The sequence below is a fragment of the Anser brachyrhynchus genome (genome assembly GCF_964034855.1).
Source record: "Anser brachyrhynchus genome assembly, chromosome: 24".
In the NCBI taxonomy this organism is placed as follows: Eukaryota; Metazoa; Chordata; class Aves; order Anseriformes; family Anatidae; genus Anser; species Anser brachyrhynchus.
This window is the reverse complement of record NC_137717.1, coordinates 2,358,901-2,487,491: the sequence shown is the minus strand read 5'-3', so window position 1 is coordinate 2,487,491 and position 128,591 is coordinate 2,358,901. Positions and strand designations below refer to the sequence as shown.

At 48.4% G+C, this 128,591-nt stretch overlaps 5 protein-coding genes across 10 annotated transcripts; 2 read left to right on the top strand and 3 right to left on the bottom strand.

The window, feature by feature from the left end:
• Positions 1–9,172: 9,172 nt before the first annotated feature.
• Positions 9,173–38,994, bottom strand: LOC308182528 (protein argonaute-3). The gene is made up of 19 exons (XM_080567340.1): positions 38,830–38,994; positions 30,941–31,112; positions 26,624–26,744; positions 25,481–25,689; positions 24,230–24,366; positions 21,544–21,678; positions 19,258–19,345; positions 18,970–19,117; positions 18,556–18,675; positions 18,025–18,147; positions 17,674–17,807; positions 17,065–17,249; positions 16,632–16,791; positions 15,355–15,445; positions 14,319–14,513; positions 13,846–13,980; positions 13,129–13,230; positions 11,406–11,605; positions 9,173–10,791 (listed from the first exon to the last, which is right to left on the bottom strand). Exons 1-19 carry the CDS (start codon positions 38,846–38,848, stop codon positions 10,683–10,685), a joined length of 2,583 nt encoding a protein of 860 aa, XP_080423466.1. The 5' UTR covers positions 38,849–38,994; the 3' UTR covers positions 9,173–10,682.
• Positions 38,995–42,368: 3,374 nt separating this feature from the next.
• On the bottom strand, positions 42,369–69,774 carry AGO1 (argonaute RISC component 1). Of its 3 annotated transcripts, XR_013941853.1 has the most exons (20): positions 69,615–69,774; positions 60,772–60,955; positions 59,657–59,777; positions 59,333–59,514; positions 58,864–59,000; positions 58,425–58,559; positions 58,040–58,127; positions 56,656–56,803; positions 56,193–56,312; positions 55,236–55,358; positions 54,488–54,621; positions 53,004–53,188; positions 52,697–52,856; positions 52,290–52,380; positions 49,965–50,159; positions 49,307–49,441; positions 48,330–48,431; positions 47,302–47,501; positions 46,404–46,886; positions 42,369–42,700 (listed from the first exon to the last, which is right to left on the bottom strand). XR_013941853.1 is itself a non-coding variant. In XM_080567341.1 (19 exons), exons 1-19 carry the CDS (start codon positions 69,637–69,639, stop codon positions 46,778–46,780), a joined length of 2,574 nt encoding a protein of 857 aa, XP_080423467.1. In that variant the 5' UTR covers positions 69,640–69,774; the 3' UTR covers positions 42,369–46,777. The 3 variants fall into 3 exon arrangements, 2 of the variants coding, with proteins under 2 accessions (XP_080423467.1, XP_080423468.1); XM_080567341.1 differs by having other exon boundaries at positions 42,369–46,886; XM_080567342.1 differs by lacking the exon at positions 69,615–69,774 and having other exon boundaries at positions 42,369–46,886; positions 59,657–59,773; positions 60,763–60,901.
• Positions 69,775–70,670: 896 nt separating this feature from the next.
• Positions 70,671–88,734, bottom strand: AGO4 (argonaute RISC component 4). 2 transcript variants are annotated; one of them, XM_080567339.1, is made up of 18 exons: positions 88,352–88,734; positions 85,220–85,385; positions 84,351–84,471; positions 83,107–83,288; positions 82,577–82,713; positions 82,351–82,485; positions 82,088–82,175; positions 81,516–81,663; positions 81,317–81,436; positions 80,977–81,105; positions 80,681–80,814; positions 79,697–79,881; positions 79,202–79,361; positions 78,279–78,594; positions 77,896–78,030; positions 77,000–77,101; positions 76,574–76,773; positions 70,671–76,467 (listed from the first exon to the last, which is right to left on the bottom strand). In XM_080567339.1, the coding sequence occupies exons 1-18, from the start codon at positions 88,368–88,370 to the stop codon at positions 76,359–76,361; spliced, it is 2,586 nt and encodes an 861-aa protein (XP_080423465.1). In that variant the 5' UTR covers positions 88,371–88,734; the 3' UTR covers positions 70,671–76,358. The 2 variants fall into 2 exon arrangements, with proteins under 2 accessions (XP_080423465.1, XP_080423464.1); XM_080567338.1 differs by having other exon boundaries at positions 88,647–88,715.
• Positions 88,735–92,190: 3,456 nt separating this feature from the next.
• Positions 92,191–107,730, top strand: CLSPN (claspin). Of its 3 annotated transcripts, none has more exons than XM_080567336.1 (25): positions 92,191–92,346; positions 93,038–93,161; positions 93,730–94,187; positions 94,786–94,950; positions 95,294–95,362; positions 95,595–95,667; positions 96,231–96,339; positions 96,818–97,359; positions 98,260–98,451; positions 99,338–99,528; positions 100,100–100,302; positions 100,440–100,504; positions 100,932–101,134; positions 101,605–101,765; positions 101,861–102,087; positions 102,242–102,356; positions 102,748–102,826; positions 103,148–103,242; positions 103,888–104,052; positions 104,143–104,264; positions 104,465–104,592; positions 105,111–105,216; positions 105,731–105,813; positions 106,026–106,187; positions 106,389–107,730. In XM_080567336.1, exons 1-25 carry the CDS (start codon positions 92,317–92,319, stop codon positions 106,500–106,502), a joined length of 3,981 nt encoding a protein of 1,326 aa, XP_080423462.1. In that variant the 5' UTR covers positions 92,191–92,316; the 3' UTR covers positions 106,503–107,730. The 3 variants fall into 3 exon arrangements, with proteins under 3 accessions (XP_080423462.1, XP_080423463.1, XP_080423461.1); XM_080567337.1 differs by having other exon boundaries at positions 100,929–101,134; positions 102,245–102,356; XM_080567335.1 differs by having other exon boundaries at positions 100,929–101,134.
• A 16,707-nt stretch (positions 107,731–124,437) lies between these two features.
• On the top strand, positions 124,438–127,735 carry LOC308182325 (UPF0500 protein C1orf216). Its single transcript, XM_080566736.1, has 2 exons — positions 124,438–124,555; positions 125,745–127,735. The coding sequence occupies exon 2, from the start codon at positions 125,761–125,763 to the stop codon at positions 126,511–126,513; it is 753 nt and encodes a 250-aa protein (XP_080422862.1). The 5' UTR covers positions 124,438–124,555; positions 125,745–125,760; the 3' UTR covers positions 126,514–127,735.
• Positions 127,736–128,591: the final 856 nt, after the last annotated feature.

Here is a 128,591-nt window from a genome sequence, read left to right as displayed (position 1 = left end):
TCTCAATCCACCGGACTGCTTTATTAGAATTTTATTCTGAAAAGGAATCCCAAACAGCACAATTTATTTTCTTCATTTAAACATGTTATTAAATACGCAAAATTTATATGCACAACATTGCTTCCAGAAGTCTCCTACACAAATACAGATTGATCACTAGCAATGTTTATGGCACACACTATGCCACCTGAGCCAGCATCTCCTGAAGATATTTTATACCCCTACTGGCTCATAACTGAATGCTACCAATTACAGTGAAAGCTTTATAGTAATACCTCTTGATAGACAATGTTCTCATCTATGATCAAATGCCTTTAGGCCATTCAAACAGCCTCGCTCCCCCCACCCCCCAACAAGCAACAATACCATTCATCCACCAAGAGGCTACCTGGGGAAGCTTAACTGCTTACACCACAGGAAGAGACAAGAATACAACAGCCAGGAGGAGATCTATACCCTGTGTGAGCACAAAGTTCGTTGCCTGACCTGCAGAACACAGGGTCTATATACTGGTGTCACTGATCATGGCAGCAGAGGCTGGGCAACAAGCCTGTAAGATCATCTCGGACTAAGAACTTGTTCTGTCAACTCTATTGCTGTGCTGAGGCTGGCTTTTCACAGTTGTCTGCAAAACAGACAGAAAACGCAACTCTCTAGAAGCAGGTTTATCTACAGAAAAACACCATTAAGTTTTCTCAAGGCTAGATTCAACACTGAAAACTGCAGAATGAGAACATTTTGCTGAAGAATAGAAATCAAGTCCAAAGAAAACTGAAAACTATAGCCACAGGAGGAAAGTACAAAACCGATTACCCTAAAGAAACCATTCATGACTGCAGAGCTGCCAGAAGTCAGAAGACTAACTTCATCTCCAGCAGTCTTCCTCACACTGAGATTTTTCCAGCACTCAATTCTCCTCTCCACTTAAGGAGCATTACTCAAGTTTCTACTTTGCTTGCACACCATCAGGTTCAAAAACTTCAAAAGTTTAAATTTAGTACTGCCCCAGTGGGTATTACTTCGCTCGTATGTATGTCTGAGCAAGCATTAACCTGCAAAACATCAATTTTATATCAAAGAAACTGGTTTTGAATGTATCTAAGAGATTCGCAAGTGTAAGCATTATGAAAGATTATTAGTAAGTATTTTAATATCTAATTTTTGCACATCTGTATTTAAATTGGTTGTGCACCTACGATTTATGGGCTAGCATAGCCCTAAATTCAACATAATCATATTTTTCTGTGTTGCTAGATAGTATTACGGTAGTTATTTTTCAACTACCAGATGTGTATGAAAGACCTATGAGATCCTCAGCAATGGAAAATAAACCTTTAATTTAAATAAACTTGCCATCTGAGTCTATTTGGCAACAAATGGAAACAGAAGATCATCTTAAAAGAAAGCAGCAGGTAAACATTATGAGACCAATCCCAAATGCCTTCCTCGGGCATTGCTGTGATGAGATATAAGCAAAGAGCACAGGCTCATGTCGGAGACAGACAGACTTCAAACAGAACTGTATTAGGTGAAGAAGCAAACTTGTAAGAAGGTGCACAGGTGTGTATCAAGAATTTAGCACTTCCACAACATGATTCATCCTCAGAACACTTATAGCTAGCTCTCGTAAGGCGATGTGAGTCATCTCATCCATTTCTTAGATAGGGCAAAAACCAGAGGCAAAAGCACTTACCCGAAGTCAGAGAGGGAACCCGTTTCAGAGCCAGCATCGATTGCAGAGTTCCTGGCTGGATAACTCACCAGTACCTTAAAGCTGCATAAAATATAACCTATCTAAAAGCTCTTCCATTTTTCTCTCAAAATCCACTTTCACAGCAGCTTTAAGCCTGAACTAACCCCTAAGGACACAGGTGCCTTCTTTTGTGCAGCACCCAGCATACAAGAGCCTTGCCTTCGGTACCCTGATGTAAAAGGAGAGGCTCTTTGCTCCCTCTCACACCACTTTGCTAAACCTTTCCATACCCAAGACACCGCACAGCTCTGTGCACGGACATCACTACCCTCAGCTGCTGGCAAGATGGTTCGTAAAGAATTATCATCCGTGATGTTTAATCCTCGCCACCATGTTCCCACTTCACCAGACTTCTGCACTGCTCCCCTACATTCACCAGACAACATTCCTCAGGTCCTTACAGTCACCAGATGGGGCGGGGGAAAGGAGCAAAGGAGTGTACAGAAAGCTGCAGGAGCACAGCGAAGAGTGAAGACATTACAGGACAGGTAACATTCAAACAAAGGCAGAATTAATGATTCTCAACAGAGAAACATATCAAAGTTAAAGTTCATTTAAAAAATTGCAAGTCTACCAGGAAGTACGTTTATTTGATGACATTACTCTCCAGAAACCACTAATTTTAAAAGCTCCTCCTCTCTGGGTAGTTCTAATTCAGGGCTCACTTTGATTAATGCAACCCAAAACAAACTCCATTCTGACCAAGGACTTCACGTTTAAGACCGGTTCAAGAAAAATATTAACCACGTTATCAATGCGAATGCAAGTTTTTCTAGCTTCTGTCCTTGATCGGAAAAAGGCACATGCTTGCTCTCAATGAGTTCAAGTCTGACACAAACAGTCCGGGACACCGAAGTTACCATTTCAGGCTCCCATCAGCTTCCCTGAAGGGCTCGGGCTGACCATAGCTCAATTAACACCCACCCAACCTCTACCGAAGCCTTTATCCCTACAGTCAGTTGCTTTCATCGCCACCACGCCTCTCACCCAGGCAGAGCCGATCGCCTTGCACGCAGCTACAACGTCCTCAACATCGCTAATTCTACACAGGCAGCAGTGATCCTGCGCGAGGGAAGCGGGGAGGTAGGTTAAGAGCTGAGGAAGAGCAGAGCAACTGCAGTGCTACAGCAACATTCACCCTACAACTGCCTGCTGCTTTTCTCGGTAGCCAGGCACACGTCAGCGTCAACTGCCTGAAGATAACCAGAAATCTATCAGAGCATCTGCGTTTAATGGAGGGGTTAGATATTGCTCGCAAAACCCCTTGGCTCCGTTGTTACAAGTAGCACCGACCTACTGGATTTTTCTTTATCTGTTTCGAACCAAGTAAGGTAGCTTCAAGATTTAGATCCAGAGCACAGATAATCTGATTTAACTACGCAGCTGTTACAGGCACTGCCACCGGCTTCTCAGCGCGTTCCTTTATGGAGGTGAACAGGCACTCTTGCTTAAAAAATGCAGGAAAAAAGCTTCCCTCCTCTTGTATTAGTTTTTTTTGAAGTAGTCACTTGTGGGGACTTGAGTAAACTGCGGATACAAAGATACAGGTTCACAAGGCTCTAGCAGCATAAGATTTTTTCAGTATATTCAGCTCTTTGGGGGGGAAGACAAGTTTCCCCCTTGCATTTTCAGAGCTTTCAGCTATTGGTTTGATAGCATAGTCACCACTACCATTTCTTCTCCCCTTCATAAAACATACAGCTGAGTCAGTTCAATTTTAGGATTAATCCCAGCACAGCACAATTTACTATGAGTAGTATCAATTACAGAAAATCTCAAACTTTGCCGGGAAAAATGATGATTTTTCTTTCTTCACTTGAAATATTATACTCACGTGTCTACATCTTCAGCAATTTATTAGCTTGTATTTAAATTGGATACGTTAAAGCATCATGCACCCTCCAATGAATGCAAAAGAAATACACAGACCATTTCTATTGTAATTAAACCCATATGTGCTACAGTTCATCAGCAAGGCAAGACTTCTTGGAAGAGATCTGTGCCTGACAGAAACCAGCATCGTCAGATGCAAGTCTATCCATTTCATTTCTTTTGATCACATTTGCAATGTATAGAAAGAGAAGGCAGGAATTTATAAATCTCAACAGCTTCAGTAAATCTAAATACAGATAGAAAAGAAACTGGTTCATAGGCAAGGGAAGAGATGGAGAGTATTGCTGCAAACAAGCTGATGGTACAAGATTTTTTGGCCCTTTTTAGTCTAAAAGATAAAAACAGCTACTACTAAAAAAGATAGACAATTTTGGCTCAGAATTTAGACTAAAAAATGCTTTCTAAATCCTAGCCTCATAACATTAAGAAATTGGGAACATAAAATTTAAAATCATTGCAAACTTAAATACCAAGAAAGTAGCATTGGGCACTGTACTAAAACAAGAAAGTTGTTCAGCTACGAGAAACATCAGTTCCTTTCTCTAACTTCAATCAGAAGAAATCTACACAGCTAAAAGTTAGGTATTTGTTTCGTGGCCTCTGTGGGTAGCATAAGCAGCAGTGTTATTTTGCCAGCTAATCTGACAGAGTCCCTTCAAAGGCAGGGGTGTCAGCAACTCCAGACAAGAGTCACTGTCCCCACTCTTGCATTGTACACCTATTGATTTCATTGATTGTGTCCTAGTTAACAGATGTTAAATAGCTCTGCTTGTTCCTAGGAAAAGCCTGGACACAAACATACTCCTGCAACGATACCACTTACAATTAAAGTGGAAATTTTATGCTTAAGCTCCTGATACTCAGAAATATCCCGACATCAAATTATTCTACATCTCAAATGCCCAATACTGTGTGAACAGTAATAAAAATGAACACAAACTCATTTTAGCTTTCAACTCAAAAAACAAGGTACCAATTAAATGAGGCTGTCTATCAAGTTGTTTTATTCAGTATCTTCTCAAACATGACTTAAGAGTTAAGCTGACTTCAGAGAAGAAAAAAAACATTCAGAAACTTCTCCCACCTAAAAGTGTTAAAGGCAACATACAGACCAGACATACAGACCTATGAGCTGCACACAGACTACCAATAAATATACAGAAACACCACAATAAAGGACAAGGTTCATCATAAAAGAAAAAGTCTGAAAACTGCTACTAAGACCATTACAAAAATGAAAGTTGTGTGTATTTTTTGCAGGCATGTGCAAGCACATTACAGTGTAATCAAAGCAGAACTTTGCTATTATTATTACTTTATGCAGCATTACAAGGTTACTGAGGTGCAGTGTTTAATAGTCTAGTCTACAGCTTTTCCTGACTGGAGGAATGCTCACCAAACTCACTATGGACCCACAGCATCTTCAACCGTCTGACCAGGGCAGCACCACCCACCCCACCAGGCTGTTACACCAAAACTCAGTTAGGAATTAGAAGTCCCAATAATATATGCAAATCACTCCTTTACAAACACAAGCTGCGTGACGTCTGCTCACAGTAGGACTGACCATCTCGTAAGTCTTTAGATAGCTTTCAGCTTGCCTGCTTCATCTTTGGGTGCTTGCTACATCTAGGAGACAACGTCCTTCACCAGGTACGGATGCCATTTCACGCCCAAAGTGTTCCCATGCTGCTGCTTCTCCTACAGCCTCCCCCCAGCCACGTGCCCCCTCAATGTGAAGGGGCAAATTGCATTGACTTAAGTATCAAAACTGATTCTAGCCTACCAGCTGAATTTGGTGATCGCTCCTCAATGCCTTTCCCTCCAAATGAAAACACCTTCCAGGTTATTCTTGGTCCTGACTCAGAGAAACTGATGCTTGAAAGTACCTGAAAGATACCGTCAAACACTTGGCATTTTCAATTATTTATCTTAAATTTTCAGCCACGTACAACTGGAAAATAAAAATCTACAGCACCATCTTCTAAAAAGGCACTTTCTGAGGACTGTCTTGCTTAAAAAAAATAAAAATCACTCCAAGTTTTAAACAGTGGAACCATTTTGTTTTAAAAGGACCCTTTGTTAACTACCCGTGTTAGCTGAGGGGCTCCTCAGACAAAATTTGAAAAGACCAGGGCACATGGGATGCAAGGCAGATGGAGTCTCTCCACCACCATCCTCGTTCCTCTATAAGCGATGCTTCAACATTCTCCCTCGCAAGCCTCCCTCCTGCAATTCCTTCCCTTCCATACGCACCTTCGCCTACTCAGGGACAAACATTTTTGTTTTAGTGTTATAGAGATTGGGATTCTTGAGATTCTGCTAGGGAGGTAAACTTCAGGATCCTACACGCATCTCTTTCGTAACTGAAAAAATACAAAGTCATCTACTAGCAGAAAGCATCAATTAGCTCAAGCTCTAACCACTATCTTTTTCAGGCTTACAAAAAACGAGCGAATTGGCTAAGGGAAGCTTTATTTCAACATGTGCCGAAACAAAAATGTTATCCTAATACCCAACATTGACCTAAAGTACCATCTTTGGGTAGAAAAGAAAGACAGGGGTCTTTCCCTTTGACATCCCTACGGATTTTTTCACTGGATCCAATCAATCTGCCAGTAGCAGCCAAAGAATTCCAGAGCACTGGAAGGGACAGAGGATCTGCCTGGCACGAGCAGAGACCAAGACGGCCATTTAGAAATAATGATCTCTGAAAACCGAATCGATAGTTTCAAGGTACATAATCTGAGCTTTTGACTCCTTGGTTACAAAAGTGCTTTGAGTAAAGTTCTAAACCCTCAGTTCACAAAACTGAGAAAATATCAAAAGAGGACAAGATATGAAGGAAGCGTAAAAAAAAAAAAAAGGCCTCAAGCTTTTTGAACTGTAGTCAGAGCTTGGAATTTCACCAGAGTGAACTTCAGGACTAGTAGAAAACGAGTATTCAGAGCTGGAATTTGTACAGAAGATGACTATCTGGTATCTTACATTAACCATTTTATAGGACAAAAATTTGTACATGAACCTAATCTAGCTCAGGACCAATCGCATCTTGAAATAATCTGACTGACAGCTTTCAGAAACCCACTTTACTCCTGAAAAAGCATTTCTACGGCCAAACTTCCAAAAGGGTGCCAGAATGAGCTCTGCAGAAACAACTTTTTGAACGTGTTCAACCAAATGACACATTTAACAGTAATACACCGATCCTGAGTAGAATGGCCACGGCTGAAGTGCCCTACAAAAACAACAACAAAAAAGCTACTTACAGTGGAGTCAGTCATTCTGTTAGCAGATGTTGCAAGTTTAATGCCTCGACTACAAAACGCTCTACTCCCTTCCAACTTTGGATCTACTAGTCACTAGAGATCACAGGTTTCGGCAAGGCTCCGTCCCGGGGGAGTGGGTCCCGCTTTGGCACGGTACCAGCGCTGCAGCTCCCGCTCTGCGTGGCCGATGCCCTACCAGCGTGCTCCCTGCCACGGAAGCAACAAGTGGCACTTGTAAGTACAAGCGAGGTCTCGGTCTGGTAAACTGGTACGGTGTCTTAGGAGATAGGAACCTGTTTTTTTTTTTTTTTTTCTAGATAGGCATATAAACAAGGCCAGCACGTCTGCAAAGTAGAACTGTCAGCCTTTGCCCGCATCCCTCTTTGGGCTGTACACGGACAGCTCCCAGAAAGAGAGGGGGATCTGGTACGCCACTCAAGGTGTCCCCAAACAGCACATAAAATTTGAGATTTTTTTTTTCTTTTTTAAAAGGAGAGCAGGTACAAAAATAAAAGAAATCCATATACTCTGAAAATATACCGGAAACTGCCACCACAGATGAGGTACCATTTATCCCAACCCCCCACCCCCAAACTGCAAACATCAAAATATATATGTTTTTAAACAAAGGAAGAATATCTGGCTATTTAATCTCAGTTAAAATGACAGCACCCTTTGTTACACTTGATATTTCACACCATTAATTCTCTTTTGAAAAAAAAAAAAACCCAAGATATCTATCTAACCTTGATTCCTTGCTTATCTCCTCATTCCTTAGTGCAGTAATTGTCCATCTCCATTTAAATAAATATAGCAGCTACAGCATTATAAATGTGTGGCCCTCACAACGCCAGTAAGTTGATATCATAATACAAATAAGTATCGGCACTTTACGTAGATATTTGCAAAACCAAGAATAGAGATTAAAAATTCCAAATACTCTTCACATGAAAACCAGGTAAAACTGCTTGTCAAGCTAGCGTTTAAGTCACTTTCCCAATGAAGTTGCTGTAATTTCTTTTTTTGGTGAAAGTAGAAAACAAAAAAAGCTTCTCAGATCATAGTCACTGAGTGTGGGCAGGATGAGAAGTGTACAGTGTCTCTGAAAGGAGCATTAAAAGACTGTTTAAAAAGGAATTTTCTTCATCTAAACGCCAGAAATCCACAAGAAATCTTTGTAAAATAGCTTCTTTAAAAAAAACTCTTTTTTTAAAACGTTGATTTTCTGTAAAAACCCTAACCTGAACCTTTTATAAACAGAACTACTAGCTAGAGTGCTTCTGAGAGAAAACCATCAGGTCGCTGACTACGGAAAACATTTCAGAGATCTATTCGGAAACCATCTTGCTCAGATTATTCAGTTACACCAACCTCCCTGCAGCAGTTTTACTTGAAGGCGCTGAAAGTAAGTGCATTAAGAAGTCAAGGAGCACGGCTGGGACAACCCTGGACCTGCAGATCCAGCCAAGGCGTGCAGCCCCCAGGAGGCTCGGGATCTGCCAAATCTCCCCTGCTCACCCCAAACCTGTTCTGAGGAGCCCCAAAAGCCACCGTCGAACTGCCCACCGTCGTGACTATTTCCAGTGCAATTGTAACGTTGCGAAGTTAGGCTGAAAACATTATCTTCCTGGATACTGGGAGATAAAATACGTATATACACTGTTTAGTAAAGCTCTTTGAGACAGTGTTGTGAACAGCACTACGTACATTTCCATACAATATACAGATGCACAAAATACAGTACTTTGTTTTCTGGCAGAAAAGGTGGGGGAGATTCATGCCTGTTGAAGCAAAATGGGCTCAGATTTTAGGCTCAAAATACAGTATATTGGCAAACAACGGATTTCAGGAGATAAATGACAGGAGATAAGCTACTTATACCAACCCACTGGTTTTCATGTGGAGAGCAGGTGGAGTTCAGAAGGGCTGGGATAACAGCAATGCCCATATAAACGATCTGCAGAATATATATACTATGAACCAGTGCAAATAAAAACAGTCAAAAATGCAGTTCACGAGTTTACAAAGTGCAAAACTCCCCAGTCCCCTCACTGAATAAATGCTCATCTCTGACATCTTAAATATTGTTTTACCTTTAAAGTGGAATGAAAGAGTCCCATTAGTTTGTTTCACATTTCAGTGATTTGAAGTTAGAACTATCCCAGCCCTCTTACTTTATTTGCAAAGTGAAATGAAGTTACCAATAACTTAATTTTAAAAGGAAAGTCATTATCAAAGAGGAAAAAAGCCTAAAAACTTTTAATAATTCCAGACATTTTATTGATGTCAAATAGATTTAATTAAGCATGTAAAAACTTAGATCTTAATAAAAAACCCTTTTCATTTACTTCAAATATCCTCCACATTTCGAAGCCAAACATATGGCCAATTCCTTTGTTAAATCAAAATACTGCAGTGACAAGTAAAGCTTGCAGAGTTCTAGAAGCATTTTTGCTTTTCTTTTTTGATTTAAAAAAGGAAAATGCAAGATTCCTTCTGACTATAAAACTTTCCTTTCAAAATTAAGGCTTTTACTTTGTCCTTTTAAAATCATGGAGGTGTCCATTATCCCACAGTTAGTGGTACAAACACTGCTTTAGTACAGCTCAATGGACACAGATTTCCTTTAGAACGCTTATTGCACTAAAAGATAGCAAAAACAAGTTGTCAGTTTTTTTTAAAAATAAACATGGTTACATTTCTAAAAAATAAAAGTTGATGTTGACCATATGTTCTGTAATAATTAAATTAAAGCATTATTATTACTCTAATAAATATAAAAGAAACAAAAGGAAGCTAAACTTCAAAAACATACATATGAAATCACATTAAGGTGTGAGAGGCAGCAAGTAAACTAGCATTTTTCTTTTTCCAAAAAGACCTTAGCTCTAAAGTTTCAGTTCTGGTGTTTGCTATATGTAATCCCATAAAACTTGGGACATCTGATCTCATGTGAAGCTTCAAGATATTTGACGTGCCAGATAGAAAATAATTGAAACTTTTGGACTAGGTAAAACAGCAGCTTTAGTAAATTCACCAGGGAGCAAGAAGAGTTTGGATCACTACTGCCTGCACATAATACCACTAGCTTTGTTTGCTTTTTAAAAGGGAACTATTGGAGCTGAGGACTCCAAAGCTGTGAAGAAAGACAAAGGCAGCAGTTGGCTAAACTATGTTCAAATTATTGGATTAGTGTGCAAAACATCTTCCCTCCCTTCAATTTTTTTTAGTTAGTGCTGTACATTCAAATGTACTCAGATATGTTCACATTCGAACGCTGATGGCAATATTGAGAGAAAGATTCCTCAATGCAGTGGGGTAAAAAAAATATTTTTTTTTGCACACTTTCCTCTCCCAAACAATCATTGTGATTGTTCTTGTAAAGGTTGTTTGCTTTTTTTTTTAATTACACCATCCTTTTTTTTTTTTTTTGCAAAGATAGTTGTGCTGCCGAGCAACTTGAGGTAAAGGCATAAGAGGGTTAAACTACGAGAAATAAAAAAAAAATGATGGCGGTGCTTCCTACAGGAGACCGCGCCAAAAAAGCAGTTGGCTGGTTTCATATTGCATAATAGTGCTGTGTTCCTCGATGAAGTAAACAATCTTCCTTGTGTCAATTTAAGGGTTAGCCTCTCGCCCCTGCACAGTGTCAACTTCAGCATGATCGGAGGCACACCCCATAAACCAACCCCACTGGAAACATACATTGTATGTGGCTTAATTTTTCAGTTCTTCCTTCTCAGTGAGTATGCTCCCATTTTATTGACTTAAGCGAAGTACATCGTGCGTAAGGTGTCTTGGTGAATTTGTACAGCCTTCGCGAGGGCCTGTGGATCTCTCCCATTGCTTTGTCCTGAAACATGGCTTCCTTCAGCACTGGAAGAAAATGAGAATAAATGAAGACAAGCAGGGCTATAAGTCATATTAATTCCAATTAAAAGCTGCCTTTGCATCTCTTCAGCATTCTGGAGGGTAACATGGCAATATTAATAGAAACAAATAGAAAAAAATACTTGTCAAAAGCCTCGAGGTTGCTGAGTGAACAGACAAATCCCTTTACCTTGTTTAATTTGTTCATCTAAAAGTACCCCATTGAAAAATATATTGATGATATTAAGTTTATAAAATACTCGTGACATACAAAGCAGAGTTAGGTGCAAGAAACTTAACATTTGCTTCATTTATGAATACTCTAAAGCAAAAAAAACTAAATGCGTGGCTTGATTCCTTAAGACCACGTCAAAGTAATAACTATTTTATGACACTATACTTCTTTTAATCTGAGCGTTACTGAGTAGAATCCACCAACCCACTCTTGTCTGATACTCAGCACTAGCTGTCAGGAATGAGTACCTTAAGTCTAGTCACAGAGTTAACACAAATTAACTGCAAAATGAGAGGTAATTACCTATAGTCAGTTGGCTTTATGCCTGACAACGGAGCAGAGACTAACACGGACAAAAACTTAAAGCATGTGCATTTTTCTTTACCTGTCATGTTCTTTGTCCACAAGATGGTATCGTGCTCTGAATGCTACCAGGTGAGCATAATACGCTGGTGCAGGTATAGAAACTGATCGTGTACAGCGCACATACGTGTGGCAGAGCTGGTAAGTCAGCAGCTGAAGTTCATCTGCAGTAAAACAGTTATCATCCCACAAAACATGATAGTGTGAGGGACGGCTGGTACCCTAAGAAGAAGGGAACATCAGTTCACTTAGCTGTTTTTTTTTTTTCCCCATGCAATCAAGTCATTTTTAAGCTCAGAAAGGGCCAGACTGTCTAGTCTGAATTCCTCGGTAACAGCAGCCAAGGAAATTTCAGGCTTATGTCAGCCCTAAATGTATGTAGAGATTAATAAATGTCTACTGTTCATATTACGTTACTTCAACTACCATTGCTTGTGCAAAAAAAGCCCACATACCTTTTAGGTAACCCTTAACAATTGAAGCCTGCTTCCAACATGACTAAACTGATTACACCACCTCTTAACCACCCTCAATTAAAACTGTTTCTCACCGAGACATTTCACAGAAATAACTGTTGCATTTAACTCTTTCCAGTTCCTCAGTACCCCCTAACTTCTAGTATGAAGACTAGAAATGGTTCCACTATTTCAGAAGTTACCTGAGGAGTTCTATATAAAATGTACACTTCCTTGCTTTACACAATGTCATCTTGCCTACAGGTTTAAGAGTTACAATTGCTCTTTGGCATTATGCTGAAACAGATGCTTGTACATCAACCAGATGCACGCTGACTTTCACCGTTACTACCTTAACAATTCCTTCCAGACCATAACAAGCACTGAATGCTGTGCACAGTTCTTAGGAGCTCTTGGAAGTTCTCCATTAAAGGACTGACATGCAATTACTTTGGAAGACATTGCTCTGGAATAAAGGAACACTCCTCTTCCCTCCTGCTTCTCCCTCAAAGGATGTGATGCACTAGAGCTAAACCTTACGGTGTAACCAGGTTATGTCAATAGCTGTATTTTAGCCAGTCTAGAAGTCTTTTTTTCCCTTAAGTATATATAAAATCTCAGTTTAGTAGAGATGTACTTGTGGCTTGCTATGACAACGAGCTGCACCTACATCTGACACTTCTGCTACAACTTATATCGATACTTTTTTTTTTTCCCCTTCCAAAGGGGCCAAAAACTAGCTTGGCCAGACCTAGCATAAAGGTACACGCGTAAGGAGAAAAGCAGTAGATGTGCTGACCTCTGAATAAAAACACCGCAATGATTCAAAACAGGATAAGAAAACATACCTGCTTAGCCTAAACAGAGCTTACAACAACATGGTCACAGAATCACATGATAAAAAAGTGAAGAATGATAAAAAAGAGTGAACTTTTTCCATTTTTAACCAATATCCTGACAGAGTTTTTGTCATTAAGTTGATTCTCCCTTGTATTGTTGGCAATACCACTGTTGAATTTTATTTCCAGTCTGTAACTCACCTGTCTGCATTTAGTCAGCAAATGATCAAACACTGCCTTACACTACACAAAGTCTAAGTTTTGAACATAGCAGAGACCACCTCTTAAAAGCAAATAATTAATACTATTAGTCCAGTAATAACGTGATGTCTCAGATAGAACTGAGCTAAATGACATTTCCCTACTAAGGAACTGTTTGTAAGTACATTTGTCACATAAGGGAGAAAATGAGAGTGTTCTGAATTCACACTTACTTACAAGACAATCATACCTGTATTCCAGCGTGGCTGCAGAGGTAAAAATCAAACTCATATGGATGTGTAATGTCTGTATCTACAGTTGTTCCAGCTGGAATATTGCCACTTCGTCCAACCTAAATAAAAGTTTTGTTAAAAACAGTGCAGCTAACAGCTGTTTATACACCTCAACTCTAATTAAAATACAAGTTTGCATTTAAGACATGCAGCATTTCAGTGAAAGACTGTCTCAGCACCGTCTGGAACGTGTCAATACGGTAACCTAGAACGTGTGACACGGACACTGTACTGCTGTTTACCATCTCAACACAGAATAACTCATCCAGAACTTCAGAACCTTCAATGCCAGAAACCCAGAAAAAGCTGTGTGTACATTTACATTTAGAATTATGAGCTTAAGTTCAGATTGACTCAATCAGAACACAAGTGTTAAGGATTCCATCATTTTGCATTTTCTACAGCAGTCTTTAATTGAAGACTTGGCTTTAGGTAGTTACAGTTCACTGTTAAAAATTTGTACCAATGCGCACTGTGACAAAGTCTTTTTTGCCTTTTTTTTTTTTTTAAAAGGTCAGTGATTTTCCAGTTTGGTGTCGCATTTTGTGCCTATCAATTCAACATCTTCCCTGAACGCAAACACAAACAGATTGACAGAGAAGCCCATGCCGATATTTTCTATAGCAGTATGTGTGCTTGACATCAAGCTTGTACTGAGATAGGACGACGATTACCCTTTCTGTTCTGTCAGCACAGAACAATCGTGTATGATGTCGTTTCTGCACCACAATATAGGTTATTCCAGGCTGGTAATCTTTCTCCAAACTGATGCAGGCTTCTCTAATGGCTAGCAGTTCGTAATACAAAACCTACAAGATCATGAACAGAATAGTTTAGTTTTTTGTCACGTTGTATTCTACACAAAATGCTTAATAAATAGTTTGTAGTTAACACTAGGTTCAACTTTGCCACACAGTTATTAATCTTAGGGAGTATTAAGAAATATATTGTTTCCAAAGATCCAAGAGTTTTTCTTCCCATACAGGAAAGAAGGTGCAACTTTTCTAACCGAACATACTTAAGAAAATCTCTCCTAAAACGCTCAATTATTTTGTGATACCTTGGTACAAATATAAGCAGTACAGTTCATTCGAACAGGAGGCCAGGGATTATGTAAGTGTTTCAAAAACCAAACAGATGAACCAACCTGTCGAAACTGTCCTTCAGAGACCCCGTCTCTGTAGAAGATGATACGCGTGGGCTTGAACCGTGTTGACTTGTAGAACTGGATGAGAAGCTCTCTAACCATGGAGGCCAGATCTTGGATGATTTCCTGCCGGGGTCGCTGAACTCGCACCGTGGCACAGTACCGGCTCGGATGAGCATCCATACTACCTACAACCTTCAGGGGAACATTACATGACTAAAAGGTACAAGATCAAATCTATAAAAAAATGAAATAGCAAAAAAGCCAAGAAAAGAATTTTCAAGTAAAAGATGCTTGCTTTAAAAATAATTACAGTAACATTTTAACTGGAACTTGTGGTAGGTGCAGGTTTAATACCTTTTGAAAAGAGGTATGTAACTTGCCCTCCAGGCTCCCTGAAACACATCTGCAGAAATTATCTGCCTTGGAGTCTTCCCCTCTATTGACAGTACACTAACACATTCTTATAATCAAGAAACTGACTTTTTTTCCTTGGACATTTTCTCACATTTACACGGAGAAACATTTCAGTTTGCCTTACTTACTTAAGGCAAAGAGGCAGTTTCCACAACTGCAATCAATGACAAGTAAAATACCAAGGAGACAAATTAGCAATGGACTGACCACATAGTAAGCATCCAACCACTACTCTGGTGGTCTCCTGGGCAATACCAACACAAAAAGTTAAAACACATCAAGAATAATCATGCCAAACTAGGCCTTAATTTAGCCTTCCTCTTTCGGAAATACAACGATATTATTAACAAATATCTCAAAGCTGCATTATTTCCTTTACAATATTTCTGCAAGAATATTCTATTTAATATGACTGACATTTTACCCTGATTTAAAAATAAAATGCTAAGAAAAAGTATCAAGCAGTGTTTTCCTTTTAAAGAAATGATTTCTAATAATATTGGAAATGTGCACCAAAGAACTGGCATAAGCCCTGAAAGATATTTGACAGTCATAGGTGCATTTACTGTTCTAACATTTACCCAAGAGGAAATAACAATGCTGATTTAATAAAACTTACAGCAGCTATGGAAGGCTTCTTCCCATCTCCAGCAGGAGGGTGAGTGACATCGGCTCCCAGAAAGATCACTGGCTGCTGGAACACAGAAGGTCTTCAAAGGAAAAAAAAGTGCTAAGTCACACTTGCAGATGAACAGTTGGTGCAAGGTTATTGCTCAATATGGGGCTTTGTTTCTATCTCAGCTAAGCTGCGCAGAGAGACTTTCTTATCAGGTACTCTGTCCAGACCTAAACAATGAAATCTTTGTGCACGAGATGTAAACTTCTACAACGCTGTAACGGTCATTCCAAATCACGCTGCCATGGAACTGCAGCATGATTCTGATGGAAAAAAGCCAAAGAGCTACACCTTCACAGACAGTATCTTACAGAAATTATTATTCTACCAGTTGATTACACTAGTGCTGTGAGGCCAGCTAAACTCTGCTTCTGTGCTGTATCAGCCATGCAACAGATGGCCGGGTGCAGCAGCACACACTTTATTCTGGCTTACAGGATATTAGGCAGCAGGATCATCTCCCAGTGCCTTCAAAATACGTTCCATGTGCCATTGCTTCATGTTTAGACTGATTCCAAGATCTCAGAAAGTCTCGGGAAAGAATTCCTAAAACTTGCACTCCGTAAGTTTTTCTGGCTTGCACTATGCACATTTCCACTCTTGAAGAATAGATAAGCTCTTGCAATGGTTAGAGACCATCAGAATTTCTTGTCTTCAGGACTAACAGACTTATGCTTCTTCAGAATGAAGCATGGCAGAAAGATGGGAGGACGCATGGCTTGGACTTACAAACCTACTGAAGGCTTCAAAGCAAATGGAATATAAGCAGAAACAGAGCACAGATTACCTGTGCAAAAAACAAGTGTGAGCTGAATTACTTAGCGTAATAAAGTGGGAGAAGTAGGATGCCTTCAGTATACTTCTACCCTTATTAGCAGCACACTGATATGCTAACCAAGAGTTACATTTCTCTGTGATGTGTTGCATAATCCTAAACCTCCAGAAAATTTCTAATTGCAGTAATTTCATCTCTAGAACTACAGGTACTCTTCAAATTTTTGATACCAATCAAACATTTGGAAAAACACTTAAGACAGTTCACAGGCCTACAACTATTCAGGGCCCATTCTAGAAAAAAAAATAATTCTGCCTTATTCTCACATATTACCAGAAGGATACTTCAAGCTAAATCTTGGGTACATTTAAATTTTGCGTGCAAAATATCAAACAACCACATTTGTTAAAACAAAACCCGAAAGAGTCTCCACAACAATTCTTACCGTTGATGAGGTACAAGGATGTTGTTGATTCCTCCTAACTTAACATTAATCTTCAGGCACAGGTTTGAAAGGGTCTGCGGAGATGTTTTAATGACATTTTTGACTTGAACGCACTGTGTGGCCATTCCCAATAGCGTATCTCCCACACGCTTCACCTCCGCTGTGAAGCAAATATTAGGATGCAAACTGAGTCCATTTGAAACTACTGGTATGTTTTCATCTTAGATTACGTCACAATAATTGCAGTATAGATACTCTACAAAATAACTTTAAATTTAGCTGCATGCTCAGAATTGCTTCCAATTTATTTTAACTTCAGGCAAAGCACTGGTTTCTTATGTCTAAAGAATAGTCCTGGAGAATTTTCTAACATGCTGGGCATCTGTTAGAATGATACTTGACCAAACAGGTAAATACAGAGGTATTTCCTTACCATACACCGGTGTTTTCCCTGGCAGGATGACAATGATGAGCTGAAGCCCTGAATAGGTGTTCTTGAGGTGTCGAAACATGGGCTCCACGCTGTCTGCACCCTGGGCGTATTTGCAGAAACAGGGCTGGCCTTGGATCGGCATCCCTGCATCCTTGGAGATCTTACGCAGCTGATCTGTAAAACCCCTAAAGATGAGAAGTTTACTGGATTTTTGCACCAGCGAGAGCACACGTCAACCAAAGCATAAGGGGGCAGAACTCTGTTACTCAAATGAAGAAAAGGACTCCACCTAACTTTCAAAGCAGCATTTTTAAAACATGCATTACGTGGCAGCCATACAGCTTTAAAATACCATAGGCTAGAACTGAAAAAAACATTTAGAGGCCTCTAGTACTCAATTCAATATGCTAAAATGTAAAGCAGCAATGTCACAAGACTGAAACAGTGTTTTGACTGTAGCTTCCAGCACGGAAGCAGCTTGAATTCTCTCCCTAACACCTCAGAAGTGTAAAGCCAGATAAAATGCTCATTAGATTTGCTGTGCTCATGCTTTTACTAAATGGTTTCATTAAGAGAACTGTCCAGAGCCTGAACTATGACATGCCTTACTTCAGTATTTCTTCTCTGCACTGTCTCTGCGTTGCAAAACAAGCTATAGCCCACATTTTGATCTCAACACCAGTGTGGAACTGCTTCCCTCGCATGTCCCATACTCCATGGCTTGGGGTTGCCACTGTTCGATTCTGTGGAAACAGAAAAATCACACTGACGTTCAAGTGAATGAAAATTAGAAAGCCTATCTATTTACAGTTTTAGGGTAAGAAAAAACAAAGCTTGCTATTTGAACTCTGATCCCTGTACTGCACAAGGCAACCGAAGTGGTTAAATTCATCGATGTGCATGGGAAATCACTCTCTGAAAACTGTAACAGAACCAAAATTAAAACCACAAAATCCTCACCCGTCCTCCGTACTGCAGCATTGGAGCTGGGAGCACCCGCCCTGTCACATGGGCCATCTCATCCCGGACTTTGAACTGGAACTCTTGAACAAATGGATCTGCATCGTAATTTGCACTTCTCACCTAGAAGAGTTTTTACATGTTACATGTCAGCTCAAAAGCAGACCATTTCAGAACTGTTCATAAGAATATTCAACTAAAAATACTCAAGCTTTATATTTCCAGGCAGCTAAAACACTACTGTTTAGAGTGGCTGAATTCAGCAGCAGACACATAAAAAGATGAAGATATATGTTGGAGTTCTTTGGTGAAAATATTTACTGTGTACTGAGGAAAGCAGTCAAACTTTCAGTCATTCATTCAGGAAACCTACAGGTGGCTTGAAGAACACAATATAAGATACTTTTTGCAAATAAGCAGTAGGCTGTGATCAGTAAAAGAATTGTCAGGCTGGGGTCAAGGCATTAGTGTGGTTTAGTCCAGTGTCATTTACCGAGTAGGGTCACACCAAACTGAAATTTAAGAACTAACCAATCTGCTTATTTCCTCTTGCCTATCTGGAGCAGATCTTGCTGTGGCCTTTATCATAGTCGATGTCTGATTGTCTGTTAGCTTCTTGATACACCGTTGGCCAGCCACGATATTACATACCTTGAAGAAAAATCCACATTTAGAAACAGATCCCAACATACGACACATGTACAGTACTACGCTACCATTATAAAATACACCTCCAAAGTGTTTAGAACTAAGCAAAAGCGTAGAGTTGTTTAATCTTTAAAGCTCCTTAAAAATGTAGTCAATGGTAAAAATACAACAAAAAGCAAATAAAGAATACGTAAATATGACAACATGCTTGTACCACAAAGTGCACTACTTCTTAACACCCTGCAAAATGATACCGCCTACCAATAACGAGCTGATTTATCAGAATAAATTCATTACTTCTAAAGGCAGGTAGGTGTGTTTCTGTTCCTGTCCCACTTGTAGGCAGGGAAGATGAGGATATTTCAGCTGAAGGTTGTATTTCTCTCTGAAATACTGTGCTACTGTTCTCTCCACAGTCTGTCCATTTTCTAACTGTAAAGGAAAGCTGAAGAAATATATGTTTTAATCAAACTTACCAAGAGCTTAGTTGGCAAGTATCAACACTCCCCAAATGAATATTAGATCCCATTACATATTCAGTGCCAAGCTATTACACATTTTATGCTCTGACAAAAAGCATCTTACGTTTGATGACTTGCAGGCCTTCTTGTTACATTACAAACACGGTATTTCCGCCTCATCGTTCCACAATGAGTCACTTCTACCTTTAGACCTGCACAGAAATACAAAAAAATTATGTCATAGCTACACAAAAGTTTTCTTTTCACAGGAGACACGCGTTTTCTTATGAGTATGTTCTAATCCAACAGCTGTCATGGTCAGAGCTCGAACAGCACAGAACAAAAAATAATTATTCTCTAAACATCTTGCTTTCATTTTAAGTGGATTTCTGACTAATCAGGTATTTTCCTCAGAAACAAATCAATGTAAAATATTTAACATTCAATGTCATCTGAATTTCTCACTGCAGTTTCATTTAGCAGACATATGACTAACCTCGGAGAGAGAGTGCTGTTTTTACTGTATCCTTTTGTTCTCATTCTCAGTGCTGTATTTCCCTTAAAACCAGCAGTTACAATAAAAAAAAAGGGCAAAGGCAGATTTCTCCCTTATATTCGCTTTTCCTAGCCTTGCAACCACAGTCAGCCTATAATTTTCTTTACTTTTCACCAAGTTTCTTTAGCTTTTGAGCAGCTGAAGATCTAGTCTAAAAGCACCCACCCTATATGCCACAGGCTCACCAGACATTACTGTCTAACCACAGCAAATACTGACAGCAACAACAGCAGCCTCATCGGATTTTCAGCAGTTATTTCTATAAACTGCAAGCACCGACTGCCTGTGGCGTACACAGGAGTAGACTCAACATCTGCTGAAAGTATTGAGCTTATCACACAGGTGCTGCATAGCATGGCCACATTGTTATGCTTTTCCCTAGCCCCACGGAAGACAAGGCAGTTGAAAACAGCATTGCTACCCAAATGATTCAACCTACAGTCCACTAGTAGAGGACTTAGAGCAGGATGATTCGTTTTGTCAAGGCTCATGTGGATTGCAGACCTCCAACTGAATACCCCAGATCAAACCAGGTCCCTTAGTCCCCGAGAGCAGATGCCACAACCACTTTACTTGGTACACAGACAACCCAGAGAAGCATTAACTGTGCTTCACTGATTCCTGACTGCACTAATTGCAACATTAACATCAGTATTACTTCGAGGATTAAAAAAATAAGCTACCATTGACCTGATACAGCGTGAAAAGGAAATACAAAATATGAGCCATGAAGCACTGTGAATACACCAATATCTGGAAACCATTCACTGCTTTGTCATTAATCTGCTGTGACACCACAGAAGACACTACCCTCCCTCAGAGCTGCTCACAGACACTGCAAATTCTTTAATGCAGGGTTTGTTTCACTATACATAATCACGTCTTGGCTAGAGTTCCCTGATACTACAGCAATAAAAATAAATATTGACAGCAAAGGTAACCTTTTAATATTTTCTGACTATGGTAGCAGAGTGTCTGAGGCATGAGAAGAGGCAGCTTCTCGTTCTCCAGTTATTGGTCTTCCAGAATGAAGACAGACAAATGTAAAAAGGAAGCACATTAGGACTACTATAAATATTTACTTAAAGGTGGCTTTTTTGTTTTTCCCAACTAATGACTATTCCACGAGCACATCAGTTCGTGACTGTAGTTCAGATTTATTATTTGCTGGCCAGTATTTCAGCAGAGTTAAGTCTTGCATCAGGTAACACAAGCATTTCAGAGCAGAGCTTTGAAGAGCTGAACTCTTTCAAGGCTTCTCTCTCTGCAAATTACACTGGAATGAAAGGATATGGGAAAACACAAAGCAAAGTAGCATGTATGGAGTGCAACTACTCTAACCAGTGGCTTATGCAATACTCTGGAATGGAATTTGGCCTTCAGCTGCAAGTTATCAAGTGGTACTTATTTTTCCATAAGGCAATCAGTTATTAGAAGAAGTAGTCACCGCAATAGCATACTCTCAAAGAATCAATGATGTTAGCTTTGAAATCAATGTTCATTTTACCTCAGCATTTAAACAGCGGGAGACCTACAGCACAATACCACTACGGCCTCGATGACCCCTGCCTCTAAAAGGCTAGCCAGCCAGCAGGCAACAACCACTTACCTCTAACCAGGCAATAAACAACACGCTTGCCCTTTCCCTCTTTAAGCCACTGGGAACATATCTCATTTTTCATTTCTGCAGAGCCACGTTGTCTCGTTCAGGACTAGAACTACAAACATGTACTGCAGTTCTCCTAGCAGTCCCAGGGCCCTTCTCATGCGTGCTAACTAGAAGGTTTCCAGTTAGAGCAAATTCTTGGAATTACCTTGAGTTACCTGGGACAGGACAGTTATGTTTCTACTCACCCTTTATCTCTTTGGTGAATTTTACCCGATGAGAATCAGTCAGAGGTCTTGGTTGTTCATCAATATTATGAATGTCAAGAACTTCACACATAAACTGAATTACAGGTTGTGCTTTGTAGAAGGCAGTGGCAGAAACTAAGAAGAACAAAATATCACGTGTAAAAAGGCAAGTCAGAATGCTGTCGAGCAGTAGATAAATGAATGCTTTTAAAGATTCCAACTAATCCCCAACAAGATGTTGTGCAGCACTTGCTTTCAAAACAGATTAGCGAGGTTTGCAATAAACACACAAACAAAACCCACAGTGACACAGTCACCAGCATCATCATCCTACAACCACTTTGCATTTCTGGGTTTTGGAAGGGTTTTTCCCCAGGTGATATTTATTTCTAGAGAGCTGTAATGTCCCAAAGAGACGCTCTCTGTCAACTCTGTATCGAGCTACAAGCAATATGCGACATGATTTTGTCAATGATATGAGATCTGCTCAATTACTTGAATATTTGCTAGCTACATAAGCACAATTTTAAGTTCACAAATTATGCTAGCGTAGTGCTTAGTGCAGCCCTTGATCTACCAATATCTCCTACCCTCCCTGCATACTAATGGCCCAGTCACACTAAGTGACAACATACTGTATTCACCCAGGACAGTTGACTCACTCCACGGAATAAAGACCACAAACAACGTGCTTAGCCAAGTTATAAGCAACTGAAACAACACCTTTTAGCAAGAAATGCGAGGTAGCACTAGGCTACGGCTCAAACGTAAGATAATCCATACGTTTCAAACTTTAAACAGCAAGAACAGAAGTGAAATAGTAGACAAGCGCTTTCTTAGTTTCCCAGATGTCATGTACCCAAACCACCACATCTCCGTGCTGATACAACCAAACATTCTTCAGACGTGTGTCACTGCAGCAGGCTGCCAGCTTCGCATGACGCACGCCGGCCACCACCTCCGGATGCCGACTACTGAATGAACACAAATAGCTTACACCCCCAGCGGCTGGCAGCGCGCCGCTCGTCTCCCATAGCAGCAAAAGTGATACAGAGAGGAACGGATTTTGCAACGAACCTTGCATGAAGTTAAACAACAGAAAAAAAAAATCATACAATAGGATTTGAATGTAATCCTTACAGCCTAAACCACAACATAAGGTGATCAGCCTATAAACTGTAGCTTAAAGACAAAGTTACTGAGTGTCTCACTCCCAGAAAGGATTGAAAAAGCTCTACTGCAAGAATAACTACTATGCTATTTAACGCTGACAGGAAAAACTACCTTCAAAGAAGGTAATGGTGCAGTGCATCATAGACTGGTACAAATTAATACTCTTGTCCTCCTTGAACAGTAGTCATCTCAGTACCTTGCACACAGATACTAGGATTGGATATTTCTCAGGTTGGAAATATTTTTACATTCCTTTTTCAAACAATAACTAAGTCATAGCTGCACTTTGAATGGTAATTTTAAAAGAGCAAACCCACCTGAAGTCAAATGAGTATTGTTCACAATTCAGGCAAACCACAGCAGTGGACATGCACATTTTTGTTGTGAAAGCTCAGTAATACGTGACATTTTCATTACGCTTTAAGACAGGCTCTACACACAACCTGACTTGGAGCGTTTAACAAAGTTCAAGAAGTCAGGCTATTTACATTGGTTTTAGAAAGCATTTCAAACAGACAGTGAGAACAGAATGTGAATTACAGAAACTTTTAGGCAGCACCTGCATCTCAAACCCTGACATTTTTCTACAGGGGTTTTAGCTACCAGGCAGACTCGGAGTGCCTACAGACACAGGGAGTCTGACACATGTACTGGCTGATCCCAAGTACATTCATCCGGGACTTAATAAAGTGGTACAGAGTAGACCTGATTTAGCATAAGAAAGCCCACCTTAATTAGCCCTATTTACATAGGTATTTGTGATACACTTTACAGTTTCCTTGTAAGCACTGAACACCACCTACTGCGGACAGCCTCACAGAGACAGCTTAAGCAATTTGTCTGTCTTACTGTGGATGCACCAGTACAGAAGTGAAGGAGGAAAACAAGCTATGCTAGGCCTTTTCTCCCTATAAAGGATTTTGTTTTTTAATATGGCAGGTGAACTTCTGCTCAAATGCTGGCATGACAACAAAAATGAAAAAAAGAAGACCAGGATTTCTAGGTAGCCTTTGCCGTAGAGGTCTAGTCTGAATTGGCTGAAGAGCAAGCCAAAGGATGCATGCATACACTTTATTATTACCATCTCACTCGACTATTGTCATTAAAACTCCTGCAGAAGGTTGCCTTTACAGTTAACGTTCCATTTTATAAGGATATTACAAATACTAAATCTTTAAACTGAGCTGTAAGACTCATGTATTTTTCAGATGAAAATCCCTTGCACACAAAGATTATAGAGTTTGGAAATTTGCTTACTCTGGTACAAATTCTAGCAAAATACCCCAAACTATTTTAACTCTTTATTCTTTACAAAAAAAGACAAGAAATTAGTGTAGATGGCTCATGGTTACTAAATCCTTCTGTACTGAAAGCAGCAGAAGTTACTCTAGTACCTAAATTTTAGTATCATAAACACAAACACATGACAGTTAACGGACTGAATTTCAAGGTCATTTGTATTCTTAGAGGCAAGAACTATGATCTTTATTCTCAACTCCGAATCCCAACTCACCATCAATATTGAGCATCATCTTCCACATGGCAGGCCGAACAGACTGATGGAATCCAAACCAGACCTCCCTGCCGCCACCCAAGGGGTGATCGTAGCCTTCCGGAGCGGAGAAAAAGGAGCGGCCCACAGGGGTATACCTAGCCAAAAAAAAGATGACCACACGTTTATGCTACCACTTTCCCAACATACAATAAAAAGCTCTGTCTTAGGAGATCATACCACACAGCATTATTCTTTTTTTGGAATTTTGTGCACTGGGATCGGTGTCAAGTTTAAACAATACACTGAATGCTGGTGTTTCCATTGCAGTGTTTTTAAATTTAGACAAAACATTTACTAGTTTTTGCAACAAGTTAACTTCCCCTCTCTGATCTTCCACTTTATTAAGCATAACCTCCATCACAGCACAGATTCTGTACAGTAGCACTGCATATACTGGACTGACCTTCAAATATCATTTTGAATGTTTTACTAGTGAACATTTGATTACTTCTCTCGGTGTACACTGCATTAAAACTGCAGTGGTAACAAAGAACTAGAGAAACTAATGCTTTTTGAGTAGAAAAGGTACGTTCACAAACCTCCATGCTTCCTTACATTTGAAATGTACAGGCATTAGTACAGACACAACAGTCTTTCACATTTCCTTAGGATCTGGGCAGCTGAAGAAGACTGGCTTCCACAAAACCACAGATCATTTCTAAGAGTCAGTGACACCCAATGAACAACACCAGTGAAAGGTACAGCCAGCAATCAAAAAGGAAATTCTAAGGCCCAAGTAAGGCAAAAATCGATAGGGCCTTCTCTAATATTTCAGGGTTCTGAGATAAAGAGTAACAGGCATGGTTAAACAGGATCTAGTCTCAACAATGTATTTAAGTCATGAGAACCACGCACCACTGATGGGTATATCAATGAACTAGAGACTCATGCTTTTAGATAGTCACCAGGTGCACAATATTTGGCTCATTTTGAACAGAAAATGTGAAAGCAGTGCTCTAGCATACTGTAAACTCTCTGTTTTTCAATTAAGACCTAATATAAGCATCTCCTGTTTCTTGAGCTTTCCAAAAACACACGTCACCTGCTCTGGAGTTTAAATGTCTACAAAAACACATACTTCTACTAATCAGGTGTGCTGCATGAGGGAATGATCATTTTTTTCTTTTCACCTGTGAAAAAACAGGAATGAAGGTCTCCCAATGGGGATACTTCAGGTAAAGACAGACTGCAGGAAGACAGTGAACCTACTTCATGGAGGGTAGGTGTCGTAGCACCACATCGACAGCATGAACAGGGTTAGTGCTGATAGGTTTGTCTAGTTCCAGAGGCTCAGGCAAGGTTCTTCCTGTCAAAACTTCATGCAGCAAGTGCCAGCTCACCCGAGAAACAAACTTTATTGACACTTTGAAGGGACGATCTTTTCCACCTTCTCCCGGTAATGTCACATCCAAATCCACCTGGGTGGTTGAGGGGAAAAAAAGAAAGTGGCTGTTTAATTTGTGAGTTTGCTAGGATGCGTTTGTCACCTGTATCTAACACCTGAAATCCAAGGCAGTATTGGAGCAGGACCATCTACTTTGTATTTATTGAACTGGAAAGCTGGGAAAGGAGAATCTACTTCGCAAGTCTCAGTGAATCAAAACTCCCTATTAATCTGTTAGATACCTATATAAAAATACACCTAGATAAGAGCTGGACTGCATGGGTTATCCAGAAGTTATGTCTGACAGCTTAAATGCAGTTACTAACACGACACATGCACCAAACATCCTTAAGATACAAAAAAAATTCAGATGTAGAATTCTTGACTTAAACTGAATACTTCATTATTTTTGCTGTCCCTGCAAAAGGACAGATCTCAGGATCTGCTTTTAACAACACACACCAGGACTCCATTCGTTTTGATCGATGGACAGGTATTTTCACTCCTTCCCACAAATGGGCCAGAGACTCAAAAACCGATATAATTAGGATATCACACATTTGATGAAGTACATAATTCAATGCACAAAATAAAGGGAACTGTAGATGTGGTTCACGGAACTGTCATCTTGAATTAGAAAACTCTTCATTCCCAAGAAACTGCAGTTTAATTTATTAACAGTACTTCACAGGAAGCTGTATTACAGTCTGAAAAACTCTATTTAATAGATTACGCTGTAGAAAGAGGTGACTGAATTGTAGGGGAGGTTCTGAATGCAACTATGACACGTTATATATAATGTAACATATTTACATATATTGAAATTTACAGAAATTGCATTAAAAGGACTATTTCAGCACAGATACCTTAAAATAGTTTCTGTATTCAGTAATATTAGAAGTTGGGCTTGTTTCTTTTGCTTTTCTAAGCAGCTGTTACAAGTACCATTGTTTTTCCAGTTATCTTACCCCAGTAGTGGCCACAGGAAGTGGATTGGCTGTATAAAGGCTTCTTTTCCCATCATAAACTGGTCTACGGTCCCCAAATATTGTCACTTTAAAATGCTGCACCATTGAGTCCACCACCTCCCTAGAAAAGTTGATATTTACACATTGAAAATGTTTTCAGAGAAGTTTCATGCTGGAACCGGCTCCCACACACGCTGTGTTTTGCCGAGGCAGTTTCAATAAACACACCGCTCGAGGCGATTATACAACACCCACCGATATTCCCAAAAAGCGCTTCGCACGCTGCAACTAAGATAACAGAAAAACGCTACAAAATAAAATCGCAATCAGTGCAAATGCTCAAGTACCAGAAAGTAATTTTGCTAAAAACATTTCAGAAAGTACCAGAAATGACTGAGGCCTTTCCATAACCTTTATATACAAAGCAAGGATGCACTTCCCTCGGAAGAAACCCACAAGCTATTATGAAAACCCGGTACAGAGCAATGCCAGCCCACGGAAGCCGTGCAGATGAACTGTACCCTGTACCCAGTAACACACATCTGCTCTTCAGCTAACAGGAGCTTTGAATTCTGCCGACGTTTTATATAAAGATGAGGTGGCCTAATAAAAGTCTTGTCATTAACGATCTAAGATTTTACAATAAAATCAAGTAAAGATGAAATTTGCATAGGTAGATTCTCCTACTTTACTGTGAGCTGATGGCACTAAGAAAACAGGAACCTGTTGTAAAGAGACACAAGCACTGAACTTACACTTGAAAAAAAAATTTCATCTCATATTAAAGAAGTCCTCTCGATACAAGTAGTAGATACATCAGGTGCAAAGAGTTTTGCAATACCTCCGACTGAAACATGCCTCCACATTTTGAACTCTTTGGGGATTCTTTGTGTTTCAGTCCCACTGCAAGCTATCTTGATGTGTCATAGTTCCCTTATTTTACAGAAATTAAACATTTTCCTTCTTAAGCATACACTAACTAGCACGTTTGCAATGCAGAAGCTTACTCATACCATTTCCTGACCCGGCAATATTAGCCTAAAATACTCAGACAACCAACGCCAGCTTCCTCTTCAAGCAGGGTGAGAGCAGCACTTTCACTGGGGACTTGGAGAAGGCGAAGGGAAACTCACTTGAAGCCTCAGCATCCAAGTCCTTCCACCGGCAAAACGCAGAGCATACCAAAGCCACTTTAACGTGTCTACTTAGTGCTCAGTTGTGCTCTGGCACAAGTCCACAAGTCCCAAATCCCCAAGTGCTCTGGCACCCCGCTCCCTTACGCACGATGCTACACGTGCGGCAGCAGCTCTCTGTAAGCGCCAGCTCCATCGCACAACCCATGATAAATGCAGATGGATGCACATTAGGGACCAGGAACAGAGCAGGAGGGACAAGGAAGAGGCTCTGGGAACCAAAACTCATGCCAGAGCCGTCTCCTGCTCTCGCACAGACTGACAGCTTCAAGGCAAGGCGTTACTGCCTTCCGCTTTCCAGTTTACGACACAGCGGAAACAGTGGTGAAGAACATCACTGCCAAGGAAAGGGAAAAGGAAACACAAGAGAAACTCGAGTTTTTAAAGCCTCCATACAGGTTAAAACTAGCAAAGGTGGAGGTGAATTTTAAAAGCAGCAGCTGTTCAGCAAAATCTTCAAAAATTAGACTTAAAAACCTATTTATTCCCAATCCAAGCAGCCAAGATGTCAGTCAGAAACTATTTCAGGAGCTGAGCCTATGGAAACCCACTGACTTCTCAGCAGTAATTGTCACAGCATGGAGAGAAAGGGAAAAATGTATTTCTAAGAAAATTCTTCAAAGGATGTATAGTCCAGCACGCTGATTTCAATTTAGACTAACAAAAGCCATTCTTCTCTGCATAACCCACAGCACTCTCAGAGGCACTTACTCTGCAGATACCATATTCTTTTACTGGGCTCATTTATCCGAGCTCTTGCAGTTTTTAACTAACATCTCCTACATTGTTACTTGCATTAAAGTTGGTAAAGTAGGAATAGTTTTAAATAACCAATTTCATGGTTCCCTAGTTTGGGGAAAAAAAAAAATAAAACAATATGCATGGAAAACTTACCCTCAGCTTTCAGATCCTAAACTACAGATTACATTAGGAGTCATATTTTACGTACTGCTTGCTATCACATTAAGACAAATTAAGTCTATTTGACTATTAAATGTGACTATTAAAGCAATTTCTTAGGTAGCCTGTGTTCAGTTGGCCTTCTTAGCTCAATTCATGAGAAACCTCATTCAAAAAGCACTGAAAATTATTTCCAACCTGTAAACAGCACTTCTGAGAAGCAACGAGCACTCACTAACCTGAAAAAGTCAGAAGCAATGTTACAGATAACCTGAGACAAAGGGTATGCAAAGGTGTATCAGCTGCTAACAGCCTTCAGGAAATCATTGTTAGGACGCAAAAATATCTACAATTTCACGCTGAACTACTTTACAAACTAAATACTTTTGCCTCTCTCCACAAAAGCTGAAAGTTTCAGAAGGCACAGCATTTATCTAAAGCATAACCAACTAAGACAAGCTTTGATAAACAGATTTAATTCTGGAAGCAAGCTTGAAATTACCCTCCAAGCAGGACCATGAAAGGGAAATATTTAACTTTTCAAAAATTAAAAAAAATCAAGCTTAGCTGCTATCTTTAAACAACCTATCTCAAGTTCACTATTTTCAAACATCTGTAGTTTTTTTCCCACTTTTAAAGAAAAACCTTACTACACAGAGAATCACAGACCCTGACTGCATGAGTGATCAGAGTTCCGATAGCTTTGATTTAAGGCTTCCTTTAGTCTATTTTAATCCCACATTTCCTTCCAAAAAAGACTTTTTAGTCAATAGATTTAAATGAAATGGCATTTATCTGAAAGTCATACAAAACAGTAAGTCAGTTTAGAGCAGTTTATAATCTTTGTATTCCTGTGCCCATGGTTTCACAAGCATTCTTCATTTAACAATACAGTAAATTAACTTTTCATAACAGTGAGATTATATTAAATATTAATTCACACAGGAATATTATATCCCAATTTTAGCAATTTATTAGTTTCCTTTTAATTCTTATTTGATGTAGGCATTCATATAGCCTCTATAACTGCAGCTTTCAACTAGCAGGGGGAAAAATCGCCAGCCAGAATCAGGCACCAGCAATACATCCAGGGTTTCACAGATGAAAGAGGAAAAGATTGCTTCTCAGCTGTGCTAAACTTTCTAACTGACAAAATGGATTTCACAAGAAACTAAGAAGTAACTCCTCCTAAAACATCATTTAATGCAGAGAAGAAATACAGGAGATACAAAAGGTTGTCATCTTTAAAAAAAATTATAGCTACAATATCAGACTTTCAATTTAAAGCACTTTCCAAAGGGGCTTCTTTGGCTACCAAAATTTGTAAAGTTTAGGACAAAATATACCAAGGCCATGTATAAAAAGCTATACAAGCAGTCTGATAACGCTGAAGAATCAAGAACCCAAAATGGGCTATTTGTTGGATCACCAAATGATTGGGGATCCAGAGCATGGAAATATTCTCTCCATCTAACCAGCAATCCAGAAATACAGGAGAGTAGGAAGGGATTTAATCGACCTAAGACTCAGCAGCCGTGAAAACAAGATGAGGTACAATGCACTGTACAAAACGCTCTAACAGAGAGGACACAGGTGGAGCTCAAACCAAGCCCGTTCATTTCAAAAACAACGCTAATTCCATGAAATATCTATTACAAGGGGAAAACTAGTTTGCTTGCAGCGCTTTCATACCACTGCTCCTAAGGGAAGCTTTCCAGCTGATTTCTGTCTCCTCCCACACCTACAGAGGTGGCTTTCGGACACCAGCTTCCGATCACAGCATCCGTGTGAATTAAATTTGGGAATTAATCAATGCACCTCTGTATCAACCAGAAACAAAAACGTCCATAGGAGTAGATATCTGCTAATGGAAATGATTTAGCAGCCAGTATTTCTACTAAAAAGAGTCACGGCCTACAGTAACACCGTATTTCTGGTGCCCTGAGGAATAGAGATTGCCACCAAACCAGTCACAAAGTACTGTGACCACTACCTGCTGGCCCACTTCATAGCACACAACCCAACTAAAAGACCTTGGAGCAGGTTCTGCACCCATCTCACAGAGAGCTGTGAGAACTCGCACACAGCGTAGCAGAACACAGCTCTCACCTGCTCTATGGATGCTCAGACTTCAAGCTACGCAGGCTGCATTTAGTTCCGTAGGTCCCTCTGCTTAAAAATGTCAGCACAAGAATACTTTAGGAGACAAAGTTCACCTTCTTACCTGTTCACCCTCCGAGGACACTTATCTGGTTTGATATCCACCTCATAGAGGTAGACATCAATCTTTGGGATTTCAACTTGGAAGCAGTTGGCCAGCAGTTTAATGGGTTTGCCCATGGTGCCATAGCCAGGACGTCTGGGCACCATGAGCAGGGGCTGTGCCCCGACGGGTCCTGCAAAAGAGAAAAACGACAGATCAGGAGATAGGCACCACAAAACGCTGTGCTGCAGAGGTACCACCTGCTTGCATTTCAGCAGCTAAAAATACAGAAGGCTCCTTGCATTTGCAGGTACGTGTACTGGTCTCCCACCGAGACTTACTAACATACTTTCTTTTTCAGTTTTAATTCCCTGAACCAACTCACGCAGGGCCAGGCAGGCATCAGAGCTGGCGCGTTCGAAGAAGGGCAGACGGGCCTTACCAAACGGCACGCTGACACGTTAAGTTCCAAGCTAACGCTTGCCCTGTTCCCCTCCATGCCCCTCCACTCACAACTAGATCGCTTTCTTACTGATCGGTTTTAGCTGATGTGATTAACATGAATAAGATCAGGAAATGTCCTAAACCAACAAAAACATGTGCTTTTCCTCGTAACACTATTATTGGGGAAAGTCAGCCTGGCATTAAACCACCAGTTTTCACATGCCTTTTCTGAACACCCGCGTAACAACAAAACTGCAGCTCTGGACTCGTGCTGTTTGTGACAAACTTTTACTGTCGTTGTGCGCATAGCTTGCGAAGACATTATTCTTGAACTGTGCTGGCTGAAAACGGACGAAGAACAAAAACCATTACTTCCTGTGCAACTCCACTGATAAACGTGACCGGCCAGAAGGCGACAGACTCCGATTAAGACGCTAGGACCATAAAACCCTTCCTCACTCAGACTTCAGAAAAGAACACCCACAGGTGCTCAGAGAAACCATCGAAATCCGGAATAAGAGATGTGTATTTGAAAGGTTACCTAAACGCATCTAGCTGGTAACGTGTTCCATTCCCACCCGGTTATCCGTGCCATTTCGTTTGTGCCATTCAGGCAGGAATCCTCAGCTCCAGATCCCGGTTACTCACGGCTTACACACCCCATCGCAGTAGTAAACACGGTCCGCATTCAAGAATCTCTGCTGGTATCGCCCCTTCAAAATACCTCTTTCCATTCAGGAAACAACAAAAACAACAGGCTTTGTAGTCCAAGTTGCTTCCAGTTTTAAAATTACTCATCCCACAAATGTCATGATTTACTGAGCATTCGATCAGATCAGTTAAAAGTTCTCCCCTCCACTCCTACTCAGTGACGCAGACAGCAGTTCCTGCCCACTCATTTTCATAGAAGAGTCGAAATGTCAAGTGCTGGTAAAAACATCGTATTTGTCTTTTGATTAATCTCCACCATTCCTGGAAAAAGCTGCACTATCTTGAGGCTGCGTACTGAGAATAGGCGAACATCAAAGCCGAGTTCCACCGTAACATTTGTCTGGCTCTACCCAGAAACCTACCAAAAAATTCTGGGTGGGTTGGCGTCGAGCCCTAAGATAAAACAAAAACAAAACAAGAGGCATCGTTTAAAACACCCTCACAGACTATGCTTATGCCAAACTTGTTCCAGGCATCTGTTCTCTTAAACTTTTCCTTCATTTTGGGACGATGACACGAGTAGAGGCAGCCCTACAATTTACTCCCGAAATGTTTTCAGGATATAAGCATACGCGAAGAGTTGCTACGAAACATCTGAGTGACATAAACGACTCGATCACTGATTTTATTATTACGAGATCATGCACGCCGTAGTTTATAACCGTAGGAAATGCAAAGACAATACAGATAAGGTTAAAAAGGATGCCGTGATCCCAGCTGCCCCGTCTCCCCCCTGCGGGTGCTGCTGGGGCAGGGAACGCTACCCCGCTGTTCACCCCTCGCTCACACGAACAAAATCCGAGCGTTTGTCTGCACAAGAGCAAAACCCTGGAAGAGGGGAGCGGTATTTGGTTACCGACGTCAGGCAGGGTGCGCCTGGAAGCGGCCAGGGCCGGGTTGTGGCCCAGAGGAATCGAATCAAGGGGGTGATAAATAAACGGTGCGGGTCTGCACGTCATTCGTGAACCGTTTTGGGGCGTTCAGCCGATTTTTGCTGTCATTTCTGTGTGGTGCGAAGGCTCCCTTGGGCAAGCCCGCTAGAAACAGGAGTAAATGGTAATTCCGCTCTGCAGCGGCTGCCCAAACATGCCAGAACCCCCTCAAAAACACCCCGCTTCCAAAACACACTGAAAGGCCACGCGGCGCTGCCTTCGAACCCATGAACCAAGCCCCACGAAGCAAGTGCCCAAACACCGGAGGATGCTCCCGGGCACTGGCCAGGTAAACCAAAACCGTGAGCTGCGGTGTTACCCTACCGCACGCTGAGCACGCCCACAAGGGCTACGTTCAGGAGCCGCCCAGCCATAGGAACGCAAAGTCTGAAAAACCCCCGCGATGGCACTGCTGCGGCGCGGCGGAGGACGAGGGCAGAGGTTTTTGCTGCCCCAGCACAAGGTTCGCCTATTGCTACCCTGCTGCTGCAACACCAAACGTGAACACGTTCCTAGCGTGCTCTTAAAAGTCCACGGAAGAACACAGACCAGGTCCGTTTGGGACGCCAGATCGGTACTCAGTTCACAGAACGGGTTGCGGGTGGAAGGAAGCAACAAAAAGCGGTGACCCACCGCTGCAGAGCACGGAAGGACCAACGCCCAAACTGCACCCGGAGCCTCGGATGGATTCCTGGGAGGCTTTTCCCCAGCGAGGGAGGAAGCCTCCAGCAGACACAAGCCTCCAGCAGACACAAGAGCTGCCACTGGGTACCGTGAACCTTCGGAGCGCGCGGTCCCTCAGAGAACACACGGGGACGGGCTGCAGAGGAAACGTTTAACTAAGCCTCCACGTGGGTAAGAACGCAGACCAGAAAATGAGACTCTCTCCTCAGGACCCGAGGGCATATCGATTTATAAATCACTGTTCGTGGCATTCGTTGGAGGCATTATTTATGAGCATCCTTCAACGCTGGAAGACCTCCCACAAGCGAAGGCTCGGGAAGAGGCAGCAGCGGAGCCTGCCGGGACCCGTCCCCCACCGCCACCGCCACCCGTACCAGTATCAATTCACCAAAAGGCAAAAAATGGCTAAAACGGAGCAAGTATTATTCATGAAACGCCAAAAAAAAAAAACAACTCACACCAATACTACTTCTCAAAGAGCTGAAGCCTGTAGTGACGTTAAGACCAGGGTCTCTGGCTCGGACACAAGTTCGGTCCAGGCGGAGGCGCCGGCACCTCGGAAGCCTTGACCCCAGCTGAACCTGCAAACCTCCAAAGTTTGTGGTTGTTGGGATTCGGATCCACAGCTTGGAAACTCCCTCCGAAATCAGACCACGTGCCAGAGCAACGTGGAAGTACCCCGATGGCTTGGGCAGGATCTGAATCACGACAGTCCCTTCTGCAGAAGTACAGATTTACTGCAAAGACCAAACAACGAAACCCTACGGTGTTTGCTGTGGCGGCACAGCTCGCGGCTCAGACCCCGTCTGGCTCGCACCCAAAACACGGTTTGAATCCGGCAACCAGACGGGGACCCAGGCACAATAACGCCTGAACTGAAAGCGCAGGCACAGAAACCTCCCAACTCTTCCCATAAAACCGTTCCGGGGAAAACCGAAGCTTTTGGAAGGCGAGGCGGTGTCAAAGCAGGAAGCAAAGCCCCGATTTCTAGCAGGATGCTAATAGAAAATGCAGATCTCCTTACGTGATCCTTTCTGCAAGGAACGAAAATCAGCGCCAAGCCTCCAGCAAGAAATTATGCTTTTTCCTACAGTGGGCTTCAGCATTACAAAATTAAAAACTATTAACAGATGACTACTGAATAGATTTGTGTGTGTGTAAAGCTGTTCTAAATCTCTAATTGAATGGGTGACCACCCGGTCTTAAAAACCAGGATAGGGGACTTAACGGGGAAAAGATGATTGAAACTCCAGCTCAGGAACACGAGGCAGACTTGTCTCACAGACCTCATCCCCCGGCTGGAGCCTGCACGCTGCAGAAAGCTCTCTAAAGAGAGGAGAAAGGATGGAGAGGGGAGGAAAAAAAAAAAGAAGTTCCCTTTCAGAGGCCCCCAGCTTCTGTATGGACTCAGAGGCCCAACCCATGGAGCTCAGAGAAAATCCTGTCACCAGCAAGAAATGAGTTAATTCCAAATTAAAAAAAATAGATAGGGAAGATTATATTTAAACGTTGCTTTCAATAACCAGGCTCCTTACTTATGCCAGAAGTCATGAATTGCCGTATTTCTGCAGCAGCAACCTCTCTGGGTGGCATTACATTATTTATGAGTAACGCAATCCACGTTTTCTAAGCATTCCTGCTCGCAATTCAGGCTCCACTTTTTTCTTTTAACGGCCTCATCTAATAAGTCGTGTTCAAACTCATCAAAAGCCAACGTTTTGACGCCACTCGCAGCGATAGCCAAGCGCACAGACAGCCAGCAGCACGCTGACTTGCTCTAGCACAGCACGGGTACAGAAGACACAGCGAGGTGTTCTGGAAGCATTTACGAGATAACAAATGCTTATAAATTCCTGCTAAAAAATAAAATAATAAAATCTAAGGGCAGAGAGCGTCTAGCTCCAAAAAGCAGCTGATCTGTGCCGTGTGTTATCAGCGATGGGCTAGAGGAGGAGGGAGAGCGCGAGGACCCCCGCCAAAGGTGCCGGGGTTTTGTCTTCCCGGTTTCCTACTCGCTGTTTTGAAAACGGCACAGTCCCTAACTTCAAACTGCTATTACCGAGCAGGAGAAACGCGCTGTCCACCGGCCTGCCACCTTGGGCTCAGGTTTGAGCCGCACGCAGCTCCCTTTCTCCGGTTTTCTGCCTGAAGAATATCTGAGAGCAGCGCGGCAGATCTGAGGCACGTGGGATAGGGCCAAATTTAGAACCGTGCTACCAGAAAATAAAAATACGTTTTAACAGTCACCGAGCAGAACTTCTTGAAACGTAACGCTAAAATTACTTAACACCCCTTAGAAGTTTCGCGTGCGAGCAAAATTAAAAGCAATAAATTAATGACTAATCTCACCGTTTTCACAAAAACGCACCGCGGTACAAAGCACCGAGAAGCTGTGCCTGAAGAACATTAAGAACCAAACCGGTTTGTATCCGAGAATAACCCTTTCTTTAATTAAGAGGTGAATGCTTTCCATGACAGCTGGGTTATACAACCTATTCTAATGCAGAAGAAAAATGACTTCAGTTATCGAGATCTCCGATCACTTGGCAAGCCACCCTGCTGCCTGCTACTTCTCCCTACGGATCCGACACGAGTTTTCGGACAATGGCTGAGCTTTGAGGCTCCCCTGAGCGCCCCAGGTAGGCGCTGCCTCTCAATTCTTCGCTGCAGGAACCGGCTGGGGCGAGTGGGAGATCGCTGTTTGATTAGCACGTTGCTTCAATGCGTACCGGATGTGTTGAAAAGCACACAAGCCTTATAGTCCTGTCGTCGTTTTTTTTGTTTGTTTTGTTTTAATTTATCTGGGAAATTAGCTCAAGAAGTACCCTGACAGTTAAACCACCAAGGAAGGAGCGATTTGTGGAGCTCGTGCTCTGATTCAAACAGCTTCCCCTGCAATTCCACCGAGGCGAGGTTCCACTCTAACTCACATCACATGCGCGCTGTTCTGGGGAAGAGTAACTTTTGAAGGCACTTATGATTCATTCCCCTTCTCCGCTCTACTCCACCCACAAACATGCAGCTTTTAATGGTCCTCCCAAGTCGCCAGGCTTCACGCAGAGAGAAAACACCCAGTTCTCAGAACTGGGTCTGCCCAAAGTTGGGAGAGGAAAGCCACCAGGCAATGGAAGACGTCCGTAGTGCTTCACTGGAAACGTACCGGAGCGGCGTCACCAGAACGACGGCACGTTTAACACAAAAAGCTTTGAACTTCGGAGGAAGGAATAACGAAGTGTAAGCGGAGAGGGAGGCAGTGCTCGAGTCCTCGGGCTCGTTATGCCACAGAGCGCCGGCGATGCCATGGCAGCAGGGGCGCACCGCACACGCCTGCCTTGGGGAGGTTCACAACGCTCCTCTGCTGGAAGCGCGATGCCCGACACCCAATTCCAGCTCTCTCAGAGCTGTTTTCACTTCCCTTCACCTTTCCACAGCCAAGTTTGTTGCTGCTACTCCACCGTTTACTTGATTTCACCACAAAGTGCACCCCGAGCAGCTGCAGCCGCAGCCTCCCCCTGCTGTAAGCCACGTTTCAGCATTATTTAGTCTGGAAGAGGCACACTTTCCAGATTTCAGAGGCTAAGATCACCGCACAGACAGGAAGCTGCCCACAGCACCGCTTCACCTACACCACGCTGGCTTCCATCCTTACTCCAGGAATACTCACAGCCCTGTGCTTCCCCACTTTGTGTCGGAGACACCGCTTACCTTCCCTCCACACACAGAGGGCACAACATCTCAGTGGCTTTCTCCTTTAGGAGACAGAGCTTCAACCCTTACGTGCTCAGCCACGCACGGTTTGTGTCCTCCTGTGCCAACGCCGGGGTCTGGTGGCCAGAAGGTTCCCTCAGACATTAACAAAGCACAAAACCTTTTCCTCGTTACGGAGCAGACACGGAGAGAAACGTCCCTCGTGCTGAACACAACGCTCCGCGGACTAACCTCACCAGGAGCGCTGCCTCACGACGGCAGCGCTTTGCTAAAATCCAGCACATTGCAGCCTTCCAAAAGGGAAGCTCATAGGAAAGAAAAAAATGAGACATCTGTGCGGGCAAACCCGTACCTTGAGATGAGTCGAATTATACCAGGTTATCATTAAAGTTTACTTAACACACGCAGATCATTAGCACAGCACCTGAATGCCGCAGGACTGCTAACACCCTGCGCCTTCCCCAGTTGGTTCCAATCCCATCACCCAAGCTCATTAAGCGAGGACGCAGCTCGGGCGGCAAGCTTTTCTGGGCCAAATCCATCCTCAATTCAAACCTCTGCCTAAGCACCAAAGCCACCTCCACCCGAAGGGACGGAAACACACACGTCCTGCTCAGCCAGCTTCGGCCCCACAGCCGTGTTTTCGGCGGCCGGGGCTCCCGTCGGCGCGAGGGGCACGGCGCTCGGCGCGGCTGCCGACGTGCCCTTTGCCACCCGCTGCCTCACGCGGCGCCGAGCGAACGCAGCCCAGAGCCAAGCTCTCCTCGAGCCGCCCCGGCACGGGGAGACGAAGGCTGCTGATAAAGCGAGGCGGGAGTCCTGCCGAGCACGTTTCAGAGGCGGGCGGCAGGTGCTTCGGGCGCGTCTCAAGCGCTTTGGGGATGCTACCGGGGGGGCTTCACATGGCAGAAGGCCCGGCGGGTGAGGGAGGAGGCGGAAGGCTCTCCGGGATCCACCGTCACGTACCAAACCGCCACGGCCCCGCGCGGGGAGCCTCGGGGTGCGGGGAGCCTCGGGGTTTTGGGGCGCAGCCACCACCGGGAGCCGCCTCACGTCGGTGTGCCCGGTGACCCCCCCCCTCCCCCCCCGGTGCCGCCCGAATCCCAGCTCCCCGGCACAGCACGGCGTTATGCAAGGCGGCCGCACTGCCGCGGGGCCGGCCCGTTACGAAACGTCCCGAAACCACCGGGGGGGTACCGGGGGGGGTCCCCACTGCCCCCCGCACCGGGCCCGGTGCCCCACACCGGGCCCAGATCCCCCCCACCGGGCCCGGTGCCCCCCCCCCCCAGGGCCCCCCCGGGTGCCCCGAAACCACCGGGGGGCTACGGGGGGGGGGTCCCCCACTGCCCCCCCAACGGGCCCGGTGCCCCCCTCAGGGCCCGGTTCCGCCCTCCTCAAGCCCGGTGCCCCCCCCCCCTCACGGCCCCTCACCTGCGCTGCCGATTTCCATGCATGGAGCTGGGCGCAGCCGCTGGGGGCTGCGGGCTCGGGAGGCCCCGGGGCGGTGCTGGGCGGCGGCGGCAGCGGCGGCCCGGCGGCGGAGGCCCGGCCTCCCGTCCCGTCCCGTCCCCTCCCGGCGGAGGCCCACCCGCTCGGCGGAGGCCGCAGGCCGCGGCCCGGCCCCCCCCGCCCGGCCCCGCCCGGCCCCGCCCCGCCGGAAGTTGCGTGGCCGCCCCCGCAGCCCCCCGGGCTCGCGCCTCTCGCCGCCGCCGCCGCCGCTCGGCTCCGCTCGGCCCCGCGCGCCCCCGCCGCCGGAAGTCCCGCCTCTAACGCTCGGCCCCTTCCTGGCGGGGGGGGTGCGGAAGTGGCGGGGGAGGAGGGGGCGGTTGCTAGGCGACGGCGGGATGGGGCGGGGGGGGGCTGAGGGGCCCTGAGGCGGCCCCGTCTCCCCCCGTTGTCCCCTGAGGCGACTCCGTCTCTCCCCGTTGTCCCTCCTGCACCCTGCGAGCCCCCCCGCAGCCGCTCGAGGGGCTTCGGTGCCTCAGGGGGTGCAGCCCGGGGCCGAACGGGTTCCACATCGGTTCCTTTGGGCATGGAGGAGAGAGGGACGGGGGTGCCACCAGCCTCCGTCCTACAAACGTACCTCCATCCTCCATCGTACCAACCTCCATCCCACCAACCTTTGTCCTACAAACCTCCATCCTACAAACCTCCATCCCACCAGCCTCCATCCCACCAGCCTCCATCCCACCAACCTCCGTCCTACAAACTTCCATCCTACAAACCTCCCTCCCACCACCCTCTCCACAGGTCATATGTACCTGAGGGGACCAGGTGGAGAGGATGGGGCCAGTAATCTCAACGTTTTTGGAGAGGTCCTTAGCGGTGGGCAGTGACAGGGCAAGGGGTAATGGGCATAAGTCAAACCTCAGGAGGTTTCGTCGCCATCTGAGGGAGAACTTCTTTACGGTTCGGGTGACAGCACTGGGACGGGTTGCCCAGAGGGGCTGTGGGGTCTCCTTCTCTGGAGATATTCCAAACTCACCTGGATGCCATCCTATGTAACGTGCTCTGGGTGACGCTGCTTGAGCAGGGGGTTGGACCAGCTGATCTCACGAGGCCCCTTCCAGCCTCAGCCATGCTGTGATTCTGTTTCTCTTTAATCCTCACTAAATGAACGTTAAAGGACTAAGCCTCATCCTTCGTTACCCCCAAGAACACCGCGCACTGCGAGCACTTCCCATGTGCGGAATGTGGAACAGCCTGGGCCGGAGCTCTGCAGACTCCAGCACGTTCCGTCCACACTGCCAGGACAGCCACAACAGCCGGGCTTCGTCCTCCGGGCTGAAAAATTCAGGAAGGCACAAAAGTGGCCTGGAAGGGGCCTGCAAAGCTGCAGCAGTGCCCAAACGCAAGGGACAAGGCACGAAACTGCTCTGTAGGCACGGTTAAAGGCAGCTGCAGGGTACACGTGGGGACGGGCAGCTGTCCCACGAGCCTTTCACGCAGCCTTCTTTCTCGGGGAGTGACATGTAAAGACATCTTACAAGTGCACAGCCAACTGTCTAAAAACTAACACCTGATAAACACACGTTATCCTTCGACATCCCCATAACAACCAAAGGATTGACATCGGGCTTGTGTTTGTTTTTCCAGTTTGCAGAGGAGCTATGAGACTAAGTAGCTCGGGCTGAGGAGAATAAAGGCTATGATTCACTAGATCTGCATAAATTCAGAGCGTACGCCTGCCCTCTCCTCAGTTTTTGGCAGTGTTTTTAACAATGTTTAGTACCGCTTTGTTATAGATTTGGTACACAAACTGTCACCAGAAGAAACGCAGAGGGTAAAACAAGCAAAACAATTGTGTGCGTGCGGCAAAGTGACTCAGACGTACCAGTTCCAGCGTGGGGTCAGGCCGTGGCACCCTTACCTCTATTTTCTCTTCCCCAAAATACTTCTTTGATAAGAACCATACATGAATAAGAGGAGTATAGTGAAGCTATCCAAGCATCTTTGAACCTGCTGCTTGTTCTGGAGGAAGGATGTCAGCTTTCCTGCTCATGAGGGGCATTTCCCAGCTACGCAGCTGCGGAGGTAGCAGCAGGGGAACTGCACCGTCGGAGCAGCAGAGTAGAAGCTTGAGATTCAAGATCCAGGCTTCACATACATTATTAAGAACTCCTGTTCCAGGGACTGCTAACCAAATTAGCCTTAAAAGCATAAATTTAGTTATCAGAGAAGTTACGTTGTAAAGATTCTAAAAACATGGAAATTAAAAGTAAGCTACTAGAATATTTCCTTAATTGTAATCCTGAGAGGGAAGGGGAAACGTGATCACCAAGATCAAGCAGATATACCCAGGGCAGACATCTCCACAGAACGCGGGTACCTCAGAGGTATGCGAGCACTTCTGATGCTGCAGCTTAGGACACTGTAATCAGAACCGAGGGCTGGGGCTCAAATGCCGACCTAACATTTGAAACCAAGGAGTCCGATCTGTTTTCCAGGACTTCAGACCCAGCTTCACAAGGCACAATTTTCTGTTACACCTCTCTTTCTCACATACAGTCCCCCTGAAGCTGCAAAAGATTTTTCTGATATATATATATATATATATATTTTAAATGATATTACCTTAAAAGGAGCAGAAGGTGTGCAGAATCTGTAGAGATCCTCAGTTCAGTGTAATACGTTCTGCATGCTAACAGTTTAATTAAATTAGCTGAGTATGTGCATGCCATTAGCAAGTCCCTCCTTAAAATCACTAAGCATTATTCAAAAATCCACAGTTACAGCTCAACTGCTAAATAATTCAGCGTCTAAAGGTATGTCAATACGTGCTTGCAAGGTAGAGCCCAAACTAATCCACAGAATTCAGTGGATGGCAAACAGCCTCCAGTTTTGTACCCCAAGACAGAAGCCTGAGCTATTGGCGTGGGTTCGCAGAGGACTGTGGAGTTTGCAAGGAACTCTAAAGCTGGGAAATGTAACGTATTACAAGGTACAGAAACACGGGGATCAAAGCTTAACCCCAATCCAAAAGGAGTCTGAAATCTGCCCTTAAAGCATCTCGGAGCCAGTGGGCTTTTTATAACCCTCCGAGCACGAAACAAGCCGCGCAGGAAGCGTGCAGATTCACAGCAGACGGCCATTGGAAACGTCTGGCCACAACTCACTTGAACAGAAAAGGCTGAAACGATCTCACAAGTGCAGGAGCTGGCTGCTCCGCAAATCAAACTAAAATAAAGCCTACAAATAGCGGAAACGCGATGTGTAAACGTGCACAAGTTGAGAGATAGCAGGGGGCCGTCTGAGCGGGGAACAAAAGGTACAGGTAAAAATGTAAGTAGCAGTTTTAAATTGGGTTTTGGGTTTGAGTCAAGACAGATCCAGAGGAAATGTTTGCTTTTATATTGCCCGTCTCAAAACCACTCAAGTCACGCTAAGGTAGCACGGCCAGGCAGCTGGAGTGGCGGCAGATTTTGATGTACGCTTGTGCCATTTAATAACCGAAGGAGCTCAAATTAAGTCGGTTCTCAGAGATTTTAATGAAAAGTGGAATTGCCCATCATATTCCAAGAAGTTTTAAGCATATTACTTGCTCGCTTAAGTGTTTCTCTCATCAAACGGAAATAAGTTGGAAAGAGAGGAGTTTTGGATCCTCCACAATATCTGATGCAATCCAGCTACAGTCAGCATTTCACTGTTCGTTCCCAAGCCCTCCTCCAGTGAACTGCCAGGACTGAGCATGGAAGCTTCTTCCTTCCCCACGCGATCTGACTCAGGAGTGTCACCCCAACATAGTCACATTGCTTTTATTTAGGTCTTCTGCCAACAGTTACAGGGTAACAGACACTTGGGACTGCAAAGTCAAAGTTGCAAGCAAAAATCAGGACCAAGGCAAAAAAAATAAAAATAAAAAAAATAAAAATCCACAAAAGCAATCAAATCAAATATAAATACAATGTTCTGGAGCTCTTTAATCATACCGTTTTCTTTAATAAAGAGGTGGTTACGATCTTACAGTATTTTCTTTTGGCCTAATCCAAGGATTTTGTTACTCTTTACCAGTCTTAATTCCACGCATACAAAAAAAAAAAAAAGTTGATATCCAACCTTTAAAATATAAGCCATATTTTCTTAATAAAATAAGTTTTGTGCTGCTGCTTGTTTAGTAAGTACTGTACATCAACTGTTCACGTCTATTTAACAAATGGACCATACGGAGTTCAAGCTAAAGCAAAAAAAAAAAAAAAGAAAAACAAACACAAGAAAAACAACCCAAACAGAGTGTCTTGTCAACACCCTATGTACAGTTCAACACTTGCTCGTATAAAGGAGGTACGAAAGGGGCTAGAATTGAACACAAAAGCACTGGAGTCCCCATCAATTTTCTTTCACAACTATTGAAGTGCAAATCACTCAGGCAAGATATGAATTTCACTCGTTTATTGCTGTCCAGAGCTGTCTGGCTTCCCTTGCTGAAAGAATGACATTCTTTTATTTCGTTAACTAATTTTCCAAGAAGAAAACTTTCCACGAGGCAACGCTGAACACTCGGGCTTTGTGACACCAGGCATCAGGTCAGAGGCTTGCGAGCACCAGAACCCCCCGACTGCCCTGGAAGCTCTGGGGCGGGGGCTGCTCTGCCCCCGCGCCCCCGTTACGTTCCGATAGGAGATCAGGGAAACAAACAGCATTCAACAACTGACAGGTAAATGAAAGTGATTCCTCTTCCCACAGGACTGCATGCACTTGGCGGTGGTTCCAGTCGCAGAAGGAACACGTGCGCACTGAGAAGGCAGAGACTCGGGAGCCGTTCAGGATGTTCACGTGGAGTTTGTGGCTAACTACAAGTCCTGATATGTAGCTGGGTTAACACCTATCCGCTAGGGGTACCAAAATGCACAGCACCTCAACATGCAGTTTTTCACTTGCATCTTGGACAAGAGAAGGGTAGAAATATCGAATGCTGGAGCCGCGCAGAAGGTACAGTGCATAGTCCATTATATAAAACATGCGGGTAACTCAAACCCCTCCTAAATTTCTTCAAAACGGAAATAGGGTTTAAAGGGCACAGCAGCTACTAGTTTGGCTTTTTTATTTATTTATTCAAAACCATGAAAACCCAACGCAGAGGGTGAAATAAGGGCAGAACATGATCTGCAAGTCAACAGCTGAGAGTTTCAGAAGCTGTGAAGCTTTTGTGTAGTTAAAATTGCTGTTAAAAGTAGGTGCTACATCAGCAAGTCTTCATTCATAGTTTTCTATGAACAGCCACCTTACAAATGAGTGCAAATCTTAAAGGTCCATTTTACATTTCAAGTCTCAAGGTTAAAAAAAAAAATTGTTACAGAGCAACAAGCTGTTTCTGTAAATGCCCACGCTATCTCTTTTCAAATGGTTAAAAATGGCATGTGCTATGCCACAGCTACTAAAAGACATTTCAGAAGTCTAGACCCAACTAAAACACTAAAATAAAAAATAGAAACCAAAATACCTTTGCCCCTTGCTGCAGAGCAGCAACCAGGTGCTTTCCGTTGTAATGCTGGTGAACAAACTGATTTACAGAGAGAACCTTGGCCTAAACCCCGGTTTGATTCTTAGCGAGGGGCTTTCTAACACAACGTGAGCAGGTACAGCCTCTCTGAGATCATTTTGCTTTCAATGCACACAAGCCAGAATTCCGAGGATGAAATGGAGAGGTGCTGAATTTGTGTCACTATGCAGGCACTTGTGTAGAGGAATGTAGGCTTCTCATGTTGACACTTAGTGTTGACGCGTTCCCTGCTCTCTAAAAGCTTCCCTAAGAGTTGGCTACCCTACCGACCACGAAGAGTTCCTGGTCTCCTCCCCACCACCTTGCGGATAGACAGCAGTGGAGTTTGACACAAGGTGCAAAGGAGAATATGAGCCAAATACTGTAGTCTTGAGGACAAAATACAACTGTGCTAAATGTAGGATCTTCACAGAAGGTGACATCAGTGGGCTCAGCACTTAGTTTGCATAGCATAGTGATGTCTTCGTTTTTCACAAATATGTTGCCCAGAAAGAAAACAGGTAGAGTGAATTCCTGGTGCTAGGACAGATTAATGGGCCAACATGACTACTGCTGTTTTCATGAAGGCAAGGCGAGTTCAAACATCGGAAAGTACAGAACTAAAAGATGTGCTTCTATCCACACGTACTGACAAGGGGCAGTGCTTGGGATAGATCTGCTTTGAAAATGCGTTCGCTCTTGGCAGTAAAATGGTGACAGCTCTTCCCTGAAAGAGCTTGGTAGGAGTGCACACGTAATTCTTCCTCTTGAAGGAAGCGTTGTGCGCACCTTTCATATCAAAAACCAGATAATCTGCCCACCTGATATCGGTAATGAGTTGCTACTACTGCCCTGCTGTGCATAATGGTCATTCTGTGCAGCAAAATGAGTCTGAAAAGCAGTCACTACGTTACTGTTGGGAAAAAAAGTTTTTTTTTTTTCCTGTAAAGAACACAAATCAGTAGGAGTTTCCCCCATGACAATAATGAGGATTTCGCAATTCTGACTAAGGAACAAATGTGGTGTGCTTTCAGAAGAAAAACCCTGCGCGTGAAATCAGTGAGACCGTGACACGAAGAGCAGCAAAACCTAGCAGCAGACACGGTGCCAGTTTGGAGGTGCTGACGCTGGGGTACGCGGTACTTCTGAAAGCAGCCGGCCCAGGCAGGCATGTGTCGAAGGCACATGGTGCGAGGGAGATGGGTGCTGAGGAGTACCCCGGAGCTGCACGGACTGCAGTTTGTAACACTCACCGGACAGGAAACATGAGAAATCTCTGGCGCGAGCGCACAGCCTCAGGAAGTGCGGTGATGTAAACTCTGAGCATGTTAATGACTTGTGTATTTTGGCAACAGACTCGGTATCATATAAAAATAATGTTTAGTAAAAAAATCCCGGTGTCCATCATAGAAATTCAGGAAAAAAAAAAATTGATAGCGATTTCTGTCCTCATGGGATGACAATGCCCCCATTTGTCAGAAACAGTTTTAAATAACAAGTAGTACATTGGAAACAAAAATGGGTCAGCAGCCATTAAACGTGTCCTATATGAAAGTGCACATCTTTCAATGGAGTTTAACCACCATGAGGTTGTGATCTAACACAAACTGCAACTTAGGACCATAGAAATTAACTCCTTCCGATGGAAATATGGACCACCATCAAGACAAGATTACTATTTTCCTTACAAGATTAAAAACATTGAAATTTTGCAGCATCATAGTAAGGCACTCACCCATGGAAAAGTCTGTGACTGTTGCTTCAAGTGGCAGCAGCTAACTAGCTTTTAACACAAGGAAGACAGTTTTCAGTTCTGAGCTAAGTGCTAGGGTGCCTTACATTATATGGGGGGAATTATTCGGGGGCGGGGAACTGTTAGTGTTAGAATTCTCCTATAAACTAGTTGTTTTTTCCCCCTTAACCCATTAAAGCATCTCATATTCTAAAATATTAGTTTTATAAATCTAGTCTTCTGTTTTAAGGCTCTAAAAATCCCCTCCCCCCAACCCCCACAAAAAATACCTACCAGCGCCTGGTGGGCAACGGAGGACCAAATCCGCCATTTCACAGTCAGGAGTCTATAGTATTGCATCTTAAAAATGAAAACCTGCTTCCGCCTCCTGGGAGTTTCATCCCTTCCTTGAATGCCTTCATGTGTTTGGTCAGGTCAAAATTTTGCAAAGCCAGAAAAAATTAAAAAAATAATCAGTCTCTTCCAATCCTACGAAGGTGTTGGATCTTTCTGTCCCGTGGTGCTGGTCTCCTGCCTCAAATCGACGCTGCCTGCCCTGCAGTGATTTCTCATTGGAAAAAAAAAACAAGGTGTCCCAATGCTTCCTTTTTTGTATGGCTCCTACAAATCTGAAAGCTTTCTTGAGTGAGGTAACAAAAGTTAGGCTTTCAAGCAAAGTACATGGTACGTAAAGTGTCCTGATGAACCTGCACAGCCTTCGCCAAGGCCTGGGGGTCTCTGCCGTTGCTCTGTCCAGATATATGGCTGCCCTCGCCACTGAAAGCGCAAGAAAATCATTGTGTAATTATTTAATATTCCCCCCCAAGGAACACTGAGAAACCCCCTTGGACATTTGAGTCTGCTGTTCTGGACGCTGTCCGCACCTCTCCCTTGTGCTAAGCGTGAACTGTGCCCAGCACTGCGGTGATTCCAGCACCCCAAGGTGGCTGCAAATGCTCAAACACCCCAGGGATGCTCCCACAAGTCCGGGATGAGATCGAGATGGGATCTGGATTTACCCCTCCTTGACCCCCATTTCCTCCTAGACTGGGACCTAAGAGGACGTAGCTACGGGCAGGTCTGCAGAGCTGCTCTGACCCAGCCTCTTTTGGACCCGAAGGCAGTGCACTCATGCCCTGCTGCTCCTCCCTACGGTTTGCCCTCCGTAAGCCCGCAGGACCAGCCCGCTCACCTGTCGTGCTCCTTGTCCACGAGGTGGTACCGCGCTCTGAACGCCACCAGTCGGGCGTAGTACGCTGGGGCCGGGATGGAGACCGAGCGAGTGCAGCGCACGTACGTATGGCACAGCTGGTACGTGAGGATTTGCAGCTCATCCGCCGTGAATCGGTTGTCATCCCAGAGCACGTAGTAATGGGACGGCCGGCTCGTACCCTGCCAAGAAAAGGGAACGGTGTGAAATGAAAGGTGCTGCCCGTGCCTGCAGGCAGCTGCCTGGTATCCCGATCACCCTCCTCCCCGATCAAAATGAGACAGCAGAACAGCCTGAGCAGGAGAGAGGTCCGTGCTACCCTAATTTAAGAACCCCACATGTGAACAAGTACCGTGAGGCAGGAAAGCACTTTGCACTGATGTGCAAACCATGCCCAGGCACTGCTGGTGCTTCCGTGCTGCTTCCCCAGGCCCCTGCCACCGCACAGCATCGCGCGTTGCACCAACGCAGAGCCCCACAGCTCCCCACCGAACCAGGCCAGCTCCCTGCTGTCCTTGCAGCGGGAGAGGATGCCAAAAAGCCTCTCTTGCGGAAACAGCTGTAGATTAAGTGAGTGCAATTTCTTCTGTATGGTTTCTGACTAATCTTGGCTGCCTGAAGAAGGGCAGCTGTAAAGCAAGCCGCCTCCTCCAGAGATGGCTGGCCCCAGCTCTCCCGCCCACGGGCAGACAACAGGTCCCTGCTGACAACCAGGCGCACCAGCAGGCCCAGCGTGCTCAGGCACCAGCTGACAAGCTGCTGAGCTGGCCGCTCCAAAGAAGGAAATTCTCAGAGGAGAGATCCTTGGCTCCAGGAGAGAAACCAAGCACACGCCACAGAACGCAGCGGCCACGCCACCTGGCACCTGCTAGCCCAAACCGCTGCAACGGCAGCTTGGAGCAAGTGCCCGTGTCTCCAGGGAGGGCCCCGTCAGATGCACGAGATGCAATCTGCAGCAACGACCAGAGAAAAACAGCAGCATCGCAACGGCCAGCTCTGCAGCACGGTACCTGAATGCCTGCATGACTGCACAAGTAGAAGTCGAACTCAAAGGGGTGGGTGATGTTTGTATCCACCGTTGTTCCGGCTGGGATGTTCCCACTCTTCCCAATCTACAGGGAACAGAAAGAGAGATCCAAGCACTGCACAATTTGAGCATTTCCAGCTGCCCGGAGCACCGCCTGCAACACCTGCTCTGCATTAGGGCCACAGCACAGGGTCCCCCAGCTCAGCATCTCTGTTTGAGAGCACCATGCACAGCCACTCCGCTCGGAGGGAACAGAAGCAGCTCATCCCGCTCTGCTCCCTGCCCCAACAGGCCTGCCAGCATTTTCTGCAAGCATCAACACCAGCCATGACATAGACAGAGAGCACACTACATAAAAAGTCAGGCAGGCAGGGTGAGGGCTGGGCACTGGCCCATCCCACTGCAGAAATGAGGATTAAGTGAGTAAAACTCCAGGGATCTCTGCAGAGAGAGCACACTAGAGCCTTTGATTTAAGATACCGGGGCTTTTACGCCCTGGTCAAAAATGGTCCTTAGTTCCCAAGATTAAGTCTTCATGCTCAGGGAGAGCCAGAGTCTGGTTAGACGAGATTTAAACCCTAAATATAGATCAGAGAGTTACTGCACAGCACACACAAAGCACACATGAACTAGCTGTGAGCAAGCAAGGGGTTATTCATCCTGTCACAACGTCAGCGGCTACAGCTATCACCAAAACAACAGATGTTTTCAAGCTGACAGAGGCTATTTCAAGAGAGTCACCAGGATCATCAGCACCCAGTAACTCATAATAACAGCAAACAGCTGTCCGGGTTTCTAGAAGCAGCCTAATCCACATGGATACGGGAGTCAATTGAGCAGCAGATTTTATTCAAGAAAGTGCTCTGCCTGCCAGCAACGAGCTTTCCGCTTGGTAAAGTCCAGGGCTGACTCTCCCTAAAAGCTGGCGATGAAATGTCCCCCTCCGGCCCTGCTGCTCACCCTCTCGTTCTTGTCTGCGCAGAAGAGACGGGTGTGATGCCTTTTCTGGACGACGATGTAGGTGATGCCAGGCTGGTAATCCTTTTCCAGTTTGATGCAGGCATCGCGGATCGCTAGGAGCTCGTAGTGAAGGATCTGGAGAGACAAGCGCACGCAGAGTGAGCGGATGCAGCAGCTGGTTTCTGCACCCAGCTGTCCCTGCCCGCCCTCAGGGAAGCCACAGCAGCCAGCGCAGGGTTAGGCAGCAGCGCAGGGACCAAGAGATCCGATACCGTCATCCACGAGCATTTGTCAGCACTGCGCGTCCCCAGACACAAGTAGAAAAAGAGGAGAGTGCTCAAAGCTAGCCTCAGGAGATGCTTCAAAGCACCGACTGCCTGTTGCCCTCGTGCTGCCAAGCATGTCCTCGGTGACTGCCAGATGCCCAGCACCGGCTCCGCAAGGCTTTGGCCCAGCTCCCGCCAGCCAAATCAGCCCAACACCACCAGCACGCACAAAGCATTTCAGCAAAACCTTGCCATTTCAGGCAACAGAAATGCTAGTGAGGCAAGCTCGGGGCCTTAAAAAGACCCTTCCCTCCGGCTGCAGGCTGGCCTGCTGCCCCACAGAGCTGCACGCCCCAGCTCTGCCGGCCGAGGGGGATGCAAGTGGTCCTCACCTGCGGGAGCTGCCCCTCGGGAACACCGTCACGGTAGAAGATGATCCTGGTGGGTTTGAAGCGGGTGGATTTGTAGAACTGGATGAGGAGCTCCCTCACCATGTAGGACAGGTCCTCGATGATTTCCTGGCGAGGTCGCTGCACGCGCACCGTGGCACAGTACCGGCTCGGGTGGGCGTCCATGCTGCCCACAACCTGCAGGGACAGAGGCGGGCCAGGCCGACGCGTTACCAGGGGAAGGACGGGGGAGATGTGGGACTTTCCCAGCCTCTGACTGCTTCCAACACCCACAGCTGGCCGTGGGCAGCACCCTGAGCTCACAGATCAGGAGATGGGACAGCAAATACCATGAAGACAACTGCAGCCCAGAAAGGACAACCCTGGTGGCAGCCACATCCCAGTTTCATGCTCTGCAGTGCCCTTCGGGGCATTTACAGGAATTCCCAGTGAGATGGCTGGGCTGGCACCACTGAGCCACGCGGGGCTGTTACTGCTCTGTCCCTGCTCCTGCTCAACAGCAGAGGGGTGAAGGGGGAGTGGGGCTACAACTCCTCTCCCTCCATCCCTCACTTGAGGCTTTGGGCTTCCACGAAGGGCAGCTCAGCCCGAACCCTGCTCTGCTGTCCCACCAGGGCAAGGACACCCCCAGGTACAAAACCCCACCATCGCCGTGCTGTAAAAGCCGCTTAGGTCTTTATTACAGCAAGAGCAGGGAGCTCAGCCCTTACCTCTCCAAATGTGGCAAGAGCACAGCCACCCTGCCCGCACTGGGGTGCCGGGAGGTCTTTGCCCAAAAGGTGACCGAACCCTGTCATGTTTGCAAAGAGCAGCTGCCAGCATCACGTCCCCGTGCCCCGCTCCGCTGTAGGAGTCACCCAGCGCAGCCCGGCGCTCCGGAGGGGAGACCCCGAAGACGTCAGGCACGGAGGCCGAGGGCAGCCAGGCTCAGCCATGACGCAGGGGTGGGGGCACGGCGTGAGTCACGGCGCCGAGGTGGGTTTTAGCCCACGCTGTGACACGCTGCCACGCTGCCCGGGCGCTTTGCTGTTCTGAGGCCAGCGGGACACTGCTGCGTGGTCCGCATCCCGCCCACCCGAGCAGGGAAAGCACCGCAGCCACACATCCTCTGCGGCGCTGAGCCCATCCCACGGCCCCCACCCTCAGCACGGGTTTCGCTTTTGCTTAGCGAAAGGAGCTCTAGGTTCTGGGCTGCTGTCAGAGCTGAAACGCTCAGCAGAAACGTTTCCTTTACCCCTAGCAATGAACCCTTTCCTATCGTCTTATTAACAACGTGTCGAGGAGAAGGTTAAGGCCAAGTCTATACCCTTCTCCTCCCCTGCAGCTCCGAAAAAGCTTTTACAAAAATCAAGAAAAACAAAACAAACCACAGTGGTCCTGTACAGAAAAACACAGAAAGTGTTTTCAGAGTGGAAGCACCGCCGCCAGGAAACAGACTGCCCTGTCCCACCCACACCTATGAGCAAACAGCCAAAAGCATTTCCCAGCCCCTTTTAATTAAGAAAAAACCACTCCTACAGAGACATTTGCATGCCATGGAAAACCTGAGCTATGAGTCCTGGAAAGCTAAGAACTGAATAGGAAAATGCTGACATGCTTAATTAAAACAGATGCTGTGAGAACCTGACACTCGCCTTCACTGCGAGGAGCACAAGGACAGCATCCTGCAGGCCCCCAAAGGGCGCGCGCTGCCAGCCAGCCCCACCGGCAGCTGAGCGTCGCATCACTCCGTGGATGCTCGTTATTTGCTTGGGGTAAATAAGCAAAGTCACCCCATTTCTCCCCCCCCATCTCCAGTCCCTGCTCTCCCTCCCGGGAAGGTGCCTCCCAGAGCTGCTGTGCAGCCAGCACCGATGCCTCCAGCCCCAGGGAGCACAGCAGCAGCACCGAGCTCCCCGCAGGCCCTGTCCAACCGGGCCCGGCACATCACGAGCCCCATCTGCTGGCAGCTGCCAGCTCTCCCGGCTGCTGCCAGCTCTCCCAGCTGCTCCTCAAAACCACAGCTCCTCCGTGAAGAGGCAGGAGGGGACTGGGGCCCGCAGGAAGCCCCAGGCAGAGCCTGTGTCATGGGAGAACCCCAAGCAAGCCCCAGGAGTAGGATCCCCTACAGTGGCACCTTCAGGTGTTTCCCACCTCCCCGAAGTGGGATCCAAGCACCCTACAGAGCATGGGGCCACCCTGAGAAGTGTCACCATGGGGACAACGGTGATATGATACAGCCTCTTCACGGACACACAACTCCTGTTCCAGCTCCTGCCTCCCTTCAGGGCTCTCAGACACTGAGCCCAGCCTCGGGAAGGGACTTACGGCTGTTATGGAGGGTTTCTTCCCATCTCCTGCTGGCGGGTGAGTGACGTCGGCCCCGAGGAAGATCACCGGTTGCTGAAAGACTGCAGAGCTGGTGGGAAAGGAGAGAAAGCAGCAGTCAGCCTTTTGGGGCATCTCAGGGCGATGCTCAGCCCAACACAGATGAGCAAATTGTACAGAGGACGCTGTGATTCTCTGGGCTCTAGCTTGGGCACTGGCACATCAACAGCTCGCTACAAGGCGAGATGAGCTCGCCTACATTTCAGATACTTTACAGAGCAGCCCGTGGGTCCCCCCTTCCTCAGGGAAGGCCATGCTGGCAGCACTGCGACGGCCCAAAGGAAGGCAGGCCAGGAGGGACGTTGGAAACGAGCCCTAAAGCTGCGACAGGCAGCAGCTATACGAACCGCTGGTGAGGCACAAGGATGTTGTTGATCCCGCCAAGCTTGACGTTGATCTTGAGGCAGAGGTTGGAAAGGGTCTGCGGGGAGGTTTTCACCACGTTCTTGACCTGGACGCACTGCGTGGCCATTCCCAGGAGGGTGTCCCCAACACGCTTCACCTCAGCTGCAGGCAGAGGAAGCACGTGAACAGGCAGGCAATGAGCAAAGCACAGCTTCCAGTGTTACCCTCCAAAATCGGGGGAGAAAGCGGGAGGGCAGAGCCAGAGCAAAACCCTTCTCGCCCCCCTGCTTGCCCCTGCCCCAGACGCACCATACACCGGTGTTTTCCCCGGCAGGATGACAATGATGAGCTGAAGCCCTGAATAGGTGTTCTTGAGGTGCCGAAACATGGGCTCCACGCTGTCTGCACCCTGGGCGTATTTGCAGAAACAGGGTTGGCCTTGGATCGGCATCCCTGCATCCTTGGAGATCTTGCGCAGCTGGTCCGTAAAGTTCCTGCGCGCGGGAGGAAAGAGAAGTCAGCCCCTCTGCACCGCAGCATGGGACAGAGCCGGGCCCACCACACCACCACAACTGCAATCTTACAGCATCCAGCAACCCCGAGAGGGATGGCAAAGGGAAGTCACTGCCTGTCTCAGCAGCACGTGCACTGCACGGGGAACACAAGCACAAGACGACCAACAGGAGTTAGAGCGGAGTGACCCCTGCCTGGCCGTCCTCTCCTCATGCTCTTACCCACTGTAAGGATTTTTCCTAAGGACTGAAGGAGCTGTAAGCTATTCCCATTTAGATGATTTCAGAAGAAGAAGGAGCAGACCTGTTCCCTGGGACCGTTGGTTTCTAGGTGACTGCAAAGCTGGTGCAAGCTTTCTCTTACCAAACCAGACAACATACTCTGGTGTGTGCAAGCTCTGCTGCACTCCAGGTCACCAAGGATAAATCTGATGTAGGGAGAGCCACAGGGAACACGGGGCTCCCAGCTCTGCCAGTTGCACTCCCCCAGCCCAAAGGGGTGGCAAGAGGAGCGCTGTGTCACGCCCACCTGCACCCAGTTCCAGCAGATGTAGAGGCTTTGAGCTGCTCCAAACCATCCCAAAACATAACGGTGTTAAATGGAGCCAGAAGAGCCAAACCAAACGCTCGCCTCGATGCATCCGCCCTTGGTCAGGAGACACCTGGGTCCCCAGCAGAACCCCAGACCAAAGTGACTGCTTTTCTGACTTAAACTCCTAAAGTACAAAGGAAACCACTCCAGGGTAAATCTGAAGCAGGACAGAAAGTTCATTTGATAAATTAAACTCAACTTTGAGCTCTTGGGGTATTGCAGAAACTTTTAACTAAATATCCCTCGTAACCCATCCAACTTCCCCTGGAGGGAATTCAGGTCAGAAGAGCCCAACGCAGCGTATCTGGCTTTATGGCTGACACCATCAGAGCAAGAAACTGCAGCTACCTGCTGCAAAGAGCAGACTGCGGAGAGACTGACTGTCAGTCCACGTGTATGAGAGTGATGATGTGCTAACTTTAACCTGGCAGGCTTTGCGATGGCTCAGGGGCTGTTTGCAGCCAGGATAAACAGTCAGGCACTGTGGATAAACTAACAAGGAACAACACTGAACACCCAGTCCGGACCTGGATCAAATTTGTACCAGCAAGCAGTTCAGCCGCGCAGAGATCCGATATCCGTGATAAGGGAAGTGCAGCCTGGGGCTGGGAACAGCAGGGTGGCTGCCCTGCACGCCAACACATCTCCCTCTGCCTCTTCCCACCCTCGCGGGCTGCCCGTTTCCTTACTTCAGCACCTCTTCTCGACACTGCTTCTGCGGGGCAAAGCAAGCAATCGCCCAGACTTTGATCTCAATGCCGTTGTAGAACTGCTTCCCTCGCATGTCCCACACGCCTTGGTTGGGAGTTGCAATGGCCCGGTTCTGCAAGGCAAACAGACGGTCAGAGCGCTGAGAGGCCGCGTCCCGCGAGGCAGGGAGCGGGACCGCCTCTGGCCCCACGCCGGCAGCCCCTGGGGAGCGCACGTGTCGTGTCTGCGCTCCCCATCACGAAGCTGCACACCCTCGAGAGCCGAAAGCAGCTCCCCGCACCTTTAGGGACTAGCACGGCACTCAGCCACGGTAATTCAGAACCTTCGCTGCTCCGAGGTGATGGAAAATAGACCTGAGCTCTTCTCATGCAGCACCACGAGGCAGCGGGTCCCGGGCAGCCATGTGTCCCTCTGGGTGTGGGCGCAAACCCCAACCACACCTCAAACACGTGGAAGGATGACCAAACCTGACTCTGAATACCCCTCTCTCTTTCCACCCACTTTCTTGTCACTGCATTACTTTTGCCTCCAACTTTCAGACGAGTCATATTGAGAAACACAAAACAAACAAAAAGACACAAACAAATCCAAGGCACTCTGAAAAAAATTCCAGCTCTAACCCACAAACCTGAAGGCAGCACAAGTTTTAGTTAAAACCGGGGTTTTTATGCTGCGAAGGCATCTCTGCACAACACATCTGAACACCCCTAGCACAGCCCTGCTTACCCTGCCTCCGTACTGCAGGATGGGTGCTGGCAGGACCCTCCCCGTCACCTCCGTCATGTCATCTTTCACCTTGATCCCAAACTCCTGAATATACGGATCCAGGTTGTAGCTGGCATTCTTCATCTGCACAGGGAAGGAAGGGCCAGTGGGAGGGAATGAGACCAGCTGCTTCATCCCACACAGCGTTCAGCTGACCGGGAAACACGGGCACAAAATATTTTCTCTACAGCGCTGAAGTCCTCTTTGTAAGGAGAGGGGAAGCGATTTAACAGAAAGGGCCAAATTCTGCCCTCTAAAGTGACCTGGGGGCAACCCGATTTTGAACGAACCGACCAATGCAGCCAGGAGCAGAGCCTGCTCATAAGATTTAAGGCTTCAATGGGAAGGTTCAGACTGGCAAGACGCTGTTATCAAACATCCCAGGAGGAATATCAAATGTCCCCGGCTTCCAAAGCCCAGAGACATTGGTTTGGATAACAACAGGGCCATTAACCAGATCCTGTCCGTCCACTGCTGGAGCCAGGTTTATCGTTCTCCTGCTCGCCCCAGGCAGACCTGGGGACACAGAGTTCCCGTACCACAGGCTGATAATGCACAGTCTCCACGTGTCTGGAGCTGAAGTCATTTCTCTAATTTGTTTTTCTATTTTTAGTCCCAGCTCCCTTTGTGTCAGGTTCCATCAACGTGAGGACCTGAATTTGCTGCACGTGTGTTTCCACGGTCACTTTGAGCTGTGTTCTCCTGTACAAGCGACCATTACAGGCACCTCCAACAGGGGATTCGGTAAGAGGAGAGGAATAACCAAGCCATTAATCCCACCAGCATCTCTTAAACAGGCTGAAGCTGCCTTCTGCAGGGCAGCTCAGGAGCAGGACCAGAGCCAGGCACTGTTCCACAGTGCCCCAGCCTGCCACCAGAGCCCAGCCCGACAAGGACCCCCCGTGCAGGGGCACATACCAGGCGGCTGATTTCCTCCTGCCTGTCCGGGGCAGACCTGGCCGTCGCTTTTATCATGGTTGACGTTTGATTGTCTGTGAGCTTCTTGATGCACCGCTGGCCTGCCACGATGTTACACACCTGCATGCAGGGGAAAGAGAAGCAGCCACGTGTTAGGAACGTGTGAGGCACGGAGAACCACAGCCAACCTGTCCCATGGGTGCAGCACTCAGACCCGGCAGCCAGCCCCAAACCAGAGGTGATGAGCCTGCAGCGGCAGGAAAATGGCATCTTTACAGCATGGTCTCACCCCTCACTTCTTAAAAACGCCTCTCGCCAGGTCAGCGCTGTGGCAATTAACACCCATTATGCATTAGCTGCAGAATATTGTCATGCACCTGCCACCAAAGGCCGGAGGCCGCTGCCTTTGCTTTTCACGGTGCCCAAAAGCTGGGGCGCCCAGCGGTGCGGAGCTGGCACTCACCTCCAAGGGCAGGTACGTGTGCTTCTGCTCCTGGCCAACCTGGAGACAGGGTAGGTGAGGGTATTTCAGCTGCAGGTTGTATTTCTGCTTAAAGTACTGAGCCACTGTGCACTCCACTGTCTGACCGCTCTCCAGCTGCAGGGGAAACCTGGCAGAGGCAGGACACGAAGGATGCACCTACTCAGAACAGACACCTCCACACCTCAAGCACTACTTACTCTGGCTGGAAAGAAAGGGAACTGGTAGGCTCCCACCGTGAGCTACCACAAAGGAAAAATAAAAAGCAGCTACCACAAAGAAAAAATAAAAGCAGAAGAGCAGCATTTTCAGAAATCAAGAAAGGAATACTCCGATCCCAGCGTGAGACTGAGGGCCCTAAATAAAGCTCTCCCTCACTAATCCTGCTAATCAGGGTAAATGTTTATTACAGGACATGCCACACATGCCACCGCCAGGTACATAAATACAGCCACACTGGCACTCACAAGGGCTTCTGTGCTTGGTGCCCTCTTTGGAAGCTGAGCTGAGCTACAAAGGTTAACCAGCTCCTGAACGCTTACAGGGGTGAGGAGAGCATGACGGGCAGGAGGAGGTACAGCTCACTTTAAAACTAGGAAAAAAATTAAAACTTCCCCAGTGCAGGGCTGGGGGGTTCTGGGCCATCAGTAGCAGGAGCGTGTGATGCCCAGCCTCACCTGACACCACCAGGAAATGGGGATGCAGCACGGAACGTGCCCGCCCCGCACACTCGCCATCCCAATGTCTCCCCTTTCCTGCCAGCGCAGGGCTAGGCAGAACCTGCCCTGGAAATGCCCACGGGCTGCAGACAGCCGGCAGCTCGGCACCGGGGGTACCTCTGCCTCCCCCCGTCCCTGATGGGTGCTGCAGAGCCCTGTGGGGGTCTGTGGGGAGCAGTTCAGCCCCGGAGAAGCATGGGGTGCACTTGGTCTGCAGCCCCCCAACACAGAGGGGGCTCCCTGGCCCAGCCTCCTCCCAGGCACGTGCAAATAATTTAAAGGCAGGGGATTGCTTTATCCCGACAAAGCTTTTGCTTTGGCAGCGTCTATTTTAAGCAAGAAGAAAACCAAACTCAGAGGTAAAAACTAGGACAACTCCTGGCATGTCAGCTCCCGCCCTCTGCAGCGCGCTGCCTGCCAGACAAAGCATCCTCCTCTCCGCTCCCACCCTCTGCATCCCGCTCGTGTTCACGGCGCATGACAGCGCGGTGCGAGCTGCTGCGCGCAGCACTGCTGCAGAGCGCCAAACACACCGCCTTTCCCTGTCACAGGCTGGAGCTTCCCCCTCCAGCTCTCCCTAACACCAACAGCTGCTAGAAAGGAGAACAGCTCAGATTTTTCCACGGGCATCTTCCCACCCGCCTTACGTCTGGTGGCTGGCCGGCCGCCTGGTAACGTTACACACGCGGTATTTCCTCTTCATCTGCCCGCAGTGGGTAACCTCCACCTTCAGACCTGACGCGAGACAGAAAGACACAGCAGAATCACTGGTAAATGCAGGAGCAACTCCCTTTTGCCCAGCTTCCCTGTGACGCTGCAAACACCTTCCTTAAATAATTAACCGTTTGCAGAGCAGGCAGGCTTGCAGATGCCTGTGAAGTGCAGCGAGGGAGGCAACAGCGCCCCAGGAGGCATTTTAAAGGTGCAACCCCCGCGTCCCCTCCCTTGGTGCCAGGGCTGGGTGCAGGACACGAGCTGATTTACGGAGGTCAGTGTTTGTGGCAGTCCCCTAGTGCCACCCCAGGGCTCTACCTTTGATCTCCTTGGTGAACCGCACTCTCTGCGAGTCTGTCAGTGGCTTCGGTTGTTCGTCGATGTTCCGGATATCCAGCACCTCGCACATGAACTCGATGACAGGCTGGGCTTTGTAGAAGGCCGTTGCAGACACTGCAGGACAGATACCACGATGAGTCTCTGCTCTCCTCCAGCAGAGGGACCTGACCCAAGAGCATGCCAGATGCAGCCTCCCTGAACACATCCAGCCCCGCTGCTGCAGTTCCCCACTGCAGGCCCCCAACTCCACCACATTCAGCACCGGAGATTTGGCTCCCACCGGACAGACCCTACATGAGAAGCCCCCAGCCCAAAGAGATGCTGGGACCTGGCCTGTGCTGCTCTCTGTGAGCAAATGTGACTGTGCTGTGCATGCTGGAGAGAAAAAGTGTTTATACTGGCATGAAAAATACATCACCGTCAATGTTGAGCATCATCTTCCACATGGCAGGCCTGACGGACTGGTGGAAGCCGAACCAGACCTCCCTGCCGCCTCCCAGGGGGTGGTAGTAGCCTTCGGGCGGGGAGAAGAAGGAGCGGCCGACGGGGGTGTACCTGCAAACCGAGGGAACAGCACGTCAGACAGCAGGCACCGACCACGAAGCACCCCCAGCCCGTCAGAGCCATCGCTTGCCCCGTTGGCCCTGCCAGCTGCACGCCCCCATTTATTTCTCTTGCAGGAGCATTTGCGGCGATAGCACCACCGCCAGTGCCAGACAAAGCAGCCTCCCCGGAGTCCTTGAAGAGCATTCCCAGCCACAACGGCCTGCCAAGGACAGCCGGCTCCCCCAGCACAGCCCCTCCCCAGCACATTTGGTGCCTCCGGGGGACGCGGCAGAGTCCTGCCTCCCCCAGCGCCCACCTGCAGCCCCCCCAGGTGCCGGTACCTCATGGAAGCCAGGTGCCTCATCGCCACATCCAGCGCCTGGACGGACTCCAAGGGGACGGGGATCTGCCCGCTCACCAAGGCTTCGTGGAGCATGCGCCAGCTCACAATGGCCATCCACTTGATAGAGACCTTAAATATCCTGTCCTTGCCTTCCCCTGGGATTGTCACCTCAAAGTCAACCTGGGAAGGGAAGGGGAGCGATCACGGCATTGCCACAGGACTTCAAGGCCACAGCACAAGGAGACACAGGTTGTTTTTAGTGGGTTAGGGTGCACGCGGCACATTGTGCATGCCTGCATGCGGTCCCCTGCCCCCCTCTTACCCTCTCGTTTCCAATAGGTAAGGCCGTGACCGTGTAAATGTTTTTCTTCCCATCGTAGACTGGTTTTCGGTCTCCAAAGATCTGAGGTTTGAAGTGTTGTACCATGTACTCCACGACCTCCCTACACAGACAAGCAGAGGCAAGAAAGAGGGACACAGGGGAGAGAGGAGCAAGGTTTGTTTCGCCAGCTTCTTCACAGCCCAACACCTTTTGTGACCTGCCAGGTCCTGAGCTTCTCCACCTGGGGCACCTCCGGGCTCTCGCTGCAGTGCTGCGGGCCAAGGGATGGCGGGGCCAGATCTCTCCCAGGCAAGAGGGCCCCCACACGAACACCCACGTGCCTCGCTCCACGGCTGGTTAAATCAGTTTCAGCAGAACAAGTTTACACAGCACGCGGCAATGTGCCCCCACGCGCACCGGAGCTGGCTGCAAAGCCGCCGTGCTTGCCAGGAGGGCGAGAGGGAGGGACTCGCTTCCTGCGAGCACGGGCTGCCAAGAGCACAGGGAACAGCAGCTCCAGCATCTGCTTCGCTGGCCTTCGAGGGGAGGCCGGGGGCAGGAGGGGAAGGGGAGTGAAAAGAGCGACAAAAAGCTAAAAAATAAATAAAAAAAAATAATTAAAAAAAAATTAAAAAAAAGCAGGCAATGGCCTGAGATCTGGGGCTTGCTATTTTTAAAATACGTGACTGTTGCCAAAACAGCACAGCTGCTTTGAAGAAGCAGGGGACTGTGGTAAGGTTCAGGACCTCCTAAGCTATCAGGAACAGGAACAAACGCTGCTGTGCAGATGCAGCTCACGAGGTTCAGCCATCTGCAGACGCTGGGCAGCGCCGCAAGCCCAGCACAGAAGGGCTCCAAGCGCACAGGGCTGAGAACGAACCGACCGCACCTGGCACTGTCCAGGCCTGCTGGGCACGAGCACGGCTTCCTGCAGGGCCCCAGCAGCACTTCCAGCACTGTTTTACCACCCCAGCAGAGAGAGAGGGCAAAGGCAGCCACCGACAGTGTCACCCTGGTGATTTCCACCGCTGGAGAGGGACAAAGGCACTTATTGTGTCTCCACAAGGAAACTGGAGGTGGGAAGCGAGTGCCAAAACCTCTAATACTTGCCTTACCTGTTGACTCTGCGTGGACATTTGTCGGGTTTGATATCCACTTCATAATGGTACACATCGATCTTGGGAATGTCCACCTCAAAGTAGTTGGCTAAGAGCTTGATGGGCTTCCCAACGGTTCCTATCCCGGGCCGACGCGGCGCCTGAAATACCTGCTGCAAGGGTGGCAGGTATGCGCCTGCAGCTGCGGGGAGACAAAACGGGGGTCAGGAGGGCTGGGAGAAACTCCAGCACCCAGTCAGACGACACCGAACCCACAGCCCTCCGTCACCGCACCCCAAACTCACACCCAGGGCGCGAGGCAGCAGCTGCAGACCTGGGACCACGGCAGCAGGGGGTGGAAGGAGCTTCCCCGGGGAACCACAGCCAGCTGAGCTGCCACACGGCAGCACCCGGCGCCCTGCTCCTGCCCTGCCTCCGCCAGCCGCTCCGATGTCAAACCGCCTACCCAGCGGGTAAATAATCTCCACTTTGCATTAGGGCAAGTAACTCGAACAGGGCCGCGTGTAGCAGCCGCACAGAGCTCGGAAGGAGCAGAGGAACAAATCGCACGTCCCATGCCCAGGCACACCTACGCCCTAACGCCTGAACTCTATTTTCTGACCAGAGGCTGGCGACAGAAGTTTGCTTCTCCCGACGCCAGGAGACTTGTTGTGCTTCGCTTCCACGCTACAAGGGCTTTGAAAGCAGCCAGCACGCTGCCTCCTCGCTGCGCTTCACCTCCCGCTTCACGCGAGGAACGCCGCGATCTGTAAACAAGCGGGACAGCAAGAGAAACTCTCCAGCTCTCGGGTTTTAAAGCAAGGACGGCCTCGGCCCAGCCGAGAGCCCTCCGCAGGCCTCCAGCAGCAGCAACCTTCACCCGCTCATCCGGCAGAGGCCGGCACGCTGAATTAGTGACGGCGCGCTTCGACCAAGGCCAGGCCTTCCACGGCTGCCACTTGTTTTCCTTGCCCGCAGCTCCTCGGGGCGGCAGTCCCCGGGGGACTCAGTTCTCAGCCCGTTACCTGTTACCGTGCCGGCGCTGCGTTAACGGCTAGATTTTGCAGGGTAACATTGCTTTGATTTCATACGGGCTGGTAACAATTGCATTTCGAACTCCAGGTCACAAAACAACCCAACCCCAGCACCCGAACTTTCTTTTATCCCTTCCTCCCTCCCCAACGTGCAATCCTCAGCTGCTGTTCAACAACAGCAGTCAGGTCGGCGAGGAAGGCGAACTCCAGGGAAGGCGCTGCTAGAAAACGGAGAAAATGAAAAAATATTTTGATGAAAACCTCCTCTGGATTATGGGAGGTAGCCAAAAATAATCCCAGTGCCCACACCCATAAAAAGGGATGCACTCAAGGCTTGTTACAGACACTCGCTAATGAAGTTCTGGAGCTGAGGACGAAGGGACGGGTGCCAGCAGGGCACCGTAAGACTGAAGTGCTTTTCTAAACTGACAGCACCTTTGGACTCAAAGATACCTTAAAATATTGCCAAAGGAACATTCAGCACTGCTGCTTTTTAAACACGATCTGCCCTTTCCTGATCTGTACCTATCCCCGTCCGCATCTTTTATTTGTTCCTCCAAACCTAGCGAGGTCTTCAGCCAGCTGGGCCGGGTGCAGGGAACGCAGCCTGTGAGATATTCAGAGCACTCCATCTGGATGGCCAACTGTCAAAGCCAGCCCCCAAACAGCATCCCAGCTCCAATTTGGGATCCGTAACACATGGCGCTCTTAGCACCCCTCGCTCCCCTCCAGTTTCCTTTTAAATCCGAATTTCAATCCCAGGCTAAACGTACCAGATACAAGAGCAGCAACCTGAACTTCAAACTTGCTTTTCAGTTTTGCACCTGACCTCTGCAAGACTTCTCTGGATGAAATGCCACCAGGACCCTGCGTGTTTGCCCCTGCCGCCTTTGGTCTTAGCCAGCAGCGATGCCCGGCAGACCCAGCTGATTTCATTTCAAGCCTGTGAAATCGCGTCCCGCTGCTGGTGTCGGCGCCTGGCCAACCGGCCGCACCGCCAGCTCTTTGCTTTTGCTTCTGAGCCGGTGAGGCAGGAGCCCTGCGCTGCCCCCATGCGAAAACTCACAGGGGTGTTGAACACCCTGAGAGGCAATGCCGGGCTGCAGACGGACAGAGGAGAGAGGGATGGACGGGGAAAACGGGGCTGGAAGAAACCTCGCTCCGCAGAAACCCGGCGCCCCAGCTGTGCCATTCGCCCATGGGTTGCAGAGGGCATCGGCCACGCGGCGACTCGAGCAGCCCAACGAGCACGATGGGGATCTCCGGGGCTGACACGGGGCTCGGGACACCCGCAGGGGCTCCCAGCAGTGTTGGAGCGCGGCGGTTCCCTGGCCCCTGCAGCTCCTCGGGCCGGGGAGCGCAGCCGCGCACCGCAGCCTCCCCGAAACAAAAGGGCGAGCTGCGCTCCCGAGGCGGCTCGTTTTAAGAAACTGATTTTTCTGATGAGCTACTCGCAGTGAAATTCGTGTCTCCACACGACGAATATTTCTTGGCAATCACCAGCTCCCTGGCTGCGAGCTGATGCATTTTTAAACCATCGTTAGCAATCAACGAGGTATTTGCCAGCGCTGCTGGAGCCTCCGCTTCCCTGCTCTGCCTTTCGAGCACGAACCCGCACGGGCCCTCGCACGGCGCGCAGGCAGGACGCAGCTCTCCTCCGCCTCTCCAGGAGCCATGCTGCTCCTCAGCAGCTGTCAGGGCTGGCATTCGGTCATTCCCTCTCCTGTTCCGGACCTTCTGGTCCAGGAGATGATCCCAGGAGCTGTGCACGTGCAGGATGGCACCTCCTGGCGTCCGTGGCTCCCTCTCCTCTTGCTTTGCCTCCCCGAGGAGGCAGGGGAGCAGCCTGGAGGCACCGTGGCTCCAGGAGAGGAGCCGAAGCAGCTGGGGAGAGCAGGAGCAGAAGCGTGGTGCAGAACGGGATCCACACAGAGCTGTCGGGAGCGTGCGGGCACCTGCCCCACGTGGCGTTCTCGCAGCCTCCACCTTTCCCAAGGCACCCCGGGCACCGCCACACAACACACCTCCCAAAGCCCCCTCCAGCGCAGCACCGCACAGATCGGTCCATAAATAACGCCCTCCCACACAAACCCTTCCACCTGAGCATCTCCAGGTGCTTTAGGAGCATAAACCCTCCCAATTAAGACCATGAACCACGGATTAAGGAGTCAGCCTCGAGCAACGCAAGAGCTGCCTCAGAAGCTCGATGCAAGCCACGAAATACTGCGAACGCGGCGACACTTAACCGGACATCCCTGCTGCAGAGAACAGCGCCGCGAGAGCGGGGCAGCAGTGGGATGCTCCATGAAGATGAGGGCAGCAAGCGGGATCAGCGTCAGGGATGGAAAAGCCAAGCCAGAGGGTTTTATTTGGTGCCTGCAGGCCGCCGGGGTCCTTGAACACGAGGAGCTGAAGCAGTCGGGCGCAGCAGCGCGGCCCCGGGCTCGCCGGACAGGGTCGCGGAGCTCTCCCACCCGCTGCAGCCCCGGGTTATCGCCTCACCCCGCCAGCAAAGGGCGGCCGGTAATTGCTTTCCCTTCCCAAATTCCTTTGAGATCCCAAGCCTTTCAAAGAAGCCGTTAGCTCCCGGTGTTAGCTCCCGGCCTGGCGCAGCGGTGCTGCCCAGGACACGACTATTTATAAGCGCGGTAACGCCGGGGCAGCCGGGGCAGGGGAGGAGACGAAGGCGACGCAGCACCCGAAGGCACCCGGCAGCCCCGAACCCCTCCAGCCGGGCTCCTGCCCCTTCAACCCACGTGGGAGAGACCCCAAAATCCTCTGGCGAACCTGCCCTGGCCTAACCCTTCCCCACGCCACGTCCCTGCCCCGCTGTGCTCACTGCCTTGCTGCAAACCCCTCCTGAGCCCCCCAGCTCCATCGGCCTGTCCCAAAAGCCGCTCCCCACGGGCCACGAGGACGCGGCAGAAAGGGAGCAGGAAAGGGGCCAGCGGCGAAACGCGCACGAGTCCCCCCTTTGGTAGAAGGAGCCTGGTTATAAAAAAAGCGACCCAAACAGCCCGGAGACAGAGGGGTTCCTCTGCATACCTCAACTCTCCATGGCAAAGCGGCGCAGACTCCCACTTTGTCATGTAAATGAGCGCGCCCAGGGCCAGGGGCTGGAGGGCGAGCGGCGGTGGCGCCGCACAATGCGGCCAGTGAGCGGGATAAAATCCGCCTGCCATTATAAATTCAGCAGCCGGCGAGGAACCGCGGGCTTCGGCACACAAAAGCCGCGTCCCGGGGCCGCGCCGGCGGCGTGGCGGGAGCCCCCTCGGCACCGCTGGGCTGGGAGCGGCGAGGGCAGGGCCGCCAAGGTGAAACTGCGTTTGGGGCGCTCAGCGCCGGGACAGGCTCCGTTCCCGTTATTTATTGTACCGGCCGGCCGACGCGACCCGCTGACCAACAGCTGCCCGCGCCGGGGCGAAGCTGCCGGTGGAAAGGCATGAAATTACCATGTCATCTAAATCCTCTCCGCCGCCGCATTCAGACGAGAGGCCGGGAGAATGGGGCCCGAGACAAAAGGGAGTTTTATCACCACAGAGGGTCTGGGACGGCCCCCGCCCCGCGGCCCCCTCCCCACGCACCCACGCCGCAAAAACGGAGCCAGGAACCCGAGGAGAGCGAGCAAGGTGGTGGGGAGTACGCAGGGACGTGCCTCCGGACACACTGCGTGGCCCGTCCTCGGCCCGAATAAACCCTAAATCAACCCCACGCACCACCCCAAGAAGGGAAAATTCCCCGTCAGAAGGCAAAGCAACCAGCAGGAAAGTCAACTGCAGCGGGCAGACAGAGCGGGGACAGAGCTGCCGTTCCTGCCTTGCACGGACCTGAGCAAAACGTACGAGAAACGCCATCCACAGGGCCTGGGGACGTTTCTCCCGGTGTCCCCAGGCCAAGGAGCCACCCTGTCCCCACCAGAGGCCCCGGGCAGCCCCGTCCCGCTCGTCCCCGCAGATGTGCGGCCCCATCTGCACCCGCCGCACGTCCGCGAGCGCCGCGCGGCTCCCGGCAGCTCCAGCACCTGTTCTCCCCGCTGCCTCCCTCTGCCCCGCGCAGCGGGACGGGCTCCAAGCAGTGACATTCGTTAGCTGCTGCCCTGGAATAGCCAGCTGGAAACGAGACTTTTCATTTCTGGAAACGGTACAGCCAAAAAAAAAATAAAAAATGGCGATTTCTGGGTGCTTCAGGCTTTTCTTTCCCCCTCCCCCTCTGTTTTTAAAGGATCCCCGCTCCTCCAGCGTTAGCGTTCTTCCAAAAGCCAGGTTTTCTCCATCTAGCCTCTTCTGACACGCACACGCGCTCCCAGTTTCCGAAGTTACCACCTCCAGAAGCAGCAGCTCCGAGCGGGCAGGGCAAGACAGGACCACAGGGAGCCCGGAGCGCAGAAGGCGCTCTCTGTACCTCGGCTCTGCGCACCCAGACGTCCGCGCCCGCTGTCTCCCCGCCACCGCGTCACCCCGCGCCCGGCCAGGTTAGCGCTGCTGCAGCCGCCGCTCGGCTCGACGCCACGCCGGGTATAATTAGAACATGACCACACGGCAGGCGGAGGGCTCCAGCCGGACTCGCAGCGTTAAACCCGTCCCCGCGCCCCAAAGCTGATTTTCCGAAGGGAGACCCCGACCCGCCCCCCCGGGCAGGTGCTGCTCCTGGCCTGCGGCTGCGTCCCAGAAATACCCCGAAGCTGTTTCCGATCTGTTTTACTCTGGCATTTACTTTGGAAAGCAGCCTGCTTCTTTGTATCCCCCGCACCCAGCATCTCGCTCTGCAAAGGGCATCGTTCCGCCACGTCAGCCCCCAGCTTGGGAATCGCAGGTGATGAACCCGAAAGCCTCGGGTTCAAAATCTCCCCAGCGCCGGGAGGGCGCGGTTCTGCCCTGCGTCAGCCGAGGGGCGTGCAGCCCTGCAGTTTGGGGAAAAGGAGCCAAACCTATACGGTGTGCTTTCCTTGCTCCACCAAAAGCTGCGTTTCAAATTGCTAACACTTAACGAAGCCTATTACACTTTATTTTCCAGGAGTCCTGTCAGCCAAGATGCCCACGCAACCCTGGACAAAGGAAATAATGCTGGAGATGTTGGATCCTGGCTGGATTTAAAATCACGTACTACAGCCCCTCAGCGGGATGCTGGCGAAATCCCCGGCTTCCAGCACCCCCGGAGAGGGGTTTCATACCTGTGTCTGGCTGGCTCTCACAGGGAACCTACTGGTGCTACCACAAATCCATCACAACTACCGTTAACAGGTGAGGCTTTTTCTCTCCACGCTGCTGTTAACAGGGATTATGAACCAAATTCTGTGTTTCTGGGGCCAGCAGCGTGGATCAGGGGCTCCAGCAGCACAGGCACAGCCCGGATCCTCGGTGGCATGAGCTGACCCCCAAGGGTTGTCCCCCCGAACCAGCCCCCCAGCCCCGCACGCCCACCTTTTTGTGCCTCTGACCAAATCAAGGCAGCCGTCAGTGGGAAAACCACAGTCCCCAAACCCAACTGCAGCCCAGCGGGCAGCTTGTCCGTCTGCCACACGGAGGCACCGCCGCAGCGCCCAGCAGAGCCCAGATAGCTGGAAATTCAGATATTTCTCCCGGAGTCCCCAGGCCAAACACGCGTATTTGTCTCTCGAGTGGAGAGGGGCCAGCGCCTGGCAGCCAGCACCGCTCTCCAGGCTCTCCTCCTCCACGCGGGCCGCTCGTCCAGTCCCTTTCATCACCGACCACGAGCCCAGGGACTCCACTACCAGCGCCTAGAAAGGGCGGCAGATAGCATCTCTCCGGCCTCTTCCAGGAGGGTTTCACATGCGCTGGTGTAGACTTTCCAAGCACAAGCGAAGAAAGTGCACATCTGTGAGCAGCAGACAAAGAAAGCCTCCAGCTCCTGATAAAGGGACAGGACAAAGGCAAGGACAGCTTCGCCTTCACGTTTCGCTGTGGCCACGCGAGAGGGCACGTCCTGTCTGTGGGGCAGCCCCACGGACCCCGCAGTCCAGGAGCTTCCCCTAAAAGAGGTTAAAACCCCTGCTACAGATCGCAACACCGCGCTGCCGAAAAAAAAGCAGCGCCTTTCTACCCGATTTGTCTTCCTTTCAACGTCTGCCATCTTAATAATTTGACTCTAGTTTGTTCTTCACTGGGTTTAGAGATTGACTACAGAAAGAGTTTAAAGATAAATTGTACGTGCTATGTCTTGAGGCAAGGTGCTTCTCCTGGCTTTGTTTCTTGCTACAATCCCATCCCAGAAACACGCACATGTGAGTTCATGCTTCCTGAAGATAAAGAGATCCAACAGACAGAACAGCTTCGGGTTTTTTGCCGGGTTTAGCACAGGAAGACAACTGTTAAGATTAACAGCGTTTAGGAAGTTTGCGAAGGATAAAGAAAACTAAAAGTTGGGGGAAAACCAAGTTTAGCTTTTAAAACCACTGCACGCATGTTCCTCCCCCAGCAGCTGCCTGTACGTCTGAAAATTTCCCAGGTTCCCCTCTGCTGCCTTTCCAGACATTTTCATGTTCAGCACATCCGAGCGTGGTTTTTTTTCCCCCCTGAGCTTTCTTATCCTGACAGGTTACAGCTCCGGCGTTATTAAAGCCTAAACGCAAGGCCCGCACCACACCGAGGAGACCGTCAGCAGGGGAAGGGGCTGCACAAGGCAGGCGGGCGGCGTGGCGCTCATCCTGCTGACACAGGACAAACATTTCCTGGCCCGCAGGGTGACCCCGGCGGCGCGGTCCCGCTACAGCCCCGTGCGGGAGAAGAGCCTCGACGAAGCCGGCTTCCCACAGCCGGATTTTGGGGGAGAAAAGGGCAAACTCCCAACAAAGGGGCATCAGGGCTTCGTTCGCAGCGCAGCCCCAGTGCGGAGACATCAGCTGGGCCTGAACCCCGGCACGTCCCCATCCTCCCCAGCCCATCCGAGAGATTTCAAAGCACCTTAACAAAATTACTGAAGGCTGACAGCGCGCGTGTCGGGGCGTGAGCTGTGCTATCGGCGTTTCCCAGACGGAGCCGGGCTGCAGGGGCACCATCGCCCCGGCCACGCCGTGCCAGCCCCGCGCTGCTCGCCAAATCACGGTCTCCAGGAGGCCAACACATCGGCACCACACGCACCGCTCCGGCGGCCAAAAGGTAACGTAGGCGCGTAGGTACCTCCACGCTAGGCTTCAATTAAACGCGTTAAGAAAAAAAAAAAAAAAAAGGACACGGCTCGATTTTAAACACGCGGGGGTTTCGTCTCGGAACCGCAGCACGTTGCGGCGGGCACCGAACTCGCCGGCACGCCGCCCCGCGCAAGGCCAGGCCCCCGCATCGCTCCCCTCCGGGCTGAGATAGCCAAAATCCAGCCCCGTGGCGCAGCGGGAGCCTGCGCTGCTCACGGCTGGCACCGGAGCATCTGGCACCGCCACGGCCCCGCTGCGTGAGCCCGGGGAGCCCCGGGGGGGGGCCGCGGGGAGCTCGAGGCGGAGGCCGGGAGCCCCCGCTTGGAACCGGGGGAGACTCCGGAGCTCAGCCCCGGCCCCACAAAGCTGCAACGGGGGGCGACGGGGGGCTGAGGGACGGGGTGGGGGGCGCGCACACGCACGGTGCTGCTGCTCCGTGGGGAGCGGGCACCCCCCGGGGCTGCCCCATAGCCCCCGGGGCAAGCCCACACAGCCCCGGGGCAACCCCGCAACCCCCAGGGAAGCGCCACAACCCCCTGGGCAGCCCCACACAGCCCCCTCGCCCCCCAGCTCGCCCCCTCGCCGGCTCCCCGGTCTCGCACCCGCAGCCCCCAGGGGGGAGCGCGGACAACACCTCCCGTCCGCGGCGTCCCCCCCCCCGGCTCCGCCTCCCCACCGACCTGCTCCCGAGGGTCCCGCTTCCATCCCATCCACGCGGGGCTCCGCTCCGAGCCGGGGGCCGCGGGCAGGGCCGGGCAGAGGCCGGGGCTCGGGGCCGGGGCCGGTGCCGCACCGCCGCCGCCTCACGCCGCCACCCAGCGCGCACGCGCCGCCGCCCGGCCCCGCGCCCAACAAAGGCGGCGCCCGCCGGCCCCGCCGCCGCCGCCATTTTGGGCCGGCCCGGCCCGGCCCCACCGCCCCCCGCGGGGTGTTGGGGGGGGAACACACGCGGGGAAAGGGATCGGAGACCCCCTGAAGGGACAACGGGGGTCCCCCCACCGGGGACGGGAAGGTTGAGCTGTGCGGTGTTGGGGTGCTGGGCTATGGGGAAGGCGCTGGGATAAGTGGGGCGTGCTGATGGTTTGGTGCGTCTCGTTACCAGGATCTAAGAGGGGGTTTAAATATGCCGTGAGCCACGCAGAGCTAGCAATTAAAATGGTATTAATGAGTTCTCTTGAGCTGGAATGGCCTGTGGTAGCTCTACAGGAGGCATGGGCCCTTGGTGGCTCCGCGGTCACAGCCAGGCACGAAGCACTCGCTGCTCCTGCATGGGTTTTTCATCTCTGGTCTCATTACATCATGACAAACATCAGCTGCCCCTGCTCAGCTCCAGGGGCAGGAGCCCTCCGTCTTCATCCCCTCCTCAGGACAAAACTGGGCTACGCAGCTGTCCTCTGCGGCCACCCTCTTCTGTGAGAACAGAATTTAACAGAAAATGGAACAGGTGGACAGGGGCTGAAACCTCCAACCTCAAGGAATTTCACAGGACCCACAGGCCAAACGTGCTCCGCAGGAAGGCACCGCAGCTGTCCGATGCTTCACAGCACTGTCCTTAGGCCGTCTAATAGAGTACACAATTAAGGAATAAATTCCTTAGTAGTTGAGGTCCTGCAGTGCTAGGGCAGTCATTAGCTCCTTGTGGGTTTATGGCGAGATGCCTTTGGCAGGGGAGGTTTTTCTTTTTTAAAGATTCATTTCTTGTTGCTGGATTGAAGAATAAAGAACAGGAGGGTGTGTTCGTTTCTTAGCAGTTTTTATTTTAAAGGATGCTCTGGTCTGAGCCTTGCTGGCAAACCAACATGAGTGGTGGGGTTACACTAGCAAGTGATCTATTCACAGCCCCCTTTCTTGGTCCTGCTCTACCTAAGAACAAGTGAAATTATAGAGACAAGAACAACCCATTTTAAACGATATATGTTAGACTTACTCTCCCTAAATGGCATACAAGAGTGAAAACACTGATTGTGTGGCATGACTTTATAGTAATGTATGAAACCTCAGTAGCATTGTTTCAAGACAATGCAAAACGTGATCTTTTTTTAATCCTAGTTTTAATTGTATGAGGTAATGGAAGAAAGCCGCAAAAATTCAAAGTATTAAAAAGAAGTGTTTTCACTTCTTACTAACAGGACCAAGCAAGGGGAACTCCTGCTGTCACGAACAGGAGCTGCTCACATCCACAATTCATGTGATGGGAGCAGAACTTAGTGTGCGGTTGCTTTTTGCGCATGTCTGCATGCTGAAACCCGGCTGGCCGCTGGGGCTGAACATGGCAAAGCGTGAGCCTGGAAGCCTGCAACACCTAGCGTTCACAACCAGCAGCGGCTGCTGAAAAACGTGTATCATCCCACAGCAGGGTGCTGCTTACCTGCATCAGATAGGCATTTCCTTCAAAAACACCATAGTCACAGCCATTGACTCACCCATCTGCCTTGCCGGTACAGCCAACGCTCCTGCAGAGTTCCATAAAAGCACCTGAATTCAAAATGAAGCCAGTTACCGCTACAATTCGGAAGCCATCTGTCAAACCCTGCGTTTACAAATCCAGCCTGCCGAGTTGGGAATCCAGTGACCCTGCAGCAGAGAACACAAGGTAGAGTTCGCACACTGTGATTCACACCGAAACTTACAGAATACCTGAGCAGAATTTACACCAAGGCATGGCATAAATCGAACCACCACTAGTTAAGGCATCTTACTGACCAGCTGAGTCGGTTGGTGGTCAAGAAAGACCTGAGGAACCCTGGAACGAGGTCATCGCCCCTCTCTGTTTCCTCTTCCTTCGGCATTGCTGCAGTCAGTTCAGCCTCTCTGGGCACAGAGGTGCCTCTCTGAGCCCTGCACCCTGGTTAAGCACGCAGATTCTACTACCAAATGTCTCTTCAGCCTTTTAATTCTTTCTCTAGTCTGTTGGATATTTCCATGACATATTTCCTTCCAAGTTAAAGCATATGTTTACTTAAAAGCACGTTGTAGCTCCAAACTTCATCAGCCCTAGGTTTCCTAGGATTTGATCCAAGTGATCGTTACCTTTGAATCATTTTGGAAAGGCACTGGGGTGAAGTTATCCTCTGCTTTTGAGCTTAGGCTTGCCTGAAGGCGAACAATCTCAGTTCCCAAACCCAACGGATCTCCACTGCAAAAATGAAAAAAAAAGAAAAAGGAAAGCGGATGTACTGATTTGCTGAAGATGAAGGTTATTTTAAGCAATCATGTGTCCCCAGTTCATTTATAGCTGTCATGTTTTGTCCTCGTCCAAAAGCTTTTTTTGTCCTTACCGTAATATTTTTAGCGAAGTACAGTTTTCTGAGGAAACAACAAACCCTCACCTGAAATAGAAAAGATGAATAAGCAAACAGCTCTTTCGTTTATTAATTTGGGACTCTCTACTGTAGAGTCACTTCTCCGGGTAGATACAGAGTCTGTTGATGCTGCATTTTCTCTAGATGTTGCTACGTTATTTCTGAGAACATTTAAAAAAATACATCCATTCTGAACATTCTAAACATCTCTATGCTTTGCTCATTCTGAAAACAGGTAATTAAAATCCTCCTTTTTGTGTCACTAGAGCACTAGTCACTAGTATATTTCTATCGCTTTCTAAATCCTCGCACATCAGAAATAAGTATCTTGTGGTAACAAGGTCCACAGGTTACACAATGCGTACAACTTTTAATTCAAAGTTAAATTATTTAAGACATTTGTTTACAGGCAACAGTATTGGTTGCTCACTCTGTACATTGCATTTATTAGACATCAACAAGGAAAAACAACATTTGGCACAAGAATGCCTTTTTATTATTATTATTTTTGGACACATGAACACAAAATATCCCTGCAGGCTAAAAAAAAAATACATTGCAAATTGTACACAACCAGCATCTTATCGCAACATGGGGCTGCTAACCCACCCAGAACAGTTTAGAAAGAGTACCTCGTATTGCTATAGACATACATCCAGTCCAAATTTAATAAAATACAATTTTAAACATTACAAGTCTAACAATATAGAAACAAAAGTTACATCGTAAGTCAAAATGAACAAATGCAAACATTTTACATTGAAGTTTCAGCCTCTAGACATAGAAATATGAAAATGTCAATAGCAAGGTATAAGAAAATCTGTAAGTGATATTACAAGATCTTTCCTCAAATGCACAAGGAAAAAACCTTGTAGTTGAAACAGTATTGATACAATGCCCTCCAAACCCTGCCTTCTTAAAATGAAAGCAGAGTTACTCCCTTGCTATTGAGCAAGAAAAATCCTACAGCACATCCACAAAGGTAGTTTGGGGGGTAGGTTTCGTTAAACACTGTATCTGAACAAATGTGCCTTTACCCATTTGAAGAGCAAAGCTGTTGATATAGGTTAAATAACTCTGACACTTGTGTCTGGAGCAAGAGACGTACTGCATGAAGCAAATTTGCCTGTATATCACAACCTCTTATGCCCTTTGGATGCAGCTACAGGCACTACACTAAACTGTGGTACTTACAACAAGAATAAATAAGCCAGGCTGTTCAAATGTTTGAGACAGGCTAACTAGTGATTGCCAGAGCTTGTTCAGAATTCAGCTGTTCACAAAGCAAGCAGAACTGGTTTGAAAATGGGGTTTCTGCCCACCCGCCTCCCCCCCACCCCTTTTTATTTTATTTTTTTTAAAGTGTCAACCACCCCCTTCCCCAACTCTTTAAACTTTGCTACATTTAAAATCTTTCACACCACATAGCTAAACAGTGGCCAACAGGCTTTATTTATAAAAAAACAGAACGAAACGAAAACACCCTAAGAACTACATCTACAGAATGCACATCTTCCCATTGATTGACACATGCATAACGATTCAGTCAGTCCCAAGGGGTTAATTCAGATCGTCAAGCCCAACCTCCAGACTCAGCTTGCAGACCCTCAGAGGACACTATTGCCAAAACTTTGATCTTACAGTTACCACCGAGCAACAGTCCTGAATTGAAACGCTCTTCTCTCAAAGCGACAGCACTGCACCCTTAGCAGTGGTTTTTTTACATTATTATTTTTTAAACAATGGTGTTCTAACACAGGATTGAGTTAGGGTTCTCGCCATGCTTCCCAGGGCTAGCTGAGATCTAACAATCCACATAGTCTGAGGTTAAATATTCAGTCCAGTCACAGGCAAACAAAAGAGAGGCTCTCACTTCACTCAATCTGAACTAGGAGTGCTTGGCACTGGACAACTAACTAACTGGTGATAAAACGAAGCATTTGTTATGCACCCTTGATTAAACCAGTCACATTCTTGCCTAGTGCACAAACTCAAACAGTGATCTTTGATCCTATAACTTAAAAAAGGGTGCTCAGTTTCTTTTCAAGGTGCCAAAGTTCTCCATGTGTGTTGGGTCAGTCAGAGTTCATTCTAAAAAGGGGTTTTTGTGTTCTCCCTGAACGAGTACTGAGAAAGCAGCCATCTAGCTGAAGCAGCGGTCAGTCTCCCACCCACATGTCCTGATTTTATTACACAAGTGAGGTATTCTTTAAAAATAAAAATAAAAAAAATAAAAGGAATCTTTTTTCAATCTAAACTCGTCCACTATACGTGCCAAGAGCAGAGTTTGCTTCAGTCCCATTTAGAACAGAAAAGAAAAAAAGTTTAAACTTAATTTAATGAGACATCCTATTTGAAAGAAGGTTATAAAACTGTTTGAAGACTAACTTCAGCGTACTCTGGTACAACTGAAAAAAACAGCATTTAGAAATGTAAACTTTAATTTATTTACAAGCTTAAAGACTGAAGGAAACAGCATTTCCTATTGCTGAAATTTTGAGGGGGCTGGTTCCTAAGCTTTGGAACAGCAGACAACTTAGCAGCAAACCCCACACGAGTATCAGAGACCACAGTGCAATCGTTGGACTTCGCAAGCTTCTGTTATCAAAGTAGTGGTGTTAGTTCTACTCGGTTTAGGAATAAGCTTTTAATCTGCGCTAACTCACGTTAACACTAAAGAGGAATCTAGTCTTCGTGTACTACGGTTGTGGATTCCGAGAATGAAACCAAGCCCCTCTTCTTTATTACACATTGCAGCTGAAAAAAGCCAAGCAGATTAAAAAACCTTAATTTCCTATAGGCTGGGACAGAATCAGTATATTAGACTTACATTGGTTAAACATGCTGTTGAATGCAGTTGTGTGCGCAACCTAGATTCCCAGGGAAAAAGTTTAAAATGCTGGTACAAGTCCTCAGGTTGCCTGTCACACAATACATTTAGACTGTACAGATTGGCAAGCCTTTCCTACATGTAACACCCAGTTTCCAAGCTTATAAAAAAAGTTGTAGACAGGACACCAACAGTGAATATAAAACAGTTAAAAATAATTCTTAAAAAAAGCATGGAAGTGCGTCTTTTCTAATTAGTTTCAGAAACTGCCAAATTGTGTGTTCAGAAAACGACACGAGAATGTTGGTTAAACTCATGCACAACCCTCAGCTAGAAAATTACACTGTTAGGGGGGCTTAAAAAACAAATATTTATTGCCAAAGTTAACCCTTCTATGAGAAAAAAGTTTTAAAATCACTTAGATTTATCAAACCACACAGCAGCATAAAGTGGGCACTTTTGTAAAAGTTTGCAAAATACCTAAAAGCTAATTTTTTTTTTATTTTTTTGTATTTTTTTTTAATCATTTTTAGAGGGGGAAAATGATGGTTCAGTATTTCCTATGATACCATGGCAGTATTATTTGTAACCATTATAATTAAAACCTACTGACAGGCATCACTATCTGGTTATGTTACACATTCACAGAACAAGAACCACCTATATTTGAACTCGCAGTATAGTGCAATTGCTTTGCAGCCCAAGTCTGCAGAGATTAAAAAGATAATTAGTAAAACCGACAAAAAACTGCAATACCTGTGAAAGTTATGTTTGTCAAAAGGCATTTACAGTAGTGAAGTCTAAAATCTCCATTAAAAAATCTATGGCCCCACACAATAGAACAATTACATTTAACTGGAGTAAAACATTTTGCCATAATATGCATACTCACTAAGCAGTGCATGAAGACGGGGGATCAGTCGTCATGATAAACTAATGGGATGAGAAGATAACTTAAAAACCGTAGCTAGCAAAATATTCAATAGAAACCTTTCATGCCAAGTCCTTTAAAAATTTCAGGATGATCGGCCTTTTGCGCTTTGAGGTAAAAATTCAGTCCAATGCATCAGAAAAGACAGTCTATGAATTCCTATTACACAAAATAATGAAACGAATGGCTCAATTGTGTTGGTGCATCAGACATTGCTGTGAAGTACAGATTCAGTGCGACTGTTCAGAGCTGCTGGTAGTGGGCAGTCTGAAATAAACCGGGCCCTAGCTATAGCAGTAGGCATTGACAACATTTCAGGACTGCACGAGTTGTTGGTTTTGCCACATCTTCCCAGATGCTCTCAAGCAAAATACATTGTGTGCTGAGTGTCATGGTGGATCTGCACTGCCTTTGCCAGAGCCTGAGGATCACGGCCATTGCTCTGTCCTGACACGTGGCTGCCTTCCGCGCTGTAAAAAGGCAGACACATACAGAGAGCCGTGAACAACTGGGCCAACAAGCCCAGAATTCGAGTTCGTTATCTGGCTACCAAGACAGCGAGGTACAGTTCCTTACCTGTCGTGATCCTTGTCCACAAGATGGTATCTGGCCCTAAACGCTACCAGCCTGGCGTAGTATGCAGGAGCTGGAATAGAGACTGATCGTGTACACCGGACGTACGTGTGACACAGCTGATAGGTCAGCAGCTGTAGCTCGTCTGCAGTAAAACAGTTGTCGTCCCACAAGACCTGATAGTGGGAGGGCCGGCTGGTTCCCTGTGGAGAACAGAGGAGCATTCAGCTGGACAGCATCAACACAAACAGAGGTGGTACTGAAGGCTGTACCTTCTATCAGTACACTGAAGAGCGAGCGCCAAACAGGCACTGAACTTACGCAACTAACTCCAAGTCTGCCAAACCATAAATAGAAGCAACATTACTCATCGGGACAACAATAAGGATTTAGTCCCACAGCCTGAGCACAGCGGAGCTGAAACGTTACCTGAATTCCTGCGTGGCTACAGAGGTAAAAGTCAAATTCAGAAGGATGCGTGATCGTGCTGTCCACAGTAGTGCCTGCCGGTACGTTGCCACTCTTACCCACCTGATGTGGAAAGTTTATTATTAGCCCGTGTTTGTTTTTCTTTAGAAGTGACCCAAAAATACCTCCTTAGATAGACTCTACTTAAGGTTGCTTGAGAATTTACTGCTCGAAAATGTGAAAAAAATAAGGTAATTTACATAGGAGGAATGAAAGTGTTCTCTGCAAGTTCGTGGTTAGAAACTTCACCAGATCTAGTTGGTGCATAATCAGAGAAAAATAAAGTTTCTGCCAGCACCATTAAAATTGCAGAGTGGGATATAGCCTATATAAGTAATTCAGAATATGGAAAAAAGGCAGGCTTTCTGAAATAGACTTCACACCCCTGTTTGCAATCACACCCGAGATGTTTATTTCTAGCAAACCTGTGATCAGGAACTATCCTAAAACAGGTTCCTTCGTTGGCCTCGGGATTTGTGACATAGGCAAATATTATTGATGCCTATGAACAGAACAGGCGACTAACTGAACAACTAGCATGTGTTGAGAATCTCCGACTATAAAAAAAAAAATGAGGTTACAGCTCCAGATACACAAATCCAGGGATACAGAGTATGCTCATTCCAAAAGGGGCTGGGAACAAGCTGTTCCATCCGACTGCCTGATGTAGAGCAATAAAAAAAGGGGAGGAACTGGCTATTTTGGTCTCACAGAGAGCCTGTTCCACCACAGAACTCCTACTGTTTGTATAGATTTGTTCAGTTCCAATGGGTGAGATGGATTCCACCCCAGTTACCCAAACCCAGCTACATTCCCTTTGCCACTGACTCCTTGCTTAAATACCCGACATTACTTGCCCTTTCAGTTTTGTCAGCACAGAATAGCCTGGTGTGATGCCTTTTCTGCACAACAATGTACGTTATTCCTGGTCTATAGTCTTCTTCCAAACTAATACAGGCCTTCCGGATTGCTATGAGCTCTGGCCACGCTACCTAGAAGTAGAAGATTTAATTATTAGGTGCAGAACTCAGTACATACAATATTATTCTTTCCAGGTATAAGGGCCTCTTTATAAGGAGCACAATCAGACAGGATAGCTGTACCTTGTGTCTCCCCAGAAAAAAATAAATCAAAAAAAAAAAAATCAATAAAACTGCAAATTGTCCCCTTAAACAAATGCAATCCACGTTTACATTTTCAAGCGCCTTTTCACAAGCAACAAGAAATCATTAGACATTACCTGTTTCATCTGCCCTTCTGATACTCCCCCTCTGTAGTAAATGATCCGTGTAGGCTTGAACCGAGTGGATTTGTAAAACTGTATCAACAGTTCTCGAACCATGTTAGTCAGGTCCTGTATCACCTCCTGACTGTACAGCAATTCCTGGGAGGTCTCCTGACGGGAGGTCTGCACACGCACTGTAGCACAGTAACGGCTGGGGTGGCCGTCCATGCTGCCTACCACAGCAGCAATAGAAGGCTTCTTTCCATCCCCGGCAGGAGGGTGGGTGACATCTGCTCCCAAGAAGATCACTGGCTGCTGGAACACCGAGGGCCTGTTTAATAAGATTAAGGTATATTAAATAATGATGCTCGGAAGTGGAATGAGTAAAGGAAGGGAGGAGAAGAAAAAAAAAAAAGACAGCTAAGGAAAGTATATTCAAACCATTCAAGAGTCCTAAACCCATGCCTGAATCTTTAAAAAGATCTCTACCTCAAGCTCTTACAGTCCAGACAGAACAGAAAGCAGAGAACCAAAGGCAGACAAACTTACAAGCATTTATCACAAGTCACTCTGCCTCACTCCTTTTCTTTCAGTGTGGAAGGAAATACAGTGTGCTTAAGGAGGCGGCACAAGAAAAAGGTAGACAGACTGACCCAAAAGCAGGTAAAGGACCAAAAGAGACAAACATATAAAACCACCTTTATGAGCTTGTTTTCTCACACACACTGCTGGACTCCTCTAACACTGAAGAGACTCCTCAGCACAGAGCTTACAAGGCAGATTCTAAACAAAGAAGCACCCTCCTCTGTCCACTTTAGTCTGTGGGTATTTCTAACACACTTAATATTTTGAAAGGTACAATTTTAACTAGCAACACAAAATAACACCATTTTGCTTGACAATCCAGACTTCAAGGAGAGCTTTAGATTTAATCTTACCTTTGATGAGGCACAAGCACATTGTTGATTCCTCCAAGCTTTGCGTTTATCTTCAGACAGAGGTTGGACAGTGTTTGCGGGGACGTTTTCACCACGTTCTTCACCTGAACACACTGAGTGGCCATGCCAAGAAGTGTGTCACCAACCCGCTTTACTTCAGCTGTGACAGAAAAATAAGACAGTGGTTCCAATTACCTGAACAGTCAGTAATTCCATCTGCTTTCTCTTATTTTTCTCAAATGCTATGCTAATTCAAATCCTTACAGGTTCACTGACAAAGGCTCAGCCTGCTCTTTAGGACGCAAAAATTCTCCAATGAGACCTAACAAACCAAACTAAAAAAAAAAAAAGCAACAAAAAAGCAACAAAAATAACCTAAACCACCTCTTAAACTGAAGACATCGCCTGCTCTGTTTCCTTCCTACCAATGAAGAGCACAGTAAGATGCCCAGTCGCTGTACAACTACTTAACGTTTTACAGCCTCTTCTCCATACCATACACGGGTGTCTTTCCAGGTAGAATCACCACGATCAGCTGCAGACCAACGTAAGTCAGTTTTAAGTGTTTAAACATGGGCTCCACGCTGTCTGCACCCTGGGCGTATTTGCAGAAACAGGGCTGGCCTTGGATCGGCATCCCTGCATCCTTGGAGATCTTGCGCAGCTGGTCAGTGAAACTCCTGTAAATGAAATATAAATGGAAACAACCTCACCTTCTTACTGTGTTTCACTTTCCTGTTAATTCTATCGACAAGACCTAAGCTGTTTCAGCTATTTCACAACACTACCAACTTGATGCTACACTGTTTTATTAAGCTATTCTATCACGGTAAGAAATCACAAGATTTTAATCTTGTATGAGGAAAAGTTTCATAAGCCTCTGTTCCTGTAATTGCAGAAGCCTTGGGAAAACAAACATACATGTAAGTTGAATATTCTGAGGCAGATTCCCAAACTAACACCGATGCGCTGGTAAATTTCTATCATCCAGTGAACTTATCTGAATTTTACTGCAACCATGATTTTTTACTGCATGTTTCAGTGGTTCAAACAGCACCTGATATACAGGACTCTGCAAAGTAAACTGAAGGAGGGGGGTGGAGGGAGAGAGGGAGTGGTGTACATTGTCTGGGAGGCAGTAAAGGTTAAAAAAACCCCAACAAATAGTTTAGATTTTGGAATAAAATACCATCATTTCTTTTTAAAAAACAGCAGAACACAAGCTGACTGCGGCCTCCACAGCAGGAAACACAGCCTCAGTGGTAAGGGAACTGATACTTTTCCTAGCCAGCCAGCCAATTAGGTTATAAACTTTGCTGTAGTCTCCTCCCAGGGCGCAAATATTTAAGACACGGAACTGCAGTTTCCTCTTTTTACTATTAGATGCATTAGTCAGCTTATACTGCATACCACCATTCAGAGATAAGAAGAAAATAATCCCTGAAATGGGTACTATTAATAAATATTAAAAATACTTACTTTAGTAAGTCTTCCCTGCATTGTTTTTGAGGAGCAAAACAGGCGACAGCCCAAACTTTAATCTCAATGCCAGCATAGAACTGTTTCCCTCTCATGTCCCACACGCCTTGGTTTGGTGTGGCCACAGTCTTGTTCTAGGTCAAAAACAATGGCAAATTAAAAATAAAATGCTGCCTGGTTTTGACTACAGCCAACCAGTGCTCAAGCAAAAGCACGCCTTATGAGAAGATATACGGAATACCACGGATATAAATAACCCCAGAACAAGATACTACTACAAGACACAGGAAACTCACCCTGCCTCCATATTGCAGCATTGGTGCTGGCAGAACTCTGCCTGTCAATTCTGTCATTTCATTATGGACAACAATACCAAACTCCTTCAGGTATGGATCAGGTCCACCAACCATGCTGTTACTTTTCACCTGGTGACAAGAAAAGAATTCATGTAACTACACCTACTGCTTCGGGGGACTCTGTGCTCTTTGCATTTAATAGGTTTAAAAGTATTTGTTTTAAAGTCCGATTTTTGAACTTCCACAATTTTTGGTTATTCTGGTTATCATGACATATGCTCTTCTGAAAGAGCCGTATTAAGTGACGAATGCAGATTGTTTAGCTGAAAAAAATGCTTACTAGTCTGCTGATTTCTTCCTGTCGGTCTGGTGCAGATCTCGCAGTTGCTTTTATCATAGTTGATGTCTGATTGTCCGTTAGCTTCTTGATACATCTCTGGCCTGCCACTATGTTGCACACCTACACAGAACAGTGAGAAGTGGCATGACACCATTTAACAAAGGATATACCACAACGCAAGAGAAAGTTAGATTCTTACCTCAAGCGGCAAATATGTGTGTTTCTGTTCCTGTCCTACTTGGAGACAGGGAAGATGAGGATATTTTAGCTGCAGACTGTACTTCTGCTTAAAATATTGAGCTACTGTACACTCCATAGCCTGCCCATTTTCCAGCTGCAGAGGAAACCTATAAAGGACATTTGTTCTGGTTAGGCTTTTTTATTTTTATTTTTTTATATAAAAAAAGGAAAAAGCTGTGTGGAAAATCTATTCCAGAGTAGAAATGCTTAAAACATTTATTTTCCTTAGCTACTGGATCTCTTGTTTGTAAGAAGATTTTATAGACAAAATACCAAATTTATCAAAGCTGTTTTAACAATTACCACCTTTGACAACCACATTAAGAAGTCAGGATACAACTTCAAGTTTTGTTGTGTTGACGTAAATAAAGCAATTGTCTAAACCCACATGATTCCTCTGGTCCACTAAGAGTGAACACTCTTTCAAAGCCACATAGCTTCTTCACCTCGGAAATCGACTTTTCTAACAAAAATACTATACCTAGAAAGTCCAAGATCTTAAGAACTGCCAACAAGTGCTTGTATACATACGTCTGATGACTGGCTGGTCGCCGAGTAACATTGCAAACTCGGTATTTTCTCTTCATCTGGCCGCAGTGAGTAACCTCTACTTTTAGACCTGAAAACGAAAATAAGTCACCTAAATAAAAGCAGACATAGGAGTCGCCTCTGAGAAAGAAAACAGCAAAAAGGAACAGACCAACTTCCCAATTGCCTTGCGAATTTTCATTACAACATAGTATTGACAAGTTTACAGATTTTTGATGCGGTGATGCTTTAGAACAAGCCTTTACCTCTGATTTCTTTGGTAAACTTGACACGTTGGGAGTCTGTAAGAGGCTTGGTTTGTTCATTGATGTTCTGAATGTCCAAGACCTCACACATGAACTCGATGATAGGCTGGGCACGGTAGAAAGCAGTGGCTGACACTAAGAATTAAAATAAATAAATAAATAAAAAATGTTAATTTAGAAGCAGCAAAGACTCTGTTACATTAGTGAGACAGAATTTCCTACACACCATCAATGTTGAGCATCATGTTCCACATGGCAGGCCTGACGGACTGGTGGAAACCAAACCAGACCTCCCTGCCACCACCCAGAGGGTGGTAATAGCCTTCAGGGGGGGAGAAAAAGGAGCGACCCACAGGAGTATACCTGAAAAAAACATAAGAAAATTGATAAATCTGATCGTTGCTTTCTGGTGGACCTTTTTAAAGTCATATGTTTAAAACACACTTCTATAGTACACTGTAACTGGTAGAACTAACTCATGGCAAGCATACAAAACCTTTACCGGCAGAGCAGTTGGAAAGGCTATAGCAAATTCCAGTTGGAAACATGACCAGCAGGTACAAGTCCCGAGTTCAGATCAAATTTCCCTATTCTAGTGCAAATTTGTAATGCAGGCATTGAATTACACAACAGCATCCCTCAACCCTTCTGCAGCAGGAAGGTGTAATAGCAGTAGAACAGCAGCAAGTAGTAAATAATACAAACGTAAGACAGATGCAAGATTGAGCCAGTTAGGAAGACACTGGAAGTACTCACCTCATAGAGGGAAGGTGCCGTGTGATTACATCAAGTGCCTGTACAGAATCTTCAGGAACTTCATTCAAGTGCCCTGCCAGAGCTTCCAGCAGCAACTGAAGGCTGACGACTGATACCCACTGAATGGACACTTTAAAAGTCTGGTCCTTCCCCTCCCCTGGAAGCGTCACCTCCATATCCACCTTACACATAAAATTAAGCAAAAGGTTTTGTTAAGGACTGCAGACTACCACAACGCTATGCAAGATTACTTTTTTCTCTTAAGTATCCTTTGATTCTTTATTTTTGCTGATTGGTTTGTGTAATTTGCTTAGACTATTACAATCAGTTTCCTTAAAATTTGGAAAGCTTGTAATTCATTCATCTGACGAAACCACAATAACTGCACTGAGGTATCTCGAAGTCTAGATTGTAAGTGATAATTAGTATGGTGAGTATGGTGACACCGAAACTCTGAAAACTTTTTTTTTTAAAGTGGCAACCAGTTAATAGCAAGATGTCTTGTGTTCCTAACAGGAAAACAAGAAAAAAAACTTTTGGTCAAAAAGAAGAATCACTGGGATACACAAATCTCAGAGTTCTAGCATAGTACTTGAAATTATTCTCACACACCCAGCCAAAGGGTAAATGGGAACTCATCCTATGTATTCCTCATGGCACTGTATCAGCAATAACCAGATCCCTGGGGAGAAGAGTAGATGGGGGTTATTTAAGTTTAGCATCAGGACTGGTTAATACAGATCTCAATCTGTCAGAGCCAGGGTGTTGTGAGCGTGGCCCGGCACACTAAAGGCCAGTGCAGCTGATTTAGTTTTCACACTCCTTGTAGCACGGTTCTTAGGGAACAGGAGGACATAGTTCAACAGTGCGGCCAAACCAAAACAGCTATTTGTCACCTAACAACTACTTTATCGTTTAACAAGGGAACTAGGGTTAGAACAGAGAAAATGGAAATTTGCATCAGGGCAAAAAAAAAAACAACTACTTGTAGCTGAAAGAGCACAATAGATTGTTCAGAGCATCACTGACAAGTTCACCAAGTGAAGAGATGGCAATTAGAAACCCAAAGATGTTAAACCTCAGTAAGGCACCTAAAAGCACCTAAATTACAGACACTGCCTGTGATTTCCAAGACTATACTAATACATGTGATAATATCTCGGGGTTTTGTTAATAAAACACTTTTCAAATGACACTGTAACAGTTTTCCACAGAAACTTAGATCTGCTTGTAGCAGCACTTACTCTGTCGCGGCCAATCGGTAAGGGGTGTGCAGTGTACATGTTCCGCTTCCCATCGTAGCCAGGCTGCCGATCACCAAATATTTGCATCTTGAAGTGTCTCACCATGGTATCCACCACTTCTCTACAGAGGAAGGCATCAGGTTAGGTTGGAGAACAGGAAAACCCAGCAATGGTCTTAGGCACTTTAAAATTCCTTTTTAAACTTTTTTTTAAAAGAACAGGGTAGGAGAAACAACACCACAGCAGAACATACACAAGTCATCAGCAGAAACCACGAGCAAAAGTCACTTCCAGATTATGACACTTAAATTTCAACATAAAAGGGTCTACATGCAAGGCAGGTGTCCAAACTCTCACTACTGTCAGCAGAAATACACTCAATATGGCCAGCAGAATCCGAATAACTCTTTGAATACAGGAGCAAATAAAAGCATCTACCTTGTGAGCTGGGGTGCTCTGTAGCTGGATTCTACTGATAGAACATCCACATCTGAACATCTAAAACACTGCAAACAGAATCCCTTCCCCTCTGCTACTAACAGCCATCTTTGTATAACAGACTGGAACAATTATCAAGCATGTTCACTTGCAGACTAGAAAATAAAAAGAGCTGTAGTTCAAAGCTGAGTGCTTTTCCTAAAGCCTTCTATATTACTGCCCACTTGCAAAATACCTTAATAAAAATAAAGAGAATATTGTATTACAGCTCGCTGAACAACAGGACAACTGCTAACCACGATACAAACACAAGCTGTTCTGTAGCTGATGAATGTTGAGGATGTACAGTCCTCCTAAATCGAAGCATAAACACTTTTAAAATATATATATATATATATATTAAAGTATTACTACTGTTAAACAACTCATACCTGTTCACTCTTCGGGGCCGTTTTTCTGGTTTGATATCTACATCATAGTGATAAACGTCAATCTTAGGGATCTGAACCTGGAAGTGGTTGGCTAGGAGGCGGATGGGTTTCCCAACAGTTCCCAGGCCTGGGCGGCGGGGTGGCTGGAAAAGGCTTGCTGGAGGCCCTACGGAAGTCAAAGAAATATGTGAGAAAAATAACTGAGCACTCAGTGCAGCGTCCTTTCAGGTGTATTTAGCTGGAAAGCATTCCTGGCAGGAAAGAAAGAAATCTTCAGTAGCTTCCTGGGATTGCAGATGGAGGTGTTCCCAGCGGCTCACAGCCTTCCAGCAGCTCTGAACTTCCAGGTGAAAAACGCGCTCCCTAAAGCATATATAGGTTAATGCCACAACTCCTTCTCTGAATTTTAGAGACATTTTTCATAACTATGGCTTACAAACTCGACGGAGTCCTGAGACAGACTGCAAACATTTACACACTATGCATCTTTACATAATGTGAACATAAATGCATTCCTACCTCCATTTCTAGAACAAACCAACAGCCACATGAGCCACACCTTTCCATTACTGGCTTGAAGTTCAGTTGTTAATGATTGCCACTCTTGGCATACTCAGGAAATAACACAACTTCTACCTGAAAATTAATGTAATCTAGAAACGGGGAATTGGACTTCTTATTCTGAACTAAACTTAAAACATATTTCCATATTGGATCCAGGTTAAAACAGTTTTGTCGTTTCCTTTTCATCATGAACACATCACTTTTGCTAACAGTGGGATTACTTTTCCCCTGGAGCATGACTCCAGCCAATTTCAAGTTCCAGCACAAAGAAAGGAATGACAAATGGTTTAGGCTTTCTGCTAAAAAGAAGAATAAGGGAACAAGCATAAAGACAGGTATAGACTCCTTACAGATGTGGAGAAGGTAATTTATTTGGACAGAAGTAATAGCTTCAGAAAAAGTTCCAAGGAGGAAATTAGGAGAGGTGTAAATAAGTACTTGCATGCAAACACGTCACTAGTTAAGTCTTTAGTTCAATTCCTCAAAGTGTTAAGATCTGAGATACCACGTTAACAAGATCAAACACTATTTTTTGTTGTTGTTAAATCTGTCACAGCCTCAGTTGATGCTGCATATAAAGCAAATGGAATTAGTGTATTTTCATGGATTTTGTCTGTATCTGCCAGTGCCTAGTGCATTCAATGTTTCTTTCCTCTGTTCTAGAGCAGCAAACGAGAGGGGAAAAAAAGTTTTACAATACAGGAATGTAATAATAAAGCAATAATATAATTTAGGGCAAATTCAGTATCGTAAGACTGTGTCAACCTACCAGTATCTACTGAAATCAAAGGCTCAAAAGTTTATACAAAAAAAAAAAGTATAAGCTGGAGGATGAAGCTTGTATTTGGGTATACTTCAGCACGCAGCAATAATCTTAACACAATCCTAAACTAAACCCAAGACCGAATCAAAGGAGCCTTCCAAGCCATCTAACGGCTACTACATTAGAACTCCCGATTTGAGGATACTAACCCTCGAATATTTAAGCAGAAGTAATACTTAGAGCATGTAAGCAGCCGTAGCCCACTTGACACGTCAAGCTGCAGCAGCACCGTGGCTGTTTGGGCCACAGACATCCCACACGACACATCGCTGGCTCTGCACCCGCATGAGTAATCGCGATCAGTCCAGGAGCTCCCAACGCCGCAGTTAAACGGGTTGTAGGGTACAGTTAGTACTTAAAAAAAGCTACAGCTATCTTGACAAGCGTGAATCATCAAGGGCAATCAAAGTTTGCTGTGCTTATTTGGATACGAGAGAGATGATCCATTAATCCTGTGCTAATTAGCCTGAAGTAAGTGCAAGCACTGACCTCCCACAAGAGATTAAATGACAACTATATTTACCCATTTTCCTGCCTCGCTATTGACAACTTTTGTAGGCAGGCATGGCAATGCTGACCTAGGTCAGCTTTGATGTAAGGAGACAGAACTTACATCTTCGCCTTCCTAAAGTTATTTCTCAAAGGATTCTAGAGAATAAGTTAAAAGCTGCTTCCCCCTTTGGAGCCAGGCTTCCTTGCAAGTCGCAGCAATTTTATCAGGACTTTTGCCTGGTCAGCCTGACTAGGATTATACTCACTGTTTCTCTTAATTTCTTCTATCGTTTAGGTTCTCTGAACCGTCAGCTGAGTTACTTCAGACAGGAAGTACTTTTACAAAGCCAAAAGAGGATCTGCTGCTGAAGTTGGGAGTTAAGAGAGGACAGGCTACATCGTGTATCTACATAGCAGAATCAAAACAAGCCCTCCACTAACTGTTTTAGAATCTGGATTCTTCTGGAATCGCACCTTTCTGTCAATAAGCATTTCCTATTCTGCTAAAATTAACAGCACTTCAGTTATACCAACAGCTTGATCAAGATCTTTATCAACAACACGCACGGACCACTTGGGTTGAGAAACACGTCTTGCAGTCATTTCACGGAAGAATAATTAAGGAATAAGATACCAGTAAGAAAACACCACGTATGAAATAATCCCAATATTTAGCCAAACTTTGTTAAAAAAAAAATAACAGCCAATGTGCACGCTTTCAGAAGGCATCACCTTAAGACTCTTCGGTGGCCAAGTGTCAAAAATCAGACCGTAGGGCTTACGGGATTTGGGTGTAGTGAGTGTGTCCCCGTGCCCCCTAAGCCCTGCGCTGCCCCCCAAGCCTGGTGACACCCCCCAAGCCCTGTGACACCCCCCAAGCCCTGCGACCCCCCTCCACGCAGCCCCTACCCCACTGACAGCCGGGGCCTGTCCGCCCCGGGGCCCCGTCCTGTCACCCTCGGAGGTCTCGCCACCGGGCAGCCCCCGTCAAAAAACTTCCCCGGGAGCCGGCGGCCGGTGCTGCTGGGGGCTCCGAAGCCGGCCGGGGCGGCTGAGCCCCTCCTGACGGGCCGCCCCCGGCCCCCTCACGGCCGCCCCCGGAGGCCTCGCCGCGGGCTCACCGGGCCCCGGCGGGAGGCGCTGCCCGCCCCAGGCCTCAGCTGCTGCCGCCCGGCCGGGCCCGAGGCCTTCCTCCTCCTCCTCCTCCTCCTCCCCCCGGTCCCTGCCCGCCCCCCCCCCCCCGCGGCTCTCACCGGGTCCCAGCGCTTCCATGGCGGCGGCGGCGGCCTCGCTGCGGTCCCCCCCGGCCCCGCCGCTGCCGCCGCCGCCGCCGCCTCCGGCCCCGGGCCCCGCCGCCGCGGCGTAACGCTTGATCTCGGGAATATTGGCTCCGGGGGGGGGGCCCGGCGGGGAACCGGGGCGGGGGGGAGCAGCGGCGGGGCCGGACGGAGGGGGGGTGGAGGAGGAGGAGGAGGAGGAGGAGGAGGAGGAGGAGGAGGAGGAGGAGGAGGAGGAGGAGGAGGAGGAGGAAGGGGCGCGGCGGGGAGCGCTCCGCTTCCCCGAGCGGCGGCGCAGCGGGGGGATCGCGGGCGCCGAGCCCGAGCCCGAGCGCGCCCCCGCTGCCGCCAGCACCGGCTGAGGAGGAGGAGGAGGAGGGAGGGAGGGGGGGGAGGAAGGAGAGGCCCCTCCACGCTGCCCGGCGCCGCCGGCTCGCGCACGCGCACCGCCCCCTGCCGGCGGGGGCGCGCACGCCGCCTCGCACCCTTTCGCCGCCGGCCCGGCAACAGGTGGAGGCGGCGGGGCTGCGCGCGGCCCCGTGCGCGGCCCCGACGGCTGGTGACGGGAGGTGGGGGCACCTCCGAGCCGCACCCCCCAGCCGCGGGACGGTCGGTGTCAAAGGCGAGCTGCGATGACCCCCAAAACAGCCGCTGACAGCCCCCGTGAGCCGCTGGAAACATAAGGCGGTGCCAAAACAACCCATAACGCCCCCAAAAACAGCCGCCGTCAGCCTCTGTGTTCCACCGGAAATGTGGCAGAGCCAAACCAACCCGTGACACCCCAAAAACAACCACTATCGGCCCCCAAAACCAGACGCTGTCAGCCCCCATGAGCCGCTGGAATCATAAGGCGGTGCCAAATCAACCTGTCACACCCCCAAAAACAGCCACCGTCAGCCCCCGTGAGCTTCTGGAAACCTGAGATGGTGCCAAAACAACCTGTTACATCCCCAAAAACAGCCGCTGTCGGCCGCCATGTGCCACTGGAAACCCAAACGCCTCAGAGCTGGAGCCAGGACCTGAGGGATGCTGTGAGGGAGGAAAGCCCCACTGATGGGTGCAGCTCGCTCGTCACGGCTTCGTTAGGAGTGACGGCCACCCGGCAGCTCGCAGTTGGTGTGGGGATCAGGAACAGCACTCAGATATCACTTGGGGTGCCTGGAAGGTGCCCTGATAGGGAACAGGACAGTGCCACCAGGATTTGGGGTGTCAGGCTCCTGGGACACATGCCAGGATGACCCCGTACCTCACTGTGGCCTGGCCACCTCGCTTCGCCTTGCTCTCATGATGAGCTGCCCCGGCACACATCCCTCTCCTCTCTCAACAATTCTCAGCTGGCTCACAAGAAGGTCAGAAGTCAAAACATTCGATAAATAATAAATGCCGAGTCCATCATATTTGCTTTTTTTTTCCATCTGCAGGGTTGCTATTTTCCAAGACCTCTCCTACAAGTCGAAGCATCAGAAACCTATTTTAAAACATAATGAAGTCTGATATTCTCGTAAAAGTGCCTTACATCAGTTAATAAATACTTAAGGGAAACACTAGTATTACAAGACCAGTCACAAAACTACCATGATGTATGGCAATGTTTCCATGCTATTATTCAGCATATCTAAGTATAAAAATATAGAGAACATATACATAGGACTACACAAATAGTACTTTAAAAAGATGAAGAGACAATCTCTGCCTCAAGAAATCCACAATACCAAGGCTTGGTCCTGCAAGATACTGAGTATGGCTACTCAAGACGATACTTCATGCATTAGAAATTCAAAAAAGCCAGCAAGCAATTAACCTGATAAATATTACAAACACGCTGAGGCATCCTGACTGCAAAGTAGCCAGAACCTTATTTCTGTCTTATTCCACCCTTATATTGAAAACACCTACATGTTTCCAGTGGTGAGGCCGAATCTGGTTATGACAGAAAAAGTTCCGATAGCTTTAGTTCTGAAGACGTTTTTAAATATCTCCCTTTAGAAGGCGTGGAAGGAATATATTATTTAGTAAAAAATAGACTCACAAACGGCCTTTCACAAATACGAATCTTATAAAATGGTACCTTATCCAGTGCTTAAATAAAACACACCACACTTTAGTTTATAGACTCTCCTTAATGGCAAATGTTTACCAAGAGTTACCAATTCTGTACGGCTGCCGTTCTGCACCAGGTGTGAGCAACAGAGCTCTGAATCAGAGGAACCAGAAGTAACCTAACATAGCAGGTAGCTAATTTTTCTTTTTTCTTTTTTTTTTTTTTCAGTTATAAATGGAGTTACCTGCTTTACGTTTGTGAATAAATAATAGTATGAAATACCAGTGCATTTTGTCTAAGCGTGTTCTATTTTTATGAACCTGTGGACTGAGCAACTAAAAACCCCTTTTCAGATCCAAGTATTTCACCTCTTTTACATGAAATTAAAACTCTCAAAAAGCTAGCGATAACAGCTTTGTGCTAAAATCCAAATTCTATGGTACAGCACTTTCCCCATGCGACTTTTTTCTTACAAGGTCTCAAAACCATAACAGAGCAATGGGATTACTGTCTTGAGTAAGTACAATGAACTGCTCAGTAATATTTTTTACTGACAGTCTACCTAGAAAGATCCTCACGTTCTAGGAATTTACTGTGTAATGTGACCACCCTTAATTTGCATTGTCAGCTACCACTTACAAAACAGTATCCGGAAGCAAAGGTCTGCCCAGCCCAGCTAGTGCTTCTTTACCAAAGAACAGTGTTTTTCAGAAATAGTGTTTTGCAGAAAAAGGACAGACTGCCTTAAATACTAGCCAAGTATTTTTGTTGACATTTGCACAACATTCTAAAAAATCCAAGGTTTTGTTTATTCACAAATGTATTTACTTTTTATATTTTTTAAGCAGGTAGCTTTGACTTAAGTTGGGCCTTATTTTTCCTGTTTTTCTCTGACTCTTCTCTACCTAGTAGTCTGATAGTATCTTAATCATATCGATCAATGGTATTTTTGTAGTGCCAGCGTCTGTGTCTCATGACTAACTCCTGTTCCAAGAAACCAGCCCTGTATTGTGATGTTTGCAGTAAGTTTCATGGACATTTGCTTTTCTCACTTCCTCCGTTCCAAGATTTGTTGGGTATATGGGAACCATCATAGTAGATTAGCCCATCTGTTCCGCATCCCCCTCAGAACTGTGACTGGTACCAAACAATTCAGAATTCATTTATTTATTTTATTTATTTATTTATTTTTATTTTTTTTTCTGGGCTTTGCCTTTAGGGACAGACAGCAAATGTTTGATTTTAGTTTGATTTGGAAGAAAAAAAAATTATGTTCTACCAAGCTGACTGAGAACTGGAATCCAAACTCTGAATATCTTTAATATCAATATTTGAATATCTCAGGGCACAGCCCCTAACGCTTCTCCTGGTGCCTGCTGCCCTGCCTCCAGCAGGAAGCTGCAAACCTCTCGAAATTGCCGTTTCTGGGGAAGGAAGGAAGGCCGATAGGCATCTGGCGGCCACCTAAACCAGATCAAAACGGTCTTAAACCAGATCAAACCGCTCGGCGCCTTTCTATGGCTTCCCAGGGCTCTGGGGAGGCTTCCCGAGCATGGGGGCCCAACTCACGGCCGGCCCCGGGCCCTCCCGTGGGAAAATGACGGCGGGCACAGCGTGAGGTGAGGGGGGCGTGAGGTCAGGGGGCGCCCCCGGCCGGGCCCCACCGCCCTCCCCTCAGGCAGCGCCCGCCCCGCCCTCCCCGGCCGGGCCCCGCCGCGCGGCCGTTGGTTGGTCAAGTGCTCGCGAAGGGGCGGGACGACTCGGAGAAAATCCCCCAATAAAACGCCGGGAGGGGAGGGGCCTCTAGGGAGGTGCTGAATTGTGATTGGTTGCGTCCCGCGGTGGGCGGAGCTAGAGCAGCGCGCGAAGACTCGAAGCGGTTTCCTACGCGGCCCGGGCCATGGCGGAGGCGGCGGCGGCCCCCGCTGAGGTGAGTCTCGCCGCTCCGCGCCGCCGGCTGGGGGCGGACACGGGGCTCCTGCGGGCGCGGCGCGGCGGAGGGCTGGGAAGGGCGGCGAGCGAAGTGGCGGCGGCTCCCCGTTGGCTCCCGGTGACATCGCGCTCGCCTCCCTCCTTCCCTCCCTTGTTGGCGGAAACTACACTTCCCAGCATGCCCTGCGGCGGCGTCTCCCCGCACTTCCGTCTCGCCGCCCGCGGGGCGTGCTGGGGAGCTTGAGCTCGGCTTATCCCTGCGGGTGTACGCGGGGAGGGGCGGGGCCGCGGGGCGTGCTGGGAGGGCGGCAGCGAGCTGGGGCGGGCGCGGTGCATGCCGGGAGCGCGCGGGCCGGGGCCGTCGGGGGCGGCCCCTGTGATGGGAGGCGGTTGTTGGTGCTCGGCGACCGCTGTGACCGTGGGGCTCCCCCAGCACGGGCTTTTTTTATTTTTTCCTACGTGCGAGCTCAGCTTAAGCATGTTTAAATACTAATAAAGCTTGCTGTGGTGTGTTCTTTCTTCATAAAGTGTCAATAAAGCGTGCAAATATCACGGTGTGCGTGTGTGTGGGGGGGATCCTGCGCAGGGGCTGGGCGAGGCCTTGGGGCGAAGTCGGGCTCCGTGAGGTGCCGCAGCGCGGGGGGCGCTTGCGGTGTTACGGAACGGGGCCTGGTGCTTTGTGCTTGCAGCTCGAAGGTCCCGGTTCAGGCGTGCAGAAGAGCCCTGACAGCGACTCGGACAGCGGGCAGGGCAGCTGCGAGACGGCCTCGCCACGGCTCCTCCCTGCCGGGCCAGCGGCTCTCGGTGACAGAGGTCTGTGAGGTGTCGGGAGCTGGGCCTGCGGGCTGTCATCTAAAAGAGTCCTTTTTTTTACAAATAAATATGTGGGAAGTTGAGATTGGTTGACCTCTATGAATCCAAAATGCCCTCTTTTGTGGCTTAAAATACAGGCAGAAAGCTCAAAATCCCCCCCCCCCCAAAAAAAAAGTGTTTGAGGTACAGAAAGTGCAATGGTAAATCAGATGTGTTTTATTTGCTTATTTCCTTTCTTTTTATGATTTTCTTAATCTACCAAATCAATAGTTTGCTTAATCTATGCATTTACTTACTGTAGTTTCATTATTATTTCAACTCACTAATATATCAGTGAAAGATTTTCTGTTCTGCCTTTTCTTTAACAAAGACTTGGAACCTATAACATCAATTTGGATTGATTATCTGTTACACTATAGGGAGAAGTGGATTTTGAAAACTTGATTTCACGCTGATTAGCTGTAGTTGTTGACATATGTGAAATTTAACAGGCTGCTTGTTAATGAACTCATGAAGTTTACCTTTCCATAACATGCATCACTTCTTGTCTTTTAATATAATCTGTCAGATTCGGAGGAAGAGATTTTTGTGAGTAAAAAAGCAAAAAGCAAGAAGGTGCTTCAGGACAGTGAAAGTGAAGATGGAGAAGATGGTGGCTCTCCTGTGCAGAATGACGCTCTGGGCGGAGACATAGAAAGTGGAGAGGAAAAAGAGAACATTCTTGTCCAGAAGAACAAAAAATGTCGTCGGATTCGCCAGTTTCTGCTGGATAGCGATGACAGTGACACTGGAGACCGTTTGCAGATCGAAAACCTTGAAACAAGCAGAAGGGCTGTCTTGCCTGAGAAGGAGTTGGAAGAGGAGAGACCACTGAAATCTGGGAAAAAACACAGAAAACATGAAAACAATTTTGAAGAAGAGATGATTAAAAAAAATGTAGTAAGATCTAGAAGAAAGGAGAAGGAGAGGGAGAGAAGAATTGCGTCCATCAAACAGCTGAAAAAAGAAAAGAAGCCTAGAGCAGAGGTATTTGTTTTTGGCAGAAATTCTCAGATACTTTCTCTGCTAAGTTAAATTTATAACTTTGTTTGATTATTTTCTTTCAATGCTTCAGCATCACTTGTGTCCACATTACTACAGGGGCTACAGTATAGAATCCACAAGGATCTGTTGTATACCCTGCAAGTCTACCAATTTCACCTGCAAAGTACAAACCCTAATGCCTGATGACTTCACATTAGTGCATGTGAAGCCAGGCAGGAAATCTTTGAGTTTTGTTTCTAGCTCATCGTGGGCTTGTTCTGTGCACAAAGTGCTTTGTTTCATATTTCTGCTTTTTGCTACACTGCCACGCTAGTTTCTGGTGAAAACTTTGGGCTACTTTCAAATTTGAATTCTTCTCTGAATAAACGGCTGCTTGTGAGGCTGTGTATTGTTGCTATTTATAAAATACATATTTCAAGTGTAAATTTATTCTGTCTGAGCCATTATGTTAAAGCTGACATATACCTATTCTAATTTCTTCCTTCGAGATCTTTTGACAGTAATCTTAAATTCACTTCAAAGAAATGAAGAGGATCTTCTGAAACAAGTTGCATAAATAGTTTATTTTTATGGCACACAGGTGGATGGCGGTGAGACATATCCTTTTAATGACAGTGGCTGTCTTCTTGATGACAAAGAACTTTTCGATAATGGCTTAGAAGAGGAAAATGCTTCGCTCCCAGAGGATGAAGAGTCAATAGAATCCATACGGGCAGCAGTGAAAGACAAAATAAAAAAATATAAGGTATTAGTGGGAAGTGTTCTATGTGAGCATGTATTAAACTATTTGACAAGTCTACTGTTCTGACAGAGGGTAAAACAGTCCTCTGCTTTTTGTTCTTAGAGATGGGGGAATGTTGTTCTTGAAAGCTGTAAAGATAATGCTACAGTAGAAGCTTTGCAAATCTAGCATAAGTATTAGAGAGGATTTTTGTTGGTTTGTGAGAATACGCCAGATCCTGTTTTGATGGTTTAGCTGACCAGCTCTAATTCTGTACAATTATTTTGACTCTTGACTTGATTGCCCTTTCTAATACCTGTAGTCAAATGTCTAGTTAAATAAATGAATCTCGTATTGGTTTTCCAAGGGTGAAGGCTACAAACATGTATCTGATGCTGAGAATGAGGATCCTATATCAAAAGAACCAAAAAGGAAGGTGAAGTATTCTTCTATTGTTTGTTATAGTGTATAATTAAAAAGCCCTTTTTTTGAATTATCTTGTCTTTTCAACATTGCCCTATGTTTTTGTTGGTTTGCTGCTTTTCATTGTCAGCTGGCTGCTTTATGCTGGCTTCTTTTTACTTGAAGGAGGGGGGAAGCTATTTAGAAAGTACAGAGTCCCATATTTTGCTTTCTGACTTCAGAGGCCTTTCTTTTCTTTCGTTAAGGAGCGGAAAGCAGCAAGGTTAAGTAAAGAAGCCATTAAACAGTTACATAGTGAGACCCAACGCCTTATTAGAGGTAAAACTTTCTTTTTATATGTAGATGGATATAAACTATTAAGAAATTTGGGGGAGAAACTGAACGAATTTTGTCTGAAAAGCTAGATCCTTCTCTTGCCTAGGATGAATTACTTAGGGTTGAAGGGTACAAGACCATTTTTAATCAAGCACCTGTTTAAAGGTATCTTTGTTACAAAGGGGTGGAAAATCCTCCTGCAACATGGTATCTTCTTTATCCTGTAAACTTCCCCTTAGTGAGTTGTGCAAAGTTCATGGAATACTTGGAATGTTTGATATCCATGCAATAAAATTGAAACCGGTTGTGCCATTCTGATATTAACATCACAGTTATTTCCTCCTGAATCCACGGACATGTTACAAACTTGGTCTTCAAGATTTGCTGTTAAAGTGCTTCCCAGACAGCAGTGTTTGTTGTATTTGAGTTTTAACTGTGCACTTTCTGCCTGGTCAAATGTCTTTGCTGCAAAATACTTGCTATTTCCATTCTTTGAATTTCAGAAATGAGAAGTAAATGTCTCAGATGACTTTTTAAAATTTTCTTCCACTTTGTTTCTTTGGTAGAATCATCTGTGTCTCTCCCATACCATGTGCCTGAGGCCAAAAGCATTCATGAATTCTTCAAGCGTCGACCTCGACCAATGTGTGAAGGAAATGCCATGGCATTGCTGAAGTAAGGACTTAAACCTTCCTTGTGTATTTTCATAAACGTTGAGGATATCCCAGCTTTGCTTTTTGGGATAGCCAGACTTTGTAGTAGGCGTGCTATAGGACCTGTATCATGTGCACACACCTGCTTTGTGTGCAGCCACATAATGTTTCCAGGTTAATTTTAACTGTTACTTTGACTGGAAAGTCCTAATGAGAAACTACTACTTTTTCTTAAACTGTTTTAATACCACAGATGCCTTGAAATTTAAGGCATGTCACTGTTAAGAGGTGGCAATATTGCAGTTTTGACACTGTCATGCTGTTGGGGTAGTCAGGACCTAGTAGCAACCCCAGATGAAGTAATATGCCCTTTTGTCCTTTGCCTCTTCCTACACGTTAATGAGAAGAATTAGAAAATTATTTCTTTCTGTCCTTGTTCACAGCCTCTTCTCCCCTCTCAGAATAGGCACAGATTATTTAATTTTTTCTGCCTTCATTAGGTCCACTAAATACCAGCTCACCCTGAATGAAGAACCTGCAGGCACTAAGACCTTAAGTGCAGATTGCAAAGATGGGCAAATAAGAGGTGGTCAATCAGCAACTAATGGACCAGAAACAAGCCTTGGCAGAGAGATTGCTGTGAACAAACCTCTCCCTGATGCAGGGGAGAACTTGACAGAAGACTGTACTGAAAAACACCGAGAGAATGATGATGATTCTCGTACTGTTACGACTGTAACAACCGTGAGTAATGCAGAAGAACAACAGCACTCTAACTTCCTGAGCACTGACAGCAGTGAACAAAAAGAGAATGAAATTCCTCTAGCGGTTGGAGGCAATGCCCTTGAGCAAAGACAAGAAACAGCACCGGGCCTAGAAAGCAATCAACAAGTGGGGCCTGGATTGGTGGCACAACCTGAAAAAGTGAGGAGGTCCAAACTGGATAAACTTCGTGAACTGGGAATAGACTTGACCATCAAGCCAAGGATCTGCTCTGACAGTGAATCCTTCATAAACCTCGATGAATCCGATTCAAATAAAGGTATAATTGTTAGTGTTGAAATCCTGTCAGATCTACCCAAATCGCCAGAGTAAAACTGAATTTGATTGGAAAACCTTTGAGAAACAGTAATATTCAAAAGCTTGAGGGAATGCTTAGTCCTAACTACTTAAGGTTGAGCGACTTCAGTTCCGTTCTGCTGTAGTGAATTATGCTTGTACTTAAAGCACATGGGAGCACTTTTTCAAAGTGATTCAAAACCAGGCATGCAGTAGTTATCCAGAAACAAAACTGCCTTGTGTTTCGTAGTGCTTACAACTGATTTTGCTAGAAGGCAAGGCTGGATAGTGAGGAGAAATTTACTTCTGCAGCCATAATGTTTTGAATGTCCTTTAGGTACTGGAATTTGAATGTTTATTCATCAATATTGAATAGTTCACCTTGTTTCTAGGAGGGATTGCAAATGATTAGGCAATTTTACAATTCCATTAAATCTATTTGTATTAGGAGATACAAATAGGGTGTCTGAATTGGATGCTGCTTCCATGCATGCAGAAGACTGACCTCTGCCATGAAACAGTGACTTATTTGTCATCCATCAGTCTGATTTAAAAAAAAAAAAAGTTAACAAATTTAGAGATGTGTCTGGAAGGGTAGAGTGGAAGTGAATTAAGACCTTGTGGATAAATCATAGTCAATGGTAAGGTCATTTAATATTAACTAACATCCATCAATTACAAGTTACAGCAAAAATATTCTGTAACGATGTGTTATTAGTCAAGTGGAATTGTTTTACAAATATAAAAATGTTAAAGGTTTAGAGTTTTTAATTAACTTCCTTAAAAAAATCTCAAGGCCTAGTCTAGATACAAATGTAGTGCTTGATGATTTTAAATACTGTCAAGTTGATTTAATTTGCATTTAATTAATTTGTATTTCAAGAATTAGAAGCCTTGAAAGCACGTTTCTTGAAGCACACTCTTCAAACATCAAAACCCAAAGTTGAACGGACCATAAACATCAACATTATTCGTAAGGAGACAACATCTGAAGGGAAAGAGGAGCTAAAAGCAGATGTGGTGCCGGCAGTGTTAGTTTCAGAGAGCGTGGATGAAACAGTGCACACAAAGCCAGGTTGGTCTGGGAGAAGTAATGATGCTTGATTTGGAAATTGCTTTTTTTTTTTTCTTTTTTTCCTCTCCTGTTTCCCCGGCTTCTAGTGCTGCCCCATGAAATACAGATGAATGAATCTTTATTTGCAAAATTAATTTGTTTATATTTTCCTAATGGATATCCCTGTTTTAAGAAAAAATCTTGATTAGACCTCATAAATAGCACTAGCCAGTGTAGATCAGGTTGTCACAGTTAGATTTTTGTTAGTGGTTCTATGGATTTCTCCCTATCCTTACCAAAATTTTATATGAAATATTTATTCGCATTATTATTTTCCACCAGCCCCTCGAAATGTAACTCTCAGACTCAGTGTGAAGAACTATTCTTATTTGGTAGATCTCTCATGCTTCCTTAATTCTATACAGCATTTCCTACTAAAAATGTATAGATTTGCAAGCAAGAATATATGTGGAACGTGACTCTCACATGGTATCCCTTAAAAGAAATAGATCATTTGGCTGATCCTGTGGGCATGCATTATTTTTAGCTGCTCTTAATTATTTCATGTGCTGTAGCACATCTGCCCGTGGCAACTGGAAGCTGTTGCTCCCAAAAGACCCAGTGGAAAGACAGAGCCTATTCTTATGCAGAGGGCTGTGCCCGTGGCACTTATGGATAATGAGGAATCTTGATAATTCATGAGATTGTGTCGCTTCTCGAAATTGAACTCATTGAAACTAACTCCCTAGCTCTTCCAGCTGGCAGATCAATTCATAAAGACACTTAAAAACATTTTTTTATTCCCTTTTTATGTGTGTAACTGCATTAGATTGGATACTTGAAGGCAATGAAGTTAAGGATTCTTTGTAGTACATTTAAATATACTAATTTATTCATTTTTGTCCAGGTGAAAAGCTACAAGTGCTGAAGGCTAAACTCCAGGAGGCCATGAAGCTCCGCAGGATTGAGGAACGCCAAAAACGGCAAGCATTGTTTAAACTGGATAACGAGGACATGCTGGAAGAAGAGGAGGAGGAGGAGGAAGAGATGACAGATGAGTCTGAGTCTGAAGAAGAAGAAGAAGAAGGCAATCATGAGGTTTGCATGCGACACTTTACATAATTCACTCAGCTTCTCAATTCTGCTGCCTTTCCACAATCAAATTAAACATCTGTACACTATTAATATTGGGAAATTTCCAGTAATCCTTAAAAATTTAAAAAACAAGAGAGAATTTAATTTTTTTAATTCAGTTTAAAACTGAATATATTAGTGTTTTCTTGTTTTTTTGCCTAAATAGCATTAAAAACAGATATAACTATATAAAAGATTCTTGTGTCACCAGGAAACTATATATAAAATAGCTCCTTGGCTCATTCCTACCAGGGGACAATTTCTGTGTATGCATACCTAATTGATATCACCTTCCTGATCTGGTATGGACTTTGCCGCAGCTTTTTGTTCTTTAAAAAGGGTCAAAACAACATGGCTGTTTAAAGCACCTCTATACTAGTTGTCCTAGAGTAAAACAGGGACATGGAAGAACCGACAATGTAATTCAGTTTTGTCCTCCATATGTTAAAATATTTTCTCATAAAAGCACACAAAGAAGGTGACAGATCAAAGCAATGGTCAGCATATATCTAATGTATTTGTGGATGCTCTTTAGACTCTGGAATATTTGCTTGATGAGGCAGAGGAAGATGATGATGATTCAGAAGAGAAACATGTTGAAGACGGTGATAAAGAAACTGACAAAGAATCGATCGATGGAGAAAAGGTGGAGCAATCAGTGCACTGTGCTTCTGTTCCTAAACCACCTTCAACGGAGTCTACATTGATGCTTTTTAAGGACAGCTCCTCCAAAATGGGGTAAATAAACAAAACTTTAAAAATGGTGGCTGAGAAATTTTAAATTTAAGATACGTGGTGGATATTTTTGATACATATTTTTTATTTTTGTAATTAGTTATCATCTATAGTAGCAAATACCTTTTATTTAATTGCAGATACTCTCTTCCTGAAGAGAAACTTGAAAATGAAGAAGCTGCAGACAAGGGATCTACCAAATTAGGTAAAGTAGAACTGCTATTGAAGCTAGCAGTTTTTTTTTTTTTTTTTCATATGGCATGTGTAGAAGTTTCTATTCAGGTTTGGTATTTGATAGTTTAGTTATTTCATCACCTGTATATTTAAACATTATGACTATGAAAGTTATGACTCCTGAAAATTTAGGAGATCTTGAAAAAGCTAGAGGAAAATCAAGTTCAAAATTATACTGGGGAAGAATATAGAAACAAATCAATAACGTGTTGCACTTTTAAAACTGAATTTCCTGAATCCTTTAGGGAAAAAAAAAATCTAACACAAGTGCGAAATGATGAATTTTTAGCAAGGTGCCTATGTTGCAAAATAGCATCCTGAGATTTTACTGGATTACAAAAAAAAAAAAAAAAAAGAAAATAAGCATTATATTTAAGTATTTCCCTTCTTTTCAGAAGATGATGATTCCTTTTCTCTACCAACGCCGGCAAAAGAGAATAGCCATAACAGCAGCTTTGAGTTGATTGGCTCAATGATTCCATCGTATCAGCCCTGTAACAAGCAGATGTCACGCGGAGGGAACTTCTTGTCTGCAGCAGGAGGTTTCAGGTCACCTTCCCCAGGCTTTTTCAAAACAAGCTTTATCAGCTCTGCTTCCAAGGTAAGGTTCCTGTCATACATTAACACGATGGATAGTGAATAAATGTATCTTATGACTGTCACATATATCAAAAAATAACACCGGATGAAGACGTTGAGTCAAGTGCTTTTATATGAGTAAGACTTTGGAAAAGCAAACTGTCCCTGGAGCTTAAAATGTCTCGACATTGGAATGGATAAGAATGTTATTATAAAAACTTCTAAAACATCAAAGAAGAGATGCTATAATCTGGTTTTGATTTCTAAACTATGCATGTTGTCATATTTTTAAGTGTGCTCACATGGACTGCACAACGTTTGACATCAGTGAACTCCGTGATTTATCAGAGCGATGTGGAAATACTTTACCTTCTTTTTAGCCTGCATGGTCTTTATCCTTTAAAACAGATTAAATATTTTATCCAATTCTCACTTTTGATTTCGAAGATTGCAGAGTAAATAACTTGTATATTTTTACCTTTCTTTGCATAGAGCTCAGGGAAGATGTCTGAACCCTCTCTTCCCATAGAAGACTCCCAGGACCTGTATAATGCCTCTCCTGAACCCAAAAGTTTATTTCCAGGGGCTGGAGAGTCACAGTTTCAATTTTCTCTGGAAGATGACACTCAAAGCCAGCTGCTTGATGCAGATGGGTAAGTTACAGGTGTAAAGAATGACATTTTATGTCCTTTAACAGAAGTGGGACATACAGAACAGCAAGGTTTTCTAATTACGGACTTTGTTTCAGGTTTTTGAATGTGGGACAACACAGGAATAAATACCAGTCCTCAAAGCATCAGCTCACTCTAGCTAGTATGGATGAGAACGCAATGGATGCAAACATGGATGAATTATTGGACTTGTGTTCTGGACAGTTCAGCAGTCAAGCTGAGCATGTGCCAAATACCAGCAGCAACAAAAAGCAGCCCATGGAAGAACTGCTCAATCTCTGCTCAGGAAAATTTGTGTCTCAGAGTATGTCCTGAATTCTACTCCCAGCTTTGGTGACTTGATTTATAAGCTTTACACTAACATATGTTTTAGTTCTGGTCACCAATGCAGAATGTGGAATGTTCTAAGAGTTAAGACATATCTGTCTAGTAAGTTGTCATCTTATTACTTTTTGTAGCAGGTTCTCCAACATGGGCTTCATCAGCATCTTCCAAGGCAGAAAAGGACAGTGACATAGAAGATCCGATGGCAGAAGCATTAGCGCTTTGTTCAGGCTCTTTTCCCACAGACAGGTTAGCATTATTTTTCAGAAACGTACAAAAGTTTATGGTGGTAGTCATCTCATTTCACTAGGGATGTGTTTTCTTGTTCGACATCAATTCAAAATGTTGCAGTCAAAAATGTGGTCTGTTCTGGAGGCGAAGGAGAGGAACATAGCAAGTTGTTCAGTGATTGCTCTTTAAATCAGCAGCACGTGCTGTTTTCCACAGCTACTGTGAAGGGAAATTCATCTTTTGTCAGCTGCATGACATTCAGGTGCTGGCTCTTTGAACAGTTCTAGATTATTCTCTCTAGAACCTGAGATCACCAGAAATGATGGCTGAAATCTTGCCTTGAATTGTGGAAAGACATTGCTAGGTGTCAAATAAGAATGTGTATTTCTTTCATTCAATTTTTCCATAGGGAGGAGGAGGATGAGGAGCAAGAAGAACTTGGTGATTTTCAGCTTTTAACAGATGACAACGCCTTTGATAGTGAAGAGGTATGAACTGGTAAAGCAAAATGCTAGTGAATTCTGACCATGAGAATTCAATTTATCTACTTAATTTTTTTAATGTATCTATCAATGCAAGGTATGTTTCTTCTAAAATGAGTACTGAAACGTTTTTGAGAGCAATTTAGATTATTTAAAATGTCGATATAATATTGTGATATATTGGATAAAGTGTCTTAGCATACTAAATCCTTCTAAAAATCTTTGGTGTTTTAGTCTGTTTATTAACTGAGGGACAGAAGAAGCTGTCATTACAAAGCAAACCACTTTCAGAAATTCCTTCTTTTCTGAAAACTTTCTCTTTGACAGGATGAAAAAAGCAGAGACAGTGATGCTGAAGAAGCAGAAATAAGTGATGAAGAAGAACAACTGCTGAGACATAGACAGGGCTTGAAAAAAAAACTGTAAGTGTTAGTGTGTGTGTGTATTTTATATCTTAATTGCCAGAAAGATTAGAACATAATAGCACTTGAAATTTAGTCTATGGTTACTTCTTCTCCAGCACTACTAGCTCAGATGCTGTTAGTATCAAGATGTTTGTGTGACTGTGTTGTTGGCTCTGGTTATTGTTTTTTGCTTTGGTGCTGTCATACTGCACGAGTTAAATACGTTGCTGGTTGGTTAGAGAGGATTACAGATGGAAATCAAAGGGCCAGGATGAAAGCAATGCGGCATTTTTAATTAATTTATTTATTTTTTAACCAAATGGGGGGTACAGGGGTATTGCTGTCATTCTTCGTGTGTTAAGGTCTTTATTTGCCCTAGTAGGGAAGACATCTGGTTGGCAGTTATCATTGTCATCACATTTGCCAGGCAAGTGACGAGGAATCTGGTGGATGGCAGACATTTGGGGTTGTTACGTGTTGGCAGGCTGTATACGCAAATGTGCAAGAATGCAAGTCTTAGCCCTTTTGAAAACTAAAGATGAGTCGTCACTTCTTTTGCAGAATATTTGCTAATCTTACATCAAAAGATAGACCTTGTTTTCAGGAGACTCGTGTGATGGTCATTGGTCTACCAAACTAAACTCTTCTAATGTTCTTTGATAGAAAACTGCAGGATTTCATGGAAGATGAAGCAGAGCTGTCAGGGAGTGACGTGGGAAGTGAGGATGAATACGATGGCGAAGAGCTGGATGAATATGAAGAAGAGATTATTGATGAGGAACTCCCAAGTGAAGCGGAATTGGGAAATCAAGTACAGAAATTACACATGTCAGTGACAGTATTGGTGTGCATTTGTGTGAGGTCATGGCTCTCGGGTATTACCTGGACTAAGCCTTTCCCTTTCTCTTGTGTTAATAGGAAGGTAGTGCTTGATGATGACAAGCGTCAGTTACGCATGTACCAAGAGAGGTACCTCATCGATGGTGACCTGCACAGCGATGGCCCTGGCAGAATGAGGAAATTCAGATGGAAAAACATAGGTGCCTTTTAGATCCGTTTGTAGTAGATGGGGGATGAAAGATTGGAGAGATGATGTATGTATTTAGAAAATAGGATTCACTCTTTCAGAAGAAAACGAAGTCTTCCAGAAATGTTTTTATATTATTTTTTATTTTGTACTAGTCTGTATATGCCTCGTTTTAATTTTGATAGCTAACTATTTTTTTTCCTCTCTGTCTAGATGATGCTTCACAGGTTGACTTGTTTCAGAGGGATTCAGATAACGATGATGAAAATGAACAGTTTGATGAAACTGAAGTGAAATGGAGGAAAGAGCGATTTGAACGAGAACAGTGGCTTCGTGAGCAGGTATCAGTTAGCTTCTAGAAAGGCATCTTGTTCAGTTCTTCTCTGTACCATTGCTAGATGCAAAATTGCTAGTTCCTCAAGCTAAAGTCTGGAAAAAATAACATTCATAGATGATCTTTGTTTGCCATTGTGAATTGTGTTCTTTCTCTTCCACAAGTATTGTACAGAGAAAAACTAATTCAGAAGGGAGAGGAAAAACAACTTTGTTCTCAAACAAGTCAGCTTCAAAATCAGAATAGTTTTTCTTATGCTGGGAGCACAACTGACTTAATATCGAATCTTGTAAAACTTGGGGTTTTGTCAGCTGAATGCGGTATTAGAAGCTTGTTGCCCCTCAATAGATTGAGGATTATAAAATATCTAAGAAATTGCAATAAACTTTTATGATACAAAGTAAATAGAAATGAATATATATATTTACATAATGGAAGGACTTGGTCTACATAAATTACTGAGCAAAGTGTTCATCCTTAATATTTTGTAAAACTGAAAAAGCTTGTATCTTCTCTCTGCTACAGAAGGAAAAAAATAAAGAGCAAGAGGAGGAGGAGGAAGACATCGGTGAAGACAGCCAGTTCATGAAACTAGCAAAAAAAGTAACTGCTAAGTCCCTACAGAAGAAAGGTAGGCTTTCTGTTTTCAGTGCCTTAAGTTTGGTAAATGCGTGTATATAATTAATAAAATAGTGTGTTACTTCTTGAAAATAGTTGCTCTAGAGTGGAAATAAATTCCTCTACATCTTTGTTTAGTCTTTTGTTCTTCATTTGCTTGCCTTTAAGTTGTGGAGAAGTAGACTTTAAGTGACGTGCTGCCTAGCAATTTCTCCAAATATCTTAAGGAAAGATAAGGACTTAAGGAAAAGCTGCATAAGGTAGTGAAAATAAATTTAGGTTTTCCCTGATTGTAGTAGAAGCACGACTCCAAGTGTGCAAAGCTATTTCTAAACCAATTTTTCCCTTATAAACTATAGTACTAATTGCCAGAACAGCATCAGTTGTACAGCTCATAGTATAATCTAATGTAGATTTTTTTTTTTTGTCTGCAGTATTTACTGTCTATTTTCAATTCTGAGATGCTCAGCTTGATATAGTTATATTTTTCCAAACTAAACTGACATTCTCTTATTTGTCTCTGCTAGCAAGCCCAGCTGCAGTGGTACAAGACACAAAACTATTACCCAGGAACCCGTTTGAAACACTCAGACCTGCCAGTGACATCCAGGTAACAGTTCTGCCATTTCAAAACTGCTTCTGTAGAACACCTCCAAGTCAGCTGGCCCTAGATTCTGGCTGTGTCTGATTTGTATGACAGTGATGAAATACTGTTAGCAAGTAAGAGTTTGGTGGGGAGTAGTCTTTTCTATTAAGAGTAACCTAAAACAGCACTCTTTTTTTTGTGTGAGTGTTTTAATGCAGCGTTTCTTTGTTCTTCAGATAAAAAATGGGTCTCTCTTGAACAGACCTAAAGCTGTCCTTCAGAAGCTAGCAGCAATGTCAGATCTTAATCCAAATATGCCTCGAAATTCAAGGAATTTTGTCTTTCACACACTTTCCCCAGACAAGAATGAAGAAGCAAAGGAGAAATCAAAACATCAGGTAAAGATTTGTGTGGGAATATGCTGCCAATTTTGTAGATTAGTTAAACATACAGACACCAAACATTGCCAAGTAGTTAAGAGCATTGCTGTTTTAAATACTCTGTGGCTTCCTGTTGTACGGGTATGTGATCTCACACCAAAAAACTTCTGTTTAAACTTGGAGAGTTTGTGTGTTCTAATTTCACTTCTTCCTCTGCAGGTGAAGAAAAGAGGTCCTACTGCGGTAATAACATCTCTGGCCAAATGTCCCAGGATTGACAGCACAGAGGACACAAGTCAAAGTCGAAGCATATTCCAGTTCTTGGAGAGCTGAAATTTTTTGTTTAGGGCCAGAATTTATTTCTCATCTCTGTCAGTTGCAGTTTGATTTGCAAATCTCTGCCAGCAATCATCAGGAAGCTAAAGGAATTGCTGTACGCTGTCCTTCCTGCTCCAGCTTTCTTCTCAAGTTCCAGTAATTTCCAAGCAATGGTCTAGTTTATTCCCCTTGTTTTACTTAGTGCTCCATGATGAGAGTACAAAGACCGTGCTTGGTTTGGAATGCTAACTTTTGTCTCTCCCAAGCATTAAGGAAATTTACACTACCGTCTGCCATGCTCATAGAATCTCACGTGTTTCAATGGTATCAGTTCCATCTGAAAACACCATTCATGTGATAAATACAACTCAGAAATGCTGTGGTCAGCTTAAAGCACAGATGAAAGATGTATTCCTGCAGGTTTAGGTAAGAGGAAAGCAGTATTAACTATGGCAGGATGTTTGTTGTTTACACTTGCAGTACTAAGGTAGCTGTGGCTCCCTTCAGTGTCTTCTTTTCTTTAATGGTAAGCATTTATTAGCTTCAGAACTTCAGAAGCTCTAATGTACATTTGTAATATATGTTTTTAAAAAGTCCACAGTCTTTTATAAGGCAGTATGATAAGGATTTATTTCCCTTTTTCCTTCTTGTTTTTAAAATTTGTATTCATACACATGCACATGAATGTGTGAGTGGGGAGGGAAGAATGTGAGTAACAGATACGGGAGAGGAAAAGGATGTGTGGGGGTTGCTTTTTTTGTTTGGTTTGCCCAAGTGAAAACTCTAGTAAATTATCTACCCCTTGTTTTCATCCAAGCTATGCTTATCCATGACAAATCATCTACTTCTGAACAGCGAGAAATGGAAGGCCTTCTGTAGAATGAGGAAACTAGATAATAATCATTATTCACAGCTATTGTAAATAGTGTGAAAGAAACTTGAGACCCAATATACACTATTTCTGACCTTTCTGATTACATGCTGAATGTGTTTAAAATAGACACTGTTACGGTAGTGCAATTAAACATCTAAGACTTGATGTCATGTATTTAGGCTGCCCACTCTGTCAGAGAAGAATTGTGAACTGTAAATTTTGTAACACTGTAAGCATATGCCTGGTGTGCTACATGTAAAATATTTTACTGTATATTATGTTTATAAAGAATTATGGTACCAGTTGGAGTGCAATTTTACAATAAAACATGGTTTTAATTTTGGAGGCAGTTGGAATTAATTTACAGGATTTCACTCAGTTGTGTGTGTGTGTTGTTTTTTTTTTTAATGTTCATCTATCTGCTTCACTCTGTGCTTTTGTAGCCCTGACTGCTCCCTTCACCAGGAGCAGCTGCATTAATACTGGAATACAACACAACAACCCCCTGCTGTTTATTGGAGTGTAAATTCTCAAGTCTTCTACTTGGTTTCAATTCGTATAAAGTTCTTGGTCCTAAGAATACATTTCTTTCTACTGCTTCAGTAGTTCTGGTTTTTAGTTCCTAGACAAAACTTGCTTTATCGTTGGCTTGAGGCATGCTTGCTGCTGCTCATTACTGGGTTTGAAGTGGTAGGCTAGATGTGACATCTCAATCCAGCCTCTTAGAATACTTTTTCTTCAAATATTTCAACATCCTTACTTTACTTTGTGTGTAGAGAAGGATGGAGTTCATTCCACTTGGCCACACTGCTCCTGGCTATGCAGATGCAGTAACTTGGCTTCTGTAATCCTCTGTGTGAGCCTCGCTGGCTGCTTTAAATTTACAAAGAAATCTGTTTGTTTACAGCTGTGATGGCAGCATTTCACTCTGCTGGGACTGAGCAGAGCGTGCTAAAGGCGAGATAAATGCACATAAGGACCAGAGCTGTGCAGTCCCTCAAACGGGCAAAAAGTGAAGAACTGAAAACGGGGTTGGAAGGGCTGCACAAGCATTTTGCTGAAGAACAAAAACAGGTGCATGAGAATGGAATAAGTTGCTGTAACAGTGCACGCATCCCTGGAAGCTTTTGCAAACTATAATAGTTGGACATACCAAGCCTGTTTCGGGTCATTCTAGCAATTCTTATATCTGGATTTTAGGGATGGGGTTTGAAAAAGTTTTTAGGGAAGAGAATGGAGGAAGAAAGGTCTTTTCTCAGATGTCCTTTAAAGATCAGCATGAATGAAAGATTTCCTAATATGCAGTTAATTCTCTTTGTTCGCACTGGTTTCTAGGTTGTACTAATTCAGCAGCTTTACTGGACAGAAACATTAAAAGCTGCAGAATTCATCACCTTTTATTAACTGCCGATATGCCTGCCACTAGAGAGCAGCAAGAGAATGCTCTTCCACTAACCCAGGGGGAAGGAAATATGATTAAAGCTTAAACCATACTCTGACTCAAAGGGAAATTGTTACACTTTTCCGTGCTTTACAGCATTGCACAGAATTAAATTAGCCTCTTCCCTAATTAGACCTATAATTGCTACGTTTTTGCATCAGAAGGCAGTAGCTTGGAGAGCCCAGTTGAGGAGGAACACCTTCAGAGGGCTGGCTGTGCCACAGGGGTCTTACCAGCCTCTCCTCGGCGTGTGGCAGCCACGAAGCTGGCATTTGGTTTTTCCTCCCCTCAGAAAAAAGCTGAGAGCCAGCCAAAAGCTGCTTTGCTTGTTCCTGAGCTCAGCTCCTAAGCAGAAAAATCCGACAGGGCCTGAGGAGCTTACACGCTGGAACGCGTTGAATGGGAAGGTTTTGGCAATTGCTGTTCGGAGCAAACATTCCCCCCACAAAAGCCTTTCAGGAGTTCAGGGTTTGTTAAATCCTGCTGTTAACTGCTGCAAGACACTCAAGAAATGCCTCGTGCAGGAATTATCTTCCATGCAGTGTGTTTGGAGGAGGCAGTGATAGGAGGGAGACCTACCAGTGCTCTCACCCATCCTCGCGCCCTCACCCTGCGTCCAGCCTTCCCTGGGCTGGCCTCCACCGCCCGTCTGGCACGTTCGCTCAGCCTCAGCTTCTCATTTTCAAGTATCGATTCAGCTCACCCCTCCTGGCACTGACACGCTGCGGTTGTGCTAACGTGGAGAGAAAAACTCCCCCTCTTGCTGCTGGAAGCGCCGGGAGCTGTCCCGGCCTGGCCAGCCCGGTGGCGATGGGGACGTGACCGATGGGGACATGGCCGATGGTCAGCGCGAGGAGGTGCGGGTGGGAATGAATCCTGCCCGCAGCCCCAGGGCACGGCAGCGATGTGTCCGACACTTGGCTCCTCACTTTTCCCATCTAGTCGTCCCTTGGGCTAATTCCCAGCGGTTTTTGCTCAGAGCTGGGGTTTGTGGAGTCTGGTTTTGTCGATGCATGAGATGCAAGGCCTCTTAGAGCCAGTGCCTTGGTAGGACAGAGGATTTTCATCCTAGTTAAGCAGCTGCAATAACTGCACACCTCCATGCCTCAGTTTCCCTTACCCACAAAAGGACGGGAGGAATAAAACCTTTGGGATTTGGCCTGCCCCTACGCTGCACTTTGGAGCCTCGAGGAATGGAGTGCTGCTAAGTACCGGTATCGCCCGCTGAGTTTGCACGGGAACGAGCTGCTAGGAACCTAAATGACAGCAAAGAAATTAAAAAAGAACTTATAATCAGGGGAAGGAACGGTCTTCGGTCTGTGTTAAAGGTTAACATTGCAGACACGTTTATAATCATAGCTTTCACCACCGCGCAGCTCCTCGGGGGCTCGAGGCAGTCACTGAATTATGTTTTCTTTGCCTTTTTTTTTTCTTTTTGCCAAGAGACTGAAAGGGAGAGAGGAAAAAAACTATTTGTTTGTCTTGTCTAATTTAATTTATGTTATTTATCAAACAGACAGGTTATTTGGGAAACCAGATGGACCCAGGCTAAAATCATCTGTATTTCCAACATGTGAAAAATTATGTCGGAGTGGACACGTGAAAAGAAGCGTGCTGCATGTTTTGTGGGTGCTTATCACACGAGCTTCCGAACCTCGTCTGTCCCGGGTCTGTAATCAGTTGTCCCAGACCCAATACGAGGGTTAAAGGACAAAAAGAGCCCCGGGCACCCACACGAGTGTGGATGGGGACAGGGCCTTCTCAAACACCCGTGTCACAATTATTTTCCCCCGCTGACTTTCAGCCCTCCCATTAGCTGCCTCGCGGGCCCTTTCTCCAGGAGGGGTGAATGGAGCACAGTTTTGGGCCCAGGAAAACGGTTTTAGTGTGTTCTTGGTTTTGGGAGGGGGCAGGCGATGAGTGCAGCATCTCTTTTCCTTCAGGGTCCTCACTGGTAGGAAACACAGAAAATAGAGCAGCAGACATAGAAGGGGGGCAGCAATGGCCACAGTCTGACTGAAACTGAGGAGATCATTTAAGAAATTAGGGAGTGCGATGTATGAACAGAGTAAAAGAAAGCAAGACTCTTCTGTTACTAACAAACTAGTGCTTTCCTCGGTAAGAAGAAAAACACAGAGCAGGAAAAACCACCTGCAGGACCGATAATTCACAGGTGCGGGCCGGGGAGCGCAGGCCGACCCGAGCACACCTCTGGTGCCCGTGCTCAATTAGTGGGCCGCAATCAGCTGGAGCCCTTCCTGAAGCAAATTACTTAAAAAGCAGGGGGTGAAAAGTGGGGCTAGGGGAATGGAGGGGTGAGGAGTGAGGGAACTGTTGGTTGGTGCAGGGTTCTCAAATTATTTCTTGGTCATGGACCTGAGCACCCAGTGGGCCCAGCCCATGGGCTCCGGGCCCTGCAGAGCCCCCGGGAGCTCTCAGGGTGTGCAGGGGCTGCCGGGGAAACAGCCCGGGGACCTGTGGCGGGGCTGGGTTTATTGGGCAAAACTTTTGTTCTACATTAACTATTAGTTGTTAATACTAATTATAACACTGCACGTGCTCTGTGTGAACAGATGTTGGGTCCCAGCGGGCTGTTATTTTCTCTTGTATCATCCAGAAGCCCAATTTATGGCTAACTCCAGCTATGCTTCTCCAGACAGCAGAGGCCTGAACCAGCAGTAATTAAAGAAAATGACATAAAACATTGCCCTGCATGGGAGAGGGGCGAGGAGCAAGTCTCACCGCTTCACAAGAGATTAATTTTATTTTTAGCTAATATTTTTTTCCCTGCTCCTCAAGGCTGTTTTCATGCAACATGCTCTGTGCTGCTTCCCCTACAGTGCCCCATTGATTTTCAATATTTGATGATGTTCGTGCACGCGGTGATGAAGGATGGGTATCGGAGAGGCTTGTCCCCCTCGGAGGGTGATACGTGCGCCCTTCACCTGTGTCCTCGCAGCACCTGAGGAGATGCTGGGGAGCTCCTAGGACCACCAGGCACCTCTCAGGCTGTAATTTATGGGGAGACCATCGGAGGGGAAATGTGCCTGGTGTCCCATGAGCAGCCCCTGCTTCTCTCCTCGGCCTCGCCGTGTCCCTGCCATGGGCACTGCTTCCCCTGTGCAGCGTCTTTCCCCGGTGCCTCATTTCCAGCCCCCACGGTCAGTGGAGACTGATTTCTGTGCAGGAAGTGTAATTAATGGCTGAGGCGCTAACGCCACCTCCCCGGCTGCTCAGGATATTAATAGGTGGTATTTCCACATTCCTATTTTACATCAAGCCTGAAGGGGGGCTTTGAAAACCCCCGACCTTCCACAATTAAACACCAGATCAGAAAAACGGCTTTTCCTTCCTTCCTTCGCTTCTGCCTCCCAGCCCAGCGAGGTGGGGCGATCCCCAGGTAGGGACAGGAGTGGATTTTTCCCCATTTTTCAGTGCAGTGGAGAGGCACGCTGTGGATGAGATGTCACCAATTCCCCCGGGGTTCCTCCCGCTTTGCAGGGCAGGAGGGGTGGGCAGCGGGAACCCGGCCCCAGCGCTGTGCCCTGCTGGTGCCAGCTGCTCGGAGCAGACTTTGTACTTTAATGTCAGCACCAACCCAGCACCCCAGGATCTACATCCTTGTCTCGGTGGCTCAGGAAGTGAGCCCTGGCACCTCGTCTCAGCGAGGAAAAGCTCCCGGGGCAAGGCAGCAGCGGGGCAGGGACAGGATCCTGCACATGGGGACGTGGTCCCAGCCCTAAACTGCAGTGGGATATAGGTGCACGCATCTCAGGAGGCTTCTGCTGCAGTCTGTGGGCTGATTCCCGAGGTGCCGATGCAGGACACGTGTCTGTGCCCCAACCACAGCCAGCATCTCATGCAGGATGCGCACCCTGGGTCAGTGAGACGGGAAGCCGAGTCCCCAGCCACGCCAGACAAAGGCAATGCAAAACCAAAATCAACCGATGCAAAGGAGATGATAATTAAAGCAACAGGCAATTATGTCTGACATGTGTTCCCCATTTTGCATGACGTGAGGGCAATGCTCTCAACATGAAGCTCTGAGCAAGGCTTCCGGGGGATGATATCACAGATGGATCTGGCCTTATTTTGGTAGCCTTTGCTCCACCTCCCCATTTGCTGAGCGCGTGTGATCCTCGGAGCCGACATGACATGAGCCTGAAAGTATGATAACACACCCGAAGGTGTCATTCCTCGCTGCGGGGCGGCTGAGGAGCCCTGGGAACAGCTCGCCGTGGCCGCCCGTCCACCTCCCCGCTGCTGGAAAGGGAGAAGAGGAGGTGAAAAGCTTCAGTGGGGTCAGCGCCATCGGCCAAGACCCCAAACATCTGCAGAGAGCAAAAGCAGGGCTGGAGGAACTGGGGTAGAAGCCCACCAGTGAGCACTGAGGCCTTAAAAGCTATTGACTGGGAACTGGAGATGCCAAACCCAACCTCGGTGTGAGCCATTTGTGGTGCTGGTGATCACCGTGGTCCAGCAAGACCTTGGGAATCCATGGGGCAGCGAAGAAGGACCCAGCGGCACGGCTGCGGGTGCTGCTCGGATCCCAGGGCCCCGCCATGCCGAGCACACCACTCTGACCGTGGCACCAAGCTGCCCCCCGCTGCTGATCGCAGTTTCACACCCGGAGGCTTTGTGGTGCTGCTAACGAGGGCGCGGGGCTGATTGCTGCCAGCCACCCCGGCCCCACAGCCCCCGGCTCTGGGGTCGAGGCCGGCAGAGCCCCGTGCATCCCGCGAGGGGAGCGGCCCCGCTCCCAACATCTGCTTGGCGTTTGTTTGTCTTTCCTTCCCATTCATACCCTTCCTCCCCCCCCCTCCCCGCTCCCTCTTTTATCCTTCCATCTGCACGGGCCTAAAAATAGGGCCGCAGCCCGACTTTATCTGCTCCTCGTAAGCTGTGGGATGGGGACTTCAATCAAATCCCATTTGTGGCCCGGCTTTTTCCCAGGCTGGACCAGTAAGGCAGGAACCCAATCCTGTCTCAGGGCGAAGCTGCTGTCGCTTCCCCAGCGGCAGGGGGACGATGTTGAGTGGGTGGGGGCCACGCTGGGGTCCCCATGGACCCCCAAAACCCCAGGCTGCGGCAGTCGGACCCATCCCAGGAGGGCTGGGGCTGCAGGAGCCTTTCCCCATCTCTCTGAGCACAACCCTGGCACTGCCCCACAAAACCTCGTTGGCTGTGGTGGGGATGCCCACATCTGCCCCCCTGCAGCCCCCCCCCTGCTGCGCCCCGGCTTTGCCCAGCTCCATCCCCTCCCTCCAGACCTTTTGCTTTGGTTCTGCTTTGAGTTTTCTCCCCCCTCTCCCCATTCCCTCCCCGCTCTCCTTCTCCATGAAAGGCTCCTCTTGTTCGGCAGCAGGGAGGGTGTGAGCCCCGTGCCCTGTGCCCCTGCCTTGTGACTGCCGGCCGGCACCCTCTGGGGGTGCAGGGACCCCCCCCGGGACCACGCGCCCGCCCCAGTGGTGGTACCAGGCACAAATGTGGTGGGTTGAGCACTGGGTGCCACCCGAAATGTCCCTGCAGCCCCTCCGTGGGAGCCCAGACCCCGCTCCTGGCCTGGCTGTGAGCCGAGGCCAGACATGGCACCAGGCATCGGGGTGCGAAAAGCACGGGGAAAGGAGTGGAGGGGAATTTAAGGGAAAAAAATAAACCCAACAGATCTTCTCATCTGTGCCGGGACGCCGCAGCACAGCCTGCCTTCCTCTGTGCCGCTGCCCAAGTGCCTCGTCCGGGAAGGCGCAGGATGCGACCCCGCAGCGGGCGAAGCTGCTGCCGGGGTGGCGCAGAGCGGGGCAGGGCGGTGGGGCAGCCGCAGCCCCCCAGGGGAAACGGGCACCCCAAAAGGGCCGTTCCCCGTCGTCATCCTGCTCCTGGGTGCCAGGAGGGCACCGGCTGTGACCTGGCTCTGCTGAGGGGTACTTGTGTGGCAGGGAAGAGCAGAGGGCCCCCCCCAGCTTGTGCACCCCCAGCAAGGGAATGGAGCTGCAGGGACCCCCCCAAGCACCATGGTAGAGCTGCAGCAGGGCCCAGCTCTGCCCCATGGGCTGTGCTGGGGGGCACAGGGGGTGCTGTGGGACTGGGGGGGCATTCAGGGTGCCCTGGGGGTCCCTGTTCCTCCCGCTCCCCAACCTAGGCACCGAGCAGGGACGGTGCTGCCTTGGCACTTCCCCATGCCCTCCCCCCGCCCCTTCCCCGAGCAGCTATGAATAAATCATTGTTTTATTAAAGGGAAGCAGCTGCTTTTTTTCTTCCCACCCCTCCTTTTTTTTTTTTGGACACTCCATCCATATCCACGCAACCCCCTTGGCACATGCTCGAACGCCAAAAGCCCCATTGAGGGCCTCTGGAGCATAGCAATTGATACACAGAGCTCCCCAAATCCTATTCAGGGCCGGCTTTTCTGCACGAGCAGCCTCTAAACAGCTAATTCACTGCTCTTTTTGTCGCCGGGGTTAAGTGGTTAAGTGTGTGCGGGTCCCATAAAAGGCCTTAACTCCATGAAAAGCTATATTTACATTGTAATCACCAAAGAACTGTTTAGGCGGTCAATGGCGGGGGGATCGACGGGGGCAGCGAGCGGCGGCGTGCCCCCCACTCTCCCCCTGGTCCCCCCGGAGCAGGACTTTGTGGGATTACGTCCCCGCGCCAGCTGCTGGGGGGCCGGGGGCTGCGGGGCCGAGCTGCTTTGTCTTGGTGCAGGGCTGGGGACAGCCCTGGAGCCGGATCTGGCCGCGGCACCCATCCTGGCACTGGTTTTGCCACTGGTGGCCCAGGCCCACCATGGGGATGGCCCCCCGGGGGGGCCGATCCTACAAAGGTTCATGGCCAGAAGTGGGGAATGGGGGTGTCCCCTGTCCTGCTGCCGCCCCGCACAGCGTTACATGAAGGGGCTGAGCCCCCATCGCCCCGTCATTAACGCGCCTCCCGTCTTCGTCAGGCAGAGCCTCCCCGGTACCTCTGTGCGAAGCGCGGGCTGAAGTTGCACCACTTCAACGAGATTAATTGAGCACAGAGAGCGGCACAAGCTGAATTAATTCGCCGAGAGCGAGGAGGGGGCTTCCCTTTGCACCGGGAGCGACTCCCACGTAATCAATTAGACGATGCTCCAACTGATATCCCCACTGGGGAACGCGCCTGCGCTCCCCACGCGGGTGTGAGTGGTCAGAACGAGCCCGCGTTAGGAGCAAAGGCAGCAGAAATCGCCTCCGTCCCCCCCTTTGAACCCCCGTGAGGTTTGCCCAGGAGGGAGCAGGGGCTGATGCCGCATCCTGTGCATGCCGTGGGGGTGGCCCGGGGCTGGGACCTTCCCCTGGTCCCCCAGCAGAGCCGTGCGGGACGCGATCGCCACCGGCGCGTGCTCCATCCACCCCGCCGCGCTCGTCTTGTCCGCTCCTGGGAACGGAAATTAAAATGGCTTTGCAGTTATCAATTACACCCGGCTGGTTTTTCTGGTGCCGAGTGTGAGCTGGGTGATACGGTGAGTTCGAAAGTGTTTAACTGCACCCTCCGGCCGTACGGAGATGGTAATTACAAGCCCGAACACCGTGGTTAAACAGGGAAGGCGATTTCCCTTTTGGGCAATGCTCTCCCACCCCACGGACCGAGCTCTCTTCTCCAGGGCAGTCTGAGCACCAATTTTCCTCCAGTGTGGGCTGGGAAGTGAGAGTCCCCCAGGCGCTTCCCTGTGACAGCTCTTCCCATCGTGTCCTTGCCCTGGGGACAGGGACAGTTTCCCCATCCCTGCTCTCACCACGAGCCACGGAGGCGCAGCAGCGATCGAGAACCCTCCGGGTGCTGGAGCGGAGCAGCACCGAGGGCCCCAGGGGCCAACCTGCTGCGGGGCCAGGAGCCCCAGGGCAGCTCCTTCCCCCTGCCCGCCGCGGCGCTGCTCGCCTCTGCCTCGCTCCCAGGGCTGACGGGGGTCCCGTGGGCCAGCACCGCCCAGCACCGCCGGGCGGTTTGTGTCGCTGCGGGGTTTTGTTTTTCCTCTCATTTTGGCTCCCGCCTGGATTTTTCAAAGGCTCCTGAGCAGCGAGTGCCCTTCCTCCCCCGGCCAGCGCACATTGTTCAAATTAGTGTCTAAATGAAAGGATATTGTTGGTTCCTGTATGAAGATAATAACCTCTGGTAGCAGAGGGAATTTCACCCATGCAGAGAGAATTTTCCAAGCGGTTCCAGCCAGGAGAGCCTCTCGCCGGGATCCGTTTCGCTGTGACCCAAACGAGCTGATGGGAAGGGACCCGCCAGGAAGCGGGAGTCGGTCCTGGAATGCCGCTGTAATTGCTGGGAGCTCGGGTTTCCGACATGGAAAATGTGCCCCCTCACCCAGCCCGGCACGAGGGCACCTGCGGCACCGCTGGGGCCGCTGCAGAGCCCCAACGGGGCCGGGGCGAGCACCGAGGAGCAGCGGCCACTGCCCAGAAGTGCTTCTGTTCCCAAACATTGGCGGGGTTTTGTTTGTCCCTCCTGATTTTCATCCCTGCACCTTTCCTTATGGCTTAGGCAACATTAAGCCCCTACCATGGAAAGGAAGAGAAAGAGGAAGGAAAGCAAACCAAGCCCCGGAATTTCAGCATTTTATTAAAGGGTAGTGGATTTCAAAAGCAATGCAAGCTTCCCCTTCGATCAGAAAGGCACCTCCTGCTGGAAAGGCCTTTCCTCCCGGAGGAACCGTGGCTCCAACATGCGCACGAGGAGATCCCCGCGGTGCCACGGAGCTGCCACCGCTGCGCTGCACAGCCCTGCCCCTGCCCCATGGCGTTGCCCTGGCCCCATAGCACTGCCCAGCCCCGTTCTCAACTCCCACGTGCTCGTCTCAACCTAAAGCTTGAAGCAAAAGCCTCAGCATCGAGGTGTTCTCGACCCAAACTGGGTCCCACAATCTGCGGGTTGCTGCTGGGGCCGTTGGCACAGCGCTCTGCTCCCCCCTCGTGCAGAGCCCAGCCATAAAACCTGCCTGCTGGGGCCGAGAGGGGAGAGGCAGCGGCTTTTGCAGGGTGAGGACGTATAAACAGCCCCGTGCAGCCTCGAGGAACGTAAAACCTGCTTTTAAAACAGCGGGAGCTTTCCTGCTCCCTGCGAAGAGACAAGCCACGCGATTTCCACCACGCGGCTGCTGACGGCAACCCGCAAAGCTCCGGCTCCGCGTCTGCAGGGGGATGAAGCGCGGCTGGTGTGGGACATTGCTCCTGGGGGCAGGGGTGCAGCGAGTGGCAGGCGAGGGACCACGGCACCCAGCGAGCACCCACGGCTGCTGCGAGCAGTGTGCCTGCAGCCCTGCATGATGGAGAGGCACCGCGATGGCACAGACCCCGTTCCCCACCCTCCTGTCCCCCAACCAGGGGGACACCCACGCAGGAGATACTCCAGCCCCGCTCCTGCCCCTCTGCTGGGCTGGGATCTCCTTTTGCAGCCAGGGTTTGTGTCCCTCATGGGTCAGAGAAGCCGAACAACCCGGACCCTGGCACCGCAGGACCCTGGCACCGCAGGACCCTGGCAGTGCAGGACCCTGGCAGTGCAGGACCCTGGCAGTGCAGGACCCCGGCACCCCAGATCCCCTGTGCCATGGGACCCCAGCACCCCAGGACCCCAGCACCCCAGGACTCCGGCACCCCAGGACCCCAGGACCTCAGCACCCTGGGACCCTTCACTCACATCCTGCACCCGCCACATCGACGCCCGGTGCAGAGCCTGCTGCCGCTCGCCCACCTGGCCGCAACGTGGGCGCTCATTTCATTTTGCACTCGAAATTTTAATTTTTTCAGCCAGCCCAGGCTGTTTTGCTCTGCTTGAATTTTAACAGATGTCGTGGCTTGTTATAGGTGAAGGGGAAGCTGAGAAAAAAAACAAATCAACCGACACACAAAGTGTCTTTTGATTAGAGCTCGTTCAAAGTTCTGCAGCGGAGCAGTTTCCACATCAGAAAATTCTGATTATGTGCAATCAAACATTTAATTTCCATGAATGCAATATAGTACAATTCCTCCAGGTTAGAATCTGTTACAGTTATTAATCAAAACAGGGCAGCTGAAACTAAACCTTTTATTGAATGTTGTGACAAAGGGATAAATTAAAGCATTTATGGAATGTATCAGATTTGTTTCCAAGACCGAAATTTCAAAATCCTGAAGTTTTTCTGCGTTATGAGGTCCAAATGTCGAGCCTTTCTATTTCAGGAGAAGTGTGCAGCAGCCGAGAGGTCACAAGGAACCGTCGTGCCGCGAACGTTTCATCTGCAGGGTGTGCACCAAATGGGAAGAGCGGCGGGTCCCCATCCTGCGGGGAGGTTCGGGAGGCGCTGCGGGCGGGTCTGGAGACCGGCACGAGAAGAAAAAAAAGCTGCTGGGGCTGATCCCTGAGACAGCACCGGCATCACGCCCCAGGCACCGGCAGTGGCATCCCTGCAAGGGGTACTGCGCTTCCCCAAACCTTCCCTGGGAGCATCGTGGCTGCCTTTGTTGTATTATCTGCAGCTGGGAGCTCTGCCGCACCGAGCGCCCGTCTCCTGGGCTGCAGGGAGCTGGTGGCCGGGTCTGGCTCGGGCAGGAGACAGCCCAGGGACACGCGGTGCTTGGGCACGAGCCAAGGGTTTCATGCTCAGGGGCTGGCAAACGCCCAGCCGCAGATACCGAACGATGGGGAGATTTCATTTAGCTCCGCTGCCTCGGCTCAGCTGATGGACAGCGATCAAAGGAAAAAAAAAAAAAAAGAAAAAAAAAAGATGTGCACAGCGATTTTCATCCCCAAATCCGCACAGACGGGAAAATCCGTGAGCTGCTGAAATTCAGCCAGTGCTGGTGCAAGGAGCGGCAGCTGGCAGCGCCCCGGAGCAGGCACCGGGGATGCGCTGGGATGCGCAGGATGGGCTCACAACGGGCAGAGAGAGTGCCAGCGCCGGCATCCCCTGGGGTGACACGTCCCTGCTTGGTCCCTGCCACGTGCCTCTGAGCATTTTCACCTGAAACCTGGTTTTTTTTTTTTTCCTTTCTTTTCTGCCAGCTCAGCATTTTCCAGCTGCTGCAGAATAACAGCTGCCGGGCTGGGTTCGGGGATGCGTCGAGCACCCGGAGCAGACGCGGGGACCGTGGCAGGACCCGTCCCGCGGCGCGGGGAGGTGACACCAGCAGCAAAGCCCCCGGAGCTGCCGCGAGCGCCCGGCCCTCCCACTTCCTTTCAATTTCCCAAACAATTTCCTAGTCAGACCTTTCTGTCTGGAGTTTATTAGTGATTCACAGGCCCAGAGGAAATGGTGATTTTTGGGTCCTGGTCTAATGGAAGGGGTGGAGTCGGCGTCAATATTCCCCTTTTGTAGCTAAGCAGCGGATAAACCGCAGAGGAAACGGCTGGAGGACACCGGCTCTGCTCTCTTGGCACAGCACATCTCCTCGAATCCAGATAAAACCCATTTTTTTTTGCGAGTTATGAAAGCAAAGATGAAGGAGGCTCTTCTCCCCGGAGAAGGGCGGTTCGGAGGGGGCGTCTGTCCCACGGGGGCTTCGTGTCCCGGGGCAGAGCCGGTGTCCCCACCGCTGGTGCCTTGTCCCTGGCCCCGGGGGGCAGCGGGGTCTGACCTCGAGTCCCGTGGAAATGGTTTGGCCTCCGCGGGAATCCCAGCTCTTGTGAAATCCAATCCGGCTGCAGATTCCTGGCATTTCTCACCAAATACAGCGCATCTGTCCCTGCCTTTGATTCTGACTGAAACATGATTTGTTTTACAGGTAGATGGCAGGCGGCGGTGGGACCAGCGTGGGGGCCGGGGCGAGCGGGGCTCAGCCCCTCACCCTCCTTTCCCTTCCTTGAGAGGTGCTGCCCCTGGAAAACCTGGTGGGAAACGCAGACGGACAGACGGGACGCGGTGTGCGAGGGCACTGCCGGCAGGGATGGGGACAGGGATGGGGACGGGGATGGGGACGGGGATGGGGACATGCTGGCAGCGACACTGCTCCCATTTTCCCCCTCGGGGCCAGCAGCTTTGCCTGCACCACCACTTCACAGCCTGGGGCCACTTTTCTTTCCCCCAGCCTACAAAAATGATCAGGATCCGTGAAAACAAGAGCCTTGTTTCTAAGTTTGCCGAGGCCAAGAGGCCAAACCCTTTGTAACACCCTCCTCCTCCTCCTTCCTCCACCAGCAGGACCAGACCCTCCCTGCTCCACCCCATCCAGCCCGATGCACCAGCACCCACGGGTGCTCCCGGTGCTGTTTTGCCACTGTTTGGCCCCGACATCCCCGGGGCTGCGTGAAAGCCCCAGCTGCTCCTGGCCCCGCATCCCCAGCGGTGTCCCCCCGGGAGCTGCTCCCCCCGGTCCATACCCGAACGTGGTTACAATTACCCCGCGTGCCAGCCTGGCTGTGGCCGCATCAGCCGAGCCGAGTCAGTGGCGGGGCAGCGCGGGGTGGAGGTCAGGACGTTGTTTACTTTAATTTCTCTGAGAGCTTTTTGGGAGATTTCCCCCCTCCGTTATTAAACTCAGATGAGCCGCTGGGGAGGTTAGGTCGCATGTGGTTCAGGGCACTTTTTTTCTTTTGTAATTCTTTTTTTTTTTTTTCTTCTTCTTCTTCTTTTTGCAGTGTTCCGCTTTTAACTCTTTCGGGACAAATTCTCAGTGCTGGGGTCCCAGCAGCGGGGTGCTGGCCCCATGGGGGCTCCGTGTCCTGGGCCAGCTGCTGCCTGGGTGCTCTTGGCCACCAATGACCCCAACCGAGCCCATTCCCAGGCTGGCTGCGTGGCAAAGCACGGCCCCACCGCGGCCATCGCTGCAGGAGAGGGTGGGAGATGGGAATCGATGGGAAGAATGTGGAAATCTCCCAAAAAAACATGTTTAATTTCCTCCTCGGGCTGCAGGCTCCAGCCCACGCGCCCCCTCCTTGCACGCAGCCCCCCCCCCCGTGCACCAGCGCTCAGCCGCTCTCCCGGCCCGAGCGCACGCGGGGAGCACGCGGGGAGCACGCGACGGGCACGGAGCACACACGTGTGGCACGCGTTGCACACGCACGCCAGGCACAGGGGCTGCAGGCAGCACACCAGGAGCAGCCAGGCTGGCTCTCGCCTGGCCCCGTGCCCCCAGCAGCCCCCAAAGCCCCCAAAAGCTTTCTCCTCCCTCCTTGCATCCCTGTCCCATGGACACGGCCGTGCTGGGAGCTTTGATTCCCAGCTCCAGGTCCTGCTCCATCGTGTCCCCGGGGTGCTGGGGCTGTGCTGATGTTGGGGGCCAGACACAGGCCAGCGGTTGTGGAGGATCCCAAAAGTTGGGTGTGGAACAGCTGCCCATTGTTTTTGGGTGCATGTCAGGGAAGGGCCTGGGTGTCTGAGCCTGCTTTGATGGAGAAATGTGGTCTCAGGAGCTTCTGGAGCTGCTCGGGGGGTCACCACTGTGCCCTTCTGCCCCTGAACCCCGCGGTGCACAGCCTCCCTCTCGCCCAAGACATCCAGCCCTGAAACCCCAGCACATCAGACCTTGCGCTCAGTCGTTTAAAATGGTTTTTAATTTCCTGAAGGGAGAGCTTTTAATTTGTTTCTGGAACAAAGTGGGGGAAGAGGAGTGGAAGACAGCTCTGAAATCCATCACTAAGCCCTGCTCTGCCTGCAAGCCCTCGCTCTCCTCCCGCCCCAGGAGAGCTCAGCACAGCGTCCCCGTGTCCCCATCGCCCCATGTCCCCATGTCCCTGTGTCCCCTCTCCTTCACCAGGAGCTGGGGCTCCCTGGTGACAGCAGTGCCATGCTGTGGGGCGTCCTGAAGCTGCTCCCCCATCGCCCTGCTCGTGGCTCAGCACCGCTCGCCCACAGTTTCTGCTGCCCTGTCCATGAGGCTGGCTCCGGATCAGGGCTGTGCTGGGACCCGGCGTGGCTCTGGGGGGCTCCTGCCGAACGCAGACGGTTTGGGCTTCGCTCCGTCTGGGTGGACAGCTGGGGCCGAGGGGAAGGCTGGGTTCCCAGTGCCACCGAGTTGTTTTCATTGCAAACAGCAAATCCGCTCCGGCCGCAATCAGATAGAGATAATCCGAGGGCCGGTGGATCTGCACCGCTGCAAACCCCAACCAAACGGGACGGACAACTGCGAGCTCCCCTCCCGGCTCCCTCTGCGAGCCTGGCACCGATCCTGCCCGTGTGGTCACCAGCGCTGGGGGGAGGTAAAACCCCAAAAGGGGGGAGGAAACCCCCCAAATGCAGGGAGGCTCCCACAGTGCCAGTGAAGCTGGGCCAGCGGCAGCGGGTGCTGGCACCAAGCAGCCCCATGGGACCCCACGGGCAGGGGACAGAGAGGGGCAGCGCCCCGATCCCCCAGCAGACTTGGGGGCCTCCTTCTGCTCCTTGAAACCCAAATCTGTGATGAGAAAGGTCGGCTTCTGATGTGCCTCCTTCAACCGAGCTGCAGGAGAAGGTCCCCAGCCCGGGGCTGTTTTCCTCTCTGCTCTCTCAGTGGAGAACACTTTGCTTTGCTTTGACTTCAGGCCCCTAAAGGGAGCTAAACACAAACCCGTGCTAACAAACAAACGCTGAGCTCACAGCAGAGCAGAGCCCATTGTTCGCCCTGGTTTTTTTCCTTTCCTGCCCATTCACAGACGCGTCTGAGCCGGTTTCTGCCTTTCCTGTGGGACGGGAATGTTTCGTTTCTTTAATCTCGGGCTTTCCTAGAAGACGTGCCACAGCCCAAGCGGCCCACGTTGTAGCTCCCAGTCCCACCAATTTCTCCTCGAAGCCTCCGGGGCTGGAGCAGCCAGGAGCAGGGGCTGGCTGGCGGCCCGTGGGGCAGGCGGGGGGCTAAAAGGACGCACCTATCACTTATCGGTGATGTTCCCCTGCTCCAAACCTCTGCAATGGGGTGGGCTTGGGTTGCAGAGCCCCCGCTGCGCTCCTGCCCCGTGTCCCCCAGCATTGCTGAGGGCCACGTCCAGACGGAGCCAGGAGAAGCGCCCGTCCCAGGGCCTCTCCATCCCCCCCCCCCCAGCTCTCCCCAGCCACGCACCCCGGCCCCACAAAGCATCTTTATCCCCCGGTCACCCGCAGCGCTTCATGTGACCCCCCCGAGCCCCCGTGGGAGCCGTCTGATGTGGCGAGAGGCAACAACGGCCCCATTGAGAGATGGGGCTCCCGCTGCCCCCCTCACACCCCCCAGGGGCCCTGCTGAGCCTCACGGGACCCCCAGGGCCGGGGCTGGGATGGAGCCGTCGTGTCCCAGGCGTGGCCAGCTCCCTGTGTGGCTGCACCCACGGGTACCCCCGAGACCCCGTTGCCCACGAGGGGGTGTGTGTGTGTGGGGGGGCTGCATCCCCAAACCCACTGCCCACAGAGGGGGGGCTGCATCCCCGTGACCCCACTGCCCACGGGGGGTGTGTGGGGGGCTGCATCCCCGTGACCCCACTGCCCACAGGGATGGGGGGGGGGCTGTATCCCCACGACCCCACTGCCCACGGGGGTGGTGGGGGGGGGTGGCTGCACCCCCGCGCCCCCAGCCCCTCTCTGTCCCCCCCCCGGAGCACCACCCCCCCTCCCGTGGGACCCCACGGCCACGCGTGGGGGGGGGGGGGGCCACGTCCCGCTGCGCGCCCCCCAGGACCCCCAGGACCCCCTCAGGACCCCTCACGCCCCCTCTCAGTGCCCGGTGCCCCCCCCCCGGCCCCGTTGAAGCAGGGCGGGGGACCCGGGGCGCCGTCGGAAGTGCGGGGCCGCGGCACCTCCCCGCTTCCGTTCCCCCCCCCCCCGGTGCCGGCGGCGGCGGCGGCGGAGCTGCGGGCCCGGGGCTGCCGGTGAGCGCTGCCTGCCCCGGGGGGGGGCGGCGGGGGGCACCGGGTGTGCGCGGGGAGGGGGCGGCAGGGCCGGGGGGGGGGGGCTCGGGAACGGGGGGGGGGTGCAGGACCGGGGGGGGGGAGCAGGACCGGGGGGGGGGCGTAGGATCGGAGGGGGGAGGCAGCAGGACCGGGGGGGGGGCTGCAGGACCGGGGGGGGGTGTAGGATCGGGGGGATGCGGTAGGACCGAGGGGGGGCTGCACGATTGGGGGGTGCCCGCAGGACCTGGGGGGGGGGGGGGAGCGGGACCGGGGGGGACCCTGCAGGACCGGGGGGGGGGGGGCTCAGGACCGGGAGACGGGGGGTCTGCAGGACTGGGGGGTCCTCACCGGGCCACCCCATACCGTCACGGCTCTTCCCCACGCGTCTTTGGGACCCACGGAGGTGCCACAGCTCACAGCTCAAGCCCCCCCCCCCCGGTTCCCCGGGCTGGAACCGGGACCCCCGGGACCCCCGGTGGGTGATGGCAGGAAGCCTCCAGCGGGTCCTGGGAGCGTGTCCCAGGATCGCGTCCCGCTGCTGATGGCCTGCCGAGAAGCACCGGGGTCACCTTCCTTCTTCTGCCCCCAGCCCCGCTGCTGTGGGTGCTGCCGGAGCCCAGACACGACCCCAAACCCAGCCCTGGGGGGGTCAGCAACGTGTTCAGGGATCCCCCGCAGTGTGACCCCTTAAATAAACCTTCCTGCTGCTGGAGCCGCAGCTCCTTCCCGGCAAACCTCCACCGGCATGGCATTAATTATTTGGCAGACACGGGCATGAGCGTGCCGGCTGCGTGCCCGCGCCCCGCGGTGCCCCCCAACCCTTGCCGAAAACGTGGCCCCAAGCGGGGTGCCTGCCCCAGCCGTGCCCCCCCCTGACCCCGGGCCATTTGGGGCTCCCAGCCCAGAGGAACCTGAAAACCCCAGGGCAGGAGTTTGGCCTCAGCAGCTTTAAATGAGGCAAATGGAGTAAGAGGGCGTTTGCCTCCTTGTTCAGCCGGCCCTGGCGGTGCCAGCCCTTGCACACGCTTGTCACGGCTCACAGCGTGCCCTGACCCCCAGCACCCCAAACCTCCCAAACCCCTTATCCCACAGCCCCCCTGTGCGTGTTGCGAGCCCCCCGTTGACACCAGCGCGATTCCCCGTGGCTCAGCCCTGCTCTCTCTTGCAGGCAGGAGCCCAACGAGATGTTCGCCGTCTGCCTGCCCGATGCCCCATCGAATTCCCCGTTCCCAGGGGGCCCCGTGCTGGGCACAACCTTCCCGGGGGCTGGGGGCTGCAGCCCCGACCCCAACTGCAACTTCTCCGGGGAGGCGTGCGACAGCAACCAGAACTGGAGCCGCCCGGCGCTGGGCAGCGGCGGGGCCGAGGGGGGCGAAAACACGCCAAATCCGTCCGACAATCTGCTGTTATTGACGCGGAGACAGACGGGTCAGGGCAGGCTTAGGGACGCCCCCCCGAGCGCAGCGCGTCCCCCCGGGGAGGGCGAGCGCAGCCCCCCCGAGGGAGCGGAGGTCGGGGGGGCGGCGGGCGGCGAGCCCCCCAGCTCCCCCGCGGAGGACAACGGCTACGCCAGCAGCGCGCTCAGCATCGACAGCCCCGACAGCGCCTGTGGTGGCTCCTGGGACCCCCCCGGAGACCCCCCTGCGGCCGAGCCCCATCCCGAGCCCCTGTTCCCGGTGCTGGCGGAGGCGGTGCAGCACTTCCAGGACAAGGAGCGCTTCAAGGAGCGGGAGAAGGAGAAGCACCACGTGCAGCTGGTGATGTACCGGCGCCTGGCCCTGCTGCGCTGGATCCACGGCCTCCAGCAGAAGGTGGTGAGCCAGCAGAACCGGCTGCAGGAGAGCTTCGACACCATCCTGGACAACCGCAAGGAGCTGATCCGCTGCATGCAGCAGGGCGCCCCGTGCCCCGCCGCCGCGGCCGCCCCCGGCCTCTGAGAGCTGCCCTGCTCCCAGCCGGGGTTTGCTGAGCTGCCGGCGGCGAAGCTCGCCTCCCGTGCCCGATTTGCAGCCCTTCGCGCGAGCGTTCGACACCAGGAATTCTGCTGGCCACGTCCCTGGAGCTCTGCAGCTCCGTAAGGGTTTATTGCCGGATAACGCGCCCCGAGGAGGGTGTGCAGTGGGGTCTGTGCAGGACCACATTGCATGTCATGTGGCTCACGCAGCAGAGGCCACCCCGTTCTCTGCAGAGCTTTAAAGGACATTTCTTCGCCCACCTCTCCTCTTCCTCACTTGGCACATGCACCGGCATGCAAGGCTCCTTGCATGGTGTCGCCTCCGTCCTCCATCACGGACCTGGAACAGCCCAGTGGTGCTGAGCAGTGCTGGTGCAAGGTGTCCCGTGCTGTTCCTAGGGCTTCGCCCCAGTGCCCAGCCTAATGGAGCACGTTTAAAGCCCTGCAGATACGATCTGAGGAACGCACCAGGTCCAGAGAGACAGAGAGAGAGAGAGAATCGTCCTGAAAAGTGACCTCAGAACGGTTAAAAATAATTCCAAGTCTCAACTGCTTCAAATCCTGTATACTATTTTTTTTTAAATATATATTCAGTATTAGAGAAGAGTTAATTCCGATTTTTTTTACAACCAGGTTGTAGATATGCACATCTGTGTGCTGTGGGAGCTGCTTCACCGGGGTGCATGATCAGGAAGCTGCTCGCAAAGTTGTGTCGTTTGTATGTGTGTTAATTTATCACTTTAAAGCAAACAGTATTTTTTTCGAAGCTGCGTTTCATCCAGCGAGGACTGCACAGAGACTATGAAGAACAGCCTTGTTAAACAGAGATTAAAAAGGAGATGCTCTGCATGCTTGCTGTATTTTCTCGAGAGCTTACATGACATGTTCTGTTCAAGTTGCTGGTGTGGCAGGAGCAGCACCGTGGGGTCAGGATGCAGTCGGGACTGGGCTGTGCTCCCGCCCTGCCCGGAGTGTGCAAAGCTGGGCACCGATTTAATTTCAATTTAATTTCTCATCTGGAAAAGCCTGTGCTGCCCCCCCTGTCCCCAACGTGGGGCAGGAGGAGCCCGGCAGCGTCCCCACAAGCACCCGGCTGCACCAAAACCCCACGCTCGCGCTTGCTCCTGCTCAGCACCCGCCGCCTGCCTCATATCAGCCCATGGGCATCACGCACGCCCTAATAAAAACCTCGCGGGTGAAACAGCCGAGTGGATTTATTCCTTTATTCCTCCGCAGAAGCACGGTCCCCCCCTGACCCGGGCGCGTGGTGGGGATGCGGGGCTGGAGCTGCCCCCTCCTGCGCCGAGCCTGGCTCCGGGCGGGCAGCGGCAGGGCTGGGGGGCAGCTCGGCGCTGATGGGGCTGGAGATAAAAACACCTGAGTGCTGACCCGAAGGTGACTTTGCCTCGGGCCTCGCAGAGATTAAATAGAGATGAAAAAAAGGCCTTTGAACCTTCCTTCACCCTTTTTTTTTTTTTTTTCTCCCCTTTCCTGCTTCTCCTCTACAGCCGCTGAGTCTCTGGGACCTGGAGGATGCGACAGCCCCGTTTAAAACACTCAGGGGCTGGGGTAGCAATGCCTGAAGGGGACTCCCGGGCAGGGCAGCTGCCTTTTTCCACCCTTTAAATCACCGGGCAGGGGGGGCCACGAGGAGCTGTGTCCCCAGCCCCTGCCAGCCGGGTTCGTGGCCGTTTTTTGGCTGCTGGCTTGTGCGAACCCGCGGCACAGAGGCTCAGGAGGTTGAGGGGAACGTGAGACCTCGGGCCGGCTGCTCTCCTTAGCCAGCCGAGCGATTCTCTGTTTGTCTTGGTCAAATGCTTTACACAAATAATTATTTCCAAGGTAAATATTGTGAAAATCCAGATTATTTGCTCAAGAAATGAAAGAATAACTGTGGGAGCAGATCAAAGGGGTGGATCTGCTCCGCCAGCAAGAGGCTTCCTCCCCGGGCGCTGGGAGCCCCGATGCCTGTGCCCCCGGAGCTGGGTGTAGATGGCCAGCCGTGATTTGCAAAATCCACTTCGTCCCAAGTTTTTCCACCCCCGCTCCGATACCCAAGCG

What these genes read in the sequence shown, in the direction of transcription:
- LOC308182528 (XM_080567340.1), bottom strand. An exon ending in AGGCCTGCAAGTCATCAAAC is followed by an intron (nt 19,118 to 19,257) that starts GTAAGATGCTTT and finishes ATATTTCTTCAG; the next exon opens with CTTTCCTTTACAGTTAGAAA. An exon ending in AAGAGGAAATAAGCAGATTG is followed by an intron (nt 18,148 to 18,555) that starts GTTAGTTCTTAA and finishes AAACTCTTCTAG; the next exon opens with GTGAGAAGTGCAAATTACGA.
- AGO1 (XM_080567341.1), bottom strand. Translation starts at nt 69,639, where the DNA reads ATGGAAGCGGGACCCTCGGGAGCAG. An exon ending in ACACGTACCTGCCCTTGGAG is followed by an intron (nt 56,313 to 56,655) that starts GTGAGTGCCAGC and finishes CCCTGCATGCAG; the next exon opens with GTGTGTAACATCGTGGCAGG. An exon ending in CCGAGGGGCAGCTCCCGCAG is followed by an intron (nt 49,442 to 49,964) that starts GTGAGGACCACT and finishes TTGTCTCTCCAG; the next exon opens with ATCCTTCACTACGAGCTCCT.
- AGO4 (XM_080567339.1), bottom strand. An exon ending in GTGCTTGTGCCTCATCAAAG is followed by an intron (nt 78,595 to 79,201) that starts GTAAGATTAAAT and finishes CTTATTAAACAG; the next exon opens with GCCCTCGGTGTTCCAGCAGC. An exon ending in CAGAAGGGCAGATGAAACAG is followed by an intron (nt 78,031 to 78,278) that starts GTAATGTCTAAT and finishes TTCTACTTCTAG; the next exon opens with GTAGCGTGGCCAGAGCTCAT.
- CLSPN (XM_080567335.1), top strand. Translation starts at nt 92,317, where the DNA reads ATGGCGGAGGCGGCGGCGGCCCCCGCTGAG. An exon ending in CAAGTACAGAAATTACACAT is followed by an intron (nt 104,053 to 104,142) that starts GTCAGTGACAGT and finishes TTGTGTTAATAG; the next exon opens with GAAGGTAGTGCTTGATGATG. An exon ending in GACCTGCCAGTGACATCCAG is followed by an intron (nt 105,814 to 106,025) that starts GTAACAGTTCTG and finishes TTTGTTCTTCAG; the next exon opens with ATAAAAAATGGGTCTCTCTT.
- LOC308182325 (XM_080566736.1), top strand. Translation starts at nt 125,761, where the DNA reads ATGTTCGCCGTCTGCCTGCCCGATGCCCCATCGAATTCCCCGTTCCCA.